Source organism: Bufo gargarizans, chromosome 3 (genome assembly GCF_014858855.1).
Source record: "Bufo gargarizans isolate SCDJY-AF-19 chromosome 3, ASM1485885v1, whole genome shotgun sequence".
NCBI lineage: Eukaryota > Metazoa > Chordata > Amphibia > Anura > Bufonidae > Bufo > Bufo gargarizans.
The window spans coordinates 56,324,446-56,468,624 of record NC_058082.1 but is presented as its reverse complement, the minus strand read 5'-3'; the positions used below and the strand labels follow the sequence as shown (position 1 = coordinate 56,468,624).

The window sequence follows — 144,179 nt, the reverse complement described above, 5'->3', positions numbered from 1 at the left end:
CTTGCCTGACACAACCCCCCTGTCACATCCCCCTTCCGCCTTTGTTTCAACTCTGAGCGGGTGGACACATTGTGGACACGTGGAAGAGAGAAAAAAAGGGGAGGGGGTTACACAAGTGTTCCAAGGGTCAATGTCACCCTGGAAAAAAAATATGGAACTAGAGGCGCCAGCAGTAATGGAATAAAGAAGAAACAAGGAGGGCTGTAGAAAGTGAGAAGAGATGTTCCAGAGGACAGAGAAGGCTGCTTAAAATAGTGTTGGTACTGCTCAACACTTGGTGATCAGGTGGAGAGAGACAAAATGATGATAGTCGGAGGTCAAAACGTCTCAACGGACATTTACCAACTGTCACATTCGGTGTAGGATAGATCAGGAAAGAGGCGAAGAAAAAAAGCGCCAATCTCAGGGTGACTAATAAACGGCTAGATAACACCCAGAAGGGTGAAAGGTGATGTCAAAGGGACCATTCCAGAAGGATAGTATGTCAAAGGAATCTCATCTAGTGTGATAACAGTAGCGAAAAAAATAATAATAATAATATATATATATATATAAATATTAGGGGTGCCAAGTGAAGCTGTAAAGGTGTCAGCTGCAAAAGAAGAGCATGGCAGGGTCTACCATAGTACCCAACTACTATAAGAGGAAGAGATAATAGTTCAAGAAAAGGGGGAGGTCGCTCGGGAGAGACTAGATGAGAACAGGTAGGTAAGGTGGCATAGAAAAAGGTCTCATAATAAAAGATAAAAAAACACATGACATAGACAATAATAATAATAATAGCCATGAATAAAATAAAATATTAGTCAACTCACTTTGCTGGGGGGTCGTCTCCAGGATAAGCTCAAGACACCTGGGACGATTCCCCCCCCCCCACCCCCCCCCCGGCCGGGATCGCATTTAGTGTAGTAGGAATTGAAGTCGGCAAACCGGTTGTGCAGTGGAGATGGAAATCAGCACACGGGTCCCAAGCTTCTGGTCAATCTCTTTATTCAATCAATATGCGGCTCGACACGTTTCGGGGGTTTCTCTATACCCCCTTCATCAGAAGAAAATACATAGAAGAAAAAAGACGGGTAGCCTCAAATATATACACTAAAATATATGGAAAAAAGGCGCGTATTAGTGCCGAAACCGGAAGTGACGTCACAGGAAGTGACGTCACCAGAAGCTACATGCTCAGGTGGAACACATCTAACTTTGAACTGTGCATTCCACCCTGTAGCGCAGGGAGGACAGCCGCCGGAAATGATGCGGCGTGCAGGACAGCCAATGCGCTCACAAGGGGGAAGGGCCACACGATGCAGTAACGCTCAAACCTGGAGCGCACGGCGAGCGCCACAACATCAAAGGCATAAGGGAGGCGGTGACTAAATGTGACCCGGCACAATGGCCAAAAAGGGTAACAAAGCAATAATGTTCCCTGTATATTAAATGGCAGGAAGGGAAGGGCAGGTAGATAACCCTTACAGATCTTCTCATAGGAGGGCACTTAATATTCATTTGTAAATAACATAATGAAAATTTATCAACATATGGATAGGAACAATATAAAAAGGGGCTATAAAAATATGAAAGATACAAGTGCATAGATGGACACACGCCAGACAATGCACCCGGGACAGGGCATCCGCTTTTCCCTGCAACCGGCCTGCTCTGTGTTCTACTGAGAACTTAAAGTTCTGCAGAGACAAAAACCTTCTGGTGACCCAGGCATCCACTTAAGAGGGGAGTGGTCGGTCACCAGGCGGAACTTTCTCCCCAACAAATAGTAGCGGAGAGACTCGAGTACCCACTTGATAGCCAGGCACTCTCTCTCCACTATACTGTACCCAGCTGGGGTAAGCTTGCAGCTTAGGAAGACAACGGGATGCTTCTCCCCGTTGACTCCCTGAGACAGTACAGCACTGAGGCCTACTTCAGGGGCATCCGTTTGTACCACAAACTCCCTCTTGAAGTCGGGCGTCACCAAAACCGGTGACCCACACAGGGCCGACTTCAAAGCGGAAAAAGCCTCTTCCACCCGATCATCCCAGCAAACCACTGATTTTCGTCCCTTTTTTGTGTTAGCTGTTAGGCCAGCTTTTTCCGAAGCGAGTCCACTACAACCTGCACTTTGGGTAGGTGACTTTCCCAGTCGGTATTGTGGATGACAATATCGTCCAGGTAAGCCGAAGCGTACCGATGATGTGGACGAAGCACAATGTCCATTAGTCGCTGAAAAGTCACTGTTTGTAGGAGAACCCTGGGCAGGCATGCAGCAGTGAAGGAGAGGCTGACACAAAGTTCCTCTGGGGCCCACTCTGTATGTAGGGACAAGGCCTGATGGTGGATGAGGTGCCCTGGATGTTGCAGGTGTTTTTGAGTGCCTGGGGCAAGGTCCCTTTAAGGATCGCAACGCCAGTGCCTGTAACGGTGGCACACCGGTTTCTAGCAGTAATAAGTGAGGAACACAAGTTGCGGTGAACCAAACTTTGCTTTACTTGGAACAGTCCAACTTTATACAATAAGATGGTAAATACAGTCCCTTGCATCAAAGACTTCACAAGCAGGCTTAATTTCAATACTGGCAGGTATAATCTTGGCAAGATACTCTGAGGGTAATAATAATACACACACTCAGACCAGGCTGTACCTTCTCCTCAGATATTGAGTACACTGTTCCTTAGAACTCCTGTCTGGTTTCTATTCCAAGGCCCGGACGCCTAAATGCTGGCTTTTATCCTTGGCAAATAATCTTCCTCCCGTATTTATCCTTGCACTATATTTGTAATCCTTCTGCCCTTCAGCTTACTTGCGTCTAGCTGGATACACTGGCTCTGCTTGGGTTGAGGGTACTGCAGGTTTCTCCCAGGAGGCACATCTCTTCTACTGGGGTTGATTCTTCTGAGCTGGACATAAACTCAGAGATACTTCAGGCAGGCTGTACTCCTTCAGTAGCCTCCTGATGGCAACTAGAAGCCTGGACTATCTAGCTGCATGTCAGGAGGAGGCCCTCAGCATATCTCTGGCTGGTGCCTTCTCACTTCTGTCTCCACAGATTCCTGACTATGTCCTAACTCCTCCCTGTCTGGGCCTGAACATTTATACTAGGGGCTCCCTATCTCCCTCTAGTGTCTAGGATGCTACACTACACCCCAATAGGCCTGCTGTACATGTCACAGGGGAACAATACATATAAAAACCTATAGAAAATACATTAAAATGCATAGTTAAATATAATGCCACTGTCCCTTAGGAGTAGGAGTAACACGTGACCCAATTGCCCCTTGTGTAGTGCCCACCCCTACCTAGTGGGACACTACAGATACAGCCCCTCAGGCGTGATGAAGGTAGTTTTCTCTTTGGCAGCCTCCGTTAAGGGCACCTGCCAGTACCCTTTTGTGAGGTCCAAAACACAAAAAATGCCGGGCTTGTCCTTGTCCTAACCTCTCGATGAGCTCATCCACCCGGGGCATGGTATAAGCATCGAATTTGGAAACCTTGTTAAGTTTTCGAAAGTCGTTACAAAACCGCAACATCCCATCCGGCTTGGGTATCAATACTATAGGACTGGCCCACTCACTTTTTGAGTCCTCAGTGACGACTAGCTGCACCTCCTCCAAGATGGCTTGTCGCCAGGCCTCAGGTACCCGGTATGGTTTTAATCAGACTTTTGCATGAGGCTCAGTGACATAGTCATGCTGGATTATGGAAGTGCATCCAGGGAGGTCCGAGAACACATCCGTGTACCGACTAACGACATAGGCGTGCACAGCCTATTGCATTAGGATGTGCACCGTAAAGTACAAACACACAAGCCCCGCGCACGTGTGTATGTATATATATACATATATATATATATTCAGATATTCAATACACACACACAGGCCGGGCCTCACCCTAGCGTTGCCGTGACTCCGCTTCTGCGCAGTGGGGAACACATAAGATACCACAGTCAAAACTGGGGGGGGGGGCACTAATAATTTTCACCACTTAATTATACCACTGAAAAAAACGAAATAAGTATATATAAATAGGATTACAAAATACGAGAGTATTGCGGTACGCAGAGATACCTTTTTATTGTACTATCCTAATACTTAAAAGACAAGCTTTCAAGAGTTTTCCTTTCTTCCTCGGTATTGCTTCAGACCTGAGAAAGAGAGAAACACTCTCCAAATTTTTTCTTTATCGTTTACGGTTCAATCATTATTTTCTTTATAGTTTAAAGCAGTTTCAGCACTATAATAAAATAATTTACTTACAAAAAAAGTTATTCAGTCGTCTGCTGTGCTGTCCTCTGCTTGCTTCCGCGGATCTTCCCCTCCTTTAAGTCTCTCCTCAGTGCGCAGGTGCACTGTTATGGGGGATCTGTGGATGACACACTGTTATGGGGGATCTGTGGATGACGCACTGTTATGGGGGATCTGTGGATGACACACTGTTATGGGGGATCTGTGGATGACACATTGTTATGGGGGATCTGTGGATGACACACTGTTATGGGGGATCTGTGGATGACACACTGATATGGGGGATCTGTGGATGACACACTGATATGGGGGACCTGTTGATGACATATGACTGAGGAGGACTATCAGGGGACATTATACAGGGGGTAATATAACTGAGGGGTATCAGAGTAAATTATACAGGGGTAATATAACTGAGGAGGGCTATCAAGGACATTATACACGGGTAATATAAGCTATATTACCCCTGTATAATGTCCCCTGATAGCCCTCCTCAGTTATATTACCCCTGTATAATAATGTCCCCTGATAGCCCTTAGTTATATTACCCCTGTATAATATTGTACACTGATATCCCTTAGTTATATTACCCCGTCCTGTATAATTTAACCTGATACCCCTCAGTTATATTATATAACTGAGGGGTATCAGGGAACATTATACAGGGGTAATATAACTGAGGGGTATCTATCAGGGTACATTATACAGGGGTAATATAACTGAGGGGTATCTATCAGGGACATAATACAGGGGTGAGGGGTAAGATAAGTTATATTACCCCTGTATAATGTCTGATAGAAGCCTAGCCCTCCTCAGTTATATTACCCCTCATGTACCCTGATAATCCTAGTTATATTACCCCCTGTATAATTTACCCTGATACCCTTCAGATGTATTATATAACTGAGGGGTATCAGGGTAAGGCTACTTTCACACTTGCGTTCAGAGCAGATCCGTCTGGGGTCAGCACAGATGGATCCGCTCATATAATGCAGACGATGGGATCCGTTCAGAACGGATCCGTCCAGACTTTACATTGAAAGTCAATGGGGGACGGATCCGTTTGAAAATTGAGCCACATTGTGTCAACTTCAAACGGATCTGTCCCCATTGACTTACATTGTAAGTCTGGACGGATCCGTTTGCCTCCGCACGGCCAGGCGGAGGCAAAGCAGCGTTCGGTGAGCGTAGGACAAACGGTGCCAGACTGATGCATTCTGAGCGGATCCGCCTCCACTCAGAATGCATTAGGGCAGTACGGAGTGGGTTCGGGGCCACTTGTGAGAGCCTTCAAACGGAACTCACAAGCAGAGCCCCGAACGCAAGTGTGAAAGTAGCCTAATACAGGGGACAACAGAGGAGGCGTAGCACTGTGGGACAGGGGGGTACAATGGTACATACTTATTTTTTTTTATGCCCTCACCTCACCAGTTAGCAGGCGCGCGAGGCTCAGGCACACAGATGCAGCGTGACATGACGTCAACTCAGCCTGCGCCGCACAGCACGCACCCTACGGCTCCTTCTCTGCCTCCGCTGGGTCCAGGACTCCGCCCCCCTATGTGAATACTAGCCGCCGCCCGCCCACAGCCAGGTATTGTAAATTAATTTACAGTGCGGCGGGCGGCGGCAACCAGCATAACAGACAGGGTAATCGGGCAGTGAGCACAGAGGTGACGAACCTGTTAGGGTGTGCCCAGGCACACCCGGCACACACGCCTATGACTAACGAATTCCCTGGCCTCCTGTTTAGAGGAGAGGCTGTCAGCAATTTTTACTGTCGCCTCTCTTGCATCAGACAGAGGGGCCGGTACATCTTCTCCTAGAAAACCCAGCCGCAGGTAATGGTAAATCTGCTCTGGCTTTCGCAGCCCTGGCTGGTGTACCTTGTAGTTTACATCTCCAATTTTCTTGAGTACCTCGTAGGGCTCCCTCCACCTAGCCAGGAACTTACTGTCCACAGTCGGCACCAGAACCAAAACCCGATCACCCGGGTTAAAGATCCGGACCCGAGCCTGCCGATTATAGACCCGACTGGGCTCGCTGAGCTGCCTCCATATGCTCCCTAACAAGAGGCAACACTGTCTCTATCCGATCTTGCATCTGGGTAACGTACTCAATGACACTTTTATGTGGAGTGGGTTGTTGTTCCCACGCCTCTTTGGCCACATACAAGAGACCGCAAGGGTGTCTGCCTTATAGCAGTTTAAATATTGAGGACCCAGTAGAGGCCTGGGGTACTTCTCACACTGCGAACAGGGCGGTGGGATAGTCTTTTAAGTCTCTATGGATGCACATGACCCTGACTTTACAGCCAGTATACTCTGCTGACCATACCAGGGGAGCTCTTACTGAAAAATGCAGAAACCAAAAATATCGGCGTTCACGCCAGCCTCACTGCTCTTGCCCGCATCCTCCACCAATTTGGGGTTTTCGCTCTGGTAGATAGGGTAAGCGGGCGCAGTACAGAGGAAAAATACAAGTTCTCAAAAACATCAGTGTTTATTCACACTTGAAGCAATTGCACAAAACAGCACGTAACTTTGCAGTCTTGGTGTTAATTTACACACAATGGAAAGTTCATATAACATAAGTCACCTTGCTGGCAGTTCTGCCTCCAGTAGTCCACAGCAGGCTTTAGGGGGCCATCAATGAGTGGTTTGTGCCACTAAGCCTCAAGCCCGGCCTGGTAGTGTGCGACAACAGGCACCACTTTACCATCAAGAGGGCCTTCATGCGGGACGCTTGTACTGTGTTGCGCTGTTTCAAGTACTCCACCAGCAAGGCCAGCATCATCAGCGTTACTATCCTCCTTCTATGCCTCCTTGAAAAAATTACTATGGATGAGGTGGTGTCAATGGAGGAAGAGGAACAGGGATCATTCCCATGGTTATCAGACCAGTCGTCCACACAGGGCACAGTTTTGGAGGATGAGGAGGAGGAACTGTGTTCACAGCAGGGTGGCACCCAAAGCAGCACATGGGCAATACGCCCCTATGGGCAGCCTGGCATATATGAGCGAGTACAGTGCCTGCGCAACGACCGCTGAATTTCCCTGATTGTTACCAGTGCTGATTACTGGGTGGCCACCCTTCAGGATCCCTGCTACAAGGACAACGTGCCATCCTTACTTCCATCACTGGAGCGTGATCGGAAGATGCGTGAATACAAGTGCACGCTGGTAGACTCACTGCTAACGGCATTCCCACCTGTGGACAGTGGAAGCACGAGGCGGAGGAGGAAGTCGCCAATGCAACTGGGGCACCGTCAGCTCCTCAGAAGGGAGGGTTAGCAATGCATGGCCGAAATGTGGAAAACCTTTGTCAGCACCACCAGCTGATACGGACCGTTCTAGCAGGAGGCAGCATTTCAGCAACATGGTGGAGAATGCGTGTGCACACATCTGCACGTACTGACTGATGGGTCTGCCCCATTTAACTTGTGGGTCTCCAAATTGGACACATGGCCTGAGTTTTCCCTTTACTCCTTGGAGGTACTGGCCTATCCTGCGGCCAGTGTATTGTCCGAATGTGTGTTTAGCACGACAAGGTCACGATCATTATTAAAATGAACCAGGCATGGATCCCACAGGACTTGTCTGTACCTTGGGCAGAATATAGAAGTATACCGGCCGCACCCAGCCATTGCTTGTGCGCTCTGTTTGCCATTTTCCAATGTTTTGGGGCCTCCCCAAATAATAAAACCAAAACACAAAAACAGAATTGGTTACCTCCTCCTCTCGGACCTCCACCTCCTGGTTCAAGATTATTTGTTATATTGGCCACACCCAGCCACTTTTATACTCAACGCAGTTAGTTTGTTCTGTTTGCCATTTCCGAATATTTTCGGACCTCCTCAAATCAAATAAAAATAAATACATTTACACTTCCTCCTCCTCTTCCACCTACATCGCCACATCTACAGGCTCCTCAACCTCCTACTCCACTTTGACCTCCGCCTCCTGGTTCAAGATTATTTTTTTTTTCTATTCTATGTTATTTTAAGTTATTTCCCTATCCACATTTGTTTGTAGGGCAATTTTGCTTCTTTTTGCAGCCCTCTAGCCCTTACTGCGACTATTTTACAGCCATTTTACAGCACCAAAGTTCGGGTTCCCATTGACCTCTCTAGGGTTCGGGTACCCGAACCAAACATTGAACTAAAGTTTGGCCGAACCCGAATATCCACGGGTTCGCTCATCCCTACCTATAAGGTCATACAAGACCTTTGGGGGACATTTCACAACACTTTTTTACTGCTGATTAGAGTTGAGCGAACACCTGGATGTTCGGGTTCGAGAAGTTCGGCCGAACTTCCTGGAAATGTTTGGGTTTGGGATCCGAACTCGACCCGAACTTCGCCCCGAACCCCATTGAAGTCAATGGGGACCCAAACTTTTTGGCACTAAAAAGGCTGTAAAATAGCCCAGGAAAGGGCTAGAGGGCTGCAAAATGCAGCAAAATGTAGGTAAATCCCCAGCAATAGGAAAATGAATAAAAATAAAATAAATTAAAATTAACCAATATCAATTGGAGAGAGGTCTCATGGCAGAGAATCAGGCTTCATGTCACCCACCACTGGAACAGGCCACTGTCAGATATTTAGGCCCCGTCACCCAGACAGAGGAGAGAGGTCCCATAGCAGAGATTCAGGCTTCACGTCACCCAACACTGGAACAGGCCACTGTCAGATATTTAGGCCCCGGCACCCAGACAGGAGAGAGGTCCCATAGAAGAGATTCAGGCTTCATGTCATAGCAGAGAATCAGGCTTCATGTCATAGCAGAGAATCAGGCTTCATGGAATAGCAGAGAATCAGGCTTCACGTCACCCACCACTGGAACAGGCCACTGTCAGATATTTAGGCCCAGACAGAGGAGAGAGGTCCCATTGCAGAGAATCAGGCTTCACGTCACCCACCACTGGAACAGGCCATTGTCAGATATTTAGGCCCCGGCACCCAGACAGAGGAGAGAAGTCCCATAGCAGAGAATCAGGCTTCATGTCATAGCAGAGAATCAGGCTTCACGTCACCCACCACTGGAACAGGCCACTGTCAGATATTCAACTTTGGGTTACCGCAATATAATGGTAAAATGAAAATAAAAAAAGGATTGAATGAGGAAGTGCCCTAGAGTACAATAATATATGGTTAAGGGGAGGTAGTTAATGTCTAATCTGCACAAGGGATGGACAGGTCCTGTGGGATCCATGCCTGGTTCATTTTTATGAACGTCAGCTTGTCCACATTGGCTGTAGACAGGCGGCTGCGTTTGTCTGTAATGACGCCCCCTGCCGTGCTGAATACACGTTCAGACAAAACGCTGGCCGCCGGGCAGGCCAGCACCTCCAAGGCATAAAAGGCTAGCTCTGGCCACGTGGACAATTTGGAGACCCAGAAGTTGAATGGGGCCGAACCATCAGTCAGTACGTGGAGGGGTGTGCACACGTACTGTTCCACCATGTTAGTGAAATGTTGCCTCCTGCTAACACGTTCCGTATCAGGTGGTGGTGCAGTTAGCTGTGGCGTGGTGACAAAACTTTTCCACATCTCTGCCATGCTAACCCTGCCCTCAGAAGAGCTGGCTGTGAAACAGCTGCGTTGGCGACCTCTTGCTCCTCCTCTGCCTTCGCCTTGGGCTTCCACTTGTTCCCGTGACATTTGGGAATGCTCTCAGTAGCACGTCAACCAACGTGCGCTTGTACTCGCGCATCTTCCTATCGCGCTCCAGTGCAGGAAGTAAGGTGGGCACATTGTCTTTGTACCGGGGATCCAGCAGGGTGGCAACCCAGTAGTCCGCACACATTAAAATGTGGGCAACTCTGCTGTCGTTGCGCAGGCACTGCAGCATGAAGTCACTCATGTGTGCCAGGCTGCCCAGAGGTAAGGACAAGCTGTCCTCTGTGGGAGGCGTATCGTCATCGTCCTGCGTTTCCCCCCAGCCACGCACCAGTGATGGGCCCGAGCTGCGTTGGGTGCCACCTCACTGTGAACATGCTTCATCCTCATCCTCCTCCACCTCCTCCTCGTCCTCCAGTAGTGGGCCCTGGCTGGCCACATTTGTACCTGGCCTCTGCTGTTGCAAAAAAACTCCCTCTGAGTCACTTCTAAGAGACTGGCCTGAAAGTGCTAAAAATGACCCCTCTTCCTCCTCCTCCTGGGCCACCTCCTCTTGCATCATCGCCCTAAGTGTTTTCTCAAGGAGAACTCGATGGTGGAGTACTCGAAACAGCGCAACAGGGCACACAGGTCTCGCATGGAGGCCCAGTCATTGGTGGTGAAGTGGTGCTGTTCCGCAGTGCGACTGACCCGTGCGTGCTGCAGCTGAAACACCACTATGGCCTGCTGCTGCTCGCACAGTCTGTCCAGCATGTGCAAGGTGGAGTTCCACCTGGTGGGCACGTCGCATATGAGGTGGTGAGCGGGAAGGCCGAAGTTACGCTGTAGCGCAGACAGGCGAGCAGCGGCAGGATGTGAACGCCGGAAGCGTGCACAGACGGCCCGCACTTTATGAAGCAGCACATGCACCAGGCAAGGGATGTGCGTCAAACCGACTAGTCCCAGAGCTGCAACAAGATTTCGCCCATTATCACAAACCACCAGGCCGGGCTTGAGGCTCACCGGCAGCAACCACTCGTCGGTCTGTTGTTCTATACCCCGCCACAACTCCTGTGCGGTGTGGGACCTGTCCCCCAAACATATGAGTTTCAGAATGGCCTGCTGACGTTTACCCCCGGGCTATGCTGAAGTTGGTGGTGAAGGTGTGTGGCTGACTGGATGAGCAGGTGGAAGAAGAGGAGGAGGAAGCCGAGTAGGAGGAAGAGGCCACAGGAGGCAAAGAATGTTGCCCTGCGATCCTTGGCGGCGAAAGGACGTGCGCCAAACAGCTCTCCGCCTGGGGCCCAGCCGCCACTTCATTTACCCAGTGTGCAGTTAGGGAGATATAGCGTCCCTGGCTGTGCTTACTGGTCCACGTATCTGTGGTTAGGTGGACCTTGCCACAGATGGCGTTGCGCAGTGCACACTTGATTTTATCGGATACTTGGTTGTGCAGGGAAGGCACGGCTCTCTTGGAGAAGTAGTGGCGGCTGGGAACAACATACTGTGGGACAGCAAGCGACATGAGCTGTTTGAAGCTGTCTGTGTCCACCAGCCTAAATGACAGCATTTCATAGGCCAGTAGTTTAGAAATGCTGGCATTCAGGGCCAGGGATCGAGGGTGGCTAGGTGGGAATTTACGCTTTCTCTCAAATGTTTGTGAGATGGAGAGCTGAACGCTGCCATGTGACATGGTTCAGATGCTTGGTGACAGAGGTGGTGGTGTTGGTGGCACATCCTCTGTTTGCTGGGCAGCAGGTGCCAACGTTCCTCCAGAGGCGGAGGAAGAGGCCGAGGCGGCAGCAGCAGAGGTAGCAGGGGGAGCCTGAGTGACTTCCTTGTTTTTAAGGTGTTTACTCCACTGCAGTTCATGCTTTGCATGCAGGTGCCTGGTCATGCAGGTTGTGCTAAGGTTCAGAACGTTAATGCCTCGCTTCAGGCTCTGATTGCACAGCGTGCAAACCACTCGGGTCTTGTCGTCAGCACATTGTTTGAAGAACTGCCACGCCAGGGAACTTCTTGAAGCTGCCTTTGGGGTGCTCGGTCCCAAATGGCGGCGGTCAGTAGCAGGCGGAGTCTCTTGGCGGCGGGTGTTCTGCTTTTGCCCACTGCTCCCTCTTTTGCTACGCTGTTGGCTCGGTCTCACCACTGCCTCTTCCTCCGAACTGTGAAAGTCAGTGGCACGACCTTCATTCCATGTGGGGTCTAGGACCTCATCGTCTTCCACCCAGTCTTGATCCCTGACCTCCTGTTCAGTCTGCACACTGCAGAAAGACGCAGCAGTTGGCACCTGTGTTTCGTCATCATCAGAGACGTGCTGAGGTGGTATTCCCATGTCCTCATCATCAGGAAACATAAGTGGTTGTGCGTCAGTGCATTCTATGTCTTTCACCGCTGGGGAAGGGCTAGGTGGATGCCCTTGGGAAACCCTGCCAGCGGAGTCTTCAAACAGCATAAGAGACTGCTGCATAACTTGAGGCTGAGACAGTTTCCCTGGTATGCATGGGGGTGATGTGACAGACTGATGGGGTTGGTTTTCAGGCGCCATCTGTGCGCTTTCTGCAGAAGACTGGGTGGGAGATAATGTGAACGTGCTGGATCCACTGTCGGCCACCCAATTGACTAATGCCTGTACCTGCTCAGGCCTTACCATCCTTAGAACGGCATTGGGCCCCACCAAATATCGCTGTAAATTCTGGCGTCTACTGGGACCTGAGGTAGTTGGTACACTAGGACGTGTGGATGTGGCAGAACGGCCACGTCCTCTCCCAGCACCAGAGGGTCCACTAACACCACCACGACCATGTCCGCGTCCGCTACTAGATGTTTTCCTCATTGTTACCGTTCACAACAATAAGAAAAAAATTATTTGGCCCAATGTATTGAATTCAAATTCAGGCCTTTTTTTACAGGCACCTAACACTATCTGGCTATCTATTTAGGTACCGTATTACACTAATACAGGCACAGCAGTAACCACAGATTTAGCTGAATATAAATTGTAGGCCTAGTATTTAGGCGCTGGATGACAGGTATACGTTTACGGACAGAATTAGACTTGGAAATGCACGGTAGCGTGTGAAGTTATTGAGGATGACCCTATCAGCACCTTTAATGTAATATACCCTTTTATGGATAGATTTAAACTTGGCCTGATACAGCAGAAACCACTGATTTAGGGAATTGCTAAGTTAGGAATTGTATTTCAACCCAGAACAAAAACTGTGCTTTGACGGACACTAAATAACTTGACCAGCCACAGCAATAACCACAGATTTAGCTGAATATAAATTGTAGGCCTATTATTTAGGCGCTGGATGACAGGTATACGTTTACGGACAGAATTAGACTTGGAAATGCACGGTAGCGTGTGTGTGAAGTTATTGAGAATGACCCTATCAGCACCTTCAATCTAATATACCCTTTTATGGATAGTTTTAAACTTGGCCTGCTACAGCTGGAAACCACTGATTTATAGAATTGCTAATTTGAGAATTGTATTTCAACCCAGAAAAAATATATCCTTTGCCAGACAGCAGACAGTATTACAATTGGCTAGCCACAGCTGAAACATCGGATTTAGGGTACTGCTATTTTTTCAATTGTATTTCACCCCTCAATAAAATAGTAAGCCAAGCCCCTGATATAGGATATAGCAAAAAAAAACAAAAAACACTATTGGTTAAATGTACTTGTTGGCAGCTTGTGCTGGCGCACCACAAGACACAAAATGGCTGCCGATCACCCCAGAAAAAAGTGACAGAAAAACGCTGTGGGCAGCCTAAAAACAGTGAGCATTTAAATAGCAGAGGTTGAATGATTCACAGCTGTAGATCGATCACTTCATTAAGTGTTTTGGAAGAGTTAATCACTGCCTAATCTCGCCCTAACAGCAGCAGCTGCAACCTCTCCCTACACTGATCAGAGCAGAGTGACGTGCGGCGCTACGTGACTCCAGCTTAAATAGAGGCTGGGTCACATGCTGCACTGGCCAATCACAGCCATGCCATTAGTAGGCATGGCTGTGATGGCCTCTTGGGGAAAGTAGTATGACGCTTGTTGATTGGCTGCTTTGCAGCCTTTCAAAAAGCGCCAAGAAAGCGCCGAACACCGAACCCGGACTTTTACGAAAATGTTCGGGTCCGTGTCACGAACACCCCAAATTTCGGTACGAACCCGAACTATACAGTTCGGGTTCGCTCATCCCTACTGCTGATGTCTCCTGTAACTGGGGCTGACATAGTAGCCCTAGTTACAGGGGGAATACAGCCCCCAGAGAGGCTGTACAGCTTCACTGCAGATCTAATCGAGGTTTAGGAAGACCCGGCAGCTCCTGCAGTCTCCTGGCCCCAGAGGTCACATGATCGCTTCCTCAGCTGTATACACACTGCTCATTCAGTGCAGGCAGGGACACTGAGGAACTCTCCCTGTTTATCTATGAGGTGCCCTACTGTCACTGACAGCGGGCACCCTGCCCAGCAGCTGCACAATTAGCGTGCAGATGCGATCTCTGAAAAGACGTTCCAAAACATCCGCTCAAAGAAGCCCTGACCACCTTTACAGTCAATAGGTGGTCGTGAACTGGTTGAAGAACATTCGACATACACGAACAGAAGATCCTGGGAAGCGGTTAAGCCCTGCTTGAGGCAGGGTTTAATAGGAACATTACAGTGGCAGTCCTTCACAAGGCTCCCAGCTGCCTAGGCAACTGAACAACTCCCACAATCTCCATTCGGGGGGAATACAGTCATTGGAAACTGACCATGGCATCTGAGAGGTTAAGGCCAGGGCTTCACGATAACGTGTGTCACGTGACATATAGGGTACAACTGCTCTGCAACTTGTGTCGGGGGACATTGATGTCGCAGGACATATTTTGTAACGCTAGCCTATGCAACATACTGTGACTGCGACAGTCGCATACAAATCCATCTTGTTATGTCACAGTCGCAGTGCGACACCATAAACTAGCACTATAAAAAATGTTTTGCGACATCAATTTCGCGTGACCATGTCGTTGTGTAGCCCTAGCCTAAATGTCCATGATCAGCGTTGTCTCCAATCAAAACACTGCCGGTGGATGTCTGCTGTGTAAAACTATGATGGCAGCTCAGCTCCTGAGTCACATCTGACATGCATTGTATATATATGACAGATATTAGGATGGGGTTAAGGAGGACCCACCCAATCTCTATAGCACAGGGCTCAGCTATTCCCGTCTGTCCCATAGAGAAATGAGCATCAGGACACAGGCTTGCCCAGCTGCTCCATTAATTTCAGGGGTATTGGGCCCTCGGTCTCGTGATTGGGAGAGTCAGACGCCCACTTATCTAACAGTTATCCCCTATTAGGTGGATAATTGATGATTATTATTATTTATTAATGCACCAGTCATTTCATAGAGCTGTACGTATGAAAAGGGGTATACATACATAATACAGGCAACTGCACTAAGCATGAACAAGACGAGTTAGGCTTAGGATTAGGTCCGGAAGCGTCCCGGTGTATTGCGGCAAACCCGCGCGATTAGGTACGCAATTGCAGTCAGTTTTGACTGCGATTGCGTTCCGATGTTCAGTTTTTATCACGCAGGTGCAATGTGTTTTGCATGCGCGTGATAAAAAACCGACTGTGGTACCCAAACCTAAACCCGGACTTCTTCACAGAAGTTCAGGTTTGGGTTCGGTGTTGTGTAGACGTTATTATTTTCCCTTATAACATGGTTATAAGGGAAAATAATAGCATTCTGAATACAGAATGCTTAATAGGTGATCAATTGAGGGTTAAAAAAATAAAAAAACTAACTCACCTTCTCGTCAGATCACAGGTCCTTTAGCCGGTAGTTCATCATTAAAGAAGTAAAGAAGAGACTGGGAACTACGTGATCAAGAGAAGGTGAGTTAATTTTTTTTAACCCTCAATTGATCACCTACTATGCATTCTGTATTCAGAATGCTATTATTTTCCCTTATAACCATGTTATAAGGGAAAATAATACAGTGAATAGACTGTCACCTAGCAACCATGCGTGAAAATTGCGGATGCTTGCGATTTTCACTCAGCCCCATTCACTTCTATGGGGCCTGCGTTGCGTGATAAACGCACAATATAGAGCATGCTGCGATTTTCACGCAACGCACAACTGATGCGTGAAAATCACAGCTCATGTGCACAGCCCCATATAAATGAATGGGTCCAGATTCATTGCGGGTGCAATGCGTTCACCTCCCGCGTTGCACCCGCGCGGAAATCTCGCCCGTGTGAACTCAGCCTTACAGAAGTAGAGAGGGCATCTACAAGGTATGGCGGAAGGACACAGTGGGTGCGGGTGAAGCTGGTCATGGCGGTATAGAGGCAGCAGGGTCACTGGTTGTAGGCTTGTCTGAAGAGGTGGGTTTTCAGGTTTCTTTTGAAGGATTCCACTGTAGGTGAGAGTCTGATATGTTGGGGTAGCGAGTTCCAGAGTGTGGTGGACGCACGGGAGAAATCTTGGAGGCGATTGTGGTGGGATGTATCCGGAAAGTAGCTCAGAGATGTAGGGCGGGGACAGGTTGTGGACGGCCTTATATGTAGTTATAAGTATTTTAAACTGAATTTGCTGGGCAATGGGGAGCCAGTGAAGGGATTGGCAGAGGGAGAGACAGAGGAGAAACGAGGGGAGAGGTGGATTAATCGGGCAGCAGAGTTGAGGATAGATTGGAGAGGAGCGAGAGTGCTGGATGGGAGGCCACAGAGGAGGATGTTGCAGTAGTCTAGGCGGGAGATGATGAGGGCATGTACAAGCATTTTTGCAGACTCCTGGTGGAGGAATGCGCGTTAGAAATTCATATTAACCCTGTACCCCTTTAAATTTTACATAGGACACAGAGGTACCCACCCTCAAAGGACCTGGTTCATAGACCCACGCTGATCAGTTGTTTTTGGTCTCTCAACCCCAGGGTTGCCAACCAGAATTATTTATTTTTTTCTGGACAACTTATCATAAAATCACGGATAGGCAAAAAAAAATTACGGAGAAAACTGCACTAAATGATAAAGATGATAAGTAATATGCGTCTACATCTCAATATACTGATAAGAACTCATCACCAGCATTTACTGGGAGCTGTAAAATTAGGATAATTACCACCAAAATAATCTAGGTACCAACAGCCTAAAAAAAATGACGGACACATCAATTATTAATTTTTTTATGGACAGAAAAAAAGTCGCCTATTTTCAAACTGTCCAGAAATTTCTGAAGGGTTGGCTCCAAAAACAATGTGCAAACAATATATACTATGGTTATATAGGGGTTGTCCAGGATTAGAATAACATGGCTGGGATCTTACAAAAAACAGCGCCACCCCCTGTCCATGGCCTGTGTTTGATATTGCAGCCCAGCCCGCAAGACACAACGTGCGGAGAGGTGAGGAGCTGCTTTTGAAAGCAGCCATGTTTTTCTAACCCTGGACAACTCATCCCTCTCCAATATCATCCGGTTACCACAGACTACGCCGACTACGTTATGCGCCAGTCTCCGGCCACATTACTTAATGCTGATTGGTAAATTCCAGTCACGTGACCCCCACAAGACGCCGCTCGTTTTTGTTTTTACCATAGATAATTGCTGATAGAAAGGCTCCTCTCTATGGTTATCTGGGGAAGTCACGTGCTTCCTGTAGGAAATGACGTTAGACGGAGGCTGAAAGTCACAGGTAAAGTCGAGTGGTCTATGGAGCAATGTGAGGGCGGACTAGCAGAGTGTATGAGGCAGCGGCTGATACTGCGCGCCGGCCGGTCGCCTTTGTAGGCAGCCTGTATGTAGAGCATGCGCACTGAGCGTAGGGGTGATAATAACAGGGGTTTACAGTAAGTGCATGGCCTCTGCAGCTTGGTACAGATTCAGGAATACAGGGGGCGGAATCCTTGTTGCTTATAGCAGCCAATCACAGCACATCTTTCACTTTACAATAGCAGAGTATGAAATGAAAGCTGTGCTGTGATTGGTTTTGGGGCAGGACAGCTTTTCTCCCCTCTTATCTCTGCAGGTGGCAGACTGGTGTCAGCAAAACTTTGGTTCAGGCATTTACTTGATGTGTAAACCCCCCCCCCCCCATGGGGCCTCTTGATGTGAGGGGGGGTTCTCCTCCTTCACACTGAGCACTGGGTTGTTAGTCTGCCTTGCTGAAACCTGTAGTGTCTGTCAACCTATAGTGATTGGCATGTTGGTGCCCCCTGCAGCGTGCCATGGTTGTGCGGCTCCTGTGTCCGGTGCTTCATTTGGAAGCATTAAAGCCTGAGATGTGGTGATTGACTTTTAACCCTTGTGTGTCATAACATAACCTAGTGGAAGCCATTCTAGTATGTGTGGTTCTACCCGCAGGGCCTGCCCTGTAGATACAAAAAAAAATCTTCAAAAAATATTCCTCCGATCAAGAATTTGCAGCATTTACTCCATGTGTGAACTTAACTCAGGAGGGAATTCTCACGTAGCAGACATTTGTGTGACTGCGGCTTGTAGATCTCCATGTGTTTGCTGCTGAAACAACCTCATGAGGCAGATTTGCATATTATTTTTTTTGAAGATGGGTCGGCACTGCGGCTTCCACGTGGTGCCCGCGTCCCACTAGTATATAGTGAAGAAGGACTGGCACTCACTTTCTTGACGATGCTATTATGCCTTGAGGCAGATTTACAGCCGTGTGTGACTATACCCCAGGTCTCTGTGCAGATCTGTTGCTATGGTATAGTGTAGGGCAGGGATCAGCAACCTTCGGCACTCCAGCTGTTCAGAAACTACAACTCCCAGGATGCTCCAGTCACTTCTATGGGAGTTAGAAGAACAGGCCGGCATGTTTGCATGCTGAGAGTTGTAGTTTCACAGCAGCTGCATGTCTCATGGCAGATCTGAAGATATCGTGTTTTCTCTTTCAGGATAACAATGGCTTCCTCCAAGCGTATGGCAGATCTTGGATATAAGATGTTTTCTGGAACCATGATGCTGCTGACCCTGTATGGCGGGTACCTGTGCAGTATCCGGGCGTATCGTTACTTCAAGCGGCAAGAGCAACTGCAAGCGGCAGCGGAGAACCAGACAGAAGCCATCCTTAAGGACTGACCTCAGGACTGTCCACAGGAGACACTGCCTTCCTTGAAGTTATTCTCCATCCACATTACCTGCCAACAACCTGTGGAATCCAGATGTGCAGTGGAGCTGCGTTCGCATTACTGGGCTGTAATTTAAATTTATTTTTCTTACATGAATTTTTTTATTTCTCTTCAATTAAATGTCATATCTGTTCTATTCAGACTCCAATTTCAGCTAAACAGGAGATTCTTCATTAATTCAATAGGATTGTAAAATCCTAATTGTACTTTTTATTGCACATTCTTCTTTTTTTTTTTTTTTTATGAGAGAATAATCCTGGCCTTTATGAAAATGCCTTGATAAACAATTTAGAAATTTGCACAACTAAAGTCTAGTGTGCAAGATAGTCCTATGCAGAAGTACATGTGGCCCCTACAGTCTGGCCCTCTGTAGGGCTGGATACACATCCATTAGGAGCCTCGGCAGAAAAGGACACATTACTGCTTCATGCAGAGTGATGGAGACATGATTATAGTCAGGGGGATCCGTTGGTGACCGTTGTATTTGGCGTTTTTTTTTTTTTCTTTCAGTTCCTACAGCTGGACGGTATGTGCATAGTACAATCTGGAGATAGGCTAAAGACATATGATCGAGCATGCCGGAGTTTATGTGATTGTTACTCTTGTGGTGCTAGATAAGGTAGTATGAGGAGAAGCAGGGCTGGGAAGATGAACTCGCTCTTGCATAGAGTTGGTAGAAATATACTGATTCCAACTCTCTTCAAAAAAAAAAAAATATATACACCAAATTCATTAAAGGGGTTTTCTGGTGTTTGATATTGGTTATCTGATACCCGGCATCTATGCCGATCAGCTGTTTGAGGAGGCTGCGTCTTGCACAGTGCTGTCCATTGAACGGCGTCTGTGCTTGGTGTTGCACTTTAATGGGACTGATGAACGTGGCGGCACATGTCTAAGAAAATGCCGCAGGTCACTTCAAACTGATCGGCAGGGGAGACGGGAGTCGCATCCCGCTAATCTGATATTGATGACCTATCCTGAGGATATCAATATTGAAATCTCTCACAACCCTTTTAAATGCATAGCTTCTTGCATATTTACTGTGAGCACATGCAGTTCAGTGACTGCAGTGCTATCCTGCGATCATTGGTCGCGGCCAAGGTTGGTTCGTAGCTCCAGCCTAAACGGAAAAAGTTCCTGTCAAACTGAATCCATAGAGCAGGCATGGCCAACCTGAGGCTCTCCAGCTGTTGAAAAACTACAACTCCCATCATGCCCGGACAGTCTACAGCTATCGGCCTACAGCAGGGTATGGTGGGAGTTGTAGCTTTACAATAGCTGGAGAGCCGCAGGTTGGCCAGCCCTGGCATAGAGTAATAGGCTGGGTTTACACTAGGGCTGCGCGATATGGGAATTTTGTGCGATTGCGATTAGGGCCCTAAAAATTGCGATAACGATATGCGATATTTTAAGGGAATTGTGCTAGAGGTCTATTTGCTTGGATTTTCAAGGCAAAAGCACACACAAATTACTGATAATGCTGAAATGTAGTTATGCTTAACTCCAGAACTGAAATGCACAGTGTTTTTCAAAATAAAACCTTTTACTAAATTTAAATAACATATTTGCATTACTGCAAAAGTACAAAATACAAAACTTGCCATTTTCTTAATAGCACTGCACAGAACAGATAAAATAGAATAAATAGAAGAACATTTGTTTATTAAAAGAATGACTTGCCTCCAGCCCCTCCTCCCTCCCCGCACTGTAACTGATGTATCGCCTGCCGCGCTGTGCAGCAAAGCGGCCGGCGATATATCAGTGTCAACCATGTAAAAAGTCAACCATCGCTTTTTGGGGGAAAAAGTTTGTCTTATAAAGCGAAAAATATGGTAATACAATTGCAGCATTTTTGGGTCGGCCAATTGACGATTGTGATATGGCGATTTATTGCGATTGCTTTGGCGATATATTGTGCAGACCTAGTTTACATGTCCCACATACCTTGGTTTTAGCCACAAAATTGTGCTGCCATTAATTGCTGCAGTTGGGCAAAGGGTTTTGACCGTATGCAGCAACCAGATTGGACAATCTGTAATCCTGTCCTTTTGCATGAAGTAAGGTCCACTCAGTGACAGCGGCAGCAGAAAGAACTTTACAATGTAAAGACTAGTGCACACGTCCGTTAGTATTTTGTGGTCTAAAACCAGCAGACCTGGAAAATACAGGTACTGTCCATGTCCACATCTGTATGTCCGTTCTGCAAATTATAGAACATGTCCTATTCTGGACCCATTGACGTCAGAAAGTCCACCAGAAATGCGGCTGGCACAGATAGTGGACATATTTTGTGGATATGCAGTTGGTGGACCGCAAAGTACATATGGTTGTGTGCATGAGGCTTAAAGGGGTTGTGTCACTTCAATAAGTGGCATTTATCATATAGAGAAAGTTAACACAAGGCACTTACTAATGTATTGTGATTGTCCATATTGCTTGCACACTATAGGAAAAAGCATCAGCCTCTCTGGTGGCCGGGACCATGGGAGCGCACATAGGCTAGTGTTTTTTCCTATATTGTGCAAGCATGACCACCACTGATAGATTGCAGTGTGGTCTGTAACCATGGAAACGAGCAGTGTATAATGTGATGGAAAAATGAATCCAGCCAGCAAATGAGGCAATATGGACATTCACAATACATTAGTAAGTGCCCTGTATCAACTTGCTCTACATGAGAAATGCCACTTGCTGAAGTGAGACAACCCCTTTAATTCTCAGCGGACGGCTGCTCAATGCTTTATCTGTAACAGTATGTGCACAGTGGTGTACTGTACATACAGTATACAGATGAAAGAAGGTAGAAGAATAAGTGCTCCCTGGGTTGTCAGTTGCCTTCCTCTATTCTAAAATGTATGGACTGTGTAAAAGGGAATGTGTTATCAGGACAGACTGTTTTAACCCCCGGCATCTAGGAGCGCATTGGACGGCACTCAGCCCACTACCTGCTGTTCAGGGAGCTGCTGAACAGTGCGGCCAGTCCATTATGCTCTGCTAAAGCCTCCCTGTGCACTTACATGTAATTTGTAAGGTGCTGTGTGTGCAACCATGTTGTCCTTCCTGCCTGAGTAGACTAGCAAGATGGCAAAATTAAAATACCCTGGGCAGGGGCATTGCTAGGTTAAAACATTCAGGGCCTGGGCGCCTGATGTTTTGTCCCAGGCTCTGAATGTCCTGCCTGCCTGCCAGGTAGATACAACTGTATTGCCATCCTCAGGACGGCAATACAATTGAATCTAATGCAGTGGAAGAGCTGAAGGACCTGTGATGACATCACAGGTCATGTGACCAGTAAAACAGGCAGTGTTTGAGAAGGACCTGCGATGATGTCACCATCATGTGACCAGTGCAGGAGAGGAAGGTAGTAAAGAGGAGAGGTCCTGGGGGAAGAAGCTGTGGTGATGTCTGCTACATGAGAGGTAAGTGAAGGGAGAGGCAGCAATGCTGGGAGTTGTGGTTATTTAACTGGGACTGTATGTTAGGGCTGAAGGGGGTGATGTTATTTACATGGGACTGTATGTTGGAGGCGGCTGTGGGAGTGATGTTTTACATGGGACTGTATGTTGCAGGGGGTTGGAGGAGGCAGTGATGTTATTTACATGGGACTGTATGTTGCTGGTGGCTGTGGGAGGGAGTGATGTTATTTAGATGGGACTGTAGGTTGAAGGCGGCTGGGGAGGAGGTGGTTATTTACATGGGACTGTAGGTTGAACGCGGCTGGAGAGATGGTGTGATGTTCTTTACATGGGACTGTATGGTGGAGGGAGGAATATAACTACAGGGGGCACTTTAGGGTGAGCATTATAACAGTAGGGGGCAGTATAAATACTGGGGGCATTAGGGTATTATAAATCCAGGGGACATTATAGGCGTTCTTATTACTACGGGGATAGATCCACCTTATTTCTAGTAAGAGCACTATGGGGGCTCTAGAGAGCTTTATTACCACTTGGGGAACAATAGGGGGCCTTATTACTACTGGGGGCTCTGTGAGGGCATTATTAACCACTTCAGCCCCGCTAGCTGAAACCCCCTTCATGACCAGGCCACTTTTTACACTTCTGCACTACACTACTTTCACCGTTTATTGCTCGGTCATGCAACTTACCCCCCAAATGAATTTTACCTCCTTTTCTTCTCACTAATAGAGCTTTCATTTGGTGGTATTACATTGCTGCTGACATTTTTACTTTTTTTTATTAATTGAAATGTAACGATTTTTTTGCAAAAAAATGACATTTTTCACTTTCAGCTGTAAAATTTTGCAAAAAAAACGACATCGATATATAAATTTTTCGCTAAATTTATAGTTCTACATGTCTTTGATAAAAAAAAAAACGTTTGGGAAAAAAAAAATGGTTTGGGTAAAAGTTATAGCGTTTACAAACTATGGTACAAAAATGTGAATTTCCGCTTTTTGAAACAGCTCTGACTTTCTGAGCACCTGTCATGTTTCCTGAGGTTCTACAATGCCCAAACAGTAGAAAACCCCCACAAATGACCCCATTTTGGAAAGTAGACACCCTAAGGTATTCGCTGATGGGCATAGTGAGTTCATAGAACATAGACTTTTTTGTCACAAGTTAGCGGAAAATGATGATGATTTTTTATTTTTTTCTTACAAAGTCTCATATTCCACTAACTTGCGACAAAAATTCTAGGAACTCGCCATGCCCCTCACAGAATACCTTGGGGTGTCTTCTTTCCAAAATGGGGTCACTTGTGGCGTAGTTATACTGCCCTGGCAATTTAGGGGCCCAAATGTGTGAGAAGTAGCTTGCAATCAAAATGTGTAAAAAATGACCGGTGAAATCCGAAAGATGCACGTTGGAATATGTGCCCCTTTGCCCACCTAGGCTTCAAAAAAGTGTGACACATCTGGTATCGCCGTACTCAGGAGAAGTTGGGGAATGTGTTTTGGGGTATCATTGTACATATACCCATGCTGGGTGAGAGAAATATCTTGGCAAAAGACAACTTTTCCAATTTTTTTATACAAAGTTGGCATTTGACCAAGATATTTTTCTCACCCAGCATGGGTATATGTAAAATGACACCCCAAAACACATTCCCCAACTTCTCCTGAGTACGGCGATACCAGATGTGTCACACTTTTTTGCAGCCAAGGAGGGCAAAGGGGCACATATTCCAAAGTGCACCTTTCGGATTTCGCAGGCCATTTTCTACATTTTGATTGCAAAGTTCTTCTCACACATTTGGGCCCCTAAATTGCCAGGGCAGTATAACTACGCCACAAGTGACCCCATTTTGGAAAGAAGACACCCCAAGGTATTCCGTGAGGGGCATGGCGAGTTCCTAGAATGTTTTAATTTTTGTCGCAAGTTAGTGGAATATGAGACTTTGTAAGGAAAAAAGAAAAATCATCATTTTCCGCTAACTTGTGACAAAAAAAAAAAAATTCTAGGAACTCGCCGTGCCCCTCACGGAATACCTTAGGGTGTCTTCTTTTCAAAATGGGGTCACTTGTGGCATAGTTATACTGCCCTGGCAATTTAGGGGCCCAAATGTGTAAGAAGTACTTTGCAATCAAAATGTGTAAAAAATGGCATGTGAAATCCGAAAGGTGCTCTTTGGAATATGTGCCCCTTTGCCCACCTTGGCTGCAAAACACATGCGAACGTCTGAATGGAGCCTTACAGGGGGGTGATCAATGACAGGGGGTGATCAGGGATTGTATATGGGTGATCACCCCTCTGTCACTGATCACCCCCCCCTGTAAGGCTCCATTCAGACGTCCGTATGATTTTTACGGATCCATGGATACATGGATCGGATCCGCAAAACACATGCGGACGTCTGAATGGAGCCTTACAGGGGGGTGATCAATGACAGGGGGTGATAAGGGAGTGTATATGGGTGATCACCCGCCTGTCATTGATCACCCCCCTGTAAGGCTCCATTCAGACGTCCGCATGTGTTTTGCAGATCCGATCCATGGATCCGTAAAAATCATACGGACGTCTGAACGGAGCCTGACAGGGGGGTGATCAATGACAGGGGGGTGATCAGGGAGTTTATATGGGGTGATCAGGGGTTCATAAGGGGTTAATAAGTGACGGGGGGGGGGGGTGTAGTGTGGTGTTTGGTGCGACTTTACTGAGCTGCCTGTGTCCTCTGGTGGTCGATCCTAACAAAAGGGACCACCAGAGGACCAGGTAGCAGGTATATTAGATGCTGTTATCAAAACAGCGTCTAATATACCTGTTAGGGGTATATATGCGTGACTCTGCGCAGGGCCGCCGCCTCCGGACCGCACATCTGCGTTAGGCGGTCCGGAGGTGGTTAATACTGAAGGGCTCTTCTACTAATGGGGGTGGTCTTGGGAAGCATTATCACTTGGGGGTGGTATTAATGAGGGCATTCTAGAAGGGAATTACTATTGGGGCTTTAAGGAGCACTGTTACTATGGGGGCACTCATTTTTCTTCAGGATAGTATTTGGGGGTATTAGGGAGCACAGCGAGCAGCAGGATAACACTCCAGGTTGGGGGATGATGATAGAAATGTGAGGAAGCTAAGATGTCTGTGTGTCACACTCTGCAGAGACGACGGGCGGCTGAAAGAAGTTGTACGGACCAAATGGAGATGATGACACAGAAGATCTACATCAGAGGAGACGTCACCTGGAGGCCCTGGATGTGACAGGTATGTGCTACTGTATAGCAAGTACAGCAAAATGCAGTGTGTGGGAGGAGGAGCGATTTAAAGAACTGGGCCATATTCATTGGGGCTTGGGCCGGGGACCCTGGGGTAGATTCACTAATCACTATAGATGGCATAAATTAAACAGGCTGTTGATGGATGATAAAACAGGTACATGGCTAGACACTTGTCTAAAGGTCCATTTACAAAGGACAATTTTCGGGAACAGAGGAGACAATAGTTGCATGTAAATGTAGCTCTCCCCTCCTCCAGTTTCTATCTAAAAAAGTCCTGTCAGATTTCACTTTTTTCATGGAAATAATGCAGTAGACAGCACCTGTCAGAAATAACTGAGACGTGACACAAACCCAGCAGAGTTCATGGGTGGACTGGCCATAGACCCGACTGTGAAATTTCCAGGGGGGCGCCCAAGCCCTCCCTGCTGCTGGCTGGGTATATAACAAACTGGTAATTAAAGGGAATCTGTCACCCTGATTTTGGGCTATTTTCTACAGTAATACATGAGTAGTACTGAAGATAACGAGTCCAGATCACTATTTATTTTTTATTTTCCTACTGCTCCCCATTACCCCGCTGTCAGCACTCAGAGCTGTATTGAAGTATATTGTCAGGACTGCTGTGCATGTGCAAGAGTCCTCTCCAATATGTTAGCGGACAGCACAGCAGTTCTGACTAATTCTGTGCGCTGACAGCGGGGTAATGGGCAGCAGAAGGAAAGTAAAAAAAAAATAGTGATCTGGACTCGTTATCTTCAGTACTACTCATGTATTACTGTAGACAATAGTCCAAGATCGGGGGGACAGATTCCGAGAATTAGATACCCAACCAGCAGCCACAGGTGCCCTCCTGAATTCAATTGTATGACTGTCCTCAGTATACTGTGGTGGGGCATGGAAGCCCATGGCTCCCTGTCCTGCTCTTCACCCTCATAGGCCACTATATGAGACATTGCACAAAGGGGGTGACTTGGAACACAACTTATTTTTTTATTCTTTCCTTAGCCACTTGGGGAGCGGCCATTAGTAGGGTAAGTCCAGGCAGCATTCTGGACATTTTCAGACTTTAGTGATACCAATGGTGTTTATTTTATAAATGTATTTTTATTTGTAAAATTGGGGAAGGCCAGTGATTTTTTTTTTTTTTTTTTTTTTTTTTTTTTTATATTTTCAAAACAATTTAAAAAAAAAGTCAGTCCCCCTAGAGGACTTGAACATCACTTATTCAAGCTCTAATATCATAGACTGCAATAGTATGCTATAGAAATCTATGGGCCCGCTCTGGGTTATGGTCAGAGGATGCAGTGGTCGCTATTGACTGTGACTGAGGTATTAAATGATCGGGATCATAGTTATCTCCCATCTCAGTCATTGTGGGTGTGTGCCACCTACTGTATATTACACAGCACCTTGGACATATAGTTACCGTATGTTGCGGTACATAAAGGGGTTAAAGAGAATCACAGCAGAAAACCTCTAACTACTGTAATGGCTACAAAGCTAAAACATCACATTTTTTATCTACTAATATGTTCTGAATTATAGACTGGGAATTGGCAATTTCTCACCTATCCAGCCATTAGAGTAGTCTGGAGGGAAGGTGGTTAGGTGTCAGTAGTGACAAGTTCCCTTTACGAAATCCTCTGTAAACTAACAGAGGTATTCTGAGCTCACTAATTGCAGAATGACCCCCATGAATCCTGAGACTGATTTGATTTGAAACTGGTTTAGTGACCCCTTCGTTGTTTTTTTTCTGCACAGAGAATCTCTATTGGTGATCCTAGCGATACACCATTGCTTTATGAGATGAGACTAACCTCTAGCCCAGGGATGGCCAACCTGAGGCTCTCCAGATGTTGCAAAACTACAACTCTCAGCATTCCCAGACGGCCTACAGCAGGGCATGGTGGGAACTGTAGTTTTACAACAGCTGGAGAGCCACAGGTTGGCCATGCCTGCTCTAGCCCTTTAAATCTCTTTTCATATCGACATCCCCCCCGTTGTTCTGATAAGTAATAGAGGTGCCCAGCGAGACCATTTGCTAATAAGGTCCATCCAGTTTCTGTCAGGATTCCCAGCATTTATTAGAGTTAGGCCTTATGGACATGGCCGTTCCGTTTATTGGAGACTGCAATTTGCGGTCCCCAATGCATGGGCACGATCCATGCGGCTGCCTCAGACGGATCCATACCCTTTCAACTTAAATGAATCTGTGATCCGTTCACCGCATCCATGATGCAGTGCACAAACGCCCGGGGCCTTTATATTGTGGACCTGCTGTTTTAAACCTTTAATAAAATCCTTTGATAGGCCCAGTAATAAAATGCTGTTATTGGTATTATCGCTGACTATTCAAACCTTTTAGAGACAGAGTGCCCAAACCGCAACCCCAAAACCCCCTTATTTATGGCAAAGTGGCAAGTTAACCAGAATCCTACAGTCCAATATAGTATATCTTTCATGTACTTTATCATGTAGTAGCTATAATAGCCTGTCTACATTCAGTGCGCTGCCTGTGCTGTTCATGGTGCGTCCTGCGCTGATGAATGGCAGGAAAGGTCTAAGGCATATTGGTACACTCAGACTTTTTCCAGGGTGTGGGTGCCCACAGAGAGGGCTCTGAGTGCCACCTCTGGCACCTGTGCCATAGGTTCGCCATCACTGAGCTATAGGTTCTTTTGAATACGGTCGTGTGCTTGATACATGAAGAAACATCGCCACCATGTGGTCACTGCAGAGAACAGCCTATGTCTTGTCATTGATAGGAGGCAATCTTATTTCAACTGACACTTTTTCACAGCGAGCACAGGATGGCAGAGAATATTCAGGGGAGACAAATTGCCATACCGATTGTCACGTTGTGAAGCTGACGTACCAACATCCACTAATTCTTTTTGCCTGCTTTGTCATAGGTACATGGATTTGCACCAGTTAGAGGACAGGGTAACAACTGAATCGTACATAAAGCGCGTGAAAAAGCCAACGCTGCTTAGAACTAGTACCACCACCTATGAGGTAACAGTCATGCTGTCATAAAGGTGGCTTGGCGCCCATCAATAAGGGGGCAGCACTGGGTATAACCAGCAGCAGCTGCATATTCCTATGCCCTATGCAGAAAGAGAAAATCTATGCCCCATATTGTCCTATGCAGAAAGAGAAAATCGCAAAGGGGTGAGCAGAGCCGAAAGTTTCCAGTTGGTCCTCTGTACCACTTTCTGATAAAAAAAGGGAATTATGGCAATACACAGATCCTCCTACAATTCTAATGGACTGAGCTTAGAAAACCCAGTTAATTTACAGCACATTCAGAAAGTCCTCAGACCCTTTCACTTTTTACCATTTTGTTATGTTGCAACCTTGTGCTAAAAAATAAATCAAAATTTTCCCCCATCAACCTGCCCTCAGTACCCCGTAATGAGAAAGGGAAAACAGAAATTTAGAAATATTTGCAAATTTATTAAAAAAAAGTAAAACTTTAATTTCACATGGACGTGTTTAGACCCTTTTCTACCACACTTGAAATTTAGCTCTGGGGCCTCACACGTCTCAAAAACCAGGAAAAAGGTGTAGACACATCTCAAAGATGATCAAGAGACAATGTTCATCCAGTGTGGTTTCCTGTGGGACAACTGGGCAGCAGCTTTCTTAACATTTCTGTTTGACCCAAGATGAATGATATCAACTAAGGGATGAGCGAATCAACTTCGGATAAAACATCCAAAGTTGATTCACGCAAAACTTGTTTCAATACTGTACAGCACGAGCGCTCCATACAGTATTAGAATGTATTGGCTCAGATGAGCCGGTTATTAATTTGCGATGTCTTGTGTAATAACTTCATAAGTCGACTTCTACTGTGAAAAAAAAAAAAAAGTTTCCCGAACTCTGGTTCGGTTCCACGTTTAAGTACACCTGCTCACCACTGCAATTTATGCGGTGAGCAGTTAAACAGAGCTGCCTTCTCTTCAAACCGTCGGGGTTGCTGGGAGTCAAACCCCCATAGATCTCATATTGATGACCTATCCTAAGGTTAGGTCTTCAATAGTAAAAAGTGGACAACCCCTTTAAACTTGCTGCCAGCTGTAGGAGCAGGTTGGGTCCTCGGCTGTTAGAGTGACAGCTGGGGACCCCTAGGAGAAGACAGATACTGTTTATTACCATTTCTGCCTTCTACTTTCTTCTCTGTATAGCACTAAGTGAGCGCTATGCTGCTTCCTCTATTGGGCCTGATCGCCAGAGCAGAGCTGATGGGTTTTAGCACACTTTGATCAGCTCTGCCTGTGTACCCCAACAGGGGGCTATTTTCTATTGCAACTGGGGCACCTTTGGAATCCCCTATTACAGTGGAAAAGTAAAAGATACAAAAAAAAAAAAGTAAGTGTCCTCAGATCTTTTTAATGGCTGCTTGGGGGGACATTATGTGACAAAAATATAAGTAAATAAGAATAGGTAATAGTGATATTAGAAAATAAGTAACAATAAATAAAATACAGATAAACCCAAAAATGCCCTCGCCAACTGAAATCATCACCGTAGTTGGTCCATGCACATTAAACCATACATAATATACAGTGCTGCCCATAATTATTCATACCCCTGTAGAAGTCTTTCATTCAACCAGCAAGTAATTTTTTGACGGGAAATGACATAGGTGTCTCCCAAAAGATAATAAGACGATGTACAAGAGGAATTATTGTGGGAAAAAAACATCTCTGCTTTTATTTTCATTTGAGCAAAAAGTGTCCAGTCCAAAATCATTCATACCCTTCTCAATAATCAATAGAAAAGCCTTTATTGGCTATTACAGCAACCAAACGCTTCCTATAATTGCAGACCAGCTTTTTGCATGTCTCCACAGGTATTTTTGCCCATTCATCTTTAGCAATGAGCTCCAAATCCTTCAGGTTGGAGGGTCTTCTTGCCATCACCCTGATCTTTAGCTCCCTCCACAGATTCCTAATTGGATTCAGGTCTGGACTACTCCAAAACGTTAATGTTGTTGTCTGCTAACCAGTGTGTTTTGGGTCATTGTCATGCTGAAATGTCCACGGCCAAGTTTCTCTGCAGACTGCCTGATGTTGTCGTTGAGAATCCTCATGTATTGCTCTTTTTTCATGGTGCTGTTTACTGTGATTAGGTTCCCTGGTCCATTGGCTGAAAAACACCACCAAAGCATTAGGTTCCCACCACCATGTTTGACAGTGGGGATGGTGTTCTTTGGGTTGAAGGCTTCTAATTTTTTACTCCAAATGAAGGAAACATCATTGTGACCAAACAATTAAATTTTTGTTTCATCTGACCATAACACAGAAGACCAGAAGTCTACTTCTTTGTCCAGATGAGCTTTTGCAAAGGCCAAGCGAGCTTTTGTGTGCCTTATCTGGAGAAGTGGCGTCCTCCTTGGTCTGCAGTGTCCGTTGGATTGTCTACCTTGAGACATTGCCACCAGCAGAGCCCAGATTCACCAGGGTGGGCTTGGTGGCGATCCTTGGATTCTTTTTCACCTCTCTAACTATCCTCCTGGCCAGCACAGGTGTCACTTTTGGCTTCCGACCACGTCCTCTGAGATTTTCCACAGTGCAGAACATCTTGTGTTTTTTGCTCAAATGTAAATAAAAGCTTAGAAATGTTTTTTTTTCCCCCCACAATAATGCCTCTTGTACATAGTCTTATTATCTGTTGGGAGACACCTATGTCATTTCCCGTCAAAAAATTACTTGCTGGTTGAATAAAAGTAACTTAAAGCCAAAATTTGCCAGGAGTATGAATAATTATGGGCAGCACTGTACATTAAAGCAACTAACACAAAATAGGGAACTCACTTTAATAATTTATTTTTGTGTCAGCTATAGTTTGCAAAAGCATAAAAATTTATATTTTTTTCAGTTTTCCACAACTAGCAGGATAACCGGCTGAACAAGATGGACGAATGTCTTTCCACCTTACAAACTATGTTACCATGTTAAAGAAAACCTAAAAAAATAAATAATAAAAAGCCCTAGGTGTTACGTGAAAAAAGGTTATTTTGGTACTCCAAAAAAGGCTACGTTCACACTAGCGTTCGATCGGATCCGTTCAGAACGGATCCGTCTGCATTATATTGGCATATAAAAGCTAAGTGTGAAAATAGCCTCGGACGGATCCGTCCAGACTTTCAATGTAAAGTCAATGGGGGACGGATCCGCTTGAAGATTGAGCCATATTGTGGCATCTTCAAACGGATCCGTCCCCATTGACTTACATTGTAAGTCTGGACGGATCCGCACGGCCAGGCGGACACCCGAACGCTGCAAGCAGCGTTCAGCTGTCCGCGCGGAGGCGAGCGGAGCGGAGGCTGAACGCCGCCAGACTGATGCAGTCTGAGCGGATCCGCATCCATTCAGACTGCATCAGGGCTGGACGGAAGCGTTCGGGTCCGCTCGTGAGCCCCTTCAAACGGAGCTCACGAGCGGACAGCTGAACGCTAGTGTGAAAGTAGCCAAATAAAGTTGAGATCGTAAAACCACCATAAAAATGTGCCTGGTCATTAAGGGTCCATTCACACGTCTGCAAAATAGGTCCGCATCCGTTCCGCAATTTAGCGGAACAGGTGCGGACCCGTTCATTTTCAATGGGGCCGGAATGTGCTGTCCGCATATGCTGATCCGCACTTACATTCCGCAAAAAATAGAACATGTCCTATTCTTGTCCGCAATTGCGGACAAGAAAAGGCATTTTCTACGAGGGCGTCGGCGATGTGCGGTCCACAAAATGCGGAACGCACATTGCCGCTTTCCGTGTTTTGCAGATCTGCAAAACACATACGGATGTGTGAATGGACCCTAAGACCTTTGCAGAGTGTCTAAAACCAGTTGATTGAACATTGGTAAGGCAGGTGGTTGTCTTCACCTTCATACAATGCAATTTTGATACAATAGAAAGTTGAACCTTAGCGTGCTGCCACCCAAAACGCTGCATTTTGGATGCTGTTCCTGGGAGGCAAAGTACTGTTTAGACAGCACGATCTGCTGCCCATGAACGATGATTGAGACGTCAGCGTTTCGCTCGTTCATCGAGTGATCCGCAGGACCTTTAGACTGGCAGATTATCGGGAATGAAGGTTCATAGGAATGCTTGTTCCCAATCGGCACAAACATTGAGCCATGTAAATCCAACTTTAGACAATTTCAGACAGTATGCCTTATCAGTAGCATTACCAGTGTGGAGTACTGGGATGGTGAAGCTTGATGCCATTAGTCCTGTCTCTTACATGATGTGGATAAGATAAGGATTTCTAGATCATGATATACATTAGAGCAAACATGTTAGAAGAGGTCAGACTGCGTATCTGGTCACCTGCCAGAGCTACCTTGTTGGTGCTAAGAAAGCAATGCTTGGTTGTCCTGCCAAAAAGACAAAAAGGAGGTTGGCCACTCTATATTTAATGAGTGGGCAAAGGGGATACATCCAACTTACTGAAAGATGTTCCTCCGTGGTTCTGCACGGTTTATTCATACTGTAACAGCATGTCCGCTAGTTATCCAAGTCTTCCTCTTCGATAGTGTAGCCGATCACGTCCGTAAGATGGCCTGCTGCTGGAGTATCACCTGCCTAATCTCGAGTGGCTTTACATATAACTGAGCGCTTTGTAGGATGCTTTGATCTGGGAAGATGCATAGCTCCTGGAAGCAAGTGCAGATCAAAGCATCCAGGAAAGCAGCACATGCTTACAGGGGCCCAGATTTACAGATGTGTGCCAAAAAACTGAAAAGTGCAGCAATTTGGTGCATCTAGGGTTTCTACAATTTTTCCCGAACATGCTCGACAAGGGGGTGGGATTATCAGGGAGGGGGGGGGTCTAAAATGTGCCATTTTGTGCCAAAAGTAAACCACAATTCTGGCATAAAAATCCCTCTGAAAGTAAGCCAACCAATAGTTAGAGTGAGAGAAAAGTGTCTATCCTTGCGCCACATCTATCATCCAGCCTGAGCCCCGGTGATAAATCTGCTGCAGGTCTACACAGACTGTCTAAGCCTACACCATCCATAGGATTAGTGAATCTGGGTCAGTGTTTCTGTAGAAGTCTCTCAAGATTACTGACAGGTCATGTCAGGTGACCCTCCAGCTGTGGTCAACTTATGGATGTGATCAGCAGTGCTGTCACAGAAGGCTTAGAAATTAGGGGCTTGCTGTCATAGTGTGAATGACCTGTGCATAACTACTGAAGAACATACAATGCATTCGGAAAGTCTTCAGACCCTTTCACTTTGACATTTTGCGGCTTGTGCTTAAGTAATAAAAAAAAACATTAAACTTTTTCCTCATCATTCTGCACTCAGTACCCCATAATGACAAAGTGAATACAATGTTCAAAATCTATGCCAATTTGTTAAGGAAAAAAAATAAAATACTGTATTGACATAAGCGTTCGGACCCATTGCTGTTTCTACACCTTGATTGGAGTCCACCTATGGTAAATTCAGCTGACTGCACATGATTTGGACAGAAAACCCCCTATCTATATAAAATCTCACAACTGACAATGCATTATCAGAGCAATGAGGAGGAAACAACTGCCTGTAGAGCTCAGAGACAAGATTGTTTTCTCCAGTTTTGTGCCTCCACACAATTTCTGCTGCACATAATTCTTAAATAGAGATGTTTGGAGAAACCAGGTCTCTTCCAAAAACTGCCCGCCCCACCAAATTAGTCAGGAGAGATGTGCCTTGGTAACAGAAGTAACCAAGAACCCAAAGGGCTGAACACCAAAGATCCTGTGGGCAGATGGGAGAAACTTCCAGAAGGTCAACAATCACTGCTGCTCTCCACCAATCTGGGTTTTATGGCAGAGTGGCCAGAAAGAAGCAGCTCCTCAGTAAAAGACACATGAAAGCCCATCTGGAGTTTGCAAAAAAAAAAAAAAAAAAGCACCTAATGGACTCTCGGAAACAAAATTCTCTGGTCTGATGAAACAAAGATTGAAATTTTTGGCTTCAGTTCCAAGCATCTTGTCTGGAGGAAACGGGCACTCCCGACAATAAAGCATGGTGGTGGCAGCATAAGGCTACATTCAAATGAACGTATTTTGTTTCCGTGTCCGCATCCATATGTCTGTTCCACAGCCCCGCAAAAAATAAAATATAGAACATGTCCTATTCTTGTCCATTTTGCAGACAAGGATAGGCATTGTTACAATGGATCCACAAAAACAGATGCCATCCAATTTGCGGATCGCATAACACATACGGTTGTGTGAATTTAGCCCAATACTGTGGGAGATTAGTCAGGGTTGAGGGAAAGCTGAATGGAGCAAAGGCTCGCCTCCCCTGATTACTTATTTGGTGGGGCGGCCAGCTCTAGGAAGAGTCCTTGTTGTTCCAAACGTCATCAGTTTAAGAATTATGGAGGCCACTGTGCGGTTGGGAATTTTCAGTGTAGCAACTTTTTTTTTTTACCCTTTTCCAGATCTGTGCTTCCACTCAATCCTGTCTCTGAGCTCTACAGGCAGTTATTTCCTCCTCATGGCTTGGTTTTTGCTCCGATATGCATTGCCAGCTGTGAGACCTTATATAGACAGGGCTGTGTCTTTCCAAATCATCGACTGAATTTACCACAGGTAGACTCCAATCAAGATGTAGAAACTGATGATCAAGAGAAATTAGACATTTGGCCTAGTCTGATGTCCATTCAGGTTTTCATTTTTAATATCTACATGGATAGCTTAAGGGACCTCAGACGAGGCCGAATGTCTACTTTCCAAACATACAATGACCCTAAGCACACAGCCAAGAAAACACAGGAGTTGCTTAGGGACAACTCTGTGAATTTTCTTGAGTGGCTCAGCCAAAGCCCTGACTTGAACCTAAATGAACATAGCTGGAGAGACCTGAAAATAGCTGTCCACCCTGACAGCGCTCGAGTGCATCTGCAAAGAAGGATGGCAGAACCCCCCCCCCCCCCCAATCCAGGTGTGCAAACCTTGCGGCATTATACCCAAGAAGGCTGGAGGCTGTAATCACTGCCTGAGGTGTTTCATCTAAGTTCCAAGTAAAGGGTCTGAATTCTTATGTCAATGAAATTTCTCGTGCATGGCATTGGGGGGCACAGCACCATGGGTATATGTCCAACTACCACTAGGAGGCGACACTAGACCTAAAAAGTGTTGGCTCCTCCCCGTTGGGCTATACCCTCTCCACAGACACTAGGCAGCTCAGTCTTGTTCTAGTGTCCATAGGAGGCATACCTGACCTGCTTTTTTTGTGCAGGTCATCCTGCTACATTTTTTTTTTCTTCAATTTTTTTTTTTTCTTTCTCTGCAGGTTTCAGCCTGCAGCAGGGGTGGCTCCATCGTGTTCCACTTTAGTTGCCCCCACTGCGGGCGCGTACTCAGGTACCTGGCAGCCACCCAGTCCCCACTTGTAACTGCTTCCACAGTGGAATTCCGGTAGACCCACGGCTCCCGTGTTGAGTCCGGCGAGGTGGTGGTCATTGCTGTGCCTGAAGACATCAGAAGGTAAGTAGGGATCCGGATCCATTGTGGGGGCCCTGTAGTCCCCTTCTCCCTCTCTCTCTCCCTCCCTCCCCCCCATCCTCACCCCGTCCCCCTGCCTCCTCCTCCTCCAACTCCCTCCCCATCCTCCTCGCCTCCTCGCCTCCCCCCCTCCTCCTCCTCCAACTCCCTCCCCCAACCCACCTCCTCTCCTCCTCCCTCCCCCTCCTCCTCCCTCCTCCAACTCCCTCCCCCTCCCTCCTCTCCTCCAACTCCACCTCCTCCTCCTCCTCCAACTCCCTCCCCCTCCTCCTCCTCCAACTCCCTCCCCCTCCTCCTCCTCCAACTCCCTCCCCCTCCTCCAACTCCCTCCCATGGCTTCTTGGGGTCTGAGGCACTTTGCTGGGTGGACCACCCACTTTATCTCCCCTATCCCCATGAAGGGGGTTATTTTGGGGCCAGGATACCTGCAGGGGGCCCATTTCTCCTTTGGGTCCGGCACTTCCACGGATGTCGCAGCATTCCCGCATTAATGGGGGTCATTTTCGGGTGTTTTCCTGAGAGGGCTTCCTCAATTCCCCTCGGCCCTGTGTTCCCCCCGCTCCACGGTTGCTTCCGGACGCCTCCGCGATAGCGGGCGTTCGTTTCCGGCTGCACTTTCCTAATCTAGGCCTCGGCTTTTCGGCCGACTAGGCCGCAGGTCACGTGGGGCGGAGCCTTCTCTCCGCCCACTCCTGGCTTCCCGGGCTCTCTCATTCTCCCTCCCTCCGTGGGAGGAGCCTCGGCTCCTTGCTCAATCTAGCTCCAGCTGCCCTGCTCTGTCAGAGGGGCGGTTCTTCATCCGGGTGCCAGCTTCTTCTCTTCACCGGGTCGCCATCTTCTCCTGCATGGGGCGCGCTGACACAGCTCCTGGGGTCTGGTATGCAGCCTCTGGCTGATTTGCTCTGCAGGCTTCCCCCCCCTGACAGCTAGGTCAGTCCTGCTGCTCTGAGGGCCTCCTCTCCCAGCCGCCTCATCGGATCACCACGTATTTCACGTGCGTCCATTGTCTACGGAGGTTTCAATGTGGTCGGCTTGTCCCCCCGCTTTCCACCCTTTTGGGTAGGTTCTCCCTGAATGGGCTCCCTCCCTGTCGAACATGGGAACCTTGCCTGACTCACCCAATCCCCGGCGGGGTCGCTGGATCGCTACCTACCAGTTGCGGTCTCCTCTCTGTGAGATATACAGGCCGCCTTCAATTGCCGTGCAATTGCCCCTGTCTGTTTCCAGCCACCTTGCTCACTTCATAGGTAGAGTCCCTACACCATCTCCTGATACTGTAGCCAATACCCCTGGCGGGCTCTATTGTGTTCCATGCGACAACGCCCTGCAGGCGAGATATAGAGGCCACTTTCAATTGCCATAGAATTGCCCCTCTCTGGTTCTAGTGGGCACCAGGACCTTGGTCCCTTCGTAGGTAGAGTACCTGCACCTTCTCCGGATGCTGTAGCCGTTACTCCTGTCTGGCTTTATGGTGTACCATGTGGTATTTTCTCTCCCTTACCGGACGAGATATTGAGGCCTCCTCCAATTGCCGTGGCCACTGCACCTACCTCTTCATAGTGTGCACCAAACAGCCATCTTACTCCCTTCTTAGGTAGATTCCTGCACCGTCTCCGACCTGCAACAGTTACACCTGACTGGTTCATTGGAGTACTATGCGGCCCTGTTTCCCTTTCCCTTCAGTTGCCATTGCACTTACTTAACTGTGGTGTGCACCTGTCGTTCTTTGTGGTTCCGTGTGGCCCTATTTTTCCCCTCCCGAGCAGACTATAGGTAGCATTGCTAACGCTGTAGCCGCTAGACTTCTCTGGCCCTAGGGTGCTCCATGCGGCCACATTGCTCTAATCTTAAATCTAGTACCTCTTCCATCTCCAGATGCTGTACCCATTGCACCTGCCTGGTCATATCTCTGCACTACACAGCTGTATTGCTACTTTAACAGGTTGTGGACCTGTACCCTCCAAATGCGGTTGCATTTCCGGATGCTGTGGCGTTGTTTCCACTCTCCTTAGTGTGCAACATGCTGCCGCTTTAGCTCAGTTTTGGGCTCTTTTTTGGTTCTTCCATATATCTGCCACTCCGTTACTGTCGTACTCTATGGTCTTCCTGTACTTTCTCAAGGCACTGTCTACAACAGGCCGTCCTGGTTCAGCATGTACATGGTAACCATATCTGGCAGGGGTGGGCCAGGCCTCCCCCACCTCCACCTTGTCGGTCTACTGCTACTTCTGGTGTACCCAGTATATGGCTGATCTGTTCTAATCTGGTGGGTGGTCCACATACAACCACGCTCCCTACACCATGGCCAGGTGGTTGTGGGCTTTTGTGCTAGGGTTGCTCTTGCCATCCCTATATAGTACTTCTGTCTGCAGCACTCCGCGTTTCCCCATATTATAAAGGATTTCCCACTTTTTTCTGTTACAGGGCGGACCACTCCTGGTGGAGTACAGTGGTCTCCACTGGATCTTTTTCCTTGTTGGGGTACGTAGCTTGGTGAGCACCGGCCGCTGCAGCGGTTTTCGGCCATCACTGGATGTTCTCCGCCACACGGAATCCTTCTGGGGTCAGCGTTTTTTCCTCGTTGGACGTCCTTCCTGATGGTCAGGGACGGATACACTGAGCGCCACACACCTGCCTGGTAGGTGAATTTTCTGTTGATTGCTCTTGCATCAGACAGGATTCCGTAGTTCCTTCTGGGTCCAGGTGTTACCTTATATTCCCTGCTTAGTTGTACTATATGACAGAGGGCAGTTCCCTTGGACCTTGCTATTGTCTGCGCCTGTCTGGTACCTTCTTCCCTGGGAGTCTTCTGTGTGTCGGTCGCAGCTGGTTTCTACATTTCGTGTAGTCACTCCCTGTTTCTTTATAGCGACTTTGCCATTCCTTATGCGTATGGGTGTTTGTCGATTTTGTGGTACAACCCAAGCGGCTGTACTTGCCCTCCTCGGGACAATGTATACAGATTGCTTGCCACTATTCTTAGAATGGCTAGTTGTCCATGACCAATCCCTTCCCATATAGCGGTTCTTTTCATTTTTTCTTGGATATACTGCCTTTCGTTGTCCTCTGGTGGCTCAGTTCCTGGTTCCTTGTGAGTCCATACTGGGTACTCCTTTCTGGAGTCCCTGTCCCCGTTCATGGACCACACAGATTCTGTATGATAATCGTTGTTGTTTGGGGGAACCTGGGTTGATTGTTCCCCTTGTGGATCTCTTGGGATTCGTGTCTATCTTCCCATCCTCCCAGGGCAAGTATCTGGTATTGAGTGGTTTTGTGCTACGCTTGCATTTCCACCTTATGGTCTCCTTCAGGAGGGACTCCTCGTGTTTGTAGAATCTTTCTCCTTAGATTGTTGGGAGTACTCTCCTTCTCCTCCCATGTCTCTCAGTCCAGTGTGTCCCTGCTGAGAGTTCCTGGGCCTGCATCTCCCTGATACTTCATTTGGCCTGAGTTTCTCCAGTCTTGAGTTTTTCAGCGATATTTTGTTTTCAGAGGCTTGTTCCTCGTCCCCTGGTTCTGGGATGCAGGTCTGATCTTAGCTCATCTTCTTTCCTGGCCTTTACTTGCAACCCCCTCCCTTTCCAAGGGTTGGCAGTTTCCCTTTGCGCCTTTGGAGTTCACCTTCATCACCTGCTTTGCGGTGTGGGGGGGGGGGGAGTCCTGCTCACTTCATTGTGAGCCTTGCTATCTCCGGTCTTGCGCTTCTCAGCGATATTTTGTTTTCAGGGGCTCGTTCCTCGTCTCCTGATTCTGTGATGCCGGTCTTATCTTTTCTCTTTTCCTGGCCTTTTCTTACAGCCCCTTCCCTTTGCAAGGGTTGGCGGTTACCCTTGGGGTTTCATCACCTGTTTTGCGCTGAGGGGAGGCCTGCTCCCTTCTCATGTGAGCCTTGCTATGGCTTCCCTCACTCGTTTGGCCTTCTGTGAGTCCATGTTTCCTTGTTCCCCTGGCCTGTCAGGGGTTGACCTCAGGGTGTTTGTGCTTTTGCCTGAGTCAATTAGAATGTTGGGTAGCTCCACTACGCGGTGCTGTCCTACCTTCTCTCCAGCCTTTGGATGGGCTGGGTGTTTCCCTTTTGCTGCCTTCTTGCATTCGGGTCCTGGGGTGCTTGCAGTCTTCGCTGTTGCTTTATTGGGGTTTTCTCCCTTCTTATGGGGCTTCTTGCCTATTCTGTGCTTTCCTCCTGTTGGGTCACATGGTTCTCCCGCACCTGTATGCCCAACTGGTGGCATGGCTGTCTTTTCTCCCACCCTCGGGGACTGCTTTGGGACGTCCCATGGTGCTGTGTCCCCCAATGCCATGCACGAGAAAAATAGATTTTTTGTACTCACCGTAAAATCCTTTTCTCGTAGTAGGAATTGGGGGACACAGATCCCACCCTATGTTGTTTTACTTCCGCTTCTCCGGGCTGGTTTCTTGTTTTTTCCCGGTACGGGAGTTGTTGGTTCCTTGCCTTTCTTCTCTCTCCTACTGCTTTTAGTACAAACTGAGCTGCCTAGTGTCTGTGGAGAGGGTATAGCCCAACGGGGAGGAGCCAACACTTTTTATGTCTAGTGTCGCCTCCTAGTGGTAGTTGGACATATACCCATGGTGCTGTGTCCCCCCCCAATGCCTACTACGAGAAAAGGATTTCACGATGAGTACAAAAAATCCATTTATTTTAGCTTTTCCTTGTCAATACATTAGCAAAGATTTTTAAGATTGTTTTCACTTTCTCATTATGGGGCATTGAGTGCAGAATGATGGGGAAAAACTTTCCAAATACATTGTAAAAAAAATAAAAATTATACAGCATTTTTCGCTTTATAAGAAGCACTTTTTTCCCCCCCAAATTGGGGGGGGGGGAAATGGCCCTGCTTCTTATAAAGCGAATACCGGGAAGTGGTGAAGGCTCTGTACTCACCGCTTCCTGGTGCTCAGCTGTGCTGCACACAGCATGAGGGTGCTCTGGGACCTCACGATGTGCGCATCGGGTAACAGCAGAAAGAAGAGAGCGTGCTGGAGGTTAGGAGCGGCAGAGTCCAGAGCAGGAGAGGTAAGTGTTTTTTTATTTTTTATTTCTGTGTCATGGGGGGGCTCATAAATGGCACTGAGGCTTATAGATGGCATGGGGGCTCATAAAAGGCATTGGGGGCTGATCTGAGGTCTGATTGAGGGTCTGAATGGGGCTGTCAGATGAGGTCTGATTAACATTGGGTGTCTGATTGCTGGCCTGATCTGAGGTCTAATGAAAAATATTTTTTTCCTAATGTCCCCCTCTAAAACCTTAGGTGCATCTTATCAAGCAAAAGATACGTTATATATTAGTGCCCAACAACTTTAAACTGTCCTTTTTGCAGGACCCTGAAGTAGCACCATCCACTGTGTACTGAATGGAGCTGGTTACTGCAGCACTGCTACCATTTAAGTAAATGGAAGCACCACTGAGGTAATCAGCTGCATCCACTACACACAGACGGCACTGTGTATTTTGGGTGCCGGAGCTTCTGCAGGACAGCTGATTGGCAGAGCCGTCAGGAATTGGACCCTGCCAAACTGATATTGCTGACCTATTCTAAGAACAGGCCATTCATTTAAAAGTCCTGGAAAATCCCTTCATATCGGAGGGGACCATGTTAGTGTCAAGACAGAACACTGAAACTGCCTTTCAATTAAAGACCCCAAAAAAAAAATTGCCTATTTTTTTTTTGTTTTATTTTTTTTCACAGACTGAAGTAAACAATAATTATATAAAATAGGACAATAAGGCGCACACTCCTGATCACTTTCCACACACTGCTTGTGAAAGGGTGGCCACCCCTTGTACCTGGCACAGCTGTGTGGGAGCTGGAGAGGGTAGTCTCATCCACAGTCAACATCTAAAGAAAGACCATGGCCCTGTGATCGACTACCGCCAATCAACCAAGTGTAACACCGGCCCAATAAACGCAATCCTCGCCACAGCGCAACCGTTGCTTCCCACACGGAACAAGGATGAATAAAGAAAGGAGGGGGGGGGGGGGGTATTGAGCACACAGTTTATAAAAGGTGCAGATTCATCAAAGTAGACTGTATATGGCAGCCAGCGCGTGCTAATCCAGATCTGATGAACCAACGTTAAGTCATGGCCCGGGCGACATCTGGCTGTTGTCTGGGGCAGAATGTGCTTCACCCTCCAGGGGCGGCTCAGTTCAGGACTGGTTGTTTGTGAGAAATGCTTTAGGCCAAGTCTTATGACATGTCTTTTACAAAAGAGAACATACAGTGCCTTACAAAAGTATTCACCCCCTTTGACTTTTTTTGTATTTTGTTACATTACATCCTTAAAGGGGTTTTCCCATCTCAGACAATGAGAGAATATCACTAGGATATGCCCCCATTGTCTTATAGGTGCGAGTCCCACCGCAGGAACCCGCACCTATGATGAGAACGGAGCAGGAAAATGAACGGAGGGCGCACTGGGCATGCGCAGCGGCCCTCCATTCATTTCTATGGGTCCACTGAAAATAGCAAAGCGCTGACTCAGCCATTTCCGTCTGCCTCATAGAAATGAATGGGAGCAGGGGCCGCGCGTGCGCAATGCGCTCCCATTCACTTCTATGGGAGCAACGCTTGATGGTGGAAAATCTGGGGTCTTCCAGCTACAACTCTCCCCGCTCCATTCGTGTTGTAGGTGCGGATAGCAGTGGTGGGACCTGCACCTATCAGACAATGGGGGCATATGCTAGCGATATGCCCCCATTGTCTGAGATGGGAATAACCCTTTAAGTTCAATGTTTTGTTAATCAGAATTTTATGTAATAGATCAGAACACAATAGTCTAAGTTGGTGAAGTGAAATGAGAAAAATATATAAATAAAACTATTGTTTAGAAATAGAAAACCGAAAATTGGCCTGTGCGTATGTATTCACCCCCTTTGTTAGGAAGCCCATAAAAAGCTCTGGTGCAACCAATTACCTTCAGAAGTCACAAAATTTGTGACATTATGTTCACCTGTATGCAATCTAAGTGTCACATGATCTGTCATTACATATACACACCTTTTTTGAAAGGCCCCAGAGGCTGCAACACCTAAGCAAGAGGCATCACTAACCAAACACTGCCATGAAGACCAAGGAACTCCCCAAACAAGTAAGGGACAATGTTGTTGAGAAGTACAAGTCAGGCTTAGGTTATAAAAAAATATCCCATGCTTTGATGATCCCCAGGAGACCCATCAAATCTATCGTAACCAAATGGAAAGAACATGGCAGAACAGCAAACCTGCCAAGAGACTGCCGCCCACCAAAACTCATGGACCGGGCAAGGAGGGCATTAATCAGAGAGGCAGCACAGAGACCGAACCCTGGAGGAGCTGCAGAGTTCCACAGCAGAGACCGGAGTATCTGTACATAGGACGACAATAAGCCGTGCGCTCCATAGAGTTGGGCTTTATGGCAGAGTGGTCAGAAGAAAGCCATTACTTTCAGCTAAAAACAAAAAGGCACGTTGTGAGTTTGTGAAAAGACATGTCGGAGACTCCCAAAATGTATGGAGGAAGGTGCTCTGGTCTGATAAGACTAAAATTGAACTTTTCGGCCATCAAAGAAAACGCTATGTCTGGCACAAAGCCAATGCAAAACATCGACCAAAGAACATCATCCCCACAGTGAAACATGGTGGTGGCAGCATCGTGCTGGGGGGACTGGAAACTGGTCAGAGTTGAGGGAAAGATGGATGGTGCTAAATACAGGGATATTCTTCAGCAAAACCTGTACCCCCCTGTGTGATGTGAGGCGGAGGTTCACCTTCCAGCAGGACAATGACCCCAAACACACTGCTAAAGCAACACTTCAGTGGTTTAAGGGGAGACATGTAAATGTGTTGGAATGACTGTGGTCAGACTTGGAGCTGTGATTGCCGCAAAAGGTGGCTCTACAAAGTATTGACTTTATGGGGGTGAATAGTTATGCACATTGTCGTTTACCGTTATTTTTTTCCTATTTGTTGTTTGCTTCACAATAAAAATAAAATAAAATAAATCTTCAAAGTTGTGGGCAAGTTCTGTAAATAAAATGATGCAAATCTTCAAACAATCCATGTTAATTCCAGGTTGTGAGGCACCAAAACACGAAAAAAGTCAAGGGGTGAATACTTTTGCAAGGCATTTGTATTACTATGTTGCTGGGCTGTCCATTCACTTATTCTTCAGACCACTGGCCACTTGACGCATGGCCATTAGCCCGGTTGGCCCCATTGCTGGATGTGTTATGGACTGATTTTGTGCCATTTAATGCTGTATCCTCTTCTTCCGAGCTGCTTTCTATATCACTGCGTTCGTCTTTCAATACCTGGCAAAAGAGAAAATTGAAAGGGAATGACTAACAAATATTTGTCTTTACACCTTTAAAAGGGGAGAGGAAATTAATCACCATTAGTAATGTAGAATTAATCTCTTCACAAGCACCACACTCAGGGCTTTTGCACACGACTGTATGCCCTCCGAGACATATGGTCCGTGAGCTGGCATGGCATATATCGTGCGCACGGGAGCGCACAGCATCATAGGTTACTATGATGCTGTGCGCATCGGACCGCCCGCGGGGCTATTGTCCCGCACTTATAAGATCATATGAGTGCAGTACAGTAGCCCTGCAGGCGGCCCGATGCGCACAGCATCATAGTGACCTATGATGCTGTGCGCACAACGTATGCCGCTCTGGGACATACGGCCCGCTCACGGACCATATGTCTCAGAGGGCATACGGTCATGGGCATGAGCGCTTAGTAGGAGCACGGTTAGGCGTAAATACAGGACGCATTAGCACTGTAGTAATCATAGGTCCTTGTGACAAGACAGATATTCTGCTCAATCCACAGAGCCAGTAATGGCCACGGGTATTCTTGTATAGAGATACCACATGGGTGTGATCATGCTATTATCTATGATACCCTGTCAGCTGTACCAGATCTCATAGGTGCAGCCTGAGTTTCCAGTCTGTATGGAAAAGCATCCTGACTAAATACAAGGCTTTTTTTTTTTTAACAAGAAACTGTACATTATGACATCTACAAAAAGCCTGGTGTTATAAAGTCATTTTAGGCCTCATGCACATGACATGCGGAAATACAGACGACGTCTGTGTGACATCCTTTTTTTTTTGGACACTGACTTCAGCGGGTCCGTGGACCACATTTTGCAGCCAAGAATAGGACATTTTCTATCTTTTGCGAAATGGACATACGGATGCAGAAAGAATACAGATGATCCATGTGCTTGCAAAATAGAACATGTCCTATACTTGGTCCAAAAATGCCAAGCATGGACCCATTGAAGTCAATGGATGCACAAAAAAACAAAAACCGATGCAACAAGGTCGTCACACGCACTTATCCACGTTCTGCAGACTGCAAAATACATACAATTGTCTGCATGAGGTGTTACAAGGGTTGTCTCATCTTAGAAAACCCATGCCACATTGCAGATGCTTTGACAGCTGACTGCCATGGTTTTGTCATCCAGAACCCAGACGATTTTGCCAGGGGAAGCCTTCTCCTTTCAGAAAAATGTTGTATTATATGCCTGTCCAGAAGGCATTACTCACCTAACCAATCTCTTGCCGCTGCTGTTCCAATACTTAGCAGGTCCCTGTCTGGCATCTCCCGATACGTTCTGTATATTAAGCTAGGTTCAGGAAATTGAGACCAGCAGGGACCTGGCAAGCATCAAAGCGGCAGCAATCGGTAAGGTGAGTAATGCTTCTTTTATTTCTACCCAATGTACCCATTATCTACTTAATGTTATTCTGCTAGACTACCCCTTCAAGGGCATAAAAAAAAAAGTGTTAAAAACTGTGCTGCATTTCTAGGAGACCCTCCAATCTGTGTAGCTTCAAAAGCCAACAGGGTTTTGGGTGCCCACTCTCTTGACCCCTTATGGGCAGCTAACAGATGCCCTTGAATAAAGCTCTACATTATAGAAAAGCTACGGTCTAGGTTGGCACCATATACATAAGATTATTATCAATGTTAGGGCTCTTTCACACTTTTGTTGTTCTTTTCCGGCATAGAGTTCCGTCGTCGGGGCTCTATCCCGGAAAAATCCTGATCAGGATTATCCCAATGCATTCTGAATGGAGAGAAATCCGTTCAGGATGTCTTCAGTTCAGGACCGGAACGTCTTTTGGCCGGAGAAAATACTGCAGCATGCTGCGCTTTTTGCTCCGGCCAAAAATCCTGAACACTTGCCGCAAGCCCGGATCCGGGATTAATGCCCATTGAAAGGCATTCATCCGGATCCGGCCTTAAGCTAAACGTCATTTTGGCGCATTACCGGATCCGACGTTTAGCTTTTTCTGAATGGTTACCATGGCTGCCAGGATGCTAAAGTCCTGTTTGCCATGGTAAAGTGTAGTGGGGAGCAGTATACTTACCGTCCGTGCGGCTCCCGGGGCACTTTGGAGTGACGTCAGGGCACCCCACACGCATGTGATCCATGCGCATGGGGCGCTCCGACGTCATTCTGGAGCGCCCCGGGAGTAAGTATACTGCTCCCCCGCTTTAATAGCGTCCTGGATGCCATAGTAACACTGAACAGTCTTCAAATGCTTCCAGTTCACTTGCGGTGTTACGGATCCGGCAGGCACTTCCGGCAATGCAAGTGTGAAAGAGGCCTTACGCTGGTGTAGATGGATGCAGACAAGCGATATGAAGTTCAAGTATTAAGCTAGAGAGTGTATACTGTTACCTAGCAGTAGATTCCTTACACTGGAATATGAGATTTGGAATATCTAAGCCAAATAATGTGTTTTATCAAACACAATAATAAGAAAAAAATAATTCCAGTCATGATTCTATGACTCCACTGTCAATACATGTGTGCATTGAATGCAAAGAATTACACTGAACCAGAGAATCCAGTCTGCAAACAGCGCTGTACTAAAGAGTACAAGGAATCTATTTCTGCATATGATAAGGTCCTTAAAAGAGTTTTCCAAGATTTTCATACTGATGACCTATCCTCTGTATAGGTGATCAGTATCTGATCGGTGGCGGTCCAACACCCAGGACCCTGCCGATCAGCTGTTTGAGAAGGCACCGGCGCTCCCGTGGGTTCTGCAGCTTTCTCCGTGCGCTGTACAGTGGCTGTGCTTATCGCATTCACTTCTATGGGGCTGAGCTGCGCCTAGGCCATGTGACCGATTAACGCATCATCATTGGCCTAGGAAAAGCTGTGAGAAGGCAGCGCCGCTACGTCGAGCGCCCGTGCTTTCTCAAACAGCTGATTGGTGGGGGTCCCGGGTGTTGAGAGGATAGGTCATTAGTATAAAACTCCCGGAAAACCCCCTTTAATGGCTATGTCCACCTTCGGGGGCAATTTTTTTATGATTGCATTTTACTCATTTTGGGCTAAAAAGTTTTTTTAATTGGTCTTCATAAAAATATTAAGCCAGCCATCTAATTAACCTTATCTCTAAATTACTAAAAAGGTCATAAACACTTATTTAAGCCACATTTAAGGCCAATAATTGAGCTATAATGAGTGTTTAGGAGGTAGGAGATCAGAGATAGTCAGCTGAGCTGCCTGACAGGAGACAGTAAAAATACAGAGCCTGGTACTAGGGAATCTCAAGGCTGTACAGAGAAAGGGGCTCAACATTTTTTAATAAGGACCAATTGAAAATAAAAGATTTTAGCTCAAAATGAGTACAATGCAATAAAAAATATTGCCCCCAAAGGTGTACATAGCCTTTAAAGCCTTATTCACATGTCCATGCACATGGTAAGGTCCATGAGAAGACAACCAGTGTTTCACATACAAAACCCTGATGCCATCCGTTTTGTGTCAATGGTTTTCACAGACCCATCGTTTTCAATGGGCATGTTTGGTCCTTGACAGACCAAAGTGGTGCCTGCTTCCATGACTTTTTTCATTGACCTGCAGTCAGTTGAAAACCACTGTGTGTTAACAAGCAAATTACAATAAATGGATCCGTGCGCTGTCACAAATCTGTGACTCAAGTCTGAATAAGGCCTAAAAGGGTTCTACTACAATGGACGTTTACCACTGATCACTAGAACAGGAGGAACAGAGAACCTCCTATTCCACCTCATTGTATGACTACATTGAGCAGTGTGAATGGATAATGCGTCCAGTTACTCCATTCAAAGTCAATGCTTCTGATGGAGACAGCCAAACATCTCTCGATTGTTCTTGTCAGCTGGATAGACACCGAATGGAGGGGCACTGTGCACGATCAACCATAGCTCCTGCAATCAGTAGAATAAGGCGCTTTGAAACCCCATTCTAGTGATCATGGAAATCCAAGCTCATATAAGGTGGATGGATGATAAACGTCAATTGTGCGAAACCCCTTCAAAAGGACATTTGAGGAAAAAACTGCACCAAGATGTACTTATATATTCAAACAGAATTACCTTCCATCAATTACCTGGAGTCGCACTGACTACATTTTATAGTATACCATTTGGCCAAAAGCAAGGAAGAAACCTGGATCCAGTGTCATAAGGGGAGGCCCTGGTGTTCTTGGAACCAGTGGGTCATCACACACCCTAAGGCCTCTTGCACACGACTATTAGTTTTGCAGTCAACAAATTGTGGATTGGCAAAATAAAAAAATGCGGTTCGTGTGTCATCTGCATTTTCTTGCGGACCCGTTGATGTGGTTCGCATCTTGTGGACATATTCTATCTTTTTGTGGAACAGACATAAGGATAGGGAAAGCTTTCCACATCCGTGTGTCCATTCAGCAAAAAGATTGAATATGTCCTATACTTGGCAAAATGCAGACCACAATGGGTCCAAATGTGGATGTAGACAGTATCCGCTTTTTACAGATCAACAATTTGCAGATGGCAAAATACATATGGTCATGAGGCCTTAAAGTGAGGACCACGCTTTGTAGGTCTTCAATATGGACTCCCAAACATGAAAGCAGGACTGTGCTCACACTGGCATCCAGGCCTTCTAATAAGTGTGTGAATAGAGGCTTAAGCCCGTAAACCGGATTTTCGGAACCAGGCAGCCCTTTAAGCCAGCCCCTATGACACCCCCCACAATATAGATTATACTAACTCTGCTCGCCTGCACCTGCCACGCGGATCAAAACATCTTGGTGATGGGGGCGGGGGGATAGCAGGCCACAATGGGGACAAGCCTCCCTAGCATCACGGGTGACACCAGAGAAGATCCTTGTCCCTGTCGCGGCCTGCTATTGGCTGCTGTCCCGATCGCGGCCTGCTATTGGCTGCTGTCCCGATCGCAGCCTGCTATTGGCTGCTCCTCTTGTCGTCTGATGTTTAGATCCGCACGACGTGGAGATTAAGCGGAGCCGTGCAGGGATCTGGAGTGACGTGGGTGCCGGGAGTAGGTAAATATAATGTGTACTGGGGGCCCATTATAGGGGTTGGATAGCCTCTTTAAGCCTTTCACTGCGGTCATTTTCCAAGCACCACTTGCACAATGTGGGAGTAAAAATCTGTCTTTGGTAACAAAGCTCTCTTTGTGTTAGTTTTTGATACACTGCAGGAAATTTTAAAAGGTTTAAAGCCCAGGAGGCATACATATACAGAACATGGTCGTTATAAGTTTTTTTAATTTATTTAATTATTTAATTTTTTTTAGAAGGGAAGGCAACACCACATACATTTTATCGCATAACCATGTAATAATTTAGGTCGATGGGAGTGAGGTAATCTTTTCTCTGTTTCCCTTGAAGGGGTTTTCCAACATTTTTATACTGATGATTATCTGATCGGTGAGGGTCCGACACCCAGGACCACCACCAATCAGCTATTTGAGAAAAAGCAGCGGCACTCCTGTAAGCACCACAGCCTTCTCTCGCTTTTCCTAAGCCAGTGACATCACGTTTATCCGACCGACACCGATCAGATACTGATGACCTATCCTGAGGATAGCACAAAAGAAAAATACGTAGCCGAAACGTCGTACTTGACGTGTGTGTGCACTCTTGGCTTCCAATAGACACACCGGACATGCTGCTGTGATCTTTTTGCCATCTACTACTATCCTGAGGATAGGTCATCAGTATAAAAATGTTGGAAAACCCTTTTAAGTACGTACGGTAAGGCAAGTGCGGCCGTGCACTGGTCTGTATGGAGAAGAACAAAACTCAACCAGCAAGAATTACAGGGAGTTCATGAAAGTAAGAGCCGTCTTGATTCAAGGTTCACTTTGCACAGTACATTATCATCATGTTTACAGGCACATAAACCATGTACATGAACTTAAGTGCACCTATAAACTGGGCGGAATCAATTTTGTAGCTGAATCCTGCAATCAGTGAGATTTCAATGGTAAGCCAAAAATGCCCTGGTAATATAAGGGTACGGACAGTCAGATTACTGCATGTAGTTTTTTATTTATTTATTTTTAAAGTCACTCCTGGTTCTGGCTTCCAAAACTGCCTGCAGAAAACTAACCATGTGGCCGACTGCCGTACCCCAACAGTTTAAAAAGAAATAAAAAAAACTGTAGAGAGGAAGTATCAAAATGGCTGCCTCCACTTTTTGCAATAACCATAACCGTGCATTTGATCGGCTGATCTATTAAAAGGGGTTTTCCAGGAGTTAAATATTGATGATCTATCCTAATGATAGGCGATCAATGTCTGATGGTTGGGTGTTGTGGCACCTTTGCCAATCAGCCGAGCGCTGCAGCCTCTTTACACTATATCCCGCACATTGATTCGCAGCTGTGTTTGACGCTGCAGCTCCGTCCCACTTGGATGGGACTGAGCTGTATAAAGGCCATGTGACTGATGGACGTGACTTCACTGGCCAAGGAAGAGGACAGGTCATCGGAAAACCCCTTTAAATGTATTGCTCTGGCATGTGATGAGGTAATCCCGTTTAGTTTGTAAGTATAGGAACTGATGAGAAGATGTTATGGCGGTGTCACAGGGGTGGATTTGGCATGTTCCACACATGCACCCAAAGCTTCTACTCTGGGTACAACTGCCCTGGCAAGCAGGGTAAAAGGATGGGATTTCATCACAGCAGGTCTACCCAGACAGGGTCCTGTGGTTAATCCACCCATGTCTTTATGAAGTTGGAAGCCCAGATTCATTCACGTTTTATGAATTTGGGCTGCAGTGAAGATAAAAAGGCATGCAGAAGGTGAAGGTGATGCAAGCAGGAAGGTGGAAACAGCACAGAGAAAACTTACAGGCAAAGGGTGACATTTTCCAGTTCCAACCTGACACAGAGAAAAACGAGGGAGAGAAAGAGTGAGGCAGGGAGTGCAAAGACATCCGAAGATCTGCTCCTAACAGGGTCACCTTGTCAGGACGGAGCGGCAGTAGATAAGCAATAGTCCCATTAGATTAGAAAGAATGAAATGGGCAATAAAGGACTTTCAAACAGACAAGGAGAAGAAAAAGAAAGATTTCTATTACACTTCTCCCCTCTGAGAACACCATCTGCATTGCACCTACCTTTCCCTTTGTCAGAGACCTGTAGGCTATGCGAATGACGAGGTAAGACCAAATGACCTGCAGGACTTGTAAGATTACCAAGAGGCCATTAAACAGCCACCATGAGGGGTAAGGACCGATCAGCTCCCAGCTCTCAAACAGCGTCGTATTCAGGATCCTGCAAAAAACAAAATTCCAAAATTAGCATCAAAATCCCAGGAATGAAGACTTCAGACCAGAAGCGAGGAGGTTTCCAGCTTCAATCATTGCTGAATCAAGAAGCTCAAGGCTCAGCATGGGAGATTTTTCCATTTTTACGCTTTCTGACGAAGCCCAATTATCTTGTTATTGCCAGTGAGCAAAACTGTAGGACTACAATTTTTGATACACCGTTTTCAAACCACATTGGGGGAGATTTACCACGCATCAGAATTAGGCTGAGTTCACACCAGCGTTCAGCCTTTCCGTTCTCCTGCTCCGTTATAGGAGCAGGAGAACGGAAAGGACGGATTGGGCACATAACTGAGACGAGCGGAGCCTACGGACCCCATAGACTATAATGGGGTCCGTTAGGTTTACGCTCAGAAAATTATTTTGGAGCGGAGACAAAAGTCCTGCATGCAGTACTTTCGTCTCCGTTCCAAAATCATCTTCTGAGCGTAAACCTAACGGACCCCATTATAGTCTATGGGGTCCGTAGGCTCCGCTCGTCTCAGTTATGTGCCCAATCCGTCCTTTCCGTTCTCCTGCTCCTATAACGGAGCAGGAGAACGGAAAGGCTGAACGCTGATGTGAACGAGGCCTTATGGCGTAAAATGCACCAAAAAGAATGGCGTTTTGATTTGCACCAAATACATCAACTGTTTTCTCCTGAATTGTCACCATAAAGAATGCATCATGCCAAAGCTATAAATGTCAAAGTGGGCGGGGCTATCAAACTGGTGCATCATCCTCTTACCGGCAGAAATGGCTCAAATTGTTGCAGACAATGAAGCCAGCTTATGTGGTGGTGTTTTGTGTAAAAAGTCTCATTTATGAAAAGTGAAACCAACTTGTGGTGGGAACAAGTGATCGGTAAGTATTAAAATGCTATTTTTTCTAACATGACTGGACAGCAGGGTTTAGTCAGTAAACTGGCATCCAACAAACAACAAAAACATGCCAAGTGTGAAACAAAAGTCGCAATTTACCAGTGGAAATTTTGCTAATATACTTCAAAAGTCACAATTATATTTCAAAAGTCTGAAGTGTGGTCTGGGCAGCAGGTGGCTCAAATGGCACATTTTGGTTAAAAAAAAAAGTCGCATTTTAGTGCCGTTGGTGTGAAAAATGCCACAAATCAAGAGAAATAGCCGAATAATCAAGTTGACATTTTAAAAAGTCACATTTTACAAGTGGCGTGCACCTTTTAATATAGGAGGTGAAACAAATGACCAGTTTTGATTTGTAACTTTAGTATATTTTTAGTGCAAATTACGCCATTATTGATAAAAGTCCCCCCCACTGTCCCAGTATCAAATGCCCTAGACCAGGCATGCTCAACCTGCGGCCCTCCAGCTGTTGCAAAACGACAACTCCCATCATTCCCGGACAGCCTACAGCAGGGCATGGTGGGAGTTGTAGTTTTACAACAGCTGGAGGGCCGCAGGTTGAGCACCCCTGCCCTAGACTGTCCAGTATAACATACAGATCATAGTACATCTGAAGCAATATAATCTACTCACAGTAGTGACTTCTGCTGGGTTACCCCTAATGTTTACAATGTCAGCAGCACAATATGGGCGGGGCAGCTGCAGTGTGATTGACAGCTCTGTTCTATGACAGTGCGAACAGTGAACGGACATATTCCGACAGAGGTTTATCTAGATTATTGCAGTCTACTTTAAAAAAAATTATAATCATGTTTTTATTTTTTTTAAAGTACGGTATATACTAGACTCAGACAACGCCTTTAAATGAGGTCTCTCAGACACTTTTATGCCAACCAAACGACTCCCAGGGCTCGATCGGATACTTAAGAACATGCACCCATACCCTTGTAAACATCCATTGCTTTAATACAATACGCAAATCATTTTGCAAGTGCCTCTGAGAGCAGCCCGAATCCCAAGAAGTGTTTCACATCTTACTAGGAAACCCTGCCCAGCTCTGCCGTTTTGTAGCCTGGAATAGTCACATATCTGTATGCCCGATGCAGGACACGTGCAGCTCATCTGAGTCCGCTGCCCACAGCAGGCATGGCACAAAGTGGTGAACAGTGGCTTAAATATCAGGTTAAGGATGTCTATACTATCAGGGCAAAGGGGAAGAAGAGGGGCAGGGTTTGCAAGTGAGACCTGGAGCACTTGCCGGGATTGGGAACGTCCTTGGGGCATTTACCTACTTATTTGCACAAAACAGCCACAAAGTGATATGGGTTTCTAACTTTGGTTGGCAGAAATATTCTGGGGTGTGTTCACATCTACACTGGAAGCGCCAGTAGGCGTCTCGGACACAGATTTGGGTAAACAAAGCAAAGCAGCTTGTTTCACAATTTCGTCTAGTAAAATGAACACCATAAGGCCGAATGCACACGGCCCTGAGCGGTCTGTGGTAACACGGGCTGGATTCCTGCTGAGAGCAGGAGCGCACGGAGTCATTGGTTGCTATGACGCCGTGCGCTCCCTGCTGCCGCCGCAGTACAGTAATACACTGGTGTGATCTATACCAGTATCCCTGTACTGCGGCAGCAGCAGGAAGCGCACGGCATCATAGCAACCAATGACGCCGTGCACTCCTGCTCTCAGCAGGAATCCAGCCCGTGTTACCAGGGACCGCTCACGGCCGTGTGCATTCGGCCTAAGTCTTATGCACACAACCGTGTGGCCACCGTCTAAGGACTCAATCACTTGAATGGGGTCTGTGGTCCGCATCAGACAGTCCGAAAAAAGTAGTGTTTTTGGTGCAGAGGCATGGACAGAAAACCCATGGAAGCCCTCCGTAGTGCTTCCGATCTGTGCCTCCTGGATTGCAGACCTATTCAAGTGAATGGGTCCGCACCCATGATATGGTGCGCACATGGCTGGAGCCCATATATTATGGACCCGCCGTTTGCAGGCCGCAGTATGGGCATGGCCAGGCAACGGCCGTGTGCATGAGGCCTAAATAGACTCAACAGACATTATTATAGTCAGTAGGGCCATCATCTGACAGATCTATGATGGCGCAAAACAGAAATAATACCAGAGAAGTGGAAATGTGAACGAGCACTTAAAAGGGGTTATCCCATCTGGATAATTAAGGCTTATCCTCTGGAACCCATCCCTATCTCAAGAACAGAACCCTACCTTAAATACTAAGGATGCAACGCAAGGCCTCTTTTACACGACCATGTGCTTTTTCTGTGTTTTGCGGTCAGTTTTTCACTGATCCATTGTTCCGTTTTTTTGTTTTGGTTTCTGTTCTTTTTTTCGCGTTTTTACGTATGGCATATACAGTGATTACATTACAAAAATATTGGGCTGGGCAAAATTTTTTCAATAGATGGTTCTGCAAAAACGGAACGGATATGGAAGACATACAGATGCATTTCCGTATGTGTTCCGTTTTTTTGAGGACTCATTGACTTGAATGGAGCCACGGAACGTAATTTGCTGGCAATAATAGGACATGTTCTATCTTTCAACGGAACGGAAAAACTGAAATACGGAAACTGAATGCATATGGAGTACATTCCTTTTTTTTTTTTTTTTTTTTTTTGCGGAACCATTGAAATGAATGGTTCCGTATACAGATGGTATGCGGAACGCAAAAAACGGCCCATAAACGAAAAAACAAATAAACAAAAAAAAAAACGCTCGTGTGAAAGAGGCCTAAGAGTGGATTTCTCCCTCTAGTACTATGGGACTTCTAAACATACTTGATCCCTTTACATGGCAGAGGAAATTATGGGATTTCTGTAAAATCTTTGAAAACATACTTACCATATTGGAAAAATCACAAGTCGTGTGGTAACAAACATGAGTCCAAAGATCATGAAGAAGCCGTCACATATCCTCTGGTACTTTGCATAATTTGACATTTTTGCTATCTTTTAGGGAAGAAGACATAGTATCAAAGACAATAAATACAACATCACAGCCTAGTTTTCTCAAGGGACTAAAGGAAGGATTTTCTATAAATGAGTAAAGTGAGTAAAGCAGAGAAATAATTTCACTGACCTACATGGCAAACAAATGAAAGGAATAAAAACGCAGTGACTTAATATACACTAACAAAGAAATAATCAAAAACACAGGCAATGGGCAATCAGCTCTGTGTCCAGTATGCAAATTTGAAGTATTTAGCTATGGGGGTCACGGTGGCTTCTTCTTCCCCACTCTGATGCTGAGCAGTCACAGCAGAGCATGATCTCGTACAATACAACAAATCTTGCAAGACGGTACTGTACAGTATACTAAATTCAGCCAGAACATCTCACTCAGGCTGGAGTGAGCTGCCACTGCCAGATCATCACCTGAGTGGGATGATAACCCGGCTGAAGTTACAGTAGTATATCGCATAGTCTCAGATTTGCTATATCTCTAAAGATCATGCTGCATGAGGCCACTCTGATGCTATCCATTATGACTGGACTGCATCAGGGCATGGCACCATCTTCCCCTTGCAGAAGGGAAGGAGTTGCCACTTCTGTGGCTAACCACTTCATATTTGCATACTGGAAGGACTTAAGAGACCAATCGACAATTTAGAACGTCGAATGGCACTAAAGTGGCGTTTACATGTGACAATGATCAGGACAATGGGGATAAAAGATTTAAATTACAACCATTCTTCCCCATATATGTTCTGCAGACGAATGATGATTGGCATAACAGATCATTATCTCGATGCTCCATTATTAGGAGACGCACAAAACATACAGTTTGCATGCACATTCACTATGCAAACCAGTTTATATATTCCTCTTAAAGAGCAACCTACCTCCATCAAGAAATCAGATGAATCATGCAGGCACAGCACCAGAGTCCCGACTCGGACCATGTTATTGACATAAGAAAACGATATCAGGCCAACAGCGGCCAAATGATGAACAAACATGATTAAGAAGTCCTGTCAATGAAGAAACAAACAACTTCAGACATGGAGATCAGGCCTCAAACATGCATTGTATGAAAAGATTTTGTATAGTTAAATTCTAGTGATACAGCAGATGTGGGAGTAGAGTGATTTCTGTATGCCCTTGGGTTTAAGGAATGTGAGACTTCTTAAAACTTTATTCTCAGAAGCAACATAAGTATACAAATGGAGAAATACGTTATCCAGAACTTTGCTACAACTTAATTCTGATTCTTCAGCGCTGCACATAGGATAGATATCATGTGGGGGATACGTATAACAACCAGGGCCTTTATTCTCAACATGCATCTTCTGTTGAAGAATGTATTCACACACAGGACTAGGAACCATCTCCAGCAAGTACCAGCCATAAACACACAGGACTAAGAACCATCTCCAGCACGTACCAGCCAGCCATACACACACAGGACTAGGAACCATCTCCAGCACGTACCAGCCATACACACACACAGGACTAGGAACCATCTCCAGCACATACCAGCCATACACACATAGGACTAGGAACCATCTCCAGCAAGTACCAGCCATAAACACACAGGACTAGGAACCATCTCCAGCACGTACCAGCCAGCCATACACACACACAGGACTAGGAACCATCTCCAGCAAGTACCAGCCATACACACATAGGACTAGGAACCATCTCCAGCAAGTACCAGCCATACACACACAGGACTAAGAACCATCTCCAGCACGTACCAGCCAGCCATACACACACAGGACTAGGAACCATCTCCAGCACGTACCAGCCATACACACACACAGGACTAGGAACCATCTCCAGCACATACCAGCCATACACACATAGGACTAGGAACCATCTCCAGCAAGTACCAGCCATAAACACACAGGACTAGGAACCATCTCCAGCACGTACCAGCCAGCCATACACACACACACAGGACTAGGAACCATCTCCAGCACATACCAGCCATACACACATAGGACTAGGAACCATCTCCAGCAAGTACCAGCCATACACACACAGGACTAAGAACCATCTCCAGCACGTACCAGCCAGCCATACACACACAGGACTAGGAACCATCTCCAGCACGTACCAGCCATACACACACACAGGACTAGGAACCATCTCCAGCAAGTACCAGCCATAAACACACAGGACTAGGAACCATCTCCAGCACGTACCAGCCAGCCATACACACATAGGACTAGGAACCATCTCCAGCACGTAACAGCCATACACACACAGGACTAGGAACCATCTCCAGCACGTACCAGCTATACACACAGGACTAGGAACCATCTCCAGCACGTACCAGCCATACACACATAGGACTAGGAACCATCTCCAGCACGTACCAGCTATACACACACAGGACTAGGAACCATCTCCAGCAAGTACCAGCTATACACACACAGGACTAGGAACCATCTCCAGCACGTACCAGCCATACACACACAGGACTAGGAACCATCTCCAGCACATACCAAAAATACACACACAGGAGCAGGAACCATCTCCAGCACCTACCAGCCATACACACACAGGACTAGGAACCATCTCCAGCACATACCAAAAATACACACACACACAGGACCAGGAACCATCTCCAGCACATATCAGCCATACAGGAACAGAAACCATCTCCAGCATTTACCAGCCATACACATAGAGGAGCAGGAACCATCTCCAGCACAAACAGTTGTGTTCAAATTAATAGCAGTCAGACATCACTAACCTGATCAATCACTGTTTTTGGTAGAAATTATATTTTTACATGGCAAATAATTTACTAACAGGTGTAGTAGAGTAATAGAAATCCAACAGACCCAACAGTCATGACATGCATGCTGCTGATTCTCTGTAATTGAATCACTAATTGAAAGGGGCATGTTCAAAATAATAGCAGTGTGAAGTTCAATTAGTGAGAACATTCATTCTTTGAAAAACAGGTGGCAATTATTGCCCTTATTTAAGGAAGGAAGACAGCAAATGTTGTACATGCTTGTTAGAGCATTTCTCTCTAAAATTCTGAGGAAAATGGGTCATTCCAGACATTGTTCAGAAGAACAGCGTACCTTGATTAAAAAGTTGATTGGAGAGGGGAAAACATAGTGCAGAAAATGATAGGCTGCTCAGCTAAAATGATTGCAAATGCTTTAAAATGGCAACCAAAACCTGAAAGACGTGGAAGAAAGTCAAAAGCTACCATTCAAATGGATAGAAGAATAGCCAAAATGGCAAGGACTCAGCCAACAATCAGCTCCAGGAAGATCAAAGAAGGTCTAAAGTTACCTGTGAGTACTGTTACAATTAGAAGACGCCTATGTGAAGCCAAGCTATCTGCAAGAAGCCCCCGCAAAGTCCCACTGTTGAAAAAAGACATGTGCTGAAGGGGTTACAATTTGCCAAAGAGAACATTGACTGGCCATATACACACAGCACTAGGAACCATCTCCAGCACCTAAAAGTCATACACACACAGGGACAGGAACCATCTCCAACACCTACCAGCCATACTCACATAGGAGCAGGAACCATCTCCAGCATGTACCAGCCATACAGAGGAGCAGGAACCATCTCCAGCACCTACCAGCCATACACACAGAGGAGCAGGAACCATCTCCAGCACGTACCAGCCATACAAACAGAGGAGCAGGAACCATCTGCAACACCTACCAGCCATACACACAGAGGAGCAGGAACCATCTCCAGCATGTACCAGCCATACACACACATAGGAGCAGGAACCATCTCCAGCATGTACCAGCCATACACACAGAGGAGCAGGAACCATAACATATGGTACCAACCATACACTGTAGCCCGTTAGTAGAGCGAGAGAATATAGTCTGCCACAAACCAATCCTGTACTTCCATTTATTAAAAAAAATTATCCCAATCATAATATTATAGCAGAGAATTCTTATTTATCCACATCCGCATACTCCATTACACTCAGTCAATGTCTCTTGAATGTCTCTGTTGCAATTTTTGACATAGTGCCTTCTTGTTCCATGAAGCAAGGCAATCACTTTCCAGGCATCACAGAGGGGACCACCAACTACTAGACATTCATGGTGTTATTGAGTAGATTGTGTTTACTCTTCGGAAAAACTCTTAAGGCTACAGCCGCTGGCCGTCCAAGGTGTATGAGTTCTGCAAGTAAACCGTAGTTTCACCTGCAAAACCCTCAAACAGCATTAAAAATCAATTTCAACACGTCTAAGCCACCCAGAGGCGCCAGAATGTGTTATCCCATTTAATATACTGACAAGCTTAAAAAGGTTTTCTGAGATTTATATACTGATAACCTCTTTTATATTTTGATGTCCAGCTAGAGAATTAACCCTTATATATAGCAGTTACTTAAATATTTTATTTCATATCTCAATACACATACTGAATGTCCATAGTAGGTACCCATACACGTATGGCTAGGTAAGTTTAGTCTTGAGTGGGGACAGTATCCCTGTATTAAACCCTAAGCTAAACCCTATGCCCAGGGACGGCCCCTGATGGTGGGGACTCCCTGTCCTCGAGCCTAATGCTAACAGCTCCTATATAACCCTCGCTGTTAGGGAGCGCCTATATAGTAAGGGACCTACCTGGACAGCAACACAAAACAGACATTTAAATAGGTGCGCCATGCATACAGCCCTAGTGATATATGAATATCAGAAGGTACACGCCGCACCGGACTAACTAGTTAAAAAAAAAAAAAAAAAAAAAAAAAAAAAAAAAAAAACACCCTGTGATGAGGATGTTTATGGTCACTAAGATATATGGACCAAACCGATACACTTAGAACCCCAACGCGTTTCCCCCACGGTGTGGGATCATCAGGGGGCAAATGGAACTCTCAATTTAATTAGATAGTATAGTATAAAAAATAGCTGCAACAATTAGGCAGCATGTAGCCGATGTATCACACAGAGAGTGGAGGCCCAAATCATGAGGCCACTCTATTAGTGAAGGTTTCACATCCTCATCAGTGTGATGATGTCTGTTACCACAGAGGCAGTAGTTTGAACTGGACCCTTAGAATTTACACAGTAGTGTTATTAGGAAGGTTTGAAGGGAGCTTTGGGTATATTCTATCACTTAACCACGGTCATTAAATACACGGGTGTAGGTTTTCAGTCCAGGTATTTAGATATCGCTCCTCAAGTGATATGCTAAATGTCAGCCAGGCACAGATTGTTATATGGGACCAGCGTCCACGTATGACATAGAGCTTGGATAGGTCCTTAATTATGTAGGTCTGAGCCCGCAGATATGGCTATTGGGACATTTAGGTGGTCAAGATGTCAGGTCCCCCCATGTCTTTCCTCCTGTTTTTTTTTTTTTTTTTAACTAGTTAGTCCGGTGCGGCGTGTACCTTCTGATATTCATATATCACTAGGGCTGTATGCATGGCGCACCTATTTAAATGTCTGTTTTGTGTTGCTGTCCAGGTAGGTCCCTTACTATATAGGCGCTCCCTAACAGCGAGGGTTATATAGGAGCTGTTAGCATTAGGCTCGAGGACAGGGAGTCCCCACCATCAGGGGCCGTCCCTGGGCATAGGGTTTAGCTTAGTGTTTAATACAGGGATACTGTCCCCACTCAAGACTAAACTTACCTAGCCATACGTGTATGGGTACCTACTATGGACATTCAGTATGTGTATTGAGATATGAAATAAAATAAAATATTTAAGTAACTGCTATATATAAGGGTTAATTCTCTAGCTGAACCTTATACTGTTTCGTTGACCCATTTATTAATAAATTTATCCTTAATTGCTGGATACTGAGTTTATATTTTGATGGCCTCAGCATAAATTATTGGACATGTAAATGGTGTTACATGTGGTGATCAAAGTTCCAAGAGCCTTACTGTACGCAGACTTTTTTCTGGCATCACTTTGTTTTTTGTCTGACAGCGCTGTTTTTCGTCTTTTCTTACAGGACTGTTGATTGGGTGTTTTTTAAGCATTCATTGTGTGCGCTAAATGAAGTTTTTCACCAAAGTGGGACTTTGAGAAGCTGGGTGGTCCACCCGTTAAATCTCAAAAAAAGAATAACAAAAGGTTTCTGTGCGCTACGGTGGTGCCGACAGTGGTCAGGAGGGTACTCAAATACAAAGAGGGTTTTGGATGGTCAGGATAAATAGATGCATGCCAAGACATAAAAGAAGAGCTGCTGTGTCTCAAACGACAGTCACAGCAACACAAATTGTTTCTGCAGTAGGCCCTGCAGTGACCGCCCAGACCATAAGAAACAGTCTATTTAAAGCAAGACTATATTCACACACTCCACTTGCTCATGTGCCACTGACCTCTCACCATTACCAAGAGCACCTGCACTGGCACCGCAAGATAGCCCAATGGAGGCTTGAATGGCAAATAACAGTGTTTAGTGATGAAAGCAGGATTTGCCTTGGCACGAACGATGTTCGCAGGAGGGCTGGAGAACATCTTCTGCCATCATTAATACTGCAGAGTCACACACTACCAACACCAGATGTCAATGTTTGGGGCACCATCATCTACCATGCCAGTTTCAGCCTGGTATTTGTGCATGGAACATTGACCAGCCAGCTTTTGGTTATGTCCAGGACATCGTGGAAGCAGTCCTACTTGCTTTTTACATTTAGAAATGACTGGATGTGGTGAAGGATCTCCCGTGCACAGCAGCCAACAACAACCTTTGTTAAACTATGGATCCAGATGGAAAGAGCTTGGAATGACATCCCACAGGAGGATATCCACTGTATGACTGGTACCATGCCAGAGTGCCAGCCTGTAATGCACCAAGAATTGAAGCCACCCAGCATTAATGTGACCTTGCCTCAACATGGATCTGCATCATAGATCTGCACAGACGGATCCGTCAGATAATACAACCGTCTGCATCCGGTCAGAATGGATCCGTTTGTATTATCTTTAACGTAGCCAAAACGGATCAGTCTTGAACACCACTGAAAGTCAATGGAGGACGGATCCGTTTTCTATTGTTCCAGATTGTGTCAGTGAAAACGGATCTGTTTGCCTCAGTTTCGTCAGACGGACACCAAAACGCTGTCCACCTCCAAAGCGGAATGGAGATGGAACGGAGGCAAACTGATGCATTCTGAGCGGATCCTTTTCCATTCAGATCTCCGTTTTGCCCATGACGGATCTCACAAACAGAAAGCCAAAACGCCAGTGTGAAAGTAGACTAAGCTGTGCTATCATTGACCAAGCAGTTTACAGTAGGTCTATCTCAGCTCAAATAGCATTGATCTCCAGGTGCTGTTTTTTTTTGTAGTATATACAGTTGCAAGTAAAAGTATATGAACCCTTTGGAATGATATGGATTTCTGCACAAATTGGTCATAAAATGTGATCTGATCTTCATCTAAGTCACAACAATAGACAATCACAGTCTGCTTAAACTAATAACACACAAAGAATAAAATGTTACCATGTTTTTATTGAACACACCATGTAAACATTCACAGTGCAGGTGGAAAAAGTATGTGAACCCCTAGACCAGGCATGTCCAAACTGCGGCCCTCCAGCTGTTGCAAAACTACAACTCCCAGCATGCCTGGATAGCTTACAGCTATTAGGGCATGCTGGGAGTTGTAGTTTTGCAACAGCTGGAGGGCCGCAGTTTGGACATGCCTGCCCTAGATTAAGGACATCTCCAAGAGCTAATTGGAGTGAGGTGTCAGCCAACTGGAGTCCAATCAATGAGATGAGATTGGAGGTGTTTGTTACAGCTGTCCTGCCCTATAAAAAACACACACTAGTTCTGGGTTTGCTTTTCACAAGCAGCATTGCCTGATGTGAATGATGCCTCGCACAAAAGAGCTCTCAGAAGACCTACGATTAAGAATTGCTGACTTGCATAAAGTTGGAAAGGGTTATAAAAGTATCTCCAAAAGCCTTGCTGTTCATCAGTCCACGGTAAGACAAATTGTCTATAAATGGAGAAAGTTCAGCACTGCTGCTACTCTCTTGGTTTCTTTACTAGAAAGAGATTGGAATAATAACCTGTACCTTCTTCTCCAGGAGGGCAAGGAATAAGAGCACCTTTCCTGAACAAAGTATCCACTTCTCTTTCAAGCGCCCCATGCGTTTTCTGGCCTCTCTCTGAAATGAAGAATTTTTCTGGCGGGGAAGCACTGAACTCCAGCTTGAAATTCTGGCCCAGGCGGGGAGGACGTTTTTTTTAATCTTCCTCCCACCCTGGCGTCATTGCGTATTATCCTTTCTGGGGCCAGAGCCCTGACCCTTAAACAGGAAGCTCTTTGACTTAGAAGAGGAGAATCTCCACCTGTTATCTTTTCCACCCGAGCTCCTATTCTTACAGGTTCTTTTATTCTGACGAAATAAATTATATTGTCTGCAGTAACCAGTGGGGAACCCCTTTTTTCTATCACCAGCCTTTTCTAATATATCATCCAAGGTAGAGCCAAATAAATATTTGCCCTCACAAGGAATATTACATAGGCGGTTTTTTGATGCCACATCTCCTGACTAATTTTTTAACCATAAAGCCCTCCGGGCAGAATTAGATAATGAAGCGGATCTGGGGGACAATCTAACAGCGTCCGCTGAAGCCTCCGCTAAAAAGTCAGCCGCCTTAGCAATAACTGGAATATTCTCCAATAATTGCTTTCTGGGAACTTTATCTTTGATCTTGAGACTCAAGCTATTTAATCCATAAGATAAGGGCTCTGGCTGTACAATTAGCAGCAATATTAGGCTTAAAGGAGGCCCCCACTGATTCCCATGTACATCTAAGAAAACTGTCCGCCTTCCTATCCATAGTGTCTTTTAGCTGACCTAAATAGTCAAAGGGAAGGGAGGATCTACGGGACACTTTTGCTATGGGTACATCAATCTTTGGAGCCCGATCCCAAGATTGGCAATCCGCCTCCTCAAAGGGATACTTCCGCTTAACTGATGATGGAATAAAGCTCCGCTTATCTGGATTTTTTCACTCATTAGATATTAACCCCTTCAGGACACAGCCATTTTTCACCTTAAAGGGCTTCTGTCACCCCCCAAAACTCATTTTTCATTTTTGGGCATATTAAAATCCTTATTGTACGACTATTCAATATATAGGGCTCTTTCCTTGTTCTGTGGCTTCGTTTCATCAAAAATCAAGCTTTTAAAATATGCAAATTTAATGTCCTCATCACGCCTGGAGCACTTGCCTATTGATGTGACAACGTTTGCTACTTTGCCCACCTGTACTACAGCAATGTAGCTGACTGATAGAGCGTGCGCTTCACAGGGTGAGGATGTATACTAGTTAAAGTATCGCCCCCCTCTCCCCACGCTCTATGGAGTATTTGCCTGGAATTAGGCTACTCCTGATACACGCCCCTCCGGCTTATTTGCATCTCCATGTGTACACTCCAGTAGGCAGAGCAAGGTATGCACGCCACTGGAGCGACACCGAGTAGCTGGATCCGGGACTTTGAACTTCGGCTTCAGCAATGGCGGTGCGCATGCGCGATTTGACGTCACCACCTGCTGACGTCACACCCGATGAGCGCGCGTCCAGGGCGGCCCCTAAGCATTTAAACACACGCGGCAGGGCATTCCTTGCTGCCGAACCTGCCAAGACAAAGCGGGGACGCTGGAACCACTAAGCGTCCCTGCACATAGGAGCCCTGCAATACACACACCTCTATAGCAAAGGATCCGCTCAGAATGCATCAGTTTGCCTCCAATCCGTCTCCTTTCCGCTTTAGAGGCGGACACCAAAACGCTGCATGCAGCGTTTTAGTCCGTCTGACGAAACTGAGCCAAACGGATCCGTTCTGACACACAATGCAAGTCAATGGGGACGGATCAGTTTTCACCGACAATCTGGCACAATAGAAAACGGATCCGTCCTCCATTGACTTTCAATAATGTGCAAGATGGATTAGTCTTGGCTATGTTAAAGATAATACAAGCGGATCCGTTCTGAACAGATGCAGACGGTTGTGTTATCTGAACGGATCAGTCTGTGCAGATCCATGACGAATCCGCACCAAACGCGAGTGTGAAAGTAGCCCAATAACAAACTTTGCATTAGGGCAAAACTGATCTGTTTTGGAGCGCTGAACGGATCTCACAAACGGAAAGCCAAAACGCTAGTGTGAAAGTAGGCTTAGCAGTTTTTGATCGCGATTAGACTTTATTTTTGATTTCGGACATCCTGGAGCTCTGTCATACGCACGCTTCTATACTTTTGTGACATCCTAGCCCCGTGTCCCCTGACGATTCTTGGGGTTATAAAAATTTGATGAAATGCGTTGGACCACAGTTTCTTCACCTGGTGATCCCTCGGGAGACAGGATATTGCTCACTACGGGAACACACAATTATTTTCTAGTTTTTGACTCCCTCTGCACGCAAATCGAGCTAGGGTTGTCTAGGGCCTTGATAATAGGGCAAGGTTCTGGACGGGGCTGCCCTTTTCAGGGCGATGACTCCGTATTAGGAGGTCATCAGGGTGTACTAGCCGGATCAGGGCATACTAGAGACAGTATAGGACCCCTAGCCCTGTCTTTGCACATGCAACGAATGATCACGACCTTTGATGAGACAGCAAGTACCCTCAAGTACAGGAATATATGAGCCTTCATCGAGTGGTTACGTGTCTGGGCTACATTCGCATGGCGTAATTCAACTGGACCTGTAAGATCCACCAATTTTTTACCAGTCTGACTTAAAGGGAACCTGTCACCAACATAAATAAGTGACTGATTCTCTTAGCAAAATGCTGGCTCACTTTCTTTAATTGACCCAGTCAATCTGCCAACATCTTGTATTGAAAAGCTCCAGCTGATTATGAGGAGTCCTGAATATTCATGAGCTCCTGACTCTCCCCGCCCACCTGCTGCTGAGTGACAGTTATTTTCCATATGAATCAGCAGCAGGTGGGCAGGGGAGTGGCTATAGCTCTGAATGAAATATACGCTGGACTCCATGACATCACGCTGGACTCAAATCAGCTCATTAGCATGCGGCATCTTTGCGTGTATATTATGAGGTAACCATCTGTCACACCAGTAAGTGAATACATTTAAGGTACTTTTTAGTAGTTAATGATTGTATATAATTAGTTAGATTATAATCAAATATCCACATGACAGGTTCCCTTTAAGACATACACCCCTTAGGGTTGTTGTAAGTACACATACGTGCTGCTAGCAGAACCATTGTAGCACCCCTGTGTGGGTTTGCAGACCTTTTTCTCATAGTACGATTATTTTATGGTTGAGGTTTGTTTTGTTTTTGAGCACACATGGGGTGTTTCTGTAAACTCCAGTTTCAGGGTAATACATTTTGAGTTTTGTTTGGCTGTTAAACCTTGATGTATAAAATTAAAGAAGAAGTCGCCTGTCTGAGAAATGTACAAGTACGGACCTCCCAAAGTATATTGCGAAAAAATGGGAAAATATTTTTAAAGGGGTTCTGCAGTTTGTTTAACACCTTAAGGACCCGGCTCATTTTCACCTTTTCACCTTAAGGACCAGGCCATTTTTTTGCAAATCTGACCAGTGTCACTTTAAGTGCTGATAACTTTAAAACGCTTTAACTTATCCAGGCCATTCTGAGATTGGTTTTTCGTCACATATTGTACTTCATGACACTGGTAAAATGAAGTAAAAAAAAATGAATTTTTATTTATAAAAAAAATACCAAATTTACCAAAAATTTGTAAAAAAAATTGCAAATTTCCAAGTTTCAATTTCTCTACTTCTATAATACCTCCAAACATATTTATTACTTTACATTCCCCATATGTCTACTTCATGTTTGCATCATTTTGGGAATGATATTTTATATTTTGGGGATGTTACAAGGCTCAGAAGTTTGGAAGCAAATCTTGAAATTGTTCTGAACTTTTCAAAAACCCAATTTTTAGGGACCAGTTTAGGTATGAAGTCACTTTGTGAGGCTTATATAATAGAAACCACCCAAAAATGACACTATTCTAGAAACTACACCCCTCAAGGTATTCAAAACTGATTTTACAAACTTTTTTTTTTAACCCTTTAGGTGTTCCACAAGAATTAATGGAAAATACAGATGCAATTTCAAAATTTCACTTTTTTGGCATATTTTCCATTTTAATAATTTTTTTTCCAGTTACAAAGCAAGGGTTAACAGCCAAACAAAACTCATTATTTATGGCCCTGATTCTGTCGTTTACAGAAACCTCCCATATGTGGTCGTAAACTGCTGTACGGGCACACGGTAGCACACAAGGAAAGGAATGCCATACGGTTTTGGAAAGGCAGATTTTGCTAGACAGTTTTGTTGGACACCATGTCCCATTTGAAGCCCCCCTGATGCACCCCTAGAGTAAAAACTCCAAAAAAGTGAACCTATCTTAGAAACTACGGGATAGGGTGGAAGTTTTGTTGGTACTAGTTTAGGGTACATATGATTTTTGGTTGCTCTATATTACACTTTTTGTGAGGCAAGGTAACAAGAAATAGCTGTTTTGGCACAGGTTTTTTTTTTTTTTTTTGTTATTTACAACATTCATCTGACAGGTTAGATCATGTGGTATTTTTATAGAGCAGGTTGTCACGGACGTAAGTTTTACACAATGGTTTCATTTTTGAAACAAAAAAAAAATATGTTTTAGTGTCTCCATAGTCTGAGAGCCATAGTTTTTTCAGTTTTTGGGCGAATATCTAAAGTAGGGTCTCATTTTTTGTGGGATGAGATGACTGTTTTATTGGCACTATTTTGGGGTGCATATGACTTTTTGATCGCTTGCTATTACACTTTTTGTGACATAAGATGACAAAAAAATAGCTTTTTTTACACCGTTTTTATTTTTTTACGGTGTTCACCTGAGGGGTTAGGTCATGGGATATTTTTATAGAGCCGGTCGATACGGACGCAGCGATACCTAATATGTATACTTTTTTATTTAAGTTTTACACAATTATTTAATTTTTGAAACAAAAAAAAAAATCATGTTTTAGTGTTTCCATAATTTAAGAGCCATAGTTTTTTCAGTTTTTGGGCCATTATCTTGGGTAGGGTATGATTTTTGCGGGATGAGATGACAGTTTGATTGGTGCTATTTTGGGGTGCATATGACTTTTTGATCGCTTGCTATTACACGTTTTGTGATGTAAGGTGACAAAACAATTTTTAGCACAGTTTTTATTTTTTTTATGGTGTTCATCTGAGGGGTTAGCTCATGTGATATTATAGAGCTGGTCGATACGGACGCGGCGATACCAAATATGTATACTTTTTTTTATTTATGTAAGTGTTACACAATATCATCATTTTTGAAACAAAAAAAAAAAATCATGTTAGTGTCCCCATAGTTTTTTTAATTTTTTGGGCCATTGTCTCATGTAGGGGCTCATTTTTTGCAGGATGAGGTGACGGTTTGATTGGTACTATTTCGGCGTACATGTGACTTTTGATCACTTTTATTACCTTTTTTGGGAAGTAATGTGGGCAAAATTTCAATTTCCTGATAGTTTTTATTTTTTTATTTTTATAGCGTTCACCGTGCGGGGAAAGTAACATGACCATTTTATAGATCAGGTCACTACGGACGTGGCGATACCCGATATGTGTAGTGTATTTTTTTATTTTTATTTTATTCAGTGATAAATGTGTTATCTTTTTGGACCCAGACCTACTTGGTTCTTGAAGATCCAGTGGGTCTGATGTCTGTATAATACAGTACTGTATACATATATATATATATATATATATATATATATATATACAGTACTGTATTTTACTAAAACTCAACAGATCTATGCTTTTAGCATAGATCTGTTCAGCACCATGGACAGCAAGACGCCTGAGAAGGCGTCCTGTTGCCATGGGAGCCTTCCCCGTCTGCCACAACTGTTAGTTGACACTGGCCATTTTTTACGTTTCTGACCCCTGCGGTCAGGGACTGCAGGGATCAGAAACTACATAAAGCGATGCAAACCGCAGGTCTGAATTGACCTGCGGTTTGCAGCGATCGCCGATATGGGGGGGGGGTCACAGGACCCCCCTCGGCATTGAGCCTGGGTGCCTGGCTGTGTGTAACAGCCGGCACTCAGCGCTGTCACCATGTCTGCAGACATGGTGACAGTTTAATGCCAGGACGAGTATACTCGTCCTGGTGCGCTAAGTACAGTTGCTCCAGGACGAGTATACTCGTCCAAGGTCCTGAAGGGGTTAAACTGATTATCTATGCTCTGGATAGATCATCAGCATCTGATCGGCGGGGGTCTGACACCCGGGACCCCCCGCCGATCAGCTGTTTGAGAAGGCAGTGGCAATCCAGCAGCGCCGTGGCCTTCTCACTGTTTACCGCTGGCCCAGTGACATCACGACTATTATCAACTGGCCTGGGAGCGGCTAAGCTCCATTCAAGTGAACAGAGCTTAGCCACGCCCAGGCAAGTTGATACTAGTCGTGACGTCACTGGGCCTGCGGTAAACAGTGAGAAGGCTGCTGGAGCGCCGCTGCCTTCTCAAACAGCTGATCAGATGCTGATGATCTATCCAGAGGCTTTTGGAGGGCAGACTTCGCTGGAATAATTTTCAGGCACCATGTTGCATTTGAAGGCACCCTGAGGCACCCAGACAGTGAAAACTGCAAAAACAAGGCTCTAGGGGTGCCAGAACATAAAAGGAAATTGAAAAAATGCCCCATTTTATAAAATGACACCTTCAATGTATACATCTAGAGGTATAATGGAAATTTTTAAGGTTTTTTTGTTGTGGGGGGGGGGGGCTATTATTGGAATGCCAAATGGAAAAATGTAGGGGTGCACCGAAATTCCGGCGGCCGAAAATGGGCCTAATCCATTTCGGCCGATATTGGTACATATCGGCAGAAAATATGGTTGGTTATATATGTTCAGGCGGCCGGCCGGCCGGGCGGCCGGCCGGCCGGCCGGCGGCGCCCCTTATGCTGTGCCTCCTAAACGCTTGCCGCTCTAAAGAATCTCCGGCTCAGTGCTGCGCAGCCTGCTGTGTCTGCTCTGTGCTACTGCTGTTGTTAGTGTAGTGTGGCCGAGCTCTGTTCGTTCCGCGGTACAGGAGCTTTTGTTTCCTGTACCCGGCCGGACTGACAGGAAGTGCTCACTTAGTGTGCACTTCCTTTCAGTCCGGCCGGGTACAAGAAACAAATGCTCCTGTACCGCGGACCGAACAGAGCTCGGCCACGCTACACAGGCTACACTAGAGGTGACAAGGGAGGGGGGGGTGTAAAATGAGAGTGACAAGGGGGGGGGGGGTGTAAAATGAGAGTGACAAGGGAGGGGGAGTAGAATAAGAGTGACAAGGGAGGGGGAGTAGAATAAGAGTGACAAGGGAGGGGGGGTAGAATAAGAGTGACAAGGGAGGGGGGGGTAGAATAAGAGTGACAAGGGAGGGGGGGTAGAATAAGAGTGACAAGGGAGGGGGGGGGTAGAATAAGAGTGACAAGGGAGGGGGGGGTAGAATAAGAGTGACAAGGGAGGGGGGGGTAGAATAAGAGTGACAAGGGAGGGGGGGGTAGAATAAGAGTGACAAGGGAGGGGGGGAAGAATAAGAGTGACAAGGGAGGGGGGGTAGAATAAGAGTGACAAGGGAGGGGGGAAGAATAAGAGTGACAAGGGAGGGGGGGTAGAATAAGAGTGACAAGGGAGGGGGGGAAGAGAGTGACAAGGGAGGGAGGGGGAGAGTGACAAGGGGGGGGGGGAGAGTGACATTTTTTTTTTAAATAACCACTTTGGGTGGCATTGTGTGTATAATATCTATGTATCTGTTTAACTTTATATTTTAATTCACTTTCCTTTTTTTTTTTTTATCTATAGCTGAGGCATAGTCCTCTTTCAGTGACTTCACAATGTCAGCGGTTTGGAAATATTTATTAAATTCATGAAAAAGAATTAATAAAATCATTAAAAAAAAATAGTATTTTAAAAGTATTTGGGCAAAAAGGCAGTTTCGGTTTTCGGTCAAGGGCATCCTGAATTTTCGGTTTTGGTTTCGGACCAGAATTTTCATTTCGGTGCACCCCTAGAAAAATGCTAAACTGAAAAAGTCTTTCCATGGATTAATTAAGAAATGACTGAAATGGACTTAATGGATATCAGTGGAGGTGTGATAAACTTGAAAGCACTCTCCAATGCAGAGGCCTGGTTTAGAGGGGCAGGTCTGACAGTAGTGAGTGGCGTCTTTCCTAATCCCTCTATCCTAGCAAACTCGACGCCTGGGGTCGCCTTTTTTTTTCTGGGGGGGGGGGGGGGGGGGGGAGTACTCCAGGGAAATGAAGGCCCCCCCATGACCAGCTGTTCTATGGATTACAAAGGCATTGTATAGCGACACTTGGGTTAGGTACACAGCTAATTTTTTGTACCACACCTTAGATTTTCTTAAGGCAGTGTATGGCTGTAGTACCTGGTCTGAAAGATCCACTCTGCTCATGAACTTGTTGTAATCCTGGATACACACAGGCTTGGTGTTCTGCTCTGCGGTTCCTCGGACTGGGACTGGGGTGGACTGATCTGCATGGATGGTCATCAACACAAGAACATTGTGTCCTTGCATTTTAGCAGCATCAATACACTGTCTGATCTATAAACCATTTAGGGAGCCCTTTTTTTATTTAGTCTAACTGTGCCACATGTGCCTATGCCTCCGGCAGCAATGCACTTCAGGAGAGGGACACTATTGTAAAAGTTGTCCAAATATAGATGGTATCCGTATTCCAACAGGGAGTGGACTAAATCCCATCCCACTTATAACCAGAACCGGGGGACAATCGGGTGGCTTGATTTTTGAATCTTTTCCTTCGTAAATAAAAAAAGCGCAGTGTATACCCAGATACACTTTCACAGGCCTTATACAACTTTACGCCATACCTAGCTAGCCCTTTTATTGGGCAGGCACTGGCGGAAATGTAATCAGCCTTTAAAGTGGACCAATGATTCATCCACTGAGAGGAATTTTGGGGGTATATACTTTACCAAATTTGGAATTGTAGTGGTCAACCACTGGCCTAATTTAAAAGAGTCTGTCATAACTGAGGTCGCTTGGGGGTGAGCATTCATTATTATTGCTGGGGTGACAGGTGTCTTGATGAGGTGATGACAGGACTAGACAGGACTGATCTGTCACTGACTGGGGCAAATCAGGCACAGAAGAGTGGCAAATCGGCACTGAAGGGGTTAATTATGTGTGGCAGGGGATGAGGCACATAACTGATCTGTGTCACTGATTGGGGCACAGAAGAGTGGCGTTTTGGGACTGAAGGGGTTAAAACTTTTGTGGCGAGTGGATTCTGACAAAACTCCTTCTCTGATCGGTTCTCTGACAGGATTTGGGAGGATCAGAGAAGGAGAGGATACACAGTGCACAAAGTTCCTCCCTAAATAACGTCAATGCGCTGTGATTGGTCCATTACTGCAGATGGACCAATCACAGCGATCGCCGGACGGTGAGCGCTGCGATTTGCTCCCCGCTGGTGTCACTGGTTGCCTAGCAACACCCAGGGTGCCGGCAAAACTGAACTGGCAGCGCATCGCTCCGTGCGCTGACAGTGTAACCACTTCACGTACATGTACGTGATGATGCGGGAAGGGGTTAAGGAAGATGCATTTTTATGAATGAAAAAGCACCGCTTCTTTTTCCCTTCTAATCCTTCAAACATTACATCCTGAATGGAAAGAACTTCTTTTGGGTCCTCAATGTTCATGGTAGCCCTAATCGCTTTTAAAAGCTGATCCGTATCTTGAATATGAAAAAGGGGTTTACCACCCCTGTCCTCTTCAGAAGATGAATCTGAGCCTAGTTCCCCACTTTCTAACAAAAAACTCCTCATCTTCTGATCAACTCCTCGTCAGCTGAATAAAAGTTCCTTAAGTTGCCCAGGGAGAAGCTACCCCCTCACAGGCAGATACCTGTAGGATCCACTTCCTAGGACAGGAAACCACTGAGGAATGGAGAGGCTCTTCTGTTTTTACCTGTGGGTTTCCTGCCCTGGGAGGACCCTCTCTCATGGTGCGGTCATGGACGATAGGGAAAAAATGACCTGCATTAGCCAAAACAAGCCTGCAAGTCTTTATCTTCATATCCCAACTGCCATACACACAGTCACATGTCCCTTATCAGCCAATAGAAGCTCGCAGGCCCTTAGTCTCCACATACACACAGTTTTACTCCAGGTTTCCATAACAACCCAGCCATTTTTCTTCACTGCTGTAGGTCAGCTTTACGATAGGGCTGCACGCCACAACTACACTGCAACATTGATGTCACACCAACGTTGCTCGATAATTTTTATAATGATAGTCTATGGTGTTGCACTGTGACATGCTGCACCTGAGACGCGACAGTCGAAGAAAAATCCATCTTGGATGGATTTTTTGCGACTGTCGTGTCGCAGTCACAGCACGTCACATATTGCAGTGAGACACCATAGCCCATCATTATAAAAATTGTTGAGACAAAATGTCACGCGACACATGTCGTCGTGTAGCCCTAGCATTAAAGGGGCAGGACACTGTGGAGGTCAGTGTTAAGGAGGCGGGCACTGTGGATGTTAATGTTAAGGGGGCAGGCCGCTGTGGAGGTCCCCGTTAAAGGAGCAGATACCATGGAGATCACTGTTAAGGGAGCGGGGTACTGTTGAGGTCACTGTTAAGGGGGCAGGCTCCTGAGGAGGTCACTGTTAAAGGGACGGGGTGCTGTGAAACTCACGGTTAGGGTCCATTCACACGTCCGTTTTTTCTTTCCTGATCTGTTCCGTTTTTTCAGGAACAGATCAGGACCCATTCATTTTCAATGGGTCCTGGAAAAAATCGGACAGCACAATGTGTGCTGTCCGTTTCCGTTGTTCCGTTCCGCATGTCCGTTTAAATATAAAACATGTCCTATTCTTGTCCTGAAAAATCGGATCCTGGTACAATACAAAGTCAATGGATCCGCAAAAAACGGATGACATTCGGATGTCATTCCGTATGTCATCCGTTTTTTGCGGATTCCGTTCCTGGAAACACATAACAAATTTTTATATTTTTTTTCTATTTTTTTTCAAAGAAATCCAAACAACTTTATTTGATTATTGAAATGTATACATGTTTCCGTTTTTTGCAGATCCGCAAAAAACGGATGACATACGGAAACATTTTCAGGAACAACGGATCTGCAAAAAACGGACCGTTTTTCAGGATGAAAAAAAACAGGACGTGTGAATGGACCCTTAAAGGGGCGGACTGCTGTGAAGGTCAGAGTTAAGAGGTCCCATTTTAAAGTGGCGGGCACTATGGAGTTCACTGTTAAAGGGGCGGGGTGCTGTAGAGGTCACTGTTATAGGGGATACTATCGATATCTTTTAATGACACACACACAAACATTAAATGAAATAGATGAAATATACCCGAGCGAAGCCGGGCCCTTCTGCTAGTACATTATAAAAACTCGGCCTTGCAGCATTTCTGTGAATTGACAATGTGTTGACGAGACTGAGGATTTTATTTCTTAGAGACTGGGTGACTTGAATTATTAAGACACGAGGGCAAGAGATGAAGAAAGAATTTGGTTGTGTCCTATAAGTGTCAATTAGCACTGGGGAGAACAGGAAATGCAGCGACGGGGCGATGTGAAGAGTCCTGTTCTAGCAGGGTATGCAGCGCCCTGTTGGCAGAGGGCATGTGCTCAGACACGTCACAGAGTTAAATGCCGCATCCAGGTTACACTGCTCTGATAAGATCCAGATAAGTCACGTGCTACGTAAACTTTGCCCTAAAGGGCCAGCAAACGTAACAGACAAGTTTTTCTGCTATGAAAAAGCACATACTGGAAGAAGAGCCATACATGGGCAATGACATCATTTCAATATTCCTGCCACAAGAAACCAGCAATATTCGTCTGTTTAACATGGGTGTAGATGAAAATCATCTTCGGGGTTAGAAAATGATGTCAACCAAAATCAATTTCCATTTCTATTATTGTTTCCGAAAAGAAGTTGCCCCAGCAGGGTCAGGGCATGTGGGCGTCAGAGGGAATTCCAATACTCAGGAGCCCCCTGTGAAAAGGGCGGTGAACATGAACTGAAGCCAATAAAAATCCAAGTTAAAGACGTATTCCCAACTTGGACATCTGTGGCATATCTACAGGATATATCCCATATATCAGACCTCTGAAAACCACAAATGTGGAGAACAGGGTTCCCTCAGGCACGCCTTGCTAGCGTCACTACGTCGCTGCCTGCTATTGGATAAATCACCCCCCCCCCTCCATGATTTGATCTGCACGACGGGGAAGTGCATCAGGAGCAACGTGGGTGCCGGGGTAAGTATAACCTCAATCAGCGTTCCTGGGCAGCAGATCATGCTGTCTAAACAACAATCTGCTGCCCAGGAACAATGATCTTGCATAGAGACGAGCGATAGCAGCAGCCATGATCACTCATATTGTTGAAGTGATCGCTGCATGTAAATGCAATGCTTCAGCTCCACTAACCAGCAGCCGATACATTTTAAAAATTGTGGGAAATACCTTAAGGCTCATTTAGACACTGCAAGGAGCAGCTGAATATTGAGAAGGAAGTGTTTCTTCCTGACAATCAGCTGCTACTCGCAATGTCTAAATGCGCCTTAAGGTATTTTCCACAATTAAAAAGCATCACCCATAGGAGAGCTGATAAATGTATGATCCCTGGGAGCCCCACTGATCACTAGAACAGGGGGTCCAGAGCACCTCTTTCATCTTAAAGACATGACCGTAGTGAGGAGGGGTTTGAATGGAGCAGAGTTGAGCATGCATGCAGCCGCTTCATTAAACATCTATGGGGTTGTCCCTGTCCATCCCATAGACTTTGAATTGCGCACCAGTTGCGTATACAGTATGTACTGCAATTCCTGTTCAGCTCCCCCTCACTGCTGTCATTAGTGATGAGCAAAGGAGAGCTTTGCATCCTAAATCCGAAGTTGCTTCGCTCAAAACTTCGGATTAATTCTGTACAGAGATCCGAATGGTACCCCAGAACCGAAGCAGAGTTCGGATCCAAGTTTTAAACTAGTTTTTCAGTTTTAAAATCAAATACCAAAGTTATTCAACAAAGTCTCGTGAGACTTCGCGAATAAATGTCTTTGCCTCATCGGAGGCTGTACATTTTAATGCTGTACGGAGACGGATTTCCTCACAGCATTAATTCGAAGTTTTGTGCGAAGCAACTCTGGATCTAGGATCTGAAGCTTACTTCACTCATCAATAGCTGGCATGTAGTGAGAAGGAAAGGGGGGGGGGGGGGGGGAGCTTGCTGCCCCCTGTTCTAGTGATCGGTGGGGCTATATTACTGTGCTCACCTATCCTGGGGATCCATTAAAGAAGCACTCCAACAAAAATGTTTGTTCTCTGACCTGTTAGAAAGGTACATGATGTAAAATGCAATGCAAAAAATAAGTAATTTTCTTACTGGTGACTGCGATTGGTGCATATATCCTCCCTTCGGTTACTCAGCTGTGTCATGTGACCAGCCATCAGACTTTCCAAATAACAAAGCATCTTATGTGTGGACACAAAGTCAGTTTCACTATGTATTCCTATGGGATCCTCAATGTCACTACCATAGGAATGAATAGAGAAGTGACTGGCTTCTTGTCCTGTCTCAGTCAAGAAATCAGAGTGTTGACCCATGACACAGCTGAGGATCAGAAGGGAGGTTATAGCTCACAAATACAGTCTGGTAAGAAGATTACCTTTACTACAGTTTACATCATGTACCTTTCTGACAGGTCAGACAATACAAATTTTTGTGGGAGTGCTACTTTAACTTTGATTAGTTCTAAGGACAGATGATTTTCTACTTACGAGAAGCAGACAGCAGTGTATACCCTCATACTTCTGGTGAGATGTCTTACCTTACGTTTGATATCTGTAAACTGGGAGAACATTAGGGACCAGTAGAACGCCAGCTCTTGAATATAATAGTAGTACAGAGCCTGCGTGAGTGGCTGTTGAAGACATGAACACAAGATGAAGATTTTAATAGCAATATGTAATCAAACACATACATCACACCGAAGATGAAAAAATTATGATACAGACTTCTGCATTAATCACAACCAGTTATAGCAGCTATAAAGGTTATGACAGATCCACTGTGTACATGATCCCATCTCATTGAATTATAATGGGTCCAACAGGTTCCCGTTTTTACCATTTTGCAGGAAATATTCTACATCGTTCTGACAACAGAAACTAACGGCAGTGTGACCAGAGCCTTAGAGCGGCTGCAGATTACCCAAGGTTTTTATGAGCGGATTCTGTGTGGAAAAACCGCAACGTAGTACAGTACCAGCAAAGTGTATGAGGTCAGACAAATCTCATGTGCACTTATTTCTTAGGAGCAGAAATAGACCTGCTGCGCGGATCTTGAAGTCTGTAGCATGTCAATTGTTGTTGAGTTTTTCTTGTGCGGATTTTACCCTTTTCAATGCAAGGATAAGATCCAGGAAAACTCCTATTAAATTCACACCAAAAACTGCAATAAATAGCGCAAATGTATGTGAATTTTTTGTGTGCGATTTCAGTGCAGATTATTTTCTGCACATGTGCAGTCACTCTTACAGCAGTTTGCCCTACTAAGGACCTGCACAGGACCTTTTTTTAAAAGGGGTTGTCCAGGTTCAGAGCTAAACACGGACATACCCATAATTTCACCCAAGCAGCTCCCCCTGACATGAGCATCTCATGCTCTTTTATTTACTATAACACAGTGTGTTCGGTGACGTCACCAGCTCCGATGGGTGGGTTTTAGTGCTGCCCTAGCCGTCTTACAGGCTGGGCGGAAGCCTCCACCTGGCAGCCCGGTTCATCACTGGAAATCCACAAAATGCCTTTGCCCTGCGCGATTCAGCGCAGGGCAAAGGATATCATCGGAACATGAACTGCTCCGATGCTCGTCAGGGGGGCTGTCTGGGTGAAATTCTGGGTATGTCCGCAATTGCTGACAAGAATAGGCATTTTTTAGGACAGCCGCAACATGTGCAGTCTGAAAAACGCGGAACGCACATGGGCCGGTGTCCGTGTTTTGCGGATCCACAAAACACCACATTCATGTGAATGTAGCCTTAAGGCGAGACCCATACCCATCAATATGCCATAAACGTCATGTGAATACATCAATCATTATATAATGACAATTCCTGGTCCTCCACTTTGTTTCAATTCCTCACTATTATTGAGATCTCTGTTTGCTGTCCATGAATAGAAACATCCCGGTTTATATCAGGAGGCCAAGAACTGGCAAAGTCCGGCTCACAAATGAGAGGTGCATACAACAGTATCCAGTCCGCACAATCCCCTGTGACCTACATACATCAGCAGCACTAATCCCTCTCCTCTCCTGATAGTTTGGTGCGGGTCAGTAGAATATAGCCAATGGCTCAGACTTTTCTGGAGGAGGATTATCCAGACGGGACACATGCACTCCGCTGTTAGCAGTATTGTGCAAGGACAGCCTTACAGCATATGGAGGTAAATACGGATGTTCCCCTTCACGACTGCAGACATTGTGAAAATAATGAGGAATCAAATGAAGTTTCATAGAATGTGATTTTACAATGAGTACAGCTACATAAAACTGGAACATCTCTCTCATAGATCTGCGCATACTGCTGTCTTAGCAGAACAGAAGAGAGAGCAGGAAGAGTAGACACATGCTTTCCTTGCTTTCACGCTGCCCTATGAAGTCTCTGCTACTGTGTATGACCCAGTAAGGGCCTATTAACACGTCCGCAACTGTTTTGCGGTCCGCAAATTGCGGATCCGCAAAACATGGACACCGGCCAAGTGCGTTGCGCATTTTGCGGACCGCACATGGCCGGCACTATAATAGAAATGCCTTTATTTTGTCCGTGGCTGCGGACAAGAATAGGACCTGTTCTACTTTTTTTGCGGGGCCGCTGAATGGAAGTGCAGATGCGGACAGCACACTGTGCATTAAAAATAAATGAGTCCGCAAAAAATTGCGGAACGGATGCGGACGTGTCAATGGACGCTAAAAGGGTTTTCCAGTTACAAAAAGTTATCCCCTATTCCCTGTATAGGCTTGTGGGTGTAAAACCACTGGGACTCTCCAATCACCACTATGGGGGCCCTGTGTCCCCCATTTCAAGGAAGCAAAGGTTCAATTGAAGTGGATGGAACTGTTGGAGATCGTAAAGCGCGGTATTCTGCCATCTCTGGCAGTCGCTCAGAGATGATTGCAGTAGCATTGCGCATGTCCAAACCGCCAGTACATTCATAGGAGGGCACCCCATTCTCATAACAGGGGGGGTTCCACCAGTCAGACCCCCACTAATCTAACAGTTATTCCATATTCTGTGGAAAAGGGATAACGTGTTATACCTGGAACACTGCTTTAACATGGCCGAACACTTCAGACAGCCGTCAGCATGTCTGGCCGAAAGCTTTTCCTACTGATCTCACCCCCCCCCACCCAATAATGTCTATGGCCACCCTCAATGCTACTTACTTGCACTGCTAGCACAATATTACTACAGCATCATGTTAACTACCACGCAGTTTGCACAGGAACAGTTTTGACAGTTCAAGACCTGACTGTCAGATGAAAGTGCAGCAACCCTACCTGATAGGGGTAGTTGTACCAGCACTGTCGTGTATCCCAGAGCCAAGGCGTCTGCAGAGGGAAAAGAAAATACAAAGTGGATTATAAAATCTTCACGTGCAGACGAAAAAAATAAAAATAAAATTATTCTCTTTAACGAAAAAAATAAAAAATAATTATGTTTGTTCTATGGCCTCATACACACGATCCAATGTATTTTGCAGTCCACAAAATGCGGATACCTGCAGTGTGCATCACACAATTTCCGCGGGCCTCACTGTAAAAATAGGACATGTTCTACTTTCTTTTTTTTTTTGCGGCACCTATACAAAATGATTTGGTTTGCATGCATATTGCAAAAAAATGCATATCGGATCTGGAAAAAAAATAAATACTGTCACGTGTATGAGGCCTAAGAGCGTTCTACTTAAAAACGAAGTTTGGTGCAGAAGAAAGTTTCTTTTAAAGTGGAATTTCACCTAAAAAAAAACATCTGACGAATCAGCAGATATAACACTACTTGGCCAAAAGTACATGGACATTTACATGGAACTTAACTATGACTGAATATTTTATGACAGGCTAGCTTTAAAAGGACACTCAGAAAAATGAAAAATTCTGCAGCATGGCGCTGCAGTCAGGATTTTACTTTATGTTAAAGAAAAAAAAAAAAGCCTCCATTATAAAACCACATAGGATTGGACAGATTTTTTTTATTGTATTCTACTAATTTTGTGCTAAAATATTGGTTTTCAATTGGTCATTATTAAAAATAATAATTTGTGTATTTGCAAAGCAGGGGGATTCTCCATTTACACTGAATCCCATCATCTGATGGCTCATGTGAATCTCTTATCTGTGATCTCCTGAAACTCAAACACTTATTTAAGCCATATTCTTATCAGTGTGACAAGCCAGTGTGAATTGAGCCATAATGAGTATTTATGAGCTGTCACGGGTTCAAAGATCAGAGCTACAGACTGAGCAGGCAGCTCTGTTGGATGATGGGGGCTCCAGATGAATAGAAACTGAATGACTGCAGATGCACCCTTTATTAAGAGTGCAGTCTCTTTCCATGAGCTCACCTCAGTGTGGGGGGACGTCAATAAGTCCTGTGAAAGCCTACGACACTACCTATGAGTTTGTAAATTAGGTTCATGACCCAATAATATTTTTACCTGCATCTAACTGAACATGGATATATGGAAGTATATATGCATAACCGATGCAGGAGGTGTTCAACCACTCTCTGCGGATCCTCCAGATCAAGAGGAGATTTGATTACTACCAGTTTTCTACACCAGCCAACAGATGAGGGCTCTGCACGGGGCACCGTCCTTGTATAGATTTAAAGGGGTTGGTCAATTTCCTGAGGATAGGTCATCAATATAGGAAACCGGACAACCCCTTTAAGAAATGTTTAAGCCATTTGAATGGGACCATTCTAAACCAGGTAACCCTCTTTAACTGCTAATCCTATCCCTGCTTGTTTTCTACAGACATTGCAGACTATAAACCACAGTTTAGAGAATCCTCTTGCTCGGTCCATAACAGTAAAGATGCCAGTGCCCCATGTGCCCACTTGTGGATATAAAGAGTTAAAAGTTTGTGGTGTACACACACCATAAGACTGAATATATCGCTAATGTTTAATTAGCAGACAGGAAGCATCTGCACTTTGAACTTGGCAAGTGTAAGAGCAGAGAAAAATACCGTATATTGCTTCCAGCTAGAAAGCTATTCTGCCAGGCACCGGATCACGCATTGTTTAGCTTATACTATCAAAACCACATTACAAAAGTTGCCAATTTCCATTCACTGACTAAAACACGGCCTACATTGCTGAAAACTATGCACCCATCACAGGCCTTGCGTCAGCTGACACTTTCCGAAAGTGTGATTCTGGAACTTGGCAGTGATTTTCTGCCCGTTTGCTGTATAATCCCTGTTCTCGGAACTTGGTTGTGATGGACGTACACGCAGACTACTTACCGTCCAAAGACACCATACTCCATAGGAAAAGATATACGAGTAAAATAGAAACCTCCACCTACAAAGAAAAGGAAAGAGATATAGTCAATCAGAAAGTAAAAGAGAAAAACGATTAAGACTCCATGGTTTATCCATTTGTGATACTATACTGGAGATTTTGCAATGAACCAAAGCCCCATCCCAACTAGTCTTTTATTCATTTTATGCACTGACTGTATACATCCAGATTACATGGATTAGTACACAGTCAAAACTGTTGGTACCCTTCCGTTAAAGAAAAACTCACAAAAAAAAAAAAATTTAAAAAAAATTACTGAATATCAGACATTGCTTTTAAATTGTGATTCAACAGAATAATAATAATAATAATAAAAAAATAATAATAATATTGAAACTGGCCTGGACAAAAATGATGGAAAAGATTTAAAATAATTTGACCATAAGAACATGTTAAACTAAGATGTGTCCTGAAATTGGCATCACAGGTGTCCCCAAACTTGTAATCAGTCAGTCTGCCTATTTAGAGGGTGACAAGTAGTAACTGTGGTGTTTGGTATCATGGTGGTAACCACACTAAACATGGACCAAAGAAAACTAAGGAGAGCGTTGTCTCAGGAGATTAGATAGAAAATTACAGAGAAACATGTTAAAGGTAAAGGCTACAAGACCATCTCCACACAGCTTGATGCTCCTGTTACTACAGCTGCACATATTATTCATAAGTTTAAGGTCTACGGGACTGTAGCCAACCTCCCTGGACGTGGCTGCAAGAGGAAAATTGATGACAAATTGAAGAGACTGATAATACGAATGGTAACCAAAGAGCCCAGAAAACTTTTAAAGAGAGTAAAGGCGAACTCCAAGGTAAAAAGTACAACAGTGTCAGATGCACCATCCTTGACTTAGCCAAAGTGGACTTAAAGGGGTTGTCTCACTTCAGTAAGAAGCCTTTATCATGTAAAGAAAGTTAATACAAGGCACTTACTAATGTACTGCGATTATCCATATTGCCTCCTTTGCTGGCTTGATTCATTTTTCCATCACATTATACACTGCTCGTTTCCATGGTTCCGGACCACCCTGCAATCCATCAGTGGTGGTCGTGCTTGCACAATATAGGAAAAAGCACTGGCCTATGTGCACTCCGATGGTCCCAGCCACCAGAGAGACTGACCCTTTTTCCTATATTGTGCAACCACTGATGGATTGCAGGGTGGTCCGGAACCATGGAAACAAACAGTGTATAATGTGATGGAAAAATGACTCCAGACAGCAAAGGAGGCAATATGGATAATCGCAGTACATTAGTAAGTGCCTTGTATTAACTTTCTCTACATAATAAATGCTTCTTACTGAAGGGAGACAACCCCTTCAATGGAAGAAGATCTAAGAAGAAACCACTATTGAAAGAAAATCATAAAAAAATGTTAAATCGAGACTGGAATTTGCAAAAATTTATATTATTGACAAGCCACAAATCTTCAGGGAGAATGTCATTTGAACAGGAGACAAAACTGGAGCTTTTTTGTAAGTCACATTAGCTCTATGTTCACAGACGCAAAAATGAAGCAAACAAAATAACATTGGAGGGAGATTTATCAAATTGGTGTAAAGTAGAACTGACAGTTGCCCCTAGCAACCAATCAGATTCCACCTTTCATTTTCCAAAGCAGCTGTCAAAAATGATAGGTGGAATCTGATTGGTTGCTACAGGCAACTAAGCCAGTTCTACTTTACACCAGTTTGATAAAAGACCCCCGTCACATTGTACCTACTGTGAAACATGGAGGAGGCTTAGTTATGTTTTGGGGCTACCTTGCGGCATCTGGCACAGGGTGTCTTGAATCTGTGCAGGGTACAATGAAATCTCAAAACTATCAAGGCACATTCTGGACTGAACTGTCCGGCTCAGTCTCAAAATGCTTGAGCCCCAATATATCTGTGGAAGGAGCTGAACCATGAGGTCCGGTGAAGGCAGCCTTCAGACCTGAGGAGTGGCCAAAATACCTGCGGACAGGTGCACAAGTCTCACTGAGTTATAATTATTCTGTTAAACCACAATTCATAAGCAATGTCCGATTTAGTGGATTTTCAGTAAATTTTTGTTCATTATTATTTATTTACTTGTCAGTTTTAGTGACCCTTGTGGACCAAAAATTTTGTCCACATGTGTACATGTGAAATCTGCATTTAAGAGGACCTTTCACTGGTCCTCCTGACATTACAATATTAGTACTGGCAACGTAGGGCATTAATCAGTAGATATCAGCGGGCAATTTTTTTTTTCCAGATCGGCTGCTCTGTTGCCCCACTGTGCCCCTTGTTCTCTTTTGCCGCCCTGTATGATAATCAATAGCATCGGTACAGGGAGGAGGAGACGGCCGCATTTCTCAAGGGAGAGGGCAAAAAAATGCCAATACCGATGCTATTAATTACCGTACAAAAGAGAACGAGGGACACAGCGGGGCAACGGAGAAGCCGATCTAAAAAAAAAAAAAAAAAAAGCGCACTGACATCTACTCATCATGCCCTACACTGCCAGTACCAATATTGTAATATCAGGGCCGGTAAAATGTACTCTAACATAACCTGGGATGTCCAAGGGTTGTGTGGACTAGTTCAGTAAGAAGGAAATACAGCTGATCACGGCCACACCTCAGTCTGATAGAATGTAGGGCACACCTAGGATTTCTCACAATACAAGTATCCAAAAATAATAAAGCTAAAAAAATAATGCATAAAAGGTATAATTAAAGGGAACCTGTCACCAGTTTTATGGTGTCCTAACTAAGGGCAACATAAAAAAGTGATTCTCTTAGCAAAATGCTGGCTCACTTTCTTTAATTGACCCAGTCAATCTGCCAACATCTTGTATTGAAAAGCTCCAGCTGATTATGAGGAGTCCTGAATATTCATGAGCTCCTGACTCTCCCCCCCCCCCCCCCACCTGCTGCTGATTGACAGTTATTTTCCATATGAATCAGCAGCAGGTGGGCAGGGGAGTGGCTATGGCTCTGAATTAAATATACGCTGGACTCCATGACATCACGCTGGACTCAAATCAGCTCATTAGCATGCGGCATCTTTGTGTGTATATTATGAGGTAACCATCTGTCACACCAGTAAGTGAATACATCTAAGGTACTTTTTAGTAGTTAATGATTGTATATAATTGGTTAGATTATAATCAAATATCCACATGACAGGTTCCCTTTAACAAGGTATATCGTGCTGTTTTTTTTTATTTTATAGCATTAGCAAAAAAAAAAAAATTCTAGTTGGTTTAGTTTCTTAGGCTACTTTCACACTCGCCTTTTGTGTCCGGATCCGTCATGGACGGATACGTTCAGATAATACAACCATCTGTATTATCTTTAATAGCCAAGATGGATCCGTCATGAACTCCATTGATAGGTCAATGAGAGACGGATCCGTTTTTTATAGTGCTAGATTGTGTCAGAGAAAACGGATCCATCCCCATTGACTTACATTGTGTGCTAGGATGGATCCGTTTGGCTCAGCCGCGAGCAGCGTTTTGGAGTCCGCCTCTAAAGCGGAATAGAAATGGAACGGAGGCAAACTGAGGCATTCTGAGCGGATCCTGTTCCATTCAGAATGCAAACGGATCCGTTTTGGACCACTTGTGAGAGCCCTGAACGGATCTCACAAACGGAAAGCCAAAACGCCAGTGTGAAAGTAGACCCCAGGCCGCTTTTACGAGGCCAAACTATGTGCACATCTTTCCATCTGTACTGCAAAACGTGCAGGCATTGTGGGCGTTAACACAGGAGAAAAATCAAACACTTCCATTTTTTTGACAATATGATCTGTCATGTGTCCTTTAAAGCAGAAGGTGTGATATCTACAGTCTACTTACTTGGCATGCTGTACATACCATCCAACCTCACAGTAGGAAACATGTCTGCAATATTTTTCTATAGTTCCTTGGTATTGGAAGAAAATATATATAAACAGAAAAAAAAAAAACATATGTATAGTATATGTATGCCTTTTCTACTTACATGCTCTCTGAAAATTTTCGTACTAAGCTTGGCTTATCCTGATTCCGCCTCTGCCTAAACCACCTCTGAATTTTACGTGCGTCCCAGTCCAGCTGTTTGGATAGTCCTTCCAGGTGCTTCCCATCGGGACACTAGGATATACAAGAGCAGCATTAGAACAACAGGATACACACCTCACAATGCACAGAGTTAGGCCTCATGCACACGACCGTTGTTGTTTTGCGGTCCGTTTTTCACAGATCCGTTGTTCCACATCAGAGTTGTTTTTTTTTCCTCTGATTTAAGTCCTCTTCCTTTCCATTATTCCACAAAACATATCCGTATGCGATCTTTTTTGCGGATAGGAAACAGACAGTAACTTATTAATCACCAAACACATTAGCAATATGGGCTGGGCATCGCATTTATACAGTATGGATACGCAAAATACGGACGACATACGGATGTGTTCCATGTGCGTTCCGTATTTTTTGCAGACCCATTGACTTGAATGGGGCCTCGGACCGTGATTTGCAGACAATAATAGGACATGCACTATTTTGCGGAACGGAAATACGGAAACGGAATGCACATTAAGTACCTTCCGTTGTTTTTGCAGACCCATTGAAGTAAATGGTTACACATACGGTATGCAAAAACAACAAACGAAAGCGGAAAGAAAATACGTTCGTGTGCATGAGCCCTAAAAAAAGCATTCCAGCATTTTTTGGACATGCAGTATAATGCCAAGTTACCATTAACATCCATGTAGTCCATAGCTCGCTCTCCTGTGTAGCTGACTTCCTGTGAACTACAGCATTACATCATCACCTCTAAAATGCCTGCTGTCAGCTCTCAGACACCTCCCCTCCCCAACCCAGCTCCTCTGTATTTTTCCTCCATGCATAGAGAGCAGTTGAAGATACGTCTTTTATCTAAGGGAGACAAAGTACAGTGATATTGAAGACTACTCCACTCAACGATTAGCTGCAGAGTTATGAACTCCCCAGACTCATACTGTGTTTCCTTGTGTGTCCTGTATGCAGAATATCCAGTGTATCCTATGGTAGGCAGCTTCACACTGCTCAACCCAACCTCCTGCTAATAAGTGTTGACAGGAAGAAACATGTCACAAGCAGTACGCATGGGGGTGAACAGGGTGAAGCTGCATCACCTAAGAATATACTGAGAATCTGGGACCCTGACCTATCACTTGTTGCCCTTAGAGTAGAGCGGTGTGAGGAGATGCCACCTCGTATATCTCTGCAACGCCTCGGGCATGCTGGGAAAGTAGGCTGCATTATGGAAACCAAATCAGAGTGGAAGAACTTGGAACCAAGATGCCAGACAACCAAGTACAGGCAATAAGAGTATGATCTGTGGAGGTACGACCTCTGGAACCTCATGAGAACCCTGATCATGAGAAAGGGTCATTTCTGCCCGCCTATGACTGGCGAAGAAGTCTGAAACGCGAGAGGCCACTCTATCTCCATGGGACTGCCGAAGAAAGACCCCCACAGTCCTTGCTTATCTTCCAAGAGTTAGAACATGCCGTAAGTTCATGTTACTAAGTCTGTAGCCAATCACTGGCACCAGCAATGACATGCTAACATCACCACTGACGGTTGTGATTGGCTGCAGCAGTCATGCTGATTTACGGCACATCCACGAAAATAAAAAGACCGACAGGTACCACTGGAGAATCAGCACTGGAGAAGCAAGGAATTTAGTAAATCAATTCGTGGCTCTTCTAATGCACAAACACAAGGCAGTATGATGGATTAGGATCAGCAAGTCATTCACAATGAACCCTGTTGAGAGACTAGGGTGCCGCTTGCTCAGTTCCCACATCACCTCCCCTAAAATAATCTATAATTTCATGAGCTTGATCGTCAAAAAGAAGACAGACATTCACGTAGTAATCTGTAATAGACCCATTAAAGCGGATGCACCACAAGCACATTTCACTCTCAACACCCCCCCCCCCCAACCCAATAAATATGCATTACATAAGTATTTAGGCAACTATTACCTGTTCTGTCTTTATTACTAGTCACTTCATCACTATAAGGACCATGATGCTAACGCAGCCCTATGGGTGGGAAGCAGTGCTGGAACGTATGACCGCTGCTCTGCTAGCACAGACTGTATTTTCCCTTCAGCTTATGTATGTACTGCGCTCCACCCGCCCTTGCTGAGCAGTGCGGAGATCCCAGCATGTCCTATAATGTGAAGGGCACATCTCTTCCAAAGCTACCACCACTAGAGACTGGAAAAACCTGCACTTGGGCAAAATAAATAAGTGCTTATCCAGGAGGACAAAAGCAGACTGTCTATTGCCAGCTATTGACAATAGGGATGAGCAAGAAAGGGACTTAATAGCGGCGCTGCTTCAAAGCAAGACCCCAAACGGAAATAGATTATGAATCCTTCATTTGCTGGATGACAACACGTTTCGGGACTACACTAGTCCCTTCGTCAGGTTGATTGCAACTTAACTGACATGACATGTTATAACTGACCTGAAGAAGGGACCAGTGCAGTCCTGTAATGCATCATACAGCAAATAAGCCATCATCATCTTTTTCCATTTGGAGTTTTGCTTTGACGCACCACCGCTAGCATGTCCCTTTCTTACTCATTCCTATTGTCAATCTTCTGGTCCCAACCCTTGAATCCGGCAGGACAGCGAGCAGCAGCCAGCGCTAAAAGCTGTTGTGCCCTGAGCCCAACCATAGAGGTGAGCAGATATCTCACCTTAGTTCATCTTATTTCACTGATGGTCTTGCTTCTATATTCACACCTACCCTGCAGGACTCCCTAGGCCTACTTGGTAGTCACCATGAGGAGAAACATTATTACCCGAAACCCATAAAAAATTATTTTGGTTTTGGCATACATTACCAAGTCATGTTCCAAGTGCCAGATGTTGACTTGAAGGGGTTATGTCATCTGAGACAATGGGGGCATATCGTTATAGCCACACTGCTAGGACCCGCACCTATATTGAGAACGGAGTGGGCCAAAGTGGTGACTGGAGGACTCTAGTCCGGCCATCACCAAGCGCTTTCCCCATAGAAGTGAATGGGAGCCGGCCACTGCTCCCATTCACTTCTATGGGCCCGACAGATATAGCAGAGCCAGCGCTTGGCTATTTTCAGAGGCCCCCAAAAAAAATTATGGAGGGAGGCTCTATTTAGGAGATTAGGTGCGGGTCCCACACCTATCAGACAATAGGGGCATATCCTAGCGATATGATCCCATTGCCTCAAGATGAGACAACCCATTTAAAAGGAGGCCATCCAAGCAGACCCAGCTTCCTTACAATCCCTTTTCCCAGGGGGCATTACCTGGCCAATAAGACTCCCTTCACAACCTTCGAGGCTTCGACAAGCAGAAACTTTACTTTCCCAGATCCACTTGGGCAAGACACAGCAGACGGACATTTACATTGGAATTACATCTAAAATACAGGGGGCAACTTTAAATGGCCACGAGATGAGTAACTGTCCACAAGCATCTTTAACAATGACTACAACTGCAAACACGACCGTACCATTTGCTATTGAATTAGATAGGACTATAATAGATCAGCAATCCTTTTTAACCAGCACTGAAATATGATCAATCACGTCCAGATATTGTGTGACACAGTCCTATTCACCGGAGGACAAAGCCACAAGGTCTTATGAGATGTATGACAATGAGCACACCTGTCCATCAGACAGGGCCAAGGAATACGACACCAACTCCTCTAAAGGACAGGACCAGTATACGGCCTGCCTTATATATGGAGAGAACAAACAAGAGATGAATGTCGGCTCTCTGCTTAGAGAAGAGTCCGTCCTCAGGGACTGCAATGGCTAATGGGGGTCACGTAACCGGTCAGTCTCCTCAATCCCAATGAAATTGAAGGGATTTTCCAGCTAATATCTAAAGTTCATGACCAGCTTTACTTCATAGAACACAAGTGTACGTTTCGAACCCTTCAAACATGTGTTTGCATTTTGCACATCGAATTAGAGCAAATGACAATGGTCTAGTGGTCTATATCAGAGATGTAAGCAAATGAGGCTCTTTATCCCAACAGCTCAGGGCCTGTTCAGACCGCAGCGATGTTGCAAGAATCTGGATCAAACTGGTTTTAATGGGATCAGACTATTAAAAAATTTTCTAGGTAGAACATCCCAGCGGACGCCGCCGTTCTCAATCCTGATGGAACCCATTAATATCAATGATCTCTTAGGATGCGGCTTCCATCTACTAAATGAAAACAGGCTGCAAGTGGAAAAGTTCCCTTACATATAAAACAAGAAAGAAAGCAGTGGGGGAGAGAGAAGAATACTACACAAGTCAGTGTTGTGATTCCACCTTACCCCATCATTATTTTTTTCAGATTTTATTTATTTTATGCACTTATATAGCGCTGACATATTCTGCAGCGCTTTACAGACATTATCACTTACTGTTCCCAATGGGGCTCACAATCTAAGTTCCCCATCACTATGTCTTTGGGTTGTGGGAGGAAACCCACACAAACACGGGGAGAACATTCAAACTCCATGCAGATGTTGTCCTTGGTCGGATTCAAACCTAGGACAGCAGTGCTAACCACTGCCTCGGGATATTAAAGTACAAGGAGCGAGGCACACAGCAATAAATTTTACGGTCTGCCAGGACCAAGGCAGAGCGTTATCTCCTTGTACCATGATATTCTGTCGTTTCACAAAACCCGGTCATCAATGAACGTGAACTCTGCCCCTCGGTGTTGGCTCCGGGGTGGATGACCGATCAGAGCCTTGGTGGTAATCTGGCCATACATGCAAGATCTAATGTGTACGGGGAAGCACGACACTCACCATTAGACAAACTTATATTCTTTTATTAGCTCCATAACATGTACAAATCACGAGTATAGCACGATACACACAGGGTGGCCGACAGCCGTTTCACGTACATAGACTGCAAGCTTGTCTAATGGCGAGTGCCGTGCTTCTTCTATACCTGGAATATTTTGGAGAGTCTTCTGTTTGGCACTGAGCACCAACGGACATTGTGGAACCACAAGTCTCAGGAGATGACCCTGGTCGGTGAGCGGTAGCGCAGTCTTTATACCTTAAAAGGATTTTCTGGATAGGTTATCGGTATCTGATGGGTTGGGGTCCGACACACGGGACCCACGCCAGCACTCTCAGTACCGCCGCAGCTTTCCCTAAGCCATGTGAGGTCATGTGCATTGGTCACATGGCCTAGGCGCAGCTCAGCCCCATTGAACTGGGCTGAGCTGTAATACCAAGCACAGCCACTGTCAAATGGTTGGCGCTGTGCTTGGTGAGAAGGGAGAAGGCCGTGGCGCCACTGCAAGTACCGATGCATTCTGAAACAGTGATTGATGGGGGTCCAGGGTGTTGGAGGACAGAAAACTCAGAAAACTCCTTTAATACTGGAGTAATATGTACGGGGTCAACCTGACAGTAGCTCTGTCTCAGGAGTGTTGCATTTTCAACTTGTCCTTTGTTCTTCTGGAGATAAGCAGCCGCTATAGCTGATAACTTCGTGCTCCCTACTGCAGTAAAGATGCACACTCTCCTGCTTATTTGTGATATGCAGACTAGGTGACTACTTGACTAGTATAAGTGTGGCTGTAAAGACAAGAGAGAGTGTCAGGACGGCGGCCAGGTCTCCCTCTAAGGGGCGGTGCATCACAGATGTTGTCCCCACTCAGGACAAGTTTGCTACTGGATCATAGGGAGAATTGTGCAGCCATCAGCCGCTCATCCTCTCTATCCCCTCTCTGCACAGTTCTCTCTATGATCTGTGCAGCCATGAGTCGCTCATCCTCTCTATCCCCTCTCTGCACAGTTCTCTCTATGATCTGTGCAGCCATGAGTCGCTCATCCTCTCTATCCCCTCTCTGCACAGTTCTCCCTATGATCTGTGCAGCCATGAGTCGCTCATCCTCTCTATCCCCTCTCTGCACAGTTCTCCCTATGATCTGTGCAGCCATCAGCCGCTCATCCTCTCTATTTCCTCTCTGCACAGTTCTCCCTATGATCTGTGCAGCCATGAGTCGCTCATCCTCTCTATCCCCTCTCTGCACAGTTCTCCCTATGATCTGTGCAGCCATGAGTCGCTCATTCTCTCTATCCCCTCTCTGCACAGTTCTCCCTATGATCTGTGCAGCCATCAGCCGCTCATTCTCTCTATCCCCTCTCTGCACAGTTCTCCCTATGATCTGTGCAGCCATCAGCCGCTCATCCTCTCTATCCCCTCTCTGCACAGTTCTCCCTATGATCTGTGCAGCCATCAGCCGCTCATTCTCTCTATCCCCTCTCTGCACAGTTCTCCCTATGATCTGTGCAGCCATCAGCCGCTCATCCTCTCTATCCCCTCTCTGCACAGTTCTCCCTATGATCTGTGCAGCCATGAGTCGCTCATCCTCTCTATCCCCTCTCTGCACAGTTCTCTCTATGATCTGTGCAGCCAATCATCAGCCGCCCATCCTCTCTATCCCCTCCTTGCACTCATCTCTATAATTAGTGCAGGGAGGAGACAGGTTACAGCCTCCAGTTAGATCATGGATAACACCGGACCCAAGGAATTCAACATTAATCATTCCCCCTTCTTGCACCAGGAACCCTTAAAGGGGTTGTCCAGTTTCAAAAGGAACTTCACAACTCAGGGTCTCAACCTCTAAGACAATACATCATTACTTACCTGACAGATCCCATGCCACTTCTCCCAGCAGGGCTCTGTTTTACTGGCTGCAGAGGTGGCGTCACGATGACAACACATCATGACCGCTGCAGCTAATCACTGGCCTCAGCTGTGCACTTAAAAAGTTAAGTGGTTGGCTGCAGCAGTCACACGTCAACGTGACGTCTTTGCTGCAGCCGGGAAAAAAGAGCCTTGCCCGGAGAACTAGAGCAGTGGCGGAGAATCTTTCTTACAAACACCCAAGTTGTCTGGCTCCCTGTTGAAACTTCACAACTCTTAATTGCTGACTAACCCCTTCACTGCTCCCAAAACCCCCAGGGAAGCTGGAATTAACCCCTCACTGCCATAAAACACCTGGCATACAGACATTAACCCCTTCCCTAGCCGGGAACCCTAAGGATCTTTATACAAACCCTTTCACTGCCCAAAACGTCTAAAAAGATTTTTTTTAACCCTTTGACTGTCATAGTCCACCAGATATATTGCCATTAACCCTTTTCTCCGATCACAAGGAATGCTGACATTAACGCCTATACTGCCCAGGACCACCAGAGACACAGACATTAAACCCTTCACTGCCATGGACCAACAGGGATGTAGATGATAACCATCACTGTGCTGTTAAGTACCATTTGCCTGGATGTGATGCGGTCCTGTATATCTGGCAGGTTTGATAGCTAATTATTAGGGTGTTGCACATTACTATTTAGTTAATATGAATCCGTTTTGCCCAACACATAGGAAGCAGTGTTGGGCTCCATAACTGGGCAGCTCACTAGATTTCCTCAGGAAAGGTCGTTAATATTAGATTGACGGGGGAGAGGGTGATTGCCGACACCCCAGGCAATCAGCTGTTCGTATAAGCGCTGCTTTCTCTTCAAACAGCTAACTGGCAGGGGTGCTGGGAGTCGTCCACCCTGGTCCATCTGATATTGATACCCTATCCTGAGGTCATCAATATAGAGATGCAGGACAGAGCAATGTAAAGTCACTGACCTTTGTGATGGAAATGAAGACTTTTTCTAGGATGGCATTGGGCTGTGCTCTTCTTGGTCCACTGTCCTGCAGGCCCAGTCGTAGTGCACAGGGCTTAGCAATAAATCTAGAAAAGACCAGAAAATCTAATGAGATATCAATATTCAACCAAAGCATGACTGCTTTACAGGGTATAGCTACACTGCAAATCCCAAGACTCCCATTCAGGGGACGTCCACAAGTCAGAATTAAACCCGACATGCACTTTACAAGTGACTCATTAGCCTCATTGTCATTTAGTGAAGCCAATCCATGGCTTCTATGTGAGGAATCTGAGTGCTCATTCTGCTCACAGATTTTTTCCACAGCAAAGTGAACATATGAATGGGGTGTAAAATACACTGTTCATTTGCACTGGATACACAATGATTGCAGATAAGGATTTATCTGCAGAATCCGTACTTAAAGGGGATATCCCATGACAAATGTAAAAAATGAAAATCAGGCATCATATCAGTCTCTTTCTAACAAAGCTAGAACCAGCCCTGCACCTCACATGGATCCAGAGATCTCCACATTCATTGCTCTGCTAGATTTATATCAAGATGACAGCTCAAGGGGAGTGTCTTTACTATTGCAGCTCAGTGGGCGTGTCCATGCTCTCCCTATCACAGCTCAGTGGGCGTGACAATTCTGCTGAAGCTCTCTCCCTATAACAGCTCAAGAGAAGGTTGAAGGATGAAACTGAGCATATGCAGCCATCTCAGTGAGCAGGTCAAAGTAATCAGATGCTTGTGCTGGTTTGAAAACTGTAGAATATTTTTGGTGGGACAACCCCTTTAAAAAGGTTTTCCAGTATTAACAATGCAGCTGTATGGGGATAAGCGATCCTTCATACTGTGAATGAGATCGCTGCAGGTAAGTGCAGTGGTCTCCTTCACTAAGCCAACTGTTGGGAAGGAACACTTCCTTCCCCACAAACGGCTGTATATCGGAGCACTTAAATCAGTCACTATGCTCAGGATAGGTTATTAATATCAAACCAGTGGGGGTCTAACTGACAGCAACTAGGTCATCAATATTTTACATTAGGAAAATCCCTTTAAATCTTGAACGTGTGAACATGCCATCCAGTGTATGTGTCAAGTACTAAGTAAGGCTAGTATTAAACCTGCAGATCAGGCAGTGATCTCCTCCACGGTATGAGGAGCGGCGATCGTTATGTCATCCCTATACAGAATCACTGTTTGCCGGCAGCAGGCACAATCTGCAGCCGGCAAGCGATTATTTTTAAACCCGCTTAAAAAGGTTGCGACTACCCCATGATCATTCATCAGGCAATCAGCGACACTATTACACAGGGCGGTACATCGCTAGCGAGTATTCCTATGAACGCTTGTCAGCGATTATCTGCCTGACAATGGCCTGGCGGAATACTGCCTTAAAGGGGTTCTCCAGGAATTAAAAAAATGAAAATACTTAATTATTTTATAATATATTCACAAATACATTGCATTACGTAGAATGGCTTGTTTTGTCTAAGGAGCAATCATTAGGAGAAATAAAATGGCCGCCGTCCTATTAGTACACACACAACCTGTCCTAATCACACAGCAGGACAAGTTACTTCACAGCACTTAGGTTATCAACTGCTTCATCCTCCTCTCTGCTCTGCTTGTCAGGAATCATGATCCTGAATACAGGTGAATCTCTGTGGGAATGGAGATGATAAGGAGACATGAGATGAGGGTGAGATGTGGCTAATTAGCAGCAGCACTTGTATGCAGTCTCCATTACCCCAGTCTGTCCTGTCCGTCCTCTCTGTACTTCATGTCTCCTCATGAACTAAATTTCCCAGAGATTCAGCTAAAGTTCTTATCACCTGTATTCAGAATCATAATCCCTGACAAGTAGAGAGGAGGAGGATGAGGCAGCTCTTTACCTTCGTGTTGTAAAGTAACTTGAGCTCATGTGTGAACTAATGGGACAGCGGCCATTTTGTTTCCCCTTATGATTGCCCCCCAGACAAAACGAGCCATTATAAATAATGAAAGGTATTTGAGACTATATTTAGAATAAAGCAATATTTAAGTATTTTCATTTTCTTAATTCCCGGAGAACTCCTTTAATGGAGCACACTCTTAGCAATATGCTCCATTATATAATGATAATCTGTAATAACTATACATTAAAGAAAGTGATTTAATGACTTCCATTACATAAACTGAGAGTGATTGTGTGATTATAAAAGATATTATGTGGCATATTATGTTTTTTCCTCTCTCTGTAGTATTAGGATGAGGCTTCGCAGTGATCAAAATATTACTGCAAATTTTGTCACCTACAAACATGTTTTAAACTGATTATATAGCTCTGTGGGAGGCAGATATATAACACTGATGGTACCTGGCTTTAGCTTTTTCATAGTCTCCAAAGTGCCCAAAAAAGTTTTAAAGCTATGCAAATTACCTATTGCAAGTGCCCAGTGCTCCCCGCCTTACTTGTGCCCGAATCCTCCCCTCTTTATCGTCTGGCCAGCCCTGTATCCTTGCGGCGTCATTTTCGTCTCCATTCATAATCCAGCGCCTGTGCAGTACATTGCCCACTGTTGACAGAGGCATACTGATATGCAGTGCGCATGCGCCGGTTACTGGTTACTTAACACAGGCCCTGATTTATCATACCTTCGCTCCAGAATTCCGGCATTAAATAGTTGCATAATAGGGCTTTTGCAACTTTTTTGCACAAAATGTATGCAATTGCACAAAATGTGCAACTTTTAACACTCGCTTGCGCAAAATTTTGCGATTTTTTGCATTTCTACACCTCTCACTCCAGTTTTGTAATATGGGTGGGAAAGTGGGTGTGGTTAGTTATGTTAATGAGTTTCACTCCAGATTTATCATTGAGACTTTTTTTTAAAAGTCTCACTCCAGGAGGAGGGTGGAGTAGGAGAACTGGAGTAGCTTCTCTAGACAGAAGTGTTGGGTTTAAGGACAAGCCAAATTTATCAGACAACCTGTGACATTTGATAAATGTGGCACAAAGTACAACACAGACTCAAGCAAAACTGACTTCAAATATTCTCCTCATGATAAATTCCCCCCACAGTGTTTGACACATTTACTGAGCCTTTAAATGGATTGTCTTCCAAGTTTTTTTTTTTTTTCAGTAACTGCCCACCCAGGAGGACCTGTGAAGAGAAGTAGGATACTTGCCAGCTCCCAGACGCTCACTTCTGGCTCAGGGGGTCTACTGCCGTCTTCACTGCACTTCGGTCCCTGCATGAAACTTTTGACATGCATGGGGGGCCCATAACCAATGACTGGCCATAGTGGTGATGTGTCCCCAAGCAGGACAGTGAAGACAGCTGAGAATCGGGGAGCAGTTAAAGGAAATCCTTCACCTCTGGCAAGCCCCAATAAGTAGCGTAATACATGTATGAAACACATTCCCCCAATGATAGTCACCCCCATTACCGTCACTGAGCGGCTGCAAATCAGCCATGAAATGTGTGAAGGACTCCTGTGCATGCGCACATAATGGAGAGGACTCCAAAAGAAGTCCTCTCTATGCATTCATCGCCTGGTTTGTGGGTTCATAGCAGGAGGATGGGGGCAAGTACTTATGTGGAGTCAAGTACAGCAGAACCCCTGCTGCTCATAGGATTTGCCGGAGGTGACAGAATAGGTTTAATTGCAATCGTCACCAGGATCTTAGGGCCCAGTCACATGACTGTAGGTGATTCGTGCCCATATTGCAGACCGCAAACAGCGGGTCTGCAATATATGGGCACCAGCCGTGTGAATCCAGTTATCACGGTAACCCGTTGATTTGAACGGGTCCGCAATCCGCAAGATATTGCGCAGTGTGGAACGGAGGCACGGATCTGAAGCCCATGGAAGCACTACGAAGCACTTCCGTGTGCATTCGGGTCCATGCCACCACGCTGCAAAAGATAGGACATGCCCTATCTTCTGCCATATATTGCAGATCGCAGACTCATTCAAGTCAACGGGTCCGCATAAAGCTGCATGGTTTCTGGGCAGATCATCGATTACAGATCCCGATCTGCTGCACCTGTAGGCTGAGTTCACACGGGCGTGACGGATTAGTTCCGAATGTGTTCAGGGTGCGTTCAGTGAAACTCGCACTATTTTGCAAGCAAGTTCAGTCAGTTTTGTCTGCGATTGCGTTCAGTTTTTTCCGCGCGGGTGCAATGCGATTTGATGCGTTTTTCACGCGCGTGATAAAAAACTGAAGGTTTACAAACAACATCTCTTAGCAACCATCAGTGAAAAACGCATCGCACCTGCACTTGCATTTTTCACGCAGCCCCATTCACTTCTATGAGGCCAGGGCTGCGTGAAAAACGCTGAATATAGAACATGCTGCGATTTTAACGCAACGCAGAATTGATGCGTGAAAAACAACGCTCATGTACACAGACCCATTGAAATGAATGGGTCAGGATTCCGTGCGGGTGCAATGCGTTCACCTCCCGCAAATGCACCCGCGCGGAAATCTCGCCTGTGTGAACTCAGCCTTAGACGGGCAGATTGTTAGGAATTAAAAGTTTCTGCCAGAATATTGAGCATCTTTAGACTATTATCAGAAGTAATACATCAGTAGTACAAAAAAATAATAAAAAAACTATACTCCGCTCATTCAAGCTGTGCTGAAATACACTGTCAATAAGCACAGGAGTTCACTCCATTATGCTAGCGCCGCACAGACTGCGCATTTAAGTGCACATTTTATTGCGGACAGCAGGGGAACAGGGGGTAATAAGAAAACTAAAAAAAGAGCAATCTGGAGCCTTTATTTGCCGTAGTACTCGTGTATCACTGCAGAAAATCCAGAATCGCTGCGACTGCCTTTCAGTATGCTTCCCTGAAAGCTGCCGCTGGGTTGGGTTATATATAAAAAAAGGGGTTGTCCAACTTCTGTCTTGAGATGCTCCTACGCTTTCTATGCCATCCTTTTCTTGGAGTAAGTATGCTACAATTTTTGCAACTTTTTTTTTTTTAAATTGTATATCTGGCGTATGCCCACCTTCCAAAGTTGGACTGAGTGGATAAAAATGCAAACGGTCTCAAAATTTATTAGCAAATAGACAGAGTCACAAAGCCCGATTCTGCAAGTTTTTGAAGCAAGAATTGTGGAGTGCGAGGCTCGATAAATCCCCTGTATGGGTACCACAGTAGAAAAATAGGGGGACCAGTAAGTGTCCCTGCAGACTGAGCTGTGTTCAATCTGTGTAGTTCTTGTTACTAAACCTACTCCCCTTTACTTACAGCCTGTCACTGAGCAGGTCGCTGCAGAGTCTTCTTATTAACCCTTCACAAGCCAGTATGGAAGGCAACTTGCCTCGGATACAAAGACCTCTAATAACCATGTCACAGATGCCAGCATTGACCACATATAACCACTGGTAAAGCTGGCAGGACAGGTGCAGACAGCGTAAAACCTATGCAGATTATTTCACCGGACTGTACCTCCTATAGCCCCCCTCTCCCCTAGCAGCTCAAGCAGAAATTTCACATCCATGTGTCCATCCCTGAGCCTCTTGGTAAAGGCCTCCAGAAACCAGCACACATCACACTGGCACGCACTAAGCTCCTACCTTCCTTTGGGGGTATTTGCTATTTGTTCACCTGCTTTAGGTTTCATGCACACGACTATATCCACGCCGCATTTTTCTACTAGAACCGGCTATTTTTGTCCGCAAAATGGGCAAGTTGGACATGTTCAATAATTTGTGGAACAGCCACGCAGATGTGGACAACACAAGGAGGACGCCCGTGTACTGTCTGCATATTCTGCACACCCATAGTAAAGAACGGGTCCATGTGTGATCTGTAAAAAATCCAACTACGGTGGTGTGCATTTGTGCGCAGAGCCCATGGTGAACGTGGGCTGAATCCACAGACGGCAGGAGATTACTTCCATGTGGATTTGCCGATTGTGCCAAGAAAGGACATGTCCCTTATTGATGCCGAAACCAGTTTTCCTGGAGTGTAATATTTATGGCCTGTTCTCAGAAAAGGTCGTCGATATCTGACTGCTCGGGGTCTAAGGCTGGGTTCACACCTGAGCGTTTTACAGCGCGTTCCTACGCGCTGTAAAACGCTCAACAAGGAGAAACCAATGATTCCCTATGGGAATGGTTCACACTTGGGCGTTTTACAGCGCGTACGATCGCGCTGGAAAACGCCCGACGCTCCAAAAAGTACATGAGCGACTTTTGGGGCGTTTGTGGCCATAGGACACTGTAGTGAATCACACAAACGCGCGTCAAACGCGCGTTTACTATTACAAAAACGCGCATAAAAATGCGCGTCAAAAACGTGCGTAAAACGCGCGTTTGCGCAACGCTCAAGTGTGAACCCAGCCTAAGGCCTTATGCACACAAACGTATTTTCTTTCCGTGGCTGTTCCGTTTTTTTTTTTGTGGCCCGTATGCGGAACCATTCACTTTAACGGGTCCGCCAAAACAATGGAAGCTACTCTGTGAGCATTCCACATGTACGTATTTCCATTCGGCAAAAAAATAGAACATGTGCTATTATTTCCCGCATTACGGACAAGGATAGGACTGTTCTATTAGGGGCCAGAGGTTCCGTTCTGCAAAATACGGAATGCACACGGATGTCATACGTATTTTTTGCAGACCACAAAATACATACTTTAGTGTGCAAGAGGCCTAAGGCTACTTTCACACTAGCGTTTTTCTTTTCTGGCCCAGAGTTCTGTCTTGGGGGCTCTATACCGGAAAAGAACTGATTAGTTTTATCCCCATGCATTCTGAATGGAGAGAAATCCGTTCAGGATGCATCAGGATGTCTTCAGTTCAGTCACGGAATGGCTGTTTTGGATGGAGGAAATACCGCAGGTGGTATTATTTCCGTCCAAAATTCCGGATCAGTTGCCAGAATGCCAGATCCAGCATTAATTTACATTGAAATGTATTAGTGCCGGATCCAGTATTAAATATATCGCAATGCTGGATCGATCCTTCCGGTGTGCGTATGCGCAGACCGGTAAAAATGTGAAAAAATATATATAACAGATCCGTTTCTCCGGATGACATCCTGATCCATTCTTGCAATGCATTTGTGACACCGATCCGCATTCGGATCAGTCTACAAATGCTGTCCGTTTGCATGCAGATTGCCAGATCCAGCAGACAGTTCCTGCAACGGAACTGCTTGCCGGATCACTCTGCCGCAAGTGTGAAAGTAGCCTAACAGTCAGCATCCCCCCACAGCATCGTACGCTATATACAGCGGTTGTGCTTGGTATTGCAGCCCAGGCCCATTCAGTTGGATTTCTCCTGCGGATGCAGCATATTTTTCCTGAAAAATCCACTGTGTAAACATGACCTAACAGTTTTTAAAACCAACCACCCTCAATAAATATACATAACACTGAGAAAATTGGAAACACAAACTTCCAGACCAGGAAACCCGCCAAACACTTAGGCCCCTTTCACATGAGCGAATTTTCCACGCGGGTGCAATGCGTGATGCAAACGCATTGCACCCGCACTCAATGCCAACCCATTCATTTCAATGGGTCTGTGTACATGAGCGTTGTTTTTCATGTATCACTTGTGCGTTGCGTGAAAATCGCAGCATGAGCCTAAGCAAATGGCCTAAGGATAAGCCAGATCAAACCAAAAACGGCTGCAAAAATCAGACCGAAATGGGTTGGTTTTATGGCCCCAAAACTGCAGGGATTGCAACGCTAGTGTGAAAGTACCCTAAGCTGCGTTTTTTTCTCTGCAGCATGGCAATGAGATTTCCGACATCTCACCCACTTTGCTTGCACTGTAAACGCTGCAGATTTTCCGCACAAAATAAGAATCCGCAGCTTTTACGCCACATGTCGCCGCACCCTTAAAGAGCATCTGTCGGCAGGATCAACTCTACTACACCAGACACACTGTCTGATAGGGGAGATTCTGCTGATTAAAAATTTACGCCTGTGTTGTGAAGCAGCTGTAGCGTTACTTATGCAAGTGAGGACGAATTTTTCACAATTCTTTTTTCTGGCAATGCTTTTTTTTCTAATGACATCTGATTTTGTAAGAGCATTAGGACGCTAACTGCATAATCGCATATGTGTTGTAGGGAAAAAGTGTATACAGTACATGCACCAGTAATGGGAGGGTGCAGCCACCTGGAGTGGGATTGGTGGATGGGATCAGCGCAGTGATAGGAGGAAAGCCTACAGACAAGGTGCAGGTCCCTGTAATCAGGTGGCGGAACCCTTTCCGTCACCGCTCCCCCGAACCACAGCCAATTACCGAGCTCATGAGGAGCTGGGATCTGCCAGCTGTCCCTGGAATTAGGCCCTTCTTCTGCAGGATGCACTCTTCAAAGTCTGGTGCCACCTACACAGGAGGCAACCATAAAACAGTAGAACCGCAGCACTCTCTTGTCTCTATATCAGTGTTTCCCAACCAGTGTGCCTCCAGCTGTTGCAAAACTACAACTCCCAGCATGCCCGCATAGCCAAAGGCTGTGCGGGCATGCTGGGAGTTGTAGTTTTGCAACAGCTGGAGGCACACTGGTTGGGAAACACTGCTCTATATATCCTTTATTCCATCAAATTCATGCGACGTTTCAACCTGAGCGGTCTTTTTCAAGCAACTGACAATAGATCATTACCAGGCTTCTAGGAGGAGCTACCACACACGTCATCACAAATCAAAAACAATCTTAAAACAGCATAGGGTAAGGCATCCTTTCAAAATTAGCACTTACTTTGGTACACCTGGTGGAGTACTGGTGGGGATATATGGCTATCAAATTCCAGGCGTCATGTCAATGTGGCAGTGTTCCCTTAGCTCCTGTGTATATGCGCAGGCGTGCGTAGCTAGATGCGCGCCCAAAAACTTTGAATATCGGCATCCCCTGGTTCCCAGGGCGCCGGCGCGTCAAAGCGGGACCCGCGCTTGCGCATAAACGTGTTTGATGTGCCCAGGCAAACCAGGTCAAAAGCCCACGCAGGCGCACCTGTTCACTGCTGTCCATAGTCCTGTTGCGCAAGCGCTTGGTAGGGAGCTCACGCAGGCGTACAAGTGTACTGTCGGCTAGTATACCCCCATTTGCTGCTACACTTACTATACCGTTACCTACACAGGAGGAGAGTAATGGCAGCTACACTTTCATTCGCCAAACAGGCCACACGCTTGAATTCAGTTTGTACTGAGTGAAAAAAGATAAAAATAAAACCGCCTTTTTTTTTCTCTCCCTTTTCTAGAGAAAAGTCCTATCCTTGTCCACAAAACAGATAAGAATAGGACATGTTCTAATTTCTTCTGGAGCCACGGAACAGACTTACGGATGCGGACAGCACACGGTGTACTGTCTGCATCTTTTGAGGCCCTATTGAAATGAATGGGTCCACATACAATTTGCAAAAAACAGCTTGGATGTGGACCAAAACTATGGCCGTGTGCATGACGCCTTAATCGAATTAAATCCGACTGAAGGGGTGTGGCCTAGCTCCTCAGATTTCCAGTGCTGGCCACACTAGGGCTGAAACGATTTATCGATGTAATTGAGTCAAAAAAAAAAAAAAATATATATAAAAAAAAAAAATATATAAAAAAAAAAAATCAAATGACCATGGAAGGCGAGTGCAGTGAAGCCTCTCACTCACCACTCTGTGGCCTCCCAACTCGGGGAGGGGAGTGGGAGACATGGCAATTGGGCTGGCAATGTATGGCATGGAGGGGCATACCTTAGATATACATTCCGGCAGAAGAACTGCCTGCAGGAGTATACCGTATTGGGTATAGCCGGATACAACCAGCTAGCTCTCATTGACTATAGTGTGGTCCAAGGCCATCATACATGCTGAGTATCGTCCAAAACCCAGCTTGAATGCTGTAACAAGGCCGGACCCCGTCACAGTCAATCGCTGCCGCAGCTGGCAGATGATCCAGCTATACCCGATATGGTACATTCTGGCTGTTCTTCTGACAGAATGTATATTGCAGCTGTGAAAGAAGCCTTATGTGTGTGCAATTATGTGCTATACCACTGTAAGAAAGAAAAAACATTTTTTTATAAAGCAATACGTTAATTTAAGAAGGTTTTTCCTATTAGAGTACTCGATTAATCATAAAAATAAATCGGTAGAATACTCGATTACTAATCGTTTGCTGCAGCCCTAGGCCCCCACCACCACTGAACCCCTCACTTGCATAAAGATCGGAAGTCTTTATTCTTGGGAACACTTCAAACTATTTTCACCAGACAAATCATTTTAAATCAGCTGGATCACTCCAACCAGACAATAGGCCTGGATTAATGGGGTTGATCCTGCTGACAGGTGCACTTTAAAGGGAGTCCGTCACCAACCTGACCGGTTTTAAACCGATCACATCGTTCAGTGGGACACAGACATGACACAGATGGTACCTTTTTTTCATTTTTCAGATCATCCAAATCGCTCAAAAAGTAGTTTTTATGATATACTAATGAGCGCCGCAAGTGCGCAGGGGCGGAGAGTTTGCCGAAAGTGCCCAAGTTCCCCTGTCTACCTCTGCCCCTCAGTAAACTCCGGCCAGTCCTGTGGCTCTGTGACATCACATGTCCCTATAGGCCGTTCGTGCATCGATGCTGGGCAGTGTTCTGCCCCATACGCAGCGCGCATGCGCCACTTTCATGCCAGTAACTTGTGCACTGCATATATCTGTGCCTCTGCCCACAGTGGGCAGAACACTGCGCATGCCCGGGCCCAGCAGCTATGCGCGAACGGCCTAAAGGGACATATAATGTCACAAAGCCACAGGCCTGGCCGGAGTTTACTGAGGGGCAGAGGTAGACACTTGGGCACTTTCAGCAAACTCTCCGCCCCTGGGCACTTGCGAGGGCTCATTAGAATATCATAAAAACTACTTTTTCGGTGATCTGGATGATCTGAAAAACAAAAAGGTACCATCTGTGTCATGTCTTTGTGTCCCACTGAACTATGTGATCGGTTTAAAACCGGTCTGGTTGGTGACAGAGTCCCCTTTAAAAGGGTTTTCCGAGATTTTTTTTTTTAACTGATGATCTATCGTCTGGATAGGTCATCAGTATCTGACCCCCACTGATCAGCTGTCTGAGAAGGAATCGGCGCTCACAGTAGTGCCACGGCCTTTTTGCACCATTTTCAATGGGGCCGAGCTGCGCATAGGCCATGTGACCGATGAACGTGATATCACGTGGCCTAGGCGCAGCTCAGCCTCATTGCAGTGAATGGGGCTGAGCTAAGATACCAAGTAGGGATGAGCGAATCGACTTCGGATGAAACACCCGAAGTCGATTCGCATAAAACCTCATTCCAATACTGTACGGAGCGAGCGCTGAGCCAAAACCTGGCTCCGAGACTTCGTGTAATAACTTAATAAATTGATTTCTACTGTAAAAAAAACATTTCCTGAACTCTGGTTTGGTTCTTAAGTGGTACCGAATCAATTTGTGAAGTAATAACTTCGGCTCATTGGAGCCAATACATTCTAATACTGTACGGAGCGCTCGCTCCATACAGTATTTGAACGAGGTTTCATGCGAATCGACTTCGGATGTTTCATCTGAAGTCGATTCGCTCATCGCTAATACAAAGCACAGCCGCTATACAATGGACGGCGAAAAGGCTACGGCGTTACTCTGACCCTAAGTTCACACCTGAGCGTTTTACAGCGCGTTCAAACGCGCTGTAAAACGCTCAACACATGAAAACCAATGCTTCCCTATGGGAATGGTTCTCACCTGGGCGTTTTACAGCGCGTACGATCGCGCTGTAAAACACCCGACGCATAATCAAGTACTTGAGCTTCTTTGGGGCGTTTTGACGCGCGTTTGTGGCCATAGGACACTGCAGTCAATCACACAAACGCGCGTTTACTATTACAAAAAACGCGCATAAAAACGTTTGAGAAACGCTCAGGTGTGAAAGCAGGGTAAGCGTCGCTCCCTTCTAAAACAGCTGATCGGCCGGGCCCCAGGTGTCAGACCCCCACCGATCAGATCCTGAGGATAAGTCATCAGTTAAAAAAAACTCGGACAGGCTCGTTAATACTCCCGTGGTGAGAGGCCAGCTGTTCACATCGAAACGTGAGTAACTGACAGGCGGGTAGGCCACCAGAGGCAGCTCTTGCACATGCCGGCAGATCAGTTACCGTAGGTAAGTCTAGTGCATTCACAGGGCGATGACATAAGAAGCTGCGGGCCTGACAGCGTTACCGGCCCCTGCCCATCAATGGGATCTCGTGTAACCAGCCATATGTGCAGTGTGAGCGTCAGCCCGCTGCTCTGCCTCACAATGGGACTTGTGTAATGAAGCATAATGTTTACCCAGCCACTGGGCATGGCCAAACCCCCCCAGGATGTATTTGCTATCCATTATGTATGCACACATGTCGTAGGCCGCCGGCCCCGTCATTTGTCTATCCGAGAGCTTGCGAGCCACAACAACCATTCACTCACCTGATGTGTGTTTTAGCAAATACTTGCATTTCCCAATAAATACACTGAAGCATCTTTCATACAACTCCACGTTCTGCTGTCACTCTGTTATCCCTCCTGGAAATAAATAATATATTGACAACTGGGGGTCAGCATTCCCCCTGTTAAAAAGGGTGTGTCCCTATGTACTGACTGTCACTGCACAGGGCTAGGGTCAGCAACCTTTGGCACTCCAGCCATTGTGAAACTACAACTCCCAGTATGCACACGTGCTTGGCTGCTCTTGGAACTTTCACAAAAGTGAGCATGCTGGGAGTTGTGGTTTCACAATAGCTGGCGTGTCGGAGGTGGCTGATCTCTGATGTACAGACATGTCCTAGGACATGGGGAATGGTAACGGACAGATTTATCAAGTATTCATCGACTCTACGATCGCATACTGTCAGATCTGGAAAGCCTTTTCCAAAGCAGAGGATGCACTACATTTTTTCCAGGAGAGTAAAAATACTCCTGAGTATTTTTAGCTGAGGAGGAGTACAAAAGTTACAGCAATTCAAATAAGTACTACATAGGCCTACATGACGTTAACAGGCTGCTATTTTGCCATTTATGGAACCATTACTAGTCTTATCCTCCATGTATAAATAGCAAATGTAGACGATTTCACATTTATCCGACATCATACACTAAACATAGGACCACTGCCGCTACAACAGAGCCATCCACAGGGCTTTTATAGCAGTGCCGCCACACCAGAGCCATCCACAGGGCTTCTATAGCAGTGCCGCCACAACAGAGCCATCCACAGGGCTTCTATAGCAGTGCCGCCACAACAGAGCCATCCACAGGGCTTCTATAGCAGTGCCGCCACAACAGAGCCATCCACAGGGCTTCTATAGCAGTGCCGCCACAACAGAGCCATCCACAGGGCTTCTATAGCAGTGCCGCCACAACAGAGCCATCCACAGGGCTTCTATAGCAGTGCCGCCACAACAGAGCCATCCACAGAGCTTCTAAAGCAGTGCCGCCACAACAGAGCCATCCACAGAGCTTCCATAGCAGTGCCGCCACAACAGAGCCAGCCACAGAGCTTCTAAAGCAGTGCCGCCACAACAGAGCCATCCACAGAGCTTCCATAGCAGTGCCGCCACAACAGAGCCAGCCACAGAGCTTCTATAGCAGTGCCGCCACAACAGAGCCATCCACAGAGCTTCTAAAGCAGTGCCGCCACAACAGAGCCATCCACAGAGCTTCTAAAGCAGTGCCGCCACAACAGAGCCATCCACAGAGCTTCCATAGCAGTGCCGCCACAACAGAGCCAGCCACAGAGCTTCTATAGCAGTGCCGCCACAACAGAGCCATCCACAGAGCTTCTATAGCAGTGCCGCCACAACAGAGCCATCCACAGGGCTTCTATAGCAGTGCCGCCACAACAGAGCCATCCACAGAGCTTCTATAGCAGTGCCGCCACAACAGAGCCATCCACAGGGCTTCTATAGCAGTGCCGCCACAACAGAGCCATCCACAGAGCTTCTAAAGCAGTGCCGCCACAACAGAGCCATCCACAGAGCTTCTATAGCAGTGCCGCCACACCAGAGCCATCCACAGGGCTTCTATAGCAGTGCCGCCACAACAGAGCCATCCGCAGGGCTTCTATAGCAGTGCCGCCACAACAGAGCCATCCGCAGGGCTTCTATAGCAGTGCCGCCACAACAGAGCCATCCACAAGAATACAGTAGGGCTGCACGATATATTGCAAAATTAATCGAATGGCGATAATCGGCAAATGCGATATGGCGATTTGGCCGACCCGAAAATGCAGCGATTATATATGAAGGGGCCCCGCGCACATAACTGGCTTTGTGTGTAAAGTATTTTACTAGTGTGTGAAACAATCTCTCTCCTATTGATAACAGGTCCGGCCTCTGTACTCACTGTCACTATGAATGCACTGCAGTGAGCGGCAGCGAGGTGGCCGGCCGGCCACCTCGCTGCAGTGCATTCATAGTGACAGTGAGTACAGAGGCCGGACCTGTTATCAATAGGAGAGAGATTGTTTTACACACTAGTAAAATACTTTACACACAAAGCCAGTTATGTGCGCGGTTTAGGAACATAGGGCCATGAGGGGGACCAGCATAAGATGCTATATGTCTTATGCTGGCCCCCTCATGGCCCTATTTGTCATAGCACACATACCCCATAACAGGGCGTCCTCCACAGATCCCCCCCATAACAGGGCGTCCTCCACAGATCCCCCCCATATAACAGGGCGTCCTCCACAGATCCCCCCCATATAACAGGGCGTCCTCCCCAGATCCCCCCCCCATATAACAGGGCGTCCTCCACAGATCCCCCCCCATATAACAGGGCGTCCTCCACAGATCCCCCCCATATAACAGGGCGTCCTCCACAGATCCCCCCCCATATAACAGGGCGTCCTCCACAGATCCCCCCCCATATAACAGGGCGTCCTCCACAGATCCCCCCCCATATAACAGGGCGTCCTCCACAGATCCCCCCCCATATAACAGGGCGTCCTCCACAGATCCCCCCCATATAACAGGGCGTCCTCCACAGATCCCCCCCCCATATAACAGGGCGTCCTCCACAGATCCCCCCCCCATCTCACAGGGCGTCCTCCACAGATCCCCCCCATATAACAGGGCGTCCTCCACAGATCCCCCCCATATAACAGGGCGTCCTCCACAGATCCCCCCCATATAACAGGGCGTCCTCCACAGATCCCCCCCATATAACAGGGCGTCCTCCACAGATCCCCCATAACAGGGCGTCATCCACAGATTCCCCATAACTATGTCATACCCAGCCGCGTCAGAGGCTCATATGGGAAAATCCAAGCAAATAGACCTCTAGCACAATTCCTTTAAAATATCGCATCGCATATCGTTATCGCAATTTTTAGGGCCCTAATCACAATCGCACAAAATTCCCATATCGTGAAGCCCTAGTATACAGGTGTTTATATTGCAATACAGAGAGCAAATAAACAGATGTACTATGGACAAATATACAGATCTACTGATGAACTGTTCTATATTGCTATACAGATGGGAAATAAAGAGAAAAAGGAAAGTTCAGCAGCTCTCACCTGCCCCTCCTTCAGCTGTGAGCACGGATAACCCGAGTCAGGTAACGGGCAGCTGTATGCGAAAAAGGGGTTTGAAGGAATCCAGCTCCACTTTGATAAAGGAATATAAATTTATTTTGCTTGCGGTAAAATCTCATCCATCAATTTACAAAAATAGTCTTGTCTACGCGTTTCGGGCTACCAGAGACAATTCCAGCCCTTCCTCATGACACAGTAAGACATTAAAAAATGAGACCTTTTAAAGGGGAGGGTGCACCTGTTTTCACTAATTGTTTTCACAGGCCTGCAACCACCCCCTGGAAAAAGGTGCCACTCCTTCAAATAGCGCTTCTCATGAAAATAAAAAAATTAAAAAACACAAAACAAATATTAAACCATGCATATACAGTTAAAAAGAAAAAATTATGCAAAGGGTATATGCTAGATGTACACAAAATTGTTTTGCTGGAACATAGTGGAGTGTAATAGAAGTCATGTTATAAAAATAGGGGAAGAAAGATGTCCCCTAAGAGTGTTTCCAAGATAGGGGGAATTTTTTGCACTTAGATAATAGTGTATGGATTATTGCTGCAGGATCAAATCTAGACGTTTGTTTAAACCATTTGGTTGCCGCGTATTCAATGCAAAAATCCAGAAAGACTTTCTGTTTAATAATTTTCTTCTGTGGTCTCCTCCACGTTTAGGCAAAAAAAACTTTTTCTATGCCTTGTACCACCATCTCCGATGTGTCCCCACCTAGCTGCAGATACATTGCGGTTGCCATGGTGGGGCACATCAGAGATGTGTTTGCGTATTCTGGATTTATTTGCATTGATGGTGCAACCCACATATTGCAGTTTACATTTTTTGCATGTAATTAAATAAACAGCGTGGGTTGTATTGCAATTAAGATACGCTTTTACTGGGAAGACTCTTATTTGAAGTTGAGACAAAGGTCTTAGATATCAACATATGTGTCCACACCTATAACTCCCTTTGGTCCTAAGCCAGACTGACTGCGATTTTTTCTCTTCCTGATACAGGCTGGGGCTGACATAGTTTGCAATTGTGGGCGCTCATTTAACCCCATCTGCAACTATGTCAGTCCATTCTTTGTCATATGCCAGGATTTTGTTACATTACAGCCTTAAAGGGAACCTGTCACCTGGATTTTGGGTATAGCGCTGAGGACATGGGTTGCTAGATGGCCACTAGCACATCTGCAATACCCAGTCCCCATAGCTCTGTGTGCTTTTATTGTGTAAAAAAAAAAAAAAAAAACATTTGATACATATGCAATTGCAAATTAACCTGAGATGAGTCAAAGCTTGAAAGTATGACTCTTCTCTGGTCACACAAGATATGACTCTTATTTTAATTTGCATAAAAGGCAGGAAGTACAAAAATGCATAATCCTTATTGAATTTGTCTGCAAATGAAATATTAAAGTGTAATTTATATGTTTAGGGTAACACAATGAACATTTAGAAACGCTCAGTGAGGGTAGCATAGTAGAGGTGACAGGTTCCCTTTAAATTCAATGTTTTGTTAATCTGTATTTTATGTGATGGATCAGAACACAATAGTCTAAGGGCTCTTTCACACTTGCGTTCTTTTCTTCCGGCATAGAGTTCCGTCGTCGGGGCTCTGTGCCGGAATAATCCTGATCAATTTTATCCTAATGCATTCTGAATGGAGAGAAATCCGTTCAGGATGCATCAGGATGTCTTCAGTTCAGGACCGGAACGTTTTTTGGCCGGAGAAAATACTGCAGCATGCTGCGCTTTTTGCTCCGGCCAAAAATCCTGAACACTTGCCGCAAGGCCGGATCTGGAATTAATGCCCATTGAAAGGCATTAATCCGGATCCGGCCTTAAGCTAAACTACATTTCGGCGCATTGCCGGATCCGACATTTAGCTTTTTCTGAATGGTTACCATGGCTGCCGGGACCCTAAAGTCCTGGCAGCCATGGTAAAGTGTAGTGGGGAGCGGGGGAGCAGTATACTTACCGTCCGTGCGGCTCCCGGGGCGCTCCAGAGTGACGTCAGAGCGCCCCACGCTCATGGATGACGTGATCGCATGGACACATCATCCATGCGCATGGGGCGCTCTGACGTCATTCTGGAGCGCCCCGGGAGCCGCACGGACTGTAAGTATACTGCTCCCCCGCTCCCCACTACTACTATGGCAACCAGGACTTTAATAGCGTCCTGGCTGCCATAGTAACACTGAACGCATTTTGAAGACGGATTCGTCTTCAAATGCTTTCAGTTCACTTGCGTTTTTCCGGATCCGGCGTGTAATTCCGGCAAATGGAGTACACGCCGGATCCAGACAACGCAAGTGTGAAAGAGGCCTTGGTGAAGTGAAATTAGGAAAATATATAAATAAAACTATTGTTTAGAAATAGAAAACAAAACATCGCCATGTGCGTATGTATTCACCCCCTTTGTTAGGAAGCCCATAAAAAGCTCTGGTGCAACCAATTAGCTTCTGAAGTCACATAATTAGTGAAATGATGTCCACCTGTGTGCAATCTGAGTGTCACATGATCTGTCATTACATACACACCTTTTTTGAAAGGCCCCAGAGGCTGCAACACCTAAAGCAAGAGGCATCACTAACCAAACACTGCCATGAAGACCAAGGAACTCTCCAAACAAGTAAGGGACAACGTTGTTGAGAAGTACAAGTCAGGGTTAGGTTTTTAAAAAATATCCAAATCTTTGATGATCCCCAGAAGCACCATCAAATCTATCATAACCAGATGGAAAGAACATGGCAGAACAGCAAACCTGCCAAGAGACGGCCGGCCGCCAAAACTCACGGACCGGGCAAGGAGGGCATTAATCAGAGAGGCAGCACAGAGACCTAAGGTAACCCTGGAGGAGCTGCAGAGTTCCACAGCAGAGACTGGAGTATCTGTACATAGGACGACAATATGCCGTACGCTCCACAGAGTTCGGCTTTATGGCAGAATGGCCAGAAGAAAGCCATTACTTTCAGCTAAAAACAAAAAGGCACTTTGTGAGTTTGCGAAAAGGCATGTGAGAGACTCCCAAAATGTATGGAGGAAGGGGCTCTGGTCTGATGGGACGAAAATTTTACTTTTCGTCCATCAAAGAAAACGCTATGTCTGGAGCAAACCCAACACATCACATCACCCAAACAACACCATCCCCACAGTGAAACATGGTGGTGGCAGCATCGTGCTGGGGGATGTTTTTCAGCAGCCGGGACTTGGAAATTGGTCAGAGTTGAGGGAAAGATGGATGGTGCTAAATACAGGGATATTCTTGAGCAAAAACTGTACCACTCTGCAGATGGCGACCAAAATGGCCAGCAATGCGACTTAAAATTGCTAAATGGCGACAAGACTTTGTAGTCTTGTCGCCATTTGCGCCTAGACCCGCCGCTGCTCTGCCTCTCACACAAGGAACTGACATGGCACAAGCTGCTGTCAGTGAGTGCCATGTTCTTCTCAACAGCACGGGGGAGAAGGAGGCCGTCCCTCCCCCCTGTGCCGCTGCCACCAATGGGCTGATAGCAGGGAGGAGGAGGGGAGGGGCTGTGGCCACTGCGCCACCAATGAATATAGTTTATGCTTAATACAAACGCAGGCTGCGCTGCGGGTGCCGGCCACATCCCATACCCGGCGGCACCAGCCCCTGACTGCGCGATGCGATCCGCCGCTATAAACTCGTCAGGTGCTGCACCTGACTGGTTAATAGCGGCGAATCGCGCAGTCAGGGGCTGGTGCCGCCGGGTATGGGATGTGGCCGGCACCCGCAGCGCAGCCTGCGTTTGTATTAAGCATAAACGATATTCATTGGTGGCGCAGTGTACCGCACCCCTCCCAGTATTAAAAAGCAGAATCATTGGTGGCACAGTGCGCCCCCAACCCCCCCCCCCTCCCCCGCCCCAAAGTATTATCATTGGTGGCAGTTCCGATCGGAGCCCCAGTACTGTAAGCCTGGGGCTACGATTGGTTACCATGGCAGCCAGGACGCTATTGAAGCCCTGACTGCCATAGTCAGCTCCCTGCTGCTGTGTGCACAGGGCACAGAGCAGCAGGGAGTGTGAGAGGTCCTATTCAACCCTGATAGAGCTCTATCAGGGTGAATAGGACAAGGGATGAAAATATCCCAGGTTCTAACCCCTAAGGGGGGGAAATAGTTATTAAAAAAAAAAAAAAAGCAAAAAAATAACAAAACACCAAAATATTAAGTTTAAATCACCCCCTTGCCCAATTTTACATATAAATTATATAAACAATAAAAAAATATTAAATATCGCCACGCCAGAAAAAGTGTGATCTATTAAAAATATCTCCTATGCGGTGAACGGCGTAACAGAAAAAACTGTTCTATTATGGTCCAGACGTTCCATAAAATTTGGAAAGGAAGACGTTCCATAAAATTTGGAAAGGAACACAGCTTTTTTGGCGTTTTCGTTTTTTCACGTGGTATCGAGTATCGCAATACTTTTTTATGGTATTGAAATAGAGTCCAAATTTTGGTATCGTGACAACCCTAGGTAAGATCTGTGTTTTTTTTGCTTTGTTTTTTTTATTATAACGTAATTATATGTATTTTAAATTTGGCGACTAAAAATTTTAATTTGGCTCCTAAATTTTTCAGGTTAGGAGCCAATGGCTCCTTGATATTTTTTTTGTCTGGAGCCCTGCTCTGTGCATGATTTTAGGCTTGGACGGAGGTTCACCTTCCAGCAGGACAATGACCCCAAACACACGGCTAAAGCTACACTTGAGTGGTTTAAGGGGAAACATGTAAATGTGGTGGAATGGCCGAGTCAGAGCCCAGATATCAATCCAATAGAAAATCTGTGGTTCACAAGCGCAAACCATCAAACTTGAAGGAGCTGGAGCAGTTTTGGAAGGAAGAATGTCCAAAACTCCCAGTGGTAAGATGTGGCAAGCTCATAGAGACTTATCCAAAGTGACTTGGAGCTGTGATTGCCACAAAAGATGGCTCGACAAAGTACCGTACTGACTTTAGGGGGGTGAATAGTTATGCACATTGACTTTTCCTGTTATTTTGTCCTATTTGTTGTTTGCTTCACAATAAAAAACAAAAACATCTTCAAAGTTGCGGGCATGTTCTGTAAATTAAATGATGCAAATCCTCAAACAATCCATGTTAATTCCAGGTTGTGAGGCACCAACACACGAAAAAAGTCAAGGGGGTGAATACTTTTGCAAGGCACTGTAGCTCCAGAAGTGGAAGAGCTAACTGTGCATTGGTGGATGTATTTCCCTGAGGCCGAACCCCTCAGCTGAGACTACATGCAAGACCCCCTGTGGGGGACAGCACCACTGGGTCTACCCATGGGAGTAGTGGCTGGGAGAACAATGGCTTAAAGAGGACCTTTCACTGGTCCTGACATTACAATATTAGTACCTGGCACTGCAGGGCATGATCAGTAGATGTCCCTGCGCTATTTATTTTCACATTGGCTGCTCCGTTCGTCCGCTGTGCATCCTGTTCTCTTTTGCAGTCCTATATGCTAATTAATGGCATCGGTACAGGGAGGAGGAGATGGCCACATTTCTCAAGGGGGGTGTCCTTTTCCCTGGTTGTGAGCTGCCCAATGGTAGCAGAGCACGTTACAACCAGGGAGAAGGAGAGCTGTTTTTCTCTCCCTGGCTGTGACGCTAGCGAGATGGTTCTCTTTCTAGGGAGACACCTCTTTGCATATTTGTTTCCCCAGGACGAAGCATTGCCAGTAAGTCTCCATACCATGGTGTACTAATATGCAGTCTGAAAATGACCAACATCTGGCAGAATACCTATCATCTGCAGTTATAAAAGTGTAAAAGCACATCAAATCACAGATGCCATTAAAAGATAGTGATGAGCAGCACACGCAATATTCATTTCCGCAAATTTTTGGCAAAATTCTAGATTTTGTGATCTCCAGTCATTTTGTTGATTGCGAATCAGCAGTGTAATATACGCGTGGCTCACTGTTGCTACATTTTTCAAGCTGCTAGAAGTTTTCTGAGACTGGAGAAATCTAATCCCTATCACAGCACAGTAATTCCTATCACACTACCTAACACCCTGCACTGGAACCTATCTAACCTACTCTGTCTCTCTGTCTGTCTGTCTGTCTGTCTACACACACACATACATGCTATCTAACTATCTATATAATGTAATGAGGTGAAAGCACACAGCACAGCAATGACCCTGCTCTCTCTCTGAGAACTTTAAAAAACTGCAGAAAATGGCTGCTGGGGAGGTTCTTATATAGTAAGGGGTAGGTAACTTTTGGTTGCTAGGGATGTTGCTAAGCTCTGACAAAGACATTTCAGCCTTCTCATTGGCCCACAAGCAAGAAGCAGTAAGTACTGATGAAAAAAAATCTAGAATACTCACAATTACGAAGATATAGCACTATATGCTAGATCTTTGCGAATCCTTGAAGTGCCGATATTCGCAATAAAAATTCACAATCAACTCTATTATAAATAAATATATATAATAATCACCCCTCAAGGTTATACAAGAACGGTGCTTTATAGCAAAAATCCAGGTTTTACCATACCCTTAAAGGGATGGTCCAGGACTTAGATACCGATGTCCTACCCTGAGGGTAGGTTACCAATATCAGATCGACACCGACACCCCTGCCGATCAGCTACTGGTGTCGGAAAGTATGCAGTTTACAGAGGACTCCCATTCACTTACCCCAACATGGCCGCTACACAGAGGACGGAAACCAGAGCTTCTGGCTCCAGCTCCTGTATAGCGCCCACCTTAAACATCTGATCATGTGGGTGTGGTGTGTCGGACCTCCACCAATCTGATACTGATGACACATTCTGAGGATAGACCATCAATATCTATATCCCGGACGACCCTTTTAACATTGTATTGTATCATTGATACTAATATTTTATAGTACAATTGGGATAATAAGACCATGTTCAAGCAGCCGGATGAAGCTGGGGACGTGCCAGTGGATCCACAAGAAGGTGAACATCCCGCAGATTAACAATCTGCGTTGCATTCATTATTTTTCAGCATGCCAGTGACATAGAAGTGGATGCTGTCAGGATTTAGGTGTGTAAGGCCTCATGCACACGACAGTATTTTTTCACGGTCCGCAAAATCGGGGTCCGTAGGCCAGTGATCCGTGACCGTTTTTTCGTCCGTGGGTCTTCCTTGATTTTTGGAGGATCCACGGACATGAAAAAAAAAGTTGTTTTGGTGTCCGCCTGGCCGTGCGGAGCCAAACGGATCCGTCCTGAATTACAATGCAAGTCAATGGGGACGGATCCGTTTGAGGTTGACACAATATGGTGCCATTTCAAACGGATCTGTCCCCATTGACTTTCAATGTAAAGTCTGGAGTCCCTTTTATACCATCGGATCGGAGTTTTCTCCAATCCGATGGTATATTTTAACTTGAAGCGTCCCCATCACGATGGGAACGCCTCTATGTTAGAATATACTGTCGGATATGAGTTAGATCGTGAAAACTCATTTCCGACAGTATATTCTAACACAGAGGCGTTCCCATGGTGATGGGGACGCTTCTAGTTAGAATATACTACAAACTGTGTACATGACTGCCCCCTGCTGCCTGGCAGCACCCGATCTCTTACAAGGGGCCGTGATCAGCACAATTAACCCCTCAGGTGCCGCACCTGAAGGGGTTAATTGTACTATCATATCCCCCTGTAAGAGATCAGGGCTGCCAGGCAGCAGGGGGCAGACCCCCCCCCCCCCCCCTCCCCAGTTTGAATATCATTGGTGGCCAGTGCGGCCCCCCTCCCTCCCTCTATTGTAATAATAGGTTGGTGGCACAGTGTGCACCCCCCCCCTTCCTCCCTCTATTGTAATAATTCGTTGGTGGCACAGTGTGCGGCTCCCCCACCCCCCGTTCCTCCCTCGATTGTAATAATTCGTTGGTGGCACAGTGTGCGCCCCCCATCGGCCCCCCTCCCTCTATAGCATTAACAACATTGGTGGCCAGTGTGCGGCCTCCCATCCCATCCCCCCCCCCCCCCCCGATCATTGGTGGCAGCGGAGTTCCGATCGGAGTCCCAGTTTAATCGCTTGGGCTCCGATCGGTAACCATGGCAACCAGGAAGCTACTGCAGCCCTGGTTGCCATGGTTGCTTAGCAATAGTACAATAGTAGAAGATTCATACTAACCTGCTGGCTGCTGCGATGTCTGTGTCCGGCCGGGAGATCCTCCTACTGGTAAGTGACAGTTCATTTAGCAATGCGCCGCACAGACCTGTCACTTACCAGTAGGTGGAGCTCCCGGCCGGACACGAACATCGCAGCTGCCAACAGGTAAGTATGAATCTTCTACTATTGTACTATTGCTAAGTAACCATGGCAACCAGGACTGCAGTAGCGTCCTGGTTGCCATGGTTACCGATCGGAGCCCCAGCGATTAAACTGGGAATCCGATCGGAACTCCGCTGCCACCAATGATCGGGGGGGGTGAGATGGGAGGCCGCACACTGGCCACCAATGTTGTTAATGCTATAGAGGGAGGGGGGGCCGATGGGGGGCGCACACTGTGCCACCAACGAATTATTACAATAGAGGGAGGAGGGGGGGCACACTGTGCCACCAACGAATTATTAAAATAGAGGGAGGGAGGGGGGGGGCGCACACTGTGCCACCAACGAATTATTACAACAGAGGGAGGAAGGGGGGGAGAGGGGGGGGTCTGCCCCCTGCTGCCTGGCAGCCCTGATCTCTTACAGGGGGATATGATAGTACAATTAACCCCTTCAGGTGCCGCACCTGAAGGGGTTAATTGTGCTGATCACGGCCCCCTGTAAGAGATCGGGTGCTGCCAGGCAGCAGGGGGCAGACCCCCCCCCCCTCCCCAGTTTGAATATCATTAGTGGCCAGTGCGGCCCCCCCCTCCCTCTACAGTTTGTAGTGTATTCTAACTAGAAGCGTCCCCATCACCATGGGAACGCCTCTGTGTTAGAATATACTGTCGGATATGAGTTTTCACGAAGTGAAAACTTAGATCTGAAAAAGCTTTTATGCAGACGGATCTTCGGATCCGTCTGTATGAAAGTAACCTACGGCCACGGATCACGGACACGGATGCCAATCTTGTGTGCATCCGTGTTCTTTCACGGACCCATTGACTTGAATGGGTCCGTGAACCGTTGTCCGTCAAAAAAATAGGACAGGTCAAAAAACGGAAAACAGCACAACGGCCACGGATGCACACAACGGTCGTGTGCATGAGGCCTAAACCTGACAGAATCCTGAGCGCCTGAACATGGTCCAAGTCTGCAGGGTAAGTTCGGAGCCTATCTAAGGCCGTTTTCATGTAGCTTTAGGGCTGATTTACACAGGTGTATTTGGCATTTGTGTTCTGGATGCTCGTGTTTTGTTTTTTTTTGTTTTTTTTTTATATGCTCCATTATGGACGTTTGCTCGCAATAGAAGTCCATAAAGTTTAATTAGATATAATACAGTGCATCATTATGGCATCCAACAGAGGTCACGATATGTTTTTTTCCAGAAGAGTAAAAATACTCCTCTGACCATTTTTGAAGAGTATTTTTAGCCGAGGAGGGGTACCAAAATTGCAGCAATTCAAATACACAATACGTAACCTGCACTTGTTCACATTTGTGTTGGAGGCTCCATTGCAATTCTGTCAAAAAGATCGGATAAAAATGTCTTGTATGCAGGACTTTGGTAAAAAGACAGAAGCCCAAAAAGAAACTGAACTAATATATTATATTATATAAGAAATAAATAAAAAGCGGTGGTGTGAACGCACTCTAAGAGGTATTAATGCAGGGGAACCATAACCTCAAGCAATTATCGCCAAATAATAAAGTAGAGTCCAGTATAGCGGATCTTCCGTATACTTTATCACTTAGCTATAATATCCTGCTGGGCATTTACTGCACACATCACACACAACAATACAGCGGTAACTGGATTCGAGGGTCCTAATGTATCGGGAAGAGACTTCACAGAAAGCAGAAAATGGGCTTCGAAAGAGGCTGTACCAACCCAATCACAAAGACAGCAATACACACAGCAACATCTGCACGTGATCTATGGGAGAACGATCGTCACCGCTGCCTGGTCCTAGAACCCCCTGAATGGTGGGACTCCAGATATGCCGAGTACACTGACGGGCACAAAACAAAGAAATGCACTAACCACACTGGAAAGTATATGATCTTTAGTACATAAAGGTCTTTGGGTTACATGACTGTAGGCTGAATTGTGAGTCATGATACTTTCCGGCAATCCAGGGGAAGAACAAAAAACTTTTTTTTTTTTTCTTATGACTACACGGTGAGCCAATACTAAATGCATGTAGGCATTGCACCCGCGCGGAATACCTGCTCGTCTGCAAGGGGCCTAAGGAAAGTCATGTAAGTAGATGGATTAAAAGCAGCTGATTTATCTACAAACAGGGCAACCGGACGGCTGACAACGCGAGGTTCCATAAAAAGCACCCACACGAGCTTCTCCACGCCTCCGGGCACCGACCACCCTGAGCAGGGCTTTCTGGCCATAGCTCATCAGCGCTGGAGTTTGTGTAGGAAGATGACCGATCTCTTGGACGTAGAGGAGGCAATTAAAGCCAAGGGGTTGCAACCCAATCCCCGACAAGGCTCTCTCGCTGTAACTAATCCATAAGTGCTAATGCCGAGGGACTAGTCCTGTCACTTCTAGCCACACAATGCCAGGGAGCTCCATTCAAGACATTAAGGCCAGGTTCACACCTCCCTGAGTAGCTGTGGACTTATAGTCGCGGGTGAAGTCCACTGGCTTTACCACGGCAAAAATTACGTGTAGTACAAACAGTTTTTTCAAAGTTTGCGGAATCGCAGCAAACAACGAGGAAGATTCTTCCGCTGTATTTTCAGTCACGTGTGTCCCTATCTGGGACTTATACGGCATATCGATAGGCTCTACAGGGAAGTGACACTACAGGGGTTATATATATTTTCCTATGAAAAGTAAAAACATGGAAAAAATAAAAGCAAAAAAAAAAAAGTCTGACTTTTTTGGTAAAAAAAAAAAATAAAAAAAAAAAAATAGACAAAGGCTTTAGGTGGCGTGTTCTTGCACATTTGTGTTTTTAGTGGCCTTTTTTCCTTTCTTTTTTTTTTGTAAAAACACCAGCTCCAGATGTTAGCTGAAGAATTAAAGAGGACCTCTCCCCACTCTCGACATTCCTGTTTTAATAGCTTCATGCATTCCCCATGTAATATCCGTTCTGGAGCATCTATTCTTATGCCTTTATGTTGTGCAGTTCCAATATTATTTCTACTAGAAGTTATGAATGAATTGCTAGCAGTCTGCAGTAAGGGTACAGAGGGTGGTAACCAGTTGGGGGGGGGGGGGTGTACCTGCACAGTCTGACAATTGCAGCACTGATTGGATAGTGAGACTGTGCAGGGACACCCCCCTCAACTGGTTACTACCCCTCTGTACCCTTACTGCAGACTGCTAGCAATTCATTCATAACTTTCAGATGGAATAATAAAGGAACTGCACAACATAGAGACATAAGAATAGATGCTCCAGAACTGTTATTACATGGAGAATGCATGAAGATATTAAATCAGGCATGTCAGGAGTGGGGAGAGGTCCTCTTTAAAGGAAATCTGAAACGCAGGCCACACAATATTTATTTTTTTATCTTTTTAAGAAAGCAGCATGCTAAAGCTAACATTTTTACATCTCACAAAAACACTGGTAGAAAAAAATAAAAAAAACATTTGGTTATTCTGTCCTTTTTTGCTGAAAAAAAAAAAAAAAAAAAAAAGGGACCAGTGTAAAATGCGTGTTAAGAACTTAAGATATTAACTACTGGCTTTTTTTTTTTTTTCTTCTCTTTTTCAAACACAGAAAATACGTCACAGGCTCTGGCCATAAGGCAGTGCAAACATCACCACGCTGGTTACCCGAGCTTCCTGTAATATTTTCATTGCAAAAAGTGGAAAAACTTGTACGTGTGGTCAATGTCATTAGGAAATCTCTTTTAGGGAAGAGGTGGCCCCTCGGTAGCTGCCTGGGTTGCATAAATGTGCTCCACAGCGGTGGAAAAATGGACTTCATTCTATATTACTTACGTGTCAGTGAGGACAGACAGGAGGCTTATACTGGAACACGCGACTGGGCAAACTGGCCACCTTAGATTGTTATTTCTTCTCTTAGGTTCTCTTCGCATCTGCTTTGGCGGCTCACTTCAGAGCCCCCAGTGCAGGTTTATCTATCGGCGCATCTCGAGAAAGCGAGATATATCTATATACCTGCAATGAAATGACGGACATCCTGATGGATCCATCACAGGTTGAATTTCACCTTTTTCACTTTTCTACTCCTATGACGGAGCAAGAAAAATGGACTTATGCTGGTCCCCCTCATGTGTCCTAAACTGGGCACATAACTGCCTTTTGCATGTAAAGTGTTTTACTCGTGTGTGTGTGTTCAGGAAGCAGGAGCGTTACTAAGTGACGTCAGTCACGCGCCGGCCGGCCAGCTCGCTTCCGCTCGCTGCAGTGCATTGCATTCATAGTGAGTACAGAGGCCGGACCTGTTAGGAGAGAGATTGTTTCACCCACACACACACTAGTAAAACACTTTACACGCAAAAGGCAGTTATGTGCACGGGGCCCCTTTATATATATATATATAATCGCGGCATTTTCGGGTCGGCCAAATCGCCATATCGCATTTGCCGATTATCGCGATTCGATTATTTTTTCGATTTATCGTGCAGCCCTATGTCAAACTCACCCCCACTCCGCTACTGAACCAATCGTAGAGCGGGTGGGAGGTTCCTGGATTACATGCGGCGCGAGGATACGCTGCGCACAGACTTAGAGCTGCAGCCATACAAGTGACTGCAGCCATACAAGCCATACCGAGTGTGCGCACAGACTCAGAAAAAAAGAACAAGAAACATCTAATGCGCATGTCCTGCGCGATACTATGGTGCGCACAGACTTGGAGGTAAGTATGTATCTATCAGCTGTGCCCGGGTGGATGCACACGGACTTAGTGAAAGAAATTTAAATAGGAAGCGCATAAGACTTGGACATTAGCGCATAGTGATAGCCAGGAACTATTCCTGATGACTTAAGATCACTCCCAAAATCAAAGGGGAGAGTATAGGGAAAAGTAATAAAATACTACATAGTGATAATATCAAGACATGTGAGACAGTACCATGCAGGAGATCCTAAGTGCCTCTCTTTTCGGGGCATATGCAAAAAAACACTTGGAGTGAGAAGAGACGATTTGGATAGACTAAGGGCTCGTTCACACGAACGTGTTATGCCCGTTGCCGTATTACGCACCGCATTTGCGGATCCGCAATACACGGGCACCGTGATGTGGCCATTCCGCATCACGGATGCGGACCCATTCATTTCAATGGGTCCACAAATCCAGAGATGCGGAACAGAAGAACGGAACACTATGGAAGCACTACGGAGTGCTTTCTGGGGTTCCGTGCTTCCGCACCGCAAAAAGAAAGAACTTGCGATATCTTTTTGCAGAATGGAAGGATCGGGGACCCATTCAAGTGAATGGGTCTGTGATCTCCATGCGCCTGCCCCGCGGATGGTGCTCGTGCATTGCGGACCACAATTCGCGTTCGTGTGAACGAGCCCTTACTGCGAGAAGGAACCAAGTGGATTTATAGACTGGATAGTCTGAGCCCAAAAGGACTTAATGAAGGTTTCACTTTTTCTTCCTTTCTCCAGACCAAGCTTGATGTTTTATATCAGAAACGATCTCAGAATCTCAATAATATATGGGGTGAGTATTTATTTTTTGGTCCATTATAACATATTATTAATTTTATTTATAACTATAATTGTCAAACTTACTACTATGTAGTAATTTATTTCACTCTGAGTTTTTGCATTTGTTGAACTTCTCACTATGTAGTTATTTATTGCATCACTCGGAATATCATTTTGATTCACTGATTCATGCTCCGGTCATCCTTGTCCTGAGGGGAACTTTAGTTTTTAAAGGGAACCTGTCACCTCGTAAATGCATGTAAACCCGCCAGCAGTACCTCAGGGTAGCCCGCAGTGCGATACTAATCATACTTTTCATCCTGCAGTCCGATGCTACATAAGGTCAGAAAACAATCTTTTATCCTCCGTCCGCCCTAATTTGCATGTGAGCTTGAAGTCAAGGTAACCACGCCCCCTCTTGCCTTTGAGTGACAGCCCCAAAATCAGCTTCGCTTTCCAAAGTCTCACGCATGCGCGGTGCCCTCTATTTTACTGCGCGATCCCCTGCCCTGACATGTCCAGATGTCCTAGTGGTCAGTGATGTAACCGGCCACCAGTGTAGGGCTGGGAGTATCAGCGCTGCGGTGGAGAGAGCGCACATCTCCACTACAGGCAAAAAACACGTTAATCAGACACTATTCAGGGAACAGTTTCATTTCAAAGGGACTCTGTCATCAGATTTGTGCCCTATAAGCTAAACATATGGCCATGTCGGTGCTAATAACATGAATCCTAAACTGCCCTTGTGGCTCTATTAGCCCAAAAAACAGGTTTTAATAAGCTGTCAATCACCTACCTAAGGTGCCCAAGAGGTTTTACGTTAATTCAGGGTGCCCGCCTGCACCCCTCGCCGTCTGGTGCCCAGCGCCGCCTTCCTCACCTCAGCGCCGCCTCCTCAATCCACCCGTCCCTCTGCCAGATCCGGCGCCTGCGCACTAGGCTTATCCTGATGCGCCGCGGACTCCTGGCAGCGGCTTCGTTGAGCGAGGTGAGGAAGGCGGCGCTGGGCACCAGACGGCGAGGGGTGCAGGCGGGCACCCTGGATTAACGTAAAACCTCTTGGGCGATTTTTGGGGCTAATAGAGCCACAAGCAGGTTTAATAAGGGCAGTTTAGGATTCATGTTATTAGCACCGACATGGCCATATGTTTAGCTTATAGGGCACAAATCTGATGACAGAATCCCTTTAAAACACTTTTTTCAGCTCATAGTCATTTTAGTACACCATAAAAAGTTCTATTTCATCAGAGTAGTAATTGTTGATCTGGGTCAAGTTTGGTAACGAGCCCTTGTTGCGAGTAAATTAGGCTACTTTCACACTTGCGTTCGGGGCTCCGCTTGCGAGTTCCGTTTAAAGGCTCTCACAAGCGGCCCCGAACGGATCCGTCCAGCCCTAATGCATTCTGAGTGGATGCGGATCCGCTCAGAATGCCTCAGTCTGGCACCGTTTGTCCTGCGCTCCGCTCAGCAGGCGGACACCTGGCCGTGCGGAGGCAAACGGATCCGTCCAGAGTTGACACAATATGGCTCAATTTCAAACGGATCCGTCCCCCATTGACTTTCAATGTAAAGTCTGGACGGACCCGTCCGAGCAACTTTCACACTTAGAATTTTTTCTAAACTAGAATGCAGACGGATCCGTTCTGAACGGATCCCATCATCTGCATTATAGGAGCGGATCCGTCTGTGCAGACACCAGACGGATCCGCTCTGAACGCAAGAGTAAAAGTAGCCTTCGGCTGCACAGATTGAAGCCTAGTTAAAGAGGTTCTCCCATGATTAATGTAAAAAATGAAAATCAGACATCATATAGTACATGACAATATCTTTCTAAGAAAGCCAGAACCAGCCCGGCACCTCACATGGATCCAGAGATCTCCCCATTCATTACTCTGCTAGATTTATATCAAGCTGACAGCTCAGGGGTGTGTCCTCTCTGCTGTAGCTCAGGGGTGTGTCCTCTCTGCTGTAGCTCTCTCCCTATCTCAGCTCAGAAGGCAATTAAAGGATGGAACTGAGCACATGTAGCCATATCAGTGAGATAGACAGAGAAATAAGAAACAGCAGGTGTCCATTGCATAACTTAGTTGCTATACTACAATTTTAATTAAACTGGTTTGAAAACTGCACAATCATTTTTGTAGGACAACGCCTTTAAAAAGGATTCTGTCACCGGGATTATGCCCATCATTGGCCCCTTTACCACTTGATTATCTGGTTATCAGGTGTTTCTGTGGCAGAATAAATCACTCTGCCGGCTGCGCGTCGTCCTGTATAATCAGGCACCTGCCGCCGGCAATGAATCTCTATGAGGGCTCATGCACACGAACATATTTTCTTTCCGTGTCCGTTCAGTTTTTTTTGCAGACCGTATGCGAAACCATTAATTTCAATGGGTCTGCAAAAAAAAAAAAAAAAAACTGGAGTTACTCCGTGTGCATTCCGTTTCCGTATTTCCGTTCCGCAAGAAAAGAAAACATGTCCTATTATTGTCTGCATTACGGACAATGATAGTACTGTTCTAATAGGGGCCAGCTGTTCCGTTCTGAAAAATACATACGGTCGTGTGCATGAGCCCCGAGGATGAGGGATGGCAGCAGTGAGCCCTCGCCCTCATACAGAGGGGATGATGGCTACATGTCAGTTTGACTCTCTCTCAATAGCCAATTATCAGGATTGGACTGTTCGTTATTCAGTCAGCCCGTGTGAAAGGGCCTTTATACTATATGGACGCCGTCCCGCTGGGTGCACAGAGCTTATCTGTGGTATATTATAGTGGCGCTCCGCCAGCGACGGACAAAGTAAATAAGCCTGGACACCGGCTCCAGGTCTAAAGGTGCACTTACACGTAGATTATTGGGAAGAGCAGCACGGAAGGTGTGAATGAGGTGAAAGACAAACAGACGACTACATTATCTGGTTAGAGAGTGATCGGGATAGTCAAAACTTCAACAAAACGTCAGCTCCGATAGCCCAGAAAGCCTCTTCACAAGTCTCCCTGTGTGAACAGATCTCAAAGGGGCTGTCCGATTTATCTGAAAACTTCCCCAAAGACCCCTAAAATAGTCCCCTGCCGTTTCCAGCGCTGCCGCTCCATCCTCATCTCTGGTCTGTGCTCAAAGGCAGCAGTGACATGGCAGTTTATGGCACATGACTGCTGCCAATCACTGTCTACGCGACTGCGGAGGCGGTCACGTGCCATGTACAGCGACATCCCCGCTGCAGCCAGAGCAGCAACTGCTGGAAATGGCAGGGGATTAAGGCTCCGTTCACACTCGCATTTTGGCTTTCTGTTTGTGAGATCCGTTCAGGGCTCTCAGAAGCGTCCAAAACAGATCAGTTTTGTCCTAATGCATTCTGAATGGAAAAGAATCCGCTCAGAATGCATCAGTTCGCCTCCGTTCCGCTTTGGAGGTGGACACCAAAATGCGACTTGCAGCGTTTTGGTGTCCGTCTGACGAAACTGAGCCAAACGGATCCGTCCTGACACGCAATGTAAGTCAATGACACAATCTGGCACAATAGAAAATGGATCCGTCCTCCATTGAAAGATAATACAAACGGATCCGTTCTGAACGGATGCAGACGGTTGTATTATCTGAACGGATCCGCACAAAACGTGAGTGTGAAAGTAGCCTAAAGAGGTTCCCTGGGCTTTTAATATTGATGACCTATCCTCAGAATAGGTCATCAATATCATATTGGTGGGGGTCACACACACACCCGGGACCCCTGCCGATCAGCCATACGAGGATACAGCGCGCGCGGCGCGCACATGTGCCGTCTCCTGTCTCTCTTCCTGCTCACGGCTGCTCTGCCATAGACAGCAGCAGAGAGCAGAAAGAGAGAAGGAAGAGGGTACGTGCACACTGCGCGCGCCGTCTCCTCATACAGCGGGGTTGCCAGACAACCCCTTTAAGTCGTAAGCATTTTAACACACACAGGGGCTTTGGGGATATTTTCAAATAAATTGGACATCCTTTTAAAGGGGAGTTACAGTAATTTCAAGTTATCCCCTATCCGCAGGATAAGCATTAGATCAGTGAGGGTCCTAACAATCACAAGAAAGGGGACCATGTACCCCACAGAGCCCCACCAAGTGAACAGAGTGGCCGGTCAGCCATGCACACTGCCACTCCTTTAATCTCTATGGGACCCGACGGAAATAGAGCGGGGTACCTCCGTTATCGTGATCCTGGGGGGTCCCAGCGGTAGGTCTGATAGCTCCTGTGGATAGGGGATAACGTGTACCTACCAGAATACCCCGACCGGTCACTCATTATAAGCAGTGTGTGCGGATGGAGCTGAGCACACACGTACACGCTAAAGGCGCTTTTACACGGACCGATTATCAATCAGGTTATTGGGGGTGAGCGTTTGTTTAAATTCTCGCTCCTGATAATCTGCTGGCAATGACGCGATGAACGAGCCGGTGCCTGTCCAATGCGTGATCCTGTTGCGCTGCCAGTAGTGCCTGCGCAGTAGATTGTGGTGCACAAGCAGTGATCTGCTGCGCTGGAACAATGATTTTCTATGGGGACAAGGGGTCACTATTGATCGCTTGTCCCCATACAGCAAGGGGGGGGTCAATAAATACATGACGTATTTTACCAACTTTTCCCATTGAATTATATATCTGCTCAGCTCCTCCTGCTCTGCACCCTGCGGCCTCCAGATGCTCTGCATGTCCATGGGGAGATAAAATACATAAGTTAAAAAAGGATTTTTGATTTTTATTGCTATTGCTGTCATTAAAGTCATTTCATATTAACATAAACCTGAACCAGCCGACAGATTACATTTATCTATGACTCAGGGGACAACCTTTGCACCTTGAACAAGGATTGTGATCACAGAAGGCAATGCCCGGCACAGAGGCAGAGGATGGCAGGCGGTCAGATGGGCAGGCGGTCCCTGCACAACGTGCTGCTTTCAGCAATGCAATCTAAGATTGCTTTAGCGCAAATCCAGTAAGATGCCGCTTTAACGTAAATCCAGTTTTATAAATTTCATCCCCGCACCCCCAACACACAACGGGCACCACGGACAAAGGCACACGACCGAAGAAGGAATGTATGGAGGAATAAGGCTACGAGGAACCATGGCATGACCCCGGCGCCCTGCTCTGCATTACCTAATTTAAGGAACTTTCATTGGCGAATACAGTGGCACCCAACCCCCGCAACAGCTGTTTGAAGAGAAAGCAGCACTTGTATGAGCACTGCCTTCTCTTCATTGTTTACCTGCCCGCCGTGAGGTGAGCGGCTGTAATTACAAGCCGTCCCATTCCCAGACAGACCGAGCCGTCCCATTCCCAGACAGACCGAGCCGTCCCATTCCCAGACAGACCGAGCCGTCCCATTCCCAGACAGACCGAGCCGTCCCATTCCCAGACAGACCGAGCCGTCCCATTCCCAGACAGACCGAGCCGTCCCATTCCCAGACAGACCGAGCCGTCCCATTCCCAGACAGACCGAGCCGTCCCATTCCCAGACAGACCGAGCCGTCCCATTCCCAGACAGACCGAGCCGTCCCATTCCCAGACAGACCGAGCCGTCCCATTCCCAGACAGACCGAGCCGTCCCATTCCCAGACAGACCGAGCCGTCCCATTCCCAGACAGACCGAGCCGTCCCATTGAAGTGAATGGCGTAGCTGTAATTACACTGCTCACCTCCACCGATCCGTTATCAGTGACCTATCCTGAGGACATCAGCATAGAAATAGCAGACAACCCCTTTAACGTGTAAACCCAGCATCAGGGAGCACTCAAGTGCCCGACCAATGGTCCACGCACTGCTCCAGAGGAGAAGACTCCCTGCTTTGGCTAAAATGGTGGCGGGGTGGGGGGGGGGGGGGGGGGCATATTCCATCCAATAGCCCCAAACTTCTCCAAAGGGCTTTCTGATGATCAGAACAAAATGTATGGGGAAGCTCTATATAAGTGAGTAAAAAAAAAAATGCACAAAAACCTGAACCTGCAGAACATCTAAATGATCCACCTAAATATCTAATGATGACTTTAGAGGGGTGGAATTTATAAATCTTTGCTTCTATTCCGCTACTATAAAACAAAAAAAAATACCAAAAAAATTTACAGCGTGTCTGCAACGGGTGAACATACCCTAAGGCCTCATGCACACGGCCGTTGTGTGTTTTGCAGTCCGCAAATTGCGGATCTGCAAAACACGGATAGCATACGTGTGTGTTCCGCAATTAATATAACTGCCTATTCTGGTCAGCAAAACAGACAAGAATAGGATGGGTTATATTTTTTTTTTTGTGGACCACGGAATGGAGCAACGGATGCGGAACTGCGGCTCGGATGTGGACCAAAACAACGGCCGTGTGCATGAGGCCTGACAAGGATCTTCTCCCAGGACTCCCATCATCAACCCTGAGGAACACTATGCCATCTGCCTTCCATTGCAGGAGGATCTCCCAACATGTACCTCTGACAGGAGGCAAATGCTGGATGTGAACAGAGCCGAAAACCTCCAGATGTTCTGGTATGAGAAAATCACGAACAATCTATAATACCGTAATCTGTCAATTCTGACCGCTGTCTATTACATCGGCTCCTATGTTCCTCTTATAAGGAGTCTATCCTGGGTTTCCCAAAAACTGCCCTCGGGGGATCTAAACAGGGGGCCATAATGACATAGCTGGTGGTTAAAAGGATGGGCCGGATATCCGGTGGGCACGTCTGCAGGGCGAGTAAAGCCTGGGAGTGCATGCTGGAGGACGGCGATGATGGATGTCCTACCTCCATGATACATCATCACAGAAGGACAATTGATCCCTGAGGGTCTGACCACTGGGATCCCCACCGATCAGCAGAATGGTGGTTTCCATCTCCCATCTGACTAGAGCGGCGAGTCCATCATGTGCGCCTCGGCTCCATTCAAACCTAGCCTTAGATAAAAGGGCATGGCCACATATGTTAAAGGATTGTCCGAGATTTTGATATTGATGGCCTGTCCTGAGGATAGGTCACCAATACCAGGTTGGTGGGAGTCCGACTCCTGACACTCCTGCTGATCAGCTATCTTCCTAGGCCAGTGACATCACGTACTTTGGTCACATGGTCTAGGCACGGCTCAATCCCATTCAAGTGATGCTGCAATACCAAGCACAGCCACTATCCAATGGACGGCGCTGTGCTTGCCAAGCTGCGAAGAGGCTGTGGTGCTCACCCGAGTGTTGCGGCCTCATTACACTGCTGATCGTCAGGGGGCTGGACCCCCGCCCATCAGATACTGATGACCTCTCCTGAAGACAACCTCTTTAATAACATAAAAAGTAGACCTCAGACTACATACAATGTCAGACCCCTTAAAGGGAACCCGTCATCAACGTTATGCTGATCTCACTGATGGCAGCCTAAAGTAGTGACCGATGCTCTGATCTCAGCGATATGTCACTCATCAGCTAAAAGTCAGTGGTTGCCGAGAACCAGAATCATAATCATTGCAGCCCAGGCCTGGAAAAGAGTCACATCTACCTGAGAAGAGTCCTGGTTATTATAATCTCCTGCTCTCACCCATCTGCTGATGATTGGCAGTTCTCTCCTAGAGAGAAAGGAAGACAACTAGGTAGAAGACTGTAAGCCATCAGCAGGTGGGCGGGAGATCATGAATAACCGGGACTCTTCTCAGGTGGCCAGGACTCATCTCCAGGCCCAGTCTGCAATGATTGTGATGTTGGTTCTTGGCAACCACTTACTGTTAACTTTTATATGACAGACCCCTGAAATCAACTCACCTGTCTCTACTTTATGCTGCCGTTAGCGTGGGCAGCATAAAGTGATGTTCCCTTTAAAGGGAACCTGTCACCGGGATTTTGTGCATAGAGCTGAGGACATGGGTTGCTAGATGGCCGCTAGCACATCCGCAATACCCAGTCCCCATAGCTCTGTGTGCTTTTATTGTGTAAAAAAAAAAAAAAAAAAAAAAAAATGATTTGATCCATATGCAAATTAACCTGAGATAAACCCTGTATGCGAGATGAGTCAGGGACAAGTCATCTCAGGTTAATTTGCATATGGATCAAATCTGGTTTTTTTCCCCACAATAAAAGCACACAGAGCTATGGGGACTGGGTATTGCAGATGTGCTAGCGGCCATCTAGCAACCTATGTCCTCAACGCTATACCCAAAATCCAGGTGACAGGTTCCCTTTAAATATATTCAGATCCAAGATCCCCAATATTAAAGGGTTTGTCCAGTTTTAGAAAAGAAGAAATAATAAGCGGCATTACTCCGCCATCTCAGCCAGCGATCCCCCGGCTACAACAATGACACAACGTCGATGACATGACACGACACCGCTGCAGACAACCCTCTTAGTATCAGAATAATAGGGTGACCACAGGCGATGCCGTCATGTCCGCAGTTGGCAGATATCTCCTGTGCAGCAGGCACTGAGGACCTCATGATGCCAACTGAGGATACCTTACTGTGGGCGCTCCTGGACCGACAACTTGCCAGCCCCATAAAACTGATGGCAGCACCCAGTTACTGCCCCAACTGATGCCACAGGCAAGAGCCGGTGTCATGAACAGAGGAGCAGCCGTCAGAAGTGGAGTTCCCCTTGAAGGGATGGGGACGGTCCGGTCTATGGTCCGGGACATCTCACCTCTCGAACAGCAGCCTGAAGGCGAAGATCCCCAGCGCCATGGGGAAGGCGTAGAGGAGGTGTCCGGCCCGCGGGTACTGCTCCCCGCTCTCCGTGTCTGCCAGGTCCGCCCAGGTGACGTTCTGCGGGAGCCAGAAGCGTTCATTCCAGAACCAGGCCGACAGCGCAGACATCTTCCAGCAGCTCCGGGGTAACGCTCCCCAGCTCCTCACACTGACACGGAAACTAGGAGGGGCCGACAATGCTGCCGCCGAGGCCCCGCCCACACAGCAGACCGCACCCGGAACATCTTCTCACCGCGCCCGCCATCTTGCTACACCTCCTGGCCGCGGGAGGCATTTTTCTACACTCGGCTGTCACCCGCCATATTGCTGCCCCCAAATGAGGACTATGTCACGGGTCTCCCTCACATGACGTCACCTATGTGCGACAACCGGGGGGAGAGAACTGTGCCTTACACCCGAAAGCCTAAGCTACTGTTTTTCGCCGTCATCTCTCTTTGTCACATGACCTAAACCACTCAGGAGCCCATACACTCTAAGCATTACCACGTGCCTGTACTGACCAATCATATCATCGCTGGAACATGATAGCAGACGCCTGACAGGTTGCCATGGGAAACGGAAGGACTGGAGCTCATTGTAGCGGATTATTTTTTACGTGACGGATATGGCTTAGGGCGGACCCATTCAATTCAATGTGGCTGGAAAAGACGCAGACAGATTCCGTTTGCTGTCCGCATTCGTACTTCCATTCTTCGGCTCCGCAAAAAAAATAGAACATATATCACGGATAAGGATAGGACTGGTCTGTTGAGGGCCTGACCTTCCATTCCGCAAAATGGGGAACGCACACAGCCGGTATCCGTGTTTTGTGGACCGCATGGTACGGCCTTGTGCAAGAGGTCTTATTATTTTGCTCTTGTTACACATTTGGGGCAGATGTAACAAAAGTGAAAATAAATAGAGGAGTGTGCGCCCTATAGCAATCAAGAGTCCATTAGGCTACTTTCACACCAGCGTTTTTACTGGATCCGTCATGGCTCAGCAAAAACGCTTCCGTTACTGATAATACAACCGTCTGCATCCGTCAAGAACAGATCCGGTTGTATTATCTGTAACATTGCCAAGACGGATCCGTCATGAACTCCATTCAAAGTCAATGGGAGACGCATCAGTTTTCCATTGTGTCAGAGAAAACGGATCCGTCCCCATTGACTTTCATTGTAGGTCATGACGGATCCGTCTTGCTCCGCATCCCATGATGGAAAGAAAACCGCAGCATGTTGCAGATTGCTCTCCGGTATCAGAACGCAACCAAACCGAACGGAATGCAATTTGGAGCTCTCCGTTCTGTTCAGTTACGTTTTGTCCCCATTGACAATGAATGGTGACAAAACTGAAGCGTTTTTGCAATGAGCCGGACCGTGGTAAAGTTACACGTCGCCAAATTATGCAGTGGGTCAGGATATGGGTTTAATAATCTATAGTTTGTTCGTGACGCCAATTGCAGCGCGCGCAGGGTACTGTCGCAGGGCCCTTTAAGGATGTTGCAACTCACGTACCAGGTTAGAATGCCAGAGTGGTGTAATGTCTCTGTATGGTAGTAGTAATGGTGTCAACAATGTCTCCTACCTGGGTACGGCTGGACTCCTGGATCCTGGCTCACTTGCAATAAATTGAGTGTGGTGCTAGTAGGAGTAATAGAGGAATTTGCAGCAGTAATTGAGATCCAGACCTTTGGTAAAGTTCAAACTTGTCTTTACTGGTTGTAGCTTTCATCCAAGCAAGATACAGCATTAGTCTTTGGTCCCAGCAGGTATTGGCAATGTGTGGCAGGAATATATCTTCTGCTCTATCATGTCCCTGGAGCTTTGCAGGAAAGGAAGTCTGCTTTGTAGCTCTAAACTGTGGCAGGAATTTGGCTTCTGCACTGTCTATCTTCTGCTGTCTGGGGACTGACTAGCTGAGGAGGAATATGGCTTTTCCTGGGTCTCTGGACTTTGACTCACAGTTAGCTTCACAGGGTATGCTTCTTCCTGGAATTCTGGAGTTGTCTGCTTGCTTCTTCCAGCTGAGGCTGCAAGGCTCAGGCTGGGGATAATGATAAATTGTCTCAGCCGAGACAAGATCCTGGCTTTGGACCCCTATATCTAGGAGCTTCTACACGCACAGCCTTCCCCTAGCTGGGGTGGCTGGCACACTAACTTAACTTCCTTCTCCACCCATAAGGCAGGATGTGGGCTCAGCCCACTTCTGCTCACAGAGGGGGGAGCTAAACTGGAATAAACTATTCCAGCTCAGAAACACTAAACTGTAGCTAAGTCCTTGCTAACACATTGCTGCCACCTGCTGGTGAACATAGAAATTACAGCAGTATACATGTAACAAGGCTTTCAATGCACATTTGTGATGATGTGATGTAAAATTACATAAGATGACAATGTAAATGCTCTTAACAGGTTGTAGCGGGGTAAAAGAGTTTTGTAACACAACTCTGGGGTGTTACATTCACCCTTACTTTGAGTTAAGCCGCCCTCGGCTTATGCTTAGGAGGGAAAGGAACCAGCTTTGGGGTACCCAAATAAGTACAAAGTGCTGCATGAATTACACATATGACATACATAGACAAAACATATAACAGCTAGCCAAGGTTCCTGCCTGCATGAGTAGGGTGTCCTAATTAACAGTTTCCCTCTCGGTATAACCAGTGAACCAAGGTCTGCACTAAGCAATCACTACTGACTAACTTTGAAGTGTTCTGAGCTCTGTAAACACCAATAAAAGCATGGGGGGGTCTTTACTCCGTAATCCCACCATGGTGTAATGGAATGCCCGCAAATGGAAGAGTGGCTTTATCCTATATTCCCTTCCCTGCACCAAAGTCTAAATATAAGGCTTATAGCACGATCACTATGGTGACTATGGGTAGCTAAAATGGCACTAAGGTTTGAGGCGCCATACCTTAGGCAAAGGCACAGAAGGGGAGGTATTAGCTTCTCCATCCACTTCTGGCAGTCACAGGAGGAGGGTATAGTAATCCCATGGAACTTCTGGAAGACACCGCAGGATGGGAGCAATCCGGAACAAATAACAAACGGGAAGGAAGGGGTATATTAGTCCCCTAGCCATTCCCGAAGCAGCAGGGTTACCCTTGCTGGACCTGCCTAGGACTTACCACTTGGTCCTACCTGGATAACCGGGATATATGACTCCAGGTGTAGGCCATTAGTATTAAGCGTTCGCAGAGGCAGTCCGTATAAAGAGAACAGAGCTGTAAATCAAGGCACACAAAAGTAAGTTGCTACATATCTGGTTAAGTGCAAAAGTTAAGTGCAATTATCACAATGAGTGCATGAGGTCACATTGCGGCACCCGGAAGAGAATACACACAATGGGCATATAATACTTAAACGTTACATAACCTGTAAACTGGTAATGAAATTAGTGCACTAATACAATGGAAATCACAAAGAGCTCAGGTATACGGTTGAGTCTTTACTTTGGGTGCAAGCTTTTTACGTTGCAGTAAACATTTTTGGAAAGTAATGCAAATTTTATTAGTGCAAGAGTATGCTCAAATAAGGCTTGAGTCCTTTTGCTTGATGTAGAATCCTCTGGAAACGGTAAAAGTCAATTGTAATTCACAGGAATAATAAAAGTTAATTGTAATCCAAAAGGAGATATAAAATGTCATAAAAACACATGAAATAGCAGCGTAATAAGAACCGTAGTTCCATAAAGTTTTCAAGTAACCTGAGAAAGGGGATAAAACAATGTGAACTTGGACATGAGGGGTTTAATAATGATGGTGGGAGTCCTTACAGCACATGACCATCAGGGTGAGGACAAAATGGGGCAACCTGAAAAAGAAAAACATTAAAAACAATGCCAACGGGTCCTCACCCGTCAGGAGCAGTCCATGATGTGGCTCCCAAATAGTTCCTTATTTTTTGAAAAGGATAGAAACATAGAATGTGTGGACAGATTATAACCATTTGGCCCATCTAGTCTGCCCAATATACTGAATACTATGACTAGCCCCTGGCCCCATCTTATATGAAGGATGGCCTTATGCCTATCCCATGCATGCTTAAACTCCTCCACTGTATTTGCAGCTACCACTTCTGCAGGAAGGCTATTCCATGCATCCACTACTCTCTCAGTAAAGTAATTTTAGAGAAGGACATCCAGGTCCTCCTCGCTGCTTGAGCTACTAAAGCGCATCAGGGGGCGCTCTTGCTTCTGGTAGCTCAGGGTTGCAGCAGTAGTGGTACACCACTGCCATCTAGTGGTGTCTTTTGGAGTTGGCTGTGCAGTCAGCCTGGTGAATGCAGCTGTGACAGGCTGCAAGCCGGGATCCCTAGCCGGTGCAGAGGTGGTTAATACCTCCGGCTGAAAGGGTTCTGGAAGGCAAACTGAGGGTGCCTGGGGCTGCTTCCATGGTAGAACATATGGCTGCACCCTGGGATTAAAAGTTAGAACTGAGTTATTGATTTGGCCCACCCACAGTGTTGGTGGTTTCTTCGAGAAAAAGGCACACGGTCGCCATTTGGCAGGAGAGGGAGTGGCTTTATCCTATATTCCCTTCCCTGCACCAAAGTCTAAATATAAGGCTTATAGCACGATCACTATGGTGACTATGGGTAGCTAAAATGGCACTAAGGTTTGAGGCGCCATACCTTAGGCAAAGGCACAGAAGGGGAGGTATTAGCTTCTCCATCCACTTCTGGCAGTCACAGGAGGAGGGTATAGTAATCCCATGGAACTTCTGGAAGACACCGCAGGATGGGAGCAATCCGGAACAAATAACAAACGGGAAGGAAGGGGTATATTAGTCCCCTAGCCATTCCCGAAGCAGCAGGGTTACCCTTGCTGGACCTGCCTAGGACTTACCACTTGGTCCTACCTGGATAACCGGGATATATGACTCCAGGTGTAGGCCATTAGTATTAAGCGTTCGCAGAGGCAGTCCGTATAAAGAGAACAGAGCTGTAAATCAAGGCACACAAAAGTAAGTTGCTACATATCTGGTTAAGTGCAAAAGTTAAGTGCAATTATCACAATGAGTGCATGAGGTCACATTGCGGCACCCGGAAGAGAATACACACAATGGGCATATAATACTTAAACGTTACATAACCTGTAAACTGGTAATGAAATTAGTGCACTAATACAATGGAAATCACAAAGAGCTCAGGTATACGGTTGAGTCTTTACTTTGGGTGCAAGCTTTTTACGTTGCAGTAAACATTTTTGGAAAGTAATGCAAATTTTATTAGTGCAAGAGTATGCTCAAATAAGGCTTGAGTCCTTTTGCTTGATGTAGAATCCTCTGGAAACGGTAAAAGTCAATTGTAATTCACAGGAATAATAAAAGTTAATTGTAATCCAAAAGGAGATATAAAATGTCATAAAAACACATGAAATAGCAGCGTAATAAGAACCGTAGTTCCATAAAGTTTTCAAGTAACCTGAGAAAGGGGATAAAACAATGTGAACTTGGACATGAGGGGTTTAATAATGATGGTGGGAGTCCTTACAGCACATGACCATCAGGGTGAGGACAAAATGGGGCAACCTGAAAAAGAAAAACATTAAAAACAATGCCAACGGGTCCTCACCCGTCAGGAGCAGTCCATGATGTGGCTCCCAAATAGTTCCTTATTTTTTGAAAAGGATAGAAACATAGAATGTGTGGACAGATTATAACCATTTGGCCCATCTAGTCTGCCCAATATACTGAATACTATGACTAGCCCCTGGCCCCATCTTATATGAAGGATGGCCTTATGCCTATCCCATGCATGCTTAAACTCCTCCACTGTATTTGCAGCTACCACTTCTGCAGGAAGGCTATTCCATGCATCCACTACTCTCTCAGTAAAGTAATTTTAGAGAAGGACATCCAGGTCCTCCTCGCTGCTTGAGCTACTAAAGCGCATCAGGGGGCGCTCTTGCTTCTGGTAGCTCAGGGTTGCAGCAGTAGTGGTACACCACTGCCATCTAGTGGTGTCTTTTGGAGTTGGCTGTGCAGTCAGCCTGGTGAATGCAGCTGTGACAGGCTGCAAGCCGGGATCCCTAGCCGGTGCAGAGGTGGTTAATACCTCCGGCTGAAAGGGTTCTGGAAGGCAAACTGAGGGTGCCTGGGGCTGCTTCCATGGTAGAACATATGGCTGCACCCTGGGATTAAAAGTTAGAACTGAGTTATTGATTTGGCCCACCCACAGTGTTGGTGGTGCAGCCAGGTCAGGGGTGAGTGGTTCAGGCTGGGGCTGTTCCTTAAAACGCAATCTGCCATCCTGAGTTTCTTGCAGACATCTAACTTTCCCTGCAGAGCCTGGGTCTCCCTGCCAGGTCTCTGGGGTAACTGCAGGGGACAAAGGTTTAGCCAGCAGGGTCACACTGGCAGCAAATGAGCCTTGAATGGAGCGCATAGGGGTATACTCCTCTTGATCCCCTGCGTACAGGTTGTGACGGGCCTGTGGTAGGTAATGGCGCTTAACAGAGCGGCGGCCAACAAATACTTTAGCACCGGAATGACTGTCTTGAAGAAAGCCCACTCTTTCAACTGAGAACTAGAGTACAGTCCCAGTGCATCTGGTTAGCTTAGGGTCTCCTAGCTGGGGATCATCTATGACCTGCTTCACCCATTCCTCAATGGCCGATTTATATTCCCAGGCCGTCTGGGCATGGGTAGTGATCTTTGTGGGACTTCTGGGTTAAGGCATATTGCTCTGGAAGTATTGGCTCTGGGCGGCGGAGTGGAAGTTCCGGCCGCCTCCGCCGCACCAGTACGTGTGCTTGGCGGAGCCTGTTCAAGCCTACTAGCCATATCGGGACCCACGGGGAGTGGTGCAGGGGAAGCTTCGGACCGGACCTGGGCTTCAGGGAGCGCAACTGCTCGTACCTGATGTCGCGGGCGGGCGGCCGGTTCCGATGCCTCCTGGTGATGCGCGGGGGCCTCTGCGATAGGTGACGTCATCATGGCTGTGTCACCACCAGACATCTGAGAAGCTCTGACAGACGTCCTTCAGAACCTCCTCCTTGAGGTTCCTTTTGTTTTGCTTTCGTTTTCTTATCTCGTTAGCCTCTCTCAGCTGTCATGTAGTTGCACTGATTGCATCCCTTTAAATCCCTTCCCATACTGCATCACTTTGCAGTTTATACAACTTCCTGGAGTGTGTGCATGCTGATGCTACTACTAAGTCTTCTACAGATAAGTTTTGTTCATTCATTTGTGTTTTCCTGTTTGCTGGATCCCAGGTGACCCTGACTCCTTCGGTATCAAGTGTAGGGAGCCGGTGGTCGTGTCCCCTCACTATTATAGGGTGTTCAGGTGTTATACAGTCGAGGTACGAGGATATGCGATCATCTACCATTGAGATTTTTGCATAGGCTGAGCAGTTAGGGAGAGAGCCAGGTCTGTTGCAGGGCTCTCCCTTTTGTTCCTTAGTTTTGGATCCAGTCAGTCGGATCTTCATTTTGTCTTCTAGTTTTCTGTACACCTTCCGTGACATTATAAACCGCCATAACCGTCTCAAGCATGGATCCGGTTTCACTTTTGACTGAACACATGCAGGGTCTTTCATTGGAGGTAGCAGATCTCCGTAAGACTGTTTCTCAGTTTCAGGTGACCGGTTCAGCTTGCGTTCATGGAGTTTGTTCTGAGCCTAAGATCTCGCTCCCGGATACGTTCTCCGGGGGTAGTGAGAATTTTGTTTGTTTTAGAGAGGCTTGCAAACTCCATTTTCGCCTACTTCCCCATTCCTCTGGTGATGAGGAGCAGAGGGTGGGGATCATCATCTCGCTGCTCAGGGATAACGCTCAGTCCTGGGCCTTTTCGCTGCCGGTGGGGCAGGAGATTCAGGCAGTTTTTTGAGAGTAATAAAGTAACAAAAAGAAAAAAAATCCTCTAAAAACGTTCCATCTGTTACTATTGGCAAGGTTGATGCGGAAATTGAAGGTTTTCCGTTTGCTTGTAGTTCCCGTTTTGTCCTACCTGCCAGGGTGGCGCTAGAGAGCAAGAACTTTTTTGTGAGATTTTTGTAGATAGTGGAGCAGCTGTCAATCTCATTGATAATCAATTTGCTATAACTTTGGGAAAAGATATACCTGTTTTTGCTATTGATTCCGTTCCACTTTCTCAGAAATCGTTAAAGGGCATAGTTCACAATATCCGTTTGGGTGATACTCATGTTGAGGATGTGTCATGTTTCGTCCTAAGCGGGTTGCCTACTCCTCTAGTGTTGGGGCTGCCCTGGCTCACTAAACATAACCCCACCATTGATTGGCAAGCGAGGCAAATAAATGCTTGGAGTGACTTTTGCAGAGAGAATTGCCTCACGACATCTGTTTCTGAGGTTTCTACTAAGACTGTACCATCTTTTCTCTCAGAATTTTCGGATGTGTTCTCTGAGAGTGGTGTTCAGGACTTGCCCCCTCACAGGGAGTACGATTGCCCTATTAATCTCACCCCAGGCGCCAAGCTGCCTAAATCTCGTTTATAGAATCTCTCCCAACCTGAAAGGGTCGCTATGCGTGCTTATATCTCTGAGAGTCTGAGAAAGGGATACATACGACCCTCGAAGTCACCTGTTGCCGCTGTTTTTTTCTTTGTTAAGAAAAAAGATGGTTCTTTAAGACCATGTCTGGATTTCAGGGAGCTGAACAGTATCACAATTCGTGACCCTTATCCGCTTCCTCTGATCCCGGACCTGTTTAACCAGATTGTTGGGGCTAAAGTTTTTTCCAAGTTGGATCTAAGAGGGGCATACAACCTGGTCAGGGTCAGAGAAGGAGACGAATGGAAGACGGCCTTCAATACCCCTGAGGGCCATTTTGAGAATTTGGTCATGCCTTTTGGTTTGATGAATGCTCCAGCCGTCTTTCAGCATTTTGTGAACAGCATTTTTTTATCATTTAATGGGGAAATTTGTATTAGTGTATCTGGATGACATTTTGATTTTTTCTCCTGATTTCAAAACTCATAAGGAACACTTACGTCAGGTCTTGCTCATCCTGCGGGAGAATAAATTGTACGCTAAACTGGAAAAATGTGTGTTTTCGGTTCCAGAAATTCAATTTCTGGGGTTTCTTCTCACCGCTTCTGGTTTTCGCATGGACCCCGAGAAGGTCCGCGCTGTGCTTGAGTGGGAGCTTCCTGAGAATCAGAAGGCGCTGATGCGTTTTTTGGGTTTTGCCAATTATTACAGGAAGTTTATTTTGAATTATTCCTCTGTTGTTAAACCACTCACTGATATGACTAGAAAGGGGGTAGATTTTTCCTCCTGGTCGGTAGAGGCACGTAACGCCTTTTCTAATATCAAGGAGAGTTTTGCTTCCGCTCCCATCTTGGTACAACCTGATATTTCTCTACCCTTCATAGTTGAGGTTGATGCTTCTGAGGTGGGTGTGGGTGCGGTCTTGTCTCAGGGTCCCTCTCCTGCCAAATGGCGACCGTGTGCCTTTTTCTCGAAGAAACTCTCCTCCTTTAAGGGGCACCACGATACTGTCCTTGCTGGGCACCCGGGGGCAAGAGCCACAGTGGATCTCATCGCTCGGATATTCTGGAGGCCGGCGCTTCGTAAGTCGGTTGAGGGTTTTGTGGCAGCCTGCGAGACCTGCGCTCGTGCCAAAGTCCCTCATTCACGGCCATCAGGTCCTCTCCTTCCGTTACCCATTCCTTCCCGTCCTTGGACACATCTGTCCATGGACTTCATTACGGACCTGCCTCGTTCCTCGGGTAAGACTGTGATTCTGGTGGTGGTGGACCGTTTTAGCAAAATGGTGCATTTCATTCCTTTTGCTGGCTTGCCCAATGCTAAGACGCTGGCGCAGGCATTTATTGATCACATTGTCAAATTGCATGGTATTCCTTCAGACATAGTCTCTGATAGGGGCACACAGTTTGTTTCCAGATTCTGGAAGGCTTTCTGTTCTCGCTTGGGGGTTCGGTTGTCATTCTCTTCTGCTTTCCACCCGCAGTCGAATGGCCAGACAGAGCGCGTCAATCAGAATCTGGAGACATATCTGCGCTGTTTTGTGGTGGAGAATCAGGAGGATTGGTGTTCTTTTTTGTCCCTTGCTGAGTTTGCTTTAAATAACCATCGTCAGGAGTCCTCTGATAAGTCACCATTTTTTGGTGCATATGGGTTTCATCCGCAGTTTGGGACATTCTCGGGAGAGGGGTCTTCTGGTTTACCTGATGAGGACAGATTCTCCTCGTCTTTGTCATCTATTTGGCAAAAGATTCAGGATAATCTAAAGAGCATGAGTGAGAGATATAAGCGTGTGGCGGATAAGAGACGTGTGCCTGGTCCGTACCTGAATGTTGGTGATCTGGTGTGGTTGTCTACTAAGAATATCAAATTGAAGGTTCCCTCCTGGAAGTTGGGTCCTAATTTGATTGGGCCTTACAAAATCTTGTCCGTCATCAATCCTGTTGCCTACCGTCTTGATCTTCCTCAGACTTGGAAGATCCATAATGTTTTTCATAAGTCCTTATTAAAACCTTATGTCCAACCCATTGTACCCTCGTCTTTGCCTCCTCCTCCGATTGTGGTTGATGGTAATCTTGAATTTCAGGTCTCTAGGATTGTGGATTCTCGTGTTGACCGCGGTTCTCTCCAGTACCTCGTTCATTGGGAGGGTTATGGTCCTGAGGAGAGGATGTGGGTCCCAGTGACGGACATTAAGGCCACTCGTCTCATCAGGGCTTTCCATAGGTCCCATCCTGAGAAGGTGGGCTCTGAGTGTCCGGAGTCCACTCGTAGAAGGAGGGGTACTGTCACCACCAGACATCTAAGAAGCTCTGACAGACGTTCTTCAGAACCTCCTCCTTGAGGTTCCTTTTGTTTTGCTTTCGTTTTCTCATCTCGTTAGCCTCTCTCAGCTGTCATGTAGTTGCACTGATTGCATCCCTTTAAATCCCTTCCCATACTGCATCACTTTGCGGTTTATGCAACTTCCTGGAGTGTGTGCATGCTGGATGCTACTACTGAGTCTTCTACAGATAAGTTTCGTTCATTCATTTGTGTTTTCCTGTTTGCTGGATCCCAGGTGACCCTGATTCCCTCCGTATCAAGTGTAGGGAGCCGGTGGTCGTGTCCCCTCACTATTATAGGGTGTTCAGGTGTTATACAGTCGAGGTACGAGGATATGCGATCATCTACCATTGAGATTTTTGCATAGGCTGAGCAGTTAGGGAGAGAGCCAGGTTTGTTGCAGGGCTCTCCCTTTTGTTCCTTAGTTTTGGATCCAGTCAGTCGGATCCTCATTTTGTGTCTTCTAAATTTCTGTACACCTTCCGTGACAGGCTGTCTCTGAAGCTGTAGTCCGCTCTGAAGGAATCGCAGCTTGCTTCTGGGCGGGACATCAGTCGCTGGGGCAGCCAGTAAGATGGTTGGTGCAGTCGTCTCCTCCAGTGTCTTGAGAGGGGTGGCATCTGCTTCCCCGCGTTGCGGACTGAAAAGTGGTGGCCATCTTGTCCACAGCGCTGGCAGCAATCTGGGTTGCGGGCTAAGTAGCCGCGGAGGGATCCACTGCCTTCGGGATCACAGCAAAGACGGAGGGGCCACTTTTCTTCACCAGCTGGGAGACTTGGATCTCTGGCAGGTGGTCCTCATAAACAGGCTTTCCTCCGATAACCATCTGGTTTCACTTCGGTGAAGGGAGCGCCATCTTCTTTGGCTCCTCTGTCAGGGTGCGTACAGGAAGTGAGGGTGGAGCCCAGAGGGAGGAGTCTGCACTCCCTTGGCTCACATTGCAAAGTTTTTGGTGGGCAGACTTTAGAGTTCCCGCTTCTGGGGGGCGTATTCGGCATCTTCGTGCTCTTGAGAGGGTGTTCTTGAGTTTTCCCGCTTCTGAAAGGCATGAAGAAGCGGTGCCATTTTGCGAAAATTGTGAATTAACCCTTTGAGTGCTGGTGCACACGTTTTAGCGCTTTCTTGCACAGCAATAAAGCAAAAAAGTAAATTTTTAGGGTTTTGGCACAATTCCCAGATCTTGCAGTACTGTTGAACATGCAATTTGATCCTGTTGGCACACAATTGGATCCGGTTCTGCTGGCACACAGTTGTATCCGGTTAGCAGGGATAGGCACACAATTCAATCCGATCCTGTTCGAGGCCAAAAATGTGGTGACCAGGATGTGGGTAACTTAGTCTATTGTTTGTTCGTGACGCCAATTGCAGCTTGCGCAGGGTACTGTCGCAGGGCCCTTTAAGGATGTTGTAACTCACGTACCAGGTT

The 144,179-nt window shown here is 46.1% G+C and overlaps 2 protein-coding genes across 6 annotated transcripts; one reads left to right on the top strand and one right to left on the bottom strand.

Moving 5' to 3' along the window:
* The first annotated feature begins 17,471 nt into the window (after window positions 1-17,471).
* On the top strand, window positions 17,472-19,116 carry LOC122931221 (cytochrome c oxidase assembly protein COX14 homolog). Of its 4 annotated transcripts, none has more exons than XM_044285265.1 (2): window positions 17,472-17,527; window positions 18,747-19,116. In XM_044285265.1, the coding sequence occupies exon 2, from the start codon at window positions 18,754-18,756 to the stop codon at window positions 18,928-18,930; it is 177 nt and encodes a 58-aa protein (XP_044141200.1). In that variant the 5' UTR covers window positions 17,472-17,527; window positions 18,747-18,753; the 3' UTR covers window positions 18,931-19,116. The 4 variants fall into 4 exon arrangements, with proteins under 4 accessions (XP_044141200.1, XP_044141199.1, XP_044141201.1 ...); XM_044285264.1 differs by lacking the exon at window positions 17,472-17,527 and adding an exon at window positions 17,534-17,554; XM_044285266.1 differs by lacking the exon at window positions 17,472-17,527 and adding an exon at window positions 17,535-17,629.
* A 24,947-nt stretch (window positions 19,117-44,063) lies between these two features.
* On the bottom strand, window positions 44,064-132,229 carry CERS5 (ceramide synthase 5). Of its 2 annotated transcripts, XM_044286945.1 has the most exons (11): window positions 131,929-132,229; window positions 93,957-94,062; window positions 86,265-86,395; window positions 82,243-82,300; window positions 80,272-80,322; window positions 77,540-77,632; window positions 56,546-56,674; window positions 55,546-55,652; window positions 51,605-51,761; window positions 51,337-51,366; window positions 44,064-44,479 (listed from the first exon to the last, which is right to left on the bottom strand). In XM_044286945.1, the coding sequence occupies exons 1-11, from the start codon at window positions 132,099-132,101 to the stop codon at window positions 44,330-44,332; spliced, it is 1,185 nt and encodes a 394-aa protein (XP_044142880.1). In that variant the 5' UTR covers window positions 132,102-132,229; the 3' UTR covers window positions 44,064-44,329. The 2 variants fall into 2 exon arrangements, with proteins under 2 accessions (XP_044142880.1, XP_044142881.1); XM_044286946.1 differs by lacking the exon at window positions 51,337-51,366 and having other exon boundaries at window positions 131,929-132,218.
* Window positions 132,230-144,179: the final 11,950 nt, after the last annotated feature.

Excerpts from the sequence above, each read along its gene's own strand:
- LOC122931221 (XM_044285263.1), top strand. The coding sequence starts at position 17,641 with ATGCGCACTGAGCGTAGGGGTGATAATAACAGGGGTTTACA. Across the intron at positions 17,682-18,746 it reads GATAATAACAGGGGTTTACA|GATAACAATGGCTTCCTCCA; the intron begins GTAAGTGCATGG and ends TTTCTCTTTCAG.
- CERS5 (XM_044286945.1), bottom strand. The coding sequence starts at position 132,101 with ATGTCTGCGCTGTCGGCCTGGTTCTGGAATGAACGCTTCTGGCTCCCG. Across the intron at positions 80,323-82,242 it reads GAGTATGGTGTCTTTGGACG|ACGCCTTGGCTCTGGGATAC; the intron begins GTAAGTAGTCTG and ends TTCCCTCTGCAG. Across the intron at positions 55,653-56,545 it reads CATCTGATTTCTTGATGGAG|ATAGCAAAAATGTCAAATTA; the intron begins GTAGGTTGCTCT and ends CTTCCCTAAAAG.